The sequence below is a fragment of the Brassica napus genome, chromosome A8 (assembly GCF_020379485.1).
Source record: "Brassica napus cultivar Da-Ae chromosome A8, Da-Ae, whole genome shotgun sequence".
Lineage (NCBI taxonomy): Eukaryota > Viridiplantae > Streptophyta > Magnoliopsida > Brassicales > Brassicaceae > Brassica > Brassica napus.
The window spans coordinates 15,895,787-16,011,314 of NC_063441.1; the positions used below are offsets into that span (position 1 = coordinate 15,895,787).

General features: G+C 35.5%; 18 protein-coding genes, 3 long non-coding RNA genes, 1 other non-coding gene and 1 pseudogene across 27 annotated transcripts; 8 read left to right on the forward strand and 15 right to left on the reverse strand.

The window, feature by feature from the left end:
- The first annotated feature begins 908 nt into the window (after positions 1-908).
- LOC106361313 (zinc-finger homeodomain protein 2) lies at positions 909-1,959 on the forward strand. The gene has a single exon (XM_013801041.3). It carries the CDS (start codon positions 1,108-1,110, stop codon positions 1,738-1,740), a length of 633 nt encoding a protein of 210 aa, XP_013656495.1. The 5' UTR covers positions 909-1,107; the 3' UTR covers positions 1,741-1,959.
- Positions 1,960-3,717: 1,758 nt separating this feature from the next.
- Positions 3,718-4,083, reverse strand: LOC125576952. Its single transcript, XM_048737507.1, has one exon. The coding sequence runs from the start codon at positions 4,081-4,083 to the stop codon at positions 3,718-3,720; it is 366 nt and encodes a 121-aa protein (XP_048593464.1).
- A 6,536-nt stretch (positions 4,084-10,619) lies between these two features.
- Positions 10,620-16,072, reverse strand: LOC106427794 (protein S-acyltransferase 8-like). Of its 3 annotated transcripts, none has more exons than XM_048737777.1 (5): positions 15,640-15,997; positions 15,077-15,262; positions 14,672-14,971; positions 14,263-14,606; positions 10,620-11,239 (listed from the first exon to the last, which is right to left on the reverse strand). In XM_048737777.1, the coding sequence occupies exons 1-5, from the start codon at positions 15,682-15,684 to the stop codon at positions 10,909-10,911; spliced, it is 1,206 nt and encodes a 401-aa protein (XP_048593734.1). In that variant the 5' UTR covers positions 15,685-15,997; the 3' UTR covers positions 10,620-10,908. The 3 variants fall into 3 exon arrangements, with proteins under 3 accessions (XP_048593734.1, XP_013723977.1, XP_013723976.1); XM_013868523.3 differs by lacking the exon at positions 10,620-11,239 and having other exon boundaries at positions 13,668-14,606; positions 15,640-15,830; positions 15,905-16,072; XM_013868522.3 differs by lacking the exon at positions 10,620-11,239 and having other exon boundaries at positions 13,668-14,606; positions 15,640-16,002.
- Positions 11,361-13,133, reverse strand: LOC106427843. The gene is made up of 2 exons (XM_013868566.3): positions 12,682-13,133; positions 11,361-12,079 (listed from the first exon to the last, which is right to left on the reverse strand). The coding sequence occupies exon 2, from the start codon at positions 12,056-12,058 to the stop codon at positions 11,693-11,695; it is 366 nt and encodes a 121-aa protein (XP_013724020.1). The 5' UTR covers positions 12,059-12,079; positions 12,682-13,133; the 3' UTR covers positions 11,361-11,692.
- A 720-nt stretch (positions 16,073-16,792) lies between the features above and the next one.
- LOC106427831 lies at positions 16,793-18,383 on the reverse strand. Its single transcript, XM_013868554.3, has 6 exons — positions 17,958-18,383; positions 17,783-17,879; positions 17,546-17,700; positions 17,436-17,463; positions 17,229-17,337; positions 16,793-17,126 (listed from the first exon to the last, which is right to left on the reverse strand). The coding sequence occupies exons 1-6, from the start codon at positions 18,159-18,161 to the stop codon at positions 17,045-17,047; spliced, it is 675 nt and encodes a 224-aa protein (XP_013724008.2). The 5' UTR covers positions 18,162-18,383; the 3' UTR covers positions 16,793-17,044.
- A 774-nt stretch (positions 18,384-19,157) lies between these two features.
- LOC106427830 (rho GTPase-activating protein REN1-like) lies at positions 19,158-24,908 on the forward strand. The gene is made up of 23 exons (XM_013868553.3): positions 19,158-19,366; positions 19,467-19,611; positions 19,695-19,772; positions 19,992-20,028; positions 20,356-20,432; positions 20,530-20,600; positions 20,687-20,765; positions 20,848-20,998; positions 21,136-21,252; positions 21,340-21,417; positions 21,493-21,548; positions 21,629-21,698; positions 21,764-21,845; positions 21,951-22,194; positions 22,487-22,732; positions 22,850-23,122; positions 23,198-23,256; positions 23,329-23,473; positions 23,553-23,666; positions 23,758-23,915; positions 23,999-24,050; positions 24,114-24,224; positions 24,313-24,908. Exons 2-23 carry the CDS (start codon positions 19,510-19,512, stop codon positions 24,643-24,645), a joined length of 2,733 nt encoding a protein of 910 aa, XP_013724007.2. The 5' UTR covers positions 19,158-19,366; positions 19,467-19,509; the 3' UTR covers positions 24,646-24,908.
- A 301-nt stretch (positions 24,909-25,209) lies between these two features.
- On the reverse strand, positions 25,210-25,291 carry TRNAS-GCU. Its single transcript has one exon. It is a non-coding gene; the product is annotated as a tRNA-Ser (tRNA).
- A 402-nt stretch (positions 25,292-25,693) lies between these two features.
- Positions 25,694-29,038, reverse strand: LOC106427792 (AP-4 complex subunit mu). Of its 2 annotated transcripts, XR_007315395.1 has the most exons (14): positions 28,832-29,038; positions 28,464-28,558; positions 28,146-28,349; positions 27,956-28,072; positions 27,754-27,882; positions 27,479-27,605; positions 27,159-27,259; positions 26,969-27,073; positions 26,759-26,853; positions 26,584-26,671; positions 26,444-26,504; positions 26,279-26,352; positions 25,956-26,182; positions 25,694-25,762 (listed from the first exon to the last, which is right to left on the reverse strand). XR_007315395.1 is itself a non-coding variant. In XM_013868520.3 (13 exons), exons 1-13 carry the CDS (start codon positions 28,890-28,892, stop codon positions 26,084-26,086), a joined length of 1,356 nt encoding a protein of 451 aa, XP_013723974.2. In that variant the 5' UTR covers positions 28,893-29,038; the 3' UTR covers positions 25,948-26,083. The 2 variants fall into 2 exon arrangements, 1 of the variants encoding a protein (XP_013723974.2); XM_013868520.3 differs by lacking the exon at positions 25,694-25,762 and having other exon boundaries at positions 25,948-26,182.
- Positions 29,039-29,578: 540 nt separating this feature from the next.
- On the reverse strand, positions 29,579-31,115 carry LOC106427801 (transcription initiation factor IIA subunit 2-like). Its single transcript, XM_013868528.3, has 4 exons — positions 30,880-31,115; positions 30,609-30,748; positions 30,485-30,535; positions 29,579-29,884 (listed from the first exon to the last, which is right to left on the reverse strand). The coding sequence occupies exons 2-4, from the start codon at positions 30,735-30,737 to the stop codon at positions 29,744-29,746; spliced, it is 321 nt and encodes a 106-aa protein (XP_013723982.1). The 5' UTR covers positions 30,738-30,748; positions 30,880-31,115; the 3' UTR covers positions 29,579-29,743.
- A 12,445-nt stretch (positions 31,116-43,560) lies between these two features.
- Positions 43,561-45,144, reverse strand: LOC106359876 (esterase AGAP003155). Its single transcript, XM_013799497.3, has 5 exons — positions 44,824-45,144; positions 44,635-44,733; positions 44,192-44,233; positions 43,988-44,117; positions 43,561-43,913 (listed from the first exon to the last, which is right to left on the reverse strand). Exons 1-5 carry the CDS (start codon positions 45,046-45,048, stop codon positions 43,702-43,704), a joined length of 708 nt encoding a protein of 235 aa, XP_013654951.1. The 5' UTR covers positions 45,049-45,144; the 3' UTR covers positions 43,561-43,701.
- Positions 45,145-45,913: 769 nt separating this feature from the next.
- Positions 45,914-47,481, reverse strand: LOC106359874 (protein DMP3-like). Its single transcript, XM_013799496.3, has one exon. It carries the CDS (start codon positions 47,297-47,299, stop codon positions 46,640-46,642), a length of 660 nt encoding a protein of 219 aa, XP_013654950.2. The 5' UTR covers positions 47,300-47,481; the 3' UTR covers positions 45,914-46,639.
- A 221-nt stretch (positions 47,482-47,702) lies between these two features.
- On the reverse strand, positions 47,703-51,369 carry LOC106361309 (MACPF domain-containing protein At4g24290). 3 transcript variants are annotated; one of them, XM_013801035.3, is made up of 7 exons: positions 51,153-51,369; positions 50,636-50,900; positions 50,028-50,266; positions 49,516-49,786; positions 49,251-49,437; positions 48,673-48,839; positions 47,703-48,579 (listed from the first exon to the last, which is right to left on the reverse strand). In XM_013801035.3, the coding sequence occupies exons 2-7, from the start codon at positions 50,897-50,899 to the stop codon at positions 47,884-47,886; spliced, it is 1,824 nt and encodes a 607-aa protein (XP_013656489.2). In that variant the 5' UTR covers position 50,900; positions 51,153-51,369; the 3' UTR covers positions 47,703-47,883. The 3 variants fall into 3 exon arrangements, with proteins under 3 accessions (XP_013656489.2, XP_013656490.2, XP_013656487.2); XM_013801036.3 differs by having other exon boundaries at positions 50,636-50,903; positions 51,153-51,346; XM_013801033.3 differs by having other exon boundaries at positions 50,636-51,346.
- Positions 51,370-55,424: 4,055 nt separating this feature from the next.
- LOC125575550 lies at positions 55,425-60,196 on the forward strand (annotated as a pseudogene).
- A 1,949-nt stretch (positions 60,197-62,145) lies between these two features.
- LOC111199754 (heat shock 70 kDa protein 6, chloroplastic-like) lies at positions 62,146-63,078 on the reverse strand. Its single transcript, XM_022690055.2, has 2 exons — positions 62,934-63,078; positions 62,146-62,847 (listed from the first exon to the last, which is right to left on the reverse strand). Exon 2 carries the CDS (start codon positions 62,836-62,838, stop codon positions 62,446-62,448), a length of 393 nt encoding a protein of 130 aa, XP_022545776.2. The 5' UTR covers positions 62,839-62,847; positions 62,934-63,078; the 3' UTR covers positions 62,146-62,445.
- An 83-nt stretch (positions 63,079-63,161) lies between these two features.
- LOC106361305 (disease resistance protein TAO1-like) lies at positions 63,162-67,184 on the forward strand. The gene is made up of 4 exons (XM_048737778.1): positions 63,162-63,838; positions 64,072-65,197; positions 65,300-65,575; positions 65,699-67,184. The coding sequence occupies exons 1-4, from the start codon at positions 63,231-63,233 to the stop codon at positions 67,148-67,150; spliced, it is 3,462 nt and encodes a 1,153-aa protein (XP_048593735.1). The 5' UTR covers positions 63,162-63,230; the 3' UTR covers positions 67,151-67,184.
- Positions 67,185-67,250: 66 nt separating this feature from the next.
- On the reverse strand, positions 67,251-72,991 carry LOC125577076. The gene is made up of 2 exons (XR_007315396.1): positions 72,896-72,991; positions 67,251-67,439 (listed from the first exon to the last, which is right to left on the reverse strand). It is a non-coding gene; the product is annotated as an uncharacterized LOC125577076 (long non-coding RNA).
- A 51-nt stretch (positions 72,992-73,042) lies between these two features.
- On the forward strand, positions 73,043-73,623 carry LOC125577077. Its single transcript, XR_007315397.1, has 2 exons — positions 73,043-73,482; positions 73,566-73,623. It is a non-coding gene; the product is annotated as an uncharacterized LOC125577077 (long non-coding RNA).
- A 119-nt stretch (positions 73,624-73,742) lies between these two features.
- LOC106361308 (heat shock 70 kDa protein 6, chloroplastic-like) lies at positions 73,743-76,809 on the reverse strand. Its single transcript, XM_048737779.1, has 8 exons — positions 76,117-76,809; positions 75,783-76,035; positions 75,611-75,690; positions 75,381-75,523; positions 75,192-75,290; positions 74,896-75,085; positions 74,390-74,788; positions 73,743-74,304 (listed from the first exon to the last, which is right to left on the reverse strand). Exons 1-8 carry the CDS (start codon positions 76,690-76,692, stop codon positions 73,897-73,899), a joined length of 2,148 nt encoding a protein of 715 aa, XP_048593736.1. The 5' UTR covers positions 76,693-76,809; the 3' UTR covers positions 73,743-73,896.
- Positions 76,810-80,105: 3,296 nt separating this feature from the next.
- Positions 80,106-81,680, reverse strand: LOC106361304 (3-oxo-Delta(4,5)-steroid 5-beta-reductase-like). The gene is made up of 2 exons (XM_048737780.1): positions 81,474-81,680; positions 80,106-81,408 (listed from the first exon to the last, which is right to left on the reverse strand). The coding sequence occupies exons 1-2, from the start codon at positions 81,510-81,512 to the stop codon at positions 80,275-80,277; spliced, it is 1,173 nt and encodes a 390-aa protein (XP_048593737.1). The 5' UTR covers positions 81,513-81,680; the 3' UTR covers positions 80,106-80,274.
- Positions 81,681-82,303: 623 nt separating this feature from the next.
- Positions 82,304-86,352, forward strand: LOC106361303 (endoplasmin homolog). Its single transcript, XM_013801032.3, has 15 exons — positions 82,304-82,629; positions 82,773-82,890; positions 82,964-83,117; positions 83,200-83,280; positions 83,342-83,453; positions 83,532-83,658; positions 83,742-83,880; positions 83,971-84,085; positions 84,157-84,353; positions 84,429-84,644; positions 84,731-84,896; positions 84,960-85,101; positions 85,176-85,326; positions 85,405-85,809; positions 85,890-86,352. Exons 1-15 carry the CDS (start codon positions 82,563-82,565, stop codon positions 86,160-86,162), a joined length of 2,463 nt encoding a protein of 820 aa, XP_013656486.2. The 5' UTR covers positions 82,304-82,562; the 3' UTR covers positions 86,163-86,352.
- Positions 86,353-93,679: 7,327 nt separating this feature from the next.
- Positions 93,680-94,809, reverse strand: LOC106359873 (protein SMALL AUXIN UP-REGULATED RNA 10). The gene has a single exon (XM_013799495.3). The coding sequence runs from the start codon at positions 94,439-94,441 to the stop codon at positions 94,127-94,129; it is 315 nt and encodes a 104-aa protein (XP_013654949.1). The 5' UTR covers positions 94,442-94,809; the 3' UTR covers positions 93,680-94,126.
- A 10,454-nt stretch (positions 94,810-105,263) lies between these two features.
- Positions 105,264-108,171, forward strand: LOC125577078. Its single transcript, XR_007315398.1, has 2 exons — positions 105,264-107,497; positions 107,583-108,171. It is a non-coding gene; the product is annotated as an uncharacterized LOC125577078 (long non-coding RNA).
- Positions 108,172-113,035: 4,864 nt separating this feature from the next.
- LOC106359872 (chaperone protein dnaJ 11, chloroplastic-like) lies at positions 113,036-114,118 on the forward strand. The gene has a single exon (XM_013799494.3). The coding sequence runs from the start codon at positions 113,420-113,422 to the stop codon at positions 113,903-113,905; it is 486 nt and encodes a 161-aa protein (XP_013654948.2). The 5' UTR covers positions 113,036-113,419; the 3' UTR covers positions 113,906-114,118.
- The last annotated feature ends 1,410 nt before the right edge of the window (positions 114,119-115,528 follow it).

Sequence of the window (115,528 nt, forward strand, 5' to 3'; positions counted from 1 at the left end):
TTGTATATGTGACATGTATTAACATAAACGTGGTGTAGTTGTTGATACGATTTTATACATTGAATGGTTTCCACCATATTATAGTAAACTTCGCGTAGCTGAGAAACTTTTTTCCTATCGAATAATATCGTGTATTTTTTTCAGTTCGATTGCTGGCAATCCTATAGTTACTTGTTTAAAATGCATTGGAATTGATGGGTGTAATTAAACAACTCGATTTTTAACACGGCCGAACATGTCCAAAACAAGACTAGATCGGTTGGTCCACAGATGTTGGCTCACTGTAATATTCCTACATATAACACTGCAACGTATTAGCAAATTAAGGAAAATTCCAAAAAACTAATCACATTTCAAGACACAAGAATTATTAGAACGGTTAGATATGATGCTGTATATACACTTAAACTAGATCTATGGAAAATCTCATTGAACAAATTTGAAATTGTTTTTCAGTTAATTTGAGAAAAAAGACGGATTATAGATTTTCAATTGTACATCATTGCGTTGATGCGCGACTTGAGAAAAACGAAACTGATAATGAACACAAGTAAAACAAAATTAAAATTAATTAAAGGCACTTTTGCTTTCAACAAAGTTCATTTTTTGAAAAAAAAAAAAGTTCATTTTTGGAGTAAAGTCCCCAGTGTTTTCACCAAAAAAAAAAAAAAAGTCCCCAGTGTCCCACGTACTACATTTAACAAAACCCTAAGCGTCCTTCAAATTACTAATCGATCTCAAATTTACCACTTAATTATATCTTACATCAATGGTACGAGCTTTAATTTTTTTTTTAATTGTATAAGCTATACTTTTAATAAACCCTGGAAACACAGTGATAATTTTTTTGACGAAACTGAATATGAGAAATATGCTAAAAGAATTTAAATTATTGTTGACCACAAATTCTCACACCATCTCTCTTATCTTCACAGTTTCAACTTTTCTTTCAGATTAAATTGAATATATAAATATGTGATTGTTCTTTTCATTATTTGTACTCATAACCTACTTGAATTATTGGTCTCTTGAATAGTTTTTAAGTTACAGTTCAACTGTACGGATGTAATTCTTGTGATGTTCAAGAACTATTAAATAATAAGAGAAATGAATTTTGAGGAGCAAGAAGAAGAAATGGAGATGTCGGGTGTTCATCCCTCTGGCGGTTACGACTCTCTGAGCGGTGAGGGAGCCACGTCCAGCGGCGGTGGCGGAGGAGGAAGGAGAACTAGCGTTGGAGAGAAGACAAGGTATAGAGAGTGCTTGAAGAATCATGCCGTTAACATCGCTGGCCACGCCGTTGACGGCTGCTGCGAGTTCATGCCTTCAGGTGAAGATGGTTCGCTCGACGCTCTCAAGTGTGCAGCTTGTTGCTGCCACCGCAACTTCCACCGTAAGGAAACCGAAATGATCAGCGGCAGGGCCCACATAGTTCCGACGTACTTCAACCGCCCGCCTCAGCTGCCGCCGCCAGGATACAGGCAACCGGCTGCCTCGGCGGACGAGGAGGATACATCTAACCCGAGCAGCAGCGGCGGAACCAAGGCTAAGAGGTTTAGAACGAAGTTCACGGCGGAGCAGAAGGAGAAGATGTTTGCATTCGCGGAGAGGTTAGGGTGGCGGATGCAGAAGCACGATGACGTGGCGGTTGAGCAGTTCTGTGGAGAGACGGGTATTAGGAGACAAGTGATTAAAATCTGGATGCATAACAACAAGAACTCTCTTGGTAAGAAACCCTAATTATTCTCCGACATATGGTTTAAGTACAAGAGGGATCATCATTGCTTCTTTTCTTTTTGGTAATGACTCTTTTGTAACTAGCTACTTGTACTTCTGGACATGCTTTCTTCTTCTAGTTAATAATTTAATCTAGTACTTTGGAAGGGTTTAAGACGATTGTGATTAACTACTCCAACTTTGGTTTGAATGGTTAAGTTGATAAATCTACCTCCTATATTATATGATGCGACTGAATATTTGGACAAATGATCTATAACTGAAGTAAGCTGTTTCTAGTATAAAGTTGCTGTTTGTAGACCAAGAATCTCACTCTTAGCTGTTTTAGGTCGTTAGCCGTTTGAGTCTTTGTGAACACAAACCAGTATTGCTAATCAATATAAAGAAAAGCAATAATAATATATACTTTTCGTTTTGATTCCTACTATAAGTTTCCAACTCATTTGATATCACTTTATTAATTAGTACTACACTACTATATGAATGTCGGCGTAAATACATAAAAATTCCATTTCTATTTTAGCAAGCGTTTCTAGTCCACTCTATATCACTGTATTAGCATTACCATACTCACATGTCAATCAGATGATCAGGAGAGGTTCGAGCTAGCCTTGGCTAGCTACATCTTAACTTATGTAATATTTACATTTTCATTGCGATTAAGAGAATTTCAATTTTTTTGATGTTGTTCACAGAGATTATCGATCGCAAAATCTGGAATGTTTTATTCATACCAAAGAAAATTTACCTAATTATGTGAATATACGTAAGCTTTCCAACCCACTCAAGTGACCCTAAATATGAAACTAACTAAACGAGAATTTTGTATAAGGTTTCACCATAAATATAAATAATAATTAAAACTTTCTTGTATACGGTTTTCACATATTCATGTTATTGATACATACCTTTATTAAAATTTCTTAATACATTTCATTTTGATAAAGTAACTTGTTTTTTCTTAGTCTCAAAAAGGAACACGCACGAAACTAAACCAATGATTTCGGATGGAGATTATTAGAATCCACCTTGATGAAGACAATGACGATAGAGCCATGAATTCACATTTGTCACCTTCTTATAGATATCTTACCAAAACTCACCGCTTATCAGTTATCACATTAACTCGTCTTTCTCTCTTTTTCCTTTTATGTCACTTTTGCATTCAGCTTCAACATCGAAAACCTCTCACTCTTTTGTCTCTTTCACATCACGACACAACCCATTTAATGGACCATCATTTAATCGCTGTAACCGTTTGATGTAAACATATCAAAACTATACAGTTTTTTTTGAGAAAAAAATTATACAATTTTGGTTATTTTTTTCTCTATAATATTTTCAAGATTTAGTTAATTTTGCAAGGATTAAAAACTAATAATATGTTACATGCTTGCATTTTTATTTTTATCGAATACGAAACCATATACACAACCTTTAAATGATCCAAAATAACAAAAAACACTTAAATAAAATGTAAAATCATCTGTAAATAATAGAAAAAAATACATTAGTATTGTTAAAATATTTGTTAGAAATATTACGCTAGGATTGTTGCATATCATACTCAAAAGGCTGAAATATCTTTCCATATCTTAATTACACTACTCTCGTTTGTTGTTATTGTTCTATGATCAGATCGATATTAAAATTTGTAAAAAAATCATACTGCAAATCAACTTTTTATTCAAAAAAACTTGACCACACCAGTTCTGCATATATTTCAGAAACTGAAAAAACTAATTTACCGTAACACAAATATATGTGTACACAAAATATATTCAGTTATGTATTTTCATTTGTATTTCTGAACACAAAAAAAAAGAACCCGACCGGTTTAAATTCAGACGCGACAGTGGATGTTCTCGTCATCGTAGTCCACGGCCAGGGGCCGGCCCCGAAAATTTGGGTACTTAAATTTAAAAAAAAAAAAAATTAAGAGCTTATTTACATATAATTTTTTTCAAAAAATTTGGGGACCTAAGGCCAATGTTTCATTAGGCTTTGCTCAGGACCGGCCCAGTCCACGGCATCGGCAACTCCAGCTGCAAGATCTAGGAGTTTATCCATCAGCACGGGCATTTCCTTGAGCGTGGTTGAAGCATTGTCACTGTTTGTCCCAACCAATCCTGCCACGCGTCTCATTTTGTCGTTAGAAGCCCTAACGTCGTAGTGAGCTGTATCCGGGGATAGCTTGAGCTTCACGTTTGCGCTCTTGAGATCAGCCACCACGGCTAAGTAAGCCTTGTGGCACTCAGTGAACGAAGCCTTCAGCGTTGGATCTTTCTTTGCCGTCTCATCCACAAAAACCGCTGTCTTCTCGGCGTGGGATACGGCGAGGGCCATCACGGCCACGGCCAGTGGATTCTTTTCAGAGATAATAAAGACATTTTGTTAGGAAAAATAATAATGATCAGTCTCATTTGCAATTAATACCATGCAGAACGTTTGAACAAGTAATTTTAAATCCGGACCAAACCAGCTGTTTAAACTGCGTGTAAGAATATTTTATATTCTAAGTGACCTATGTATCTATTGGTTTAATATAAAGTTCAAGTTCATATTAATGTTTTAGATTCTAATATAAAAGGCGATACCGTGATGGATCGGTTTCTATTAAAGAGTTAGAATCTGGGTGTATTGATAACCCTCCTACTTTACCTTATATCTATAAATATCCTTAATCTCATGATCATATATGTAAAAGGTAATAATAATGGAATATATTACCATAAGGTCAAATATATATGATGATATATTATAATGCACTTGTGCGGTTAATATCGAAGTGTTGTGTGGAAGAGGTGTGTTGGTTAAGACACACCCTTTGATTAATATAAAAGTGACTCGTATATCATGTGTTGTACGTACGTATTCTTACGAGTCTCTCTAAAAACACAACACAACAATTATATTTATCAAAAGGAAAAATTAAGGAAGGTTTGAGATTTCTTGTCCATCAACGAAATCACCAAAAGGAGAAGGTTAAAGAGGAGAACATCAATTGGTGGGATTGCATCCAAGCATGGATCAAGGTTAGTGTTCCTACCTTCTTTAGAAATGTGTTAGGGTTGAATTAAATCAAATCTAGATCAGTTCTTGGTGTTGAAATAAATTAACATGTGGTATCAGAGCCATTCTAGATTTAATTAATTCACCAATTAAGCGTTTGGAAAAGTAATGAACATATATGGTTTAATCCATTTTAAAGAGTGTTCATGATCCATGTAAAAGTTAACATAAGTTCTCGTAAACTGGACGGCGTAGATTGTAAACGTACTTACCGTTAAAGTGCATTTGATCAAGTCTGAGAACAAGTGTAAATTACGGTTATGAATCGAACTGCAAGTTATGCGCGGATCTGGTATCGTTGACGTAACCTTATTTGCATGAATTAATAATATGTTCCGTTAAAAGACAAGAAGGATTCACATCTCTGCATAAATTTTAATTATTTAAAAGTGTCAACGTGAAATCTGGGTTTCACGATAAAGGCACATGCATGATTAAGGGGTTTTGTGTAGTGCGCCGTTACAAAAAGATTGGTTAGAAATTAATTATTTTACTCAATTAAGTTACAGCAACATAAATTACTGGTTTCGTTGATTCATGAATGCGTTTGAATTCATAATTATGAGTGAAATAATTAATTCATTATGGTTAAAATTCTGGACGTGTTAACGGTTACTACACACATGTATGAAAAGCCAGCAATGAGAAGTTGTGTCATGGAACAAACGTGTCCATGCATATATTTTTTTACGGTTAAATGCTTCCGCTGCATTTTATTAATAGGTAACTTGTGTTATGAAATATTAAAAAAAAAAAATAAAAATATATATATATATATAACATAATATTAGGATAAATTTACCTATTAATATTTTAATGTTTGTATAGTTTATAACATGTTAGTCACCAAAGTGATCTTGTTATTTACTTACAAATATTAAAATCTATAGAATTTATAATTGATCTTGATCAAGGATGCTAAATGACATAAAAGTTTGATTAATCAATTAAATTATTATTTATATTTTAGGAGATCACCCAAAGGTGGATCATTAAATATAATTAATAATAAGAATATAATTAATCATTTTTTCTACTATAGTGAATAATATGTATATCCAAAGATAACATATTTATTTGACTAATGTTGATTTGATTAATATTAAAGTATATATAATTAGCATCAGTGAAAGTACTTATATTTAAATATTGCCCAAAGGTTATTTAAAATATAAGTGTTAAAGTTTCTATTAGTCTGAATATATATTAAAGTCTCAAAGCACTAACGGGTAAACATGTATGAATGCTTGCAGCTTCATCAAATGTGTTTGCATCTGCTAACTCTGTGGTAAAGTTTAATGGCCTCAACTATGGTGAGTGGTTCGAGCAAATCCGGTTTACACTGGGTGTAATGGCTTTGGACTCCGCCATACTAACTGATGAGGAACCCTCAGCTATTACAGTAGATAGCTCTGAATCTGAAAAGTCTCGTTATGAGAGATGGGAGCGATCTAACAGGCTGAGCTTGAACCTTATGAGGTTGACGATGGCAGAAAGTATTAAGCCATCGATGCCTAAGACAGAGAAAGCAAGGGAATTCATAGAGAAAATCACATGGAGTTAAAGTACCTGTCTGTTAAAGAAGAAGTTCAGAAACAGAAAGTGTCATTCGAGCACATAAGGACGGACATGATGGTAGCGGATCCGCTAACTAAAGGTTTACCACCCAAGGCGTTCAATGGCCATGTAGAACGTATGGGTATTATAGATAAGGCTTTGCTATTTTAGTTATGGGATGCTCATTATGTATTTGACACTGAGAATTCACATAAAGTTATGTTTCTGATTTATTTATTATGTTATCATTAAAGTATGTGTATACACTTATGGTTTGTAGATAACATATGGTTGGTTTGAGAAATAAAAGTTTTTCTCATATAAGGTTTGATATAAAATTAGAATTGATTTGTGATACATGGAAGGGACTATGTCGTTTAATGGCATACAACCGCTATGATTCGATTAATCCAAATTTTAATAAAGATCAAGTGAACTCGATAGAAAAGTGCACATTAAAGTTATTGAACCCTTAAGTCGATACAAAGGTCAAGTGGGAGAATGTAAGAATATTTTATATTCTAAGTGACCTATGTATCTATTGGTTTAATATAAAGTTCAAGTTCATGTTAATTTATTTCAACACCAAGAACTGATCTAGATTTGATTTAATTCAACACTTTAATGAGCAATTTAATTCAAAGAAAGGAGGAAGTATATATGGACCAACCAGAAGGATTCGTGGTCACAGGAAAAGAAAATTTGGTGTGTAAGCTGAGAAAGTCAATATATGGACTAAAACAAGCTTCTCGACAATGGTATATAAAGTTTAATGATACCATCACATCATATGGTTTTGTAGAGATCATTGTTGATCGATGTATCTACATTAAGATCAGTGGGAGTAAGTTTGTGATTTTAGTCCTATATGTTGATGATATCTTGCTTGCTGCAAATGACATGGGTATGTTACATGATGTGAAGAAGTATCTCTCTAAGAACTTTGAAATGAAAGATATGGGTGAGGCATCTTATGTGATCGGGATAGAAATATTTCGAGATAGATCACAAGGACTGTTAAGTTTGTCTCAGGAAGGATATATCAATAAGATCTTAAAGAGATATAAAATGGAGAAATGCTCTGCAGGAATAACTCCAATTCAGAAGGGGGACAAGTTCAGTAAAATGCAATGTCCTAAAAATGAATTGGAGCGTAAAGAAATGGAAAGAATTCCCTATGCATCGGTGGTTGGGAGTTTGAACTACGTTCAAACATGTACTCGACCTGATATCAACTTTGCTGTTGGAATGTTGGGTCGATATCAAAGTAATCCCGGAATGGACCACTGGAAAGCTGCAAAGAAGGTTCTCAGGTACTTGCAAGGCACCAAAGAGAACATGCTTACATATAGGAGATCTGATCAGCTGGAAGTCATTGGATATTCAGATTCAGACTATGCCGGATGCGTTGATAGCAGAAAATCGACGTTTGGCTACTTGTTCCTATTAGCTGGGGGAGCAATATCATGGAAGAGTGGAAAGCAGTCTGTCATTGCTACTTCCACTATGGAGGCTGAATTTGTGGCATGCTTTGAGGCCACAATTCATGCACTATGGCTGCGGAACTTTATCTCAGGGCTTCGGATTGTCGACACTATAGCCAAGCCGCTGAGAATTTACTGCGATAATTCTGCAGCTGTCTTCTTTTCGAAGAACGACAAGTACTCGAAGGGTGCTAAGCACATGGAGTTAAAGTACCTGTCTGTTAAAGAAGAAGTTCAGAAACAGAAAGTGTCATTCGAGCACATAAGGACGGACATGATGGTAGCGGATCCGCTAACTAAAGGTTTACCACCCAAGGCGTTCAATGGCCATGTAGAACGTATGGGTATTATAGATAAGGCTTTGCTATTTTAGTTATGGGATGCTCATTATGTATTTGACACTGAGAATTCACATAAAGTTATGTTTCTGATTTATTTATTATGTTATCATTAAAGTATGTGTATACACTTATGGTTTGTAGATAACATATGGTTGGTTTGAGAAATAAAAGTTTTTCTCATATAAGGTTTGATATAAAATTAGAATTGATTTGTGATACATGGAAGGGACTATGTCGTTTAATGGCATACAACCGCTATGATTCGATTAATCCAAATTTTAATAAAGATCAAGTGAACTCGATAGAAAAGTGCACATTAAAGTTATTGAACCCTTAAGTCGATACAAAGGTCAAGTGGGAGAATGTAAGAATATTTTATATTCTAAGTGACCTATGTATCTATTGGTTTAATATAAAGTTCAAGTTCATATTAATGTTTTAGATTCTAATATAAAAGGCGATACCGTGATGGATCGGTTTCTATTAAAGAGTTAGAATCTGGGTGTATTGATAACCCTCCTACTTTACCTTATATCTATAAATATCCTTAATCTCATGATCATATATGTAAAAGGTAATAATAATGGAATATATTACCATAAGGTCAAATATATATGATGATATATTATAATGCACTTGTGCGGTTAATATCGAAGTGTTGTGTGGAAGAGGTGTGTTGGTTAAGACACACCCTTTGATTAATATAAAAGTGACTCGTATATCATGTGTTGTACGTACGTATTCTTACGAGTCTCTCTAAAAACACAACACAACAATTATATTTATCAAAAGGAAAAATTAAGGAAGGTTTGAGATTTCTTGTCCATCAACGAAATCACCAAAAGGAGAAGGTTAAAGAGGAGAACATCAATTGGTGGGATTGCATCCAAGCATGGATCAAGGTTAGTGTTCCTACCTTCTTTAGAAATGTGTTAGGGTTGAATTAAATCAAATCTAGATCAGTTCTTGGTGTTGAAATAAATTAACACTGCGAACCAGAAATATAAATAACAAAATCAAAAGCATCGAACCGTTAATAATCCAATATCAATCCGCCAAAAACCCGAAAACCATCGAACCAAATAAACTGAATATCACCGGACTTGTTTATAAAAAGAACACTAGTACAAATAAAACTTTGATATTTTATTTGGTTTGTATTTAAATTTATTTCAAAATCATTTATTAAAACCTTTAATTACTAAATTCAACTATATTAAAAAAATGACAAAACATATAGATTTGGTTCTAGTTATTGTTCTATGATTGATGCAATCGAACCAAATTGAATTCGGTCGAACTGTATTAACCATTGATCCAAAAACTTTTTTAGGTTTTGTTACCATATCGGTTTTAGAAACATTGGTTTTAACCGAAAAGAATGATCATTCTCATTCAAAATCATTCACATGCAAAGCAAACAGTAGTAAAGATGTCTTTGGTTGATTTTAAGAAACAAAACATACGCAACAAAGAATATGGTTAGTCAATGGGAGCAGCCGTAGGGGGATTGGTAGTCAATGTCTGGAGGCAGAAAGCTTGGTCATGTGAGCGATCGCAGATCGCGTCAATGTATTTCAAATGAGGCGACGCTGATGCTGAGCTTAAGAGTAGCCATTTATTTGCGTCTGAATGTTTCTTTTCTCGGGTCCGTTATTCAATTTTATGTTGTTTGTCTTTTAGTTTAGGGGGTATATATATTGTACACTTAGTTGGCTAGATTAGGAACGTTGGATAACTTTAGAAAATACTATATTTGTAATCAGATACATTAAATACTAAAATTATATTTATACTTGCTAATTTTGGAGGACCTATGTGAATGCGGTTTGTTGTTTGTGTTTAGTCGACGACAAAGTCCATTATCGTCTTCCCTTGTTTAGGAAACTAGGATACGACGTGACAAGTGTTGACTGTTGAGGATGATAGAACATAACACATTTCACTGAATCTTTATTTGACGTATAGGCATGGCGCTTTGGATACCCATTCATATCCGGATCCATTTTTTGGGTTCAGTCTTTTGAATCCAGTTCAGATTCATATGTTCAAGTAGTTTCGGTTAATGATGCTTTGGATTCAGGAAAATTTTATAACGTTGTCTAAGATGCTTTTAGACCTGAATTCATTTCAGACAAATTTTGAATATTTTTATGGTCAGTTCAAAATAAACATAAAGCTAATATTTGATAAACTTAATTGTTTTTTATATCTATTTTAGATAATAATTCAGATTTTAATCAAAATCATTCAAGTTTTTGGATATCCATTCGAATTCAATTAACATTGAATACATTAAATACTATTCTAAAGAATTTGTTTGGATATTTTTACATATTGGATTAGATACAGATTCAGGTTTTCAGTCTGGAATCAATTCCAATCTCGAGTTCACTTACAAATGTCCAGACTTATATATATCTTTGGCTGAGCTAAACACAAGAAGCTAGATATTATCAACGCAAATACAGAATGGAATTCCACATAATATCAACAACAGAATATCACACAATACACAACTAAGGAAACGAAAAGAAGATCAGAAAAGGGGACTATACTCAAAGATTACATGAACTGACTGGCAAATCCCCCAAAACCAAATCAGATCCTTCCGACTTCTGTCCTAAAAAGAGACCTCCTCCAAATGTTTGGTACCAATTAAAAAAAAAACAAAAGTAATAAACACATCCTCCCCCTTCTCCTCCCTCTTCTGTTACTTAGCTCCGACTCTCCCTGACATTAGAACTACTCACATCTGCTTCTATATCCCAGCTCCCACTTCTTCTACTCCCCCAGCTTCCATGCCTCGTCTCCGTCCTTATCGTTCCCGCTCTCTCAGCAACCCCAAGCATCGATTGGTCAATATCCAAACCATGACGAGGTTGCTCTGCTGGATTACACCGCTGTGATATATTCATAAGATCGTCCCCAATGTCTAGATCATCCTCCACTTTCTGTCTCCGGGTTCCGGCTTCATCCTCTGACTCTCTGGTGGTTGTTGTAACAACTCTTGGAGGCTCTTCTTCCACGAAGGCTCTAAAGTTGTTCCTCGAGGGCTTATCATACTAGGATTGTTGCATATCATACTCAAAAGGCTGAAATATCTTTCCATATCTTAATTACACTACTCTCGTTTGTTGTTATTGTTCTATGATCAGATCGATATTAAAATTTGTAAAAAAATCATACTGCAAATCAACTTTTTATTCAAAAAAACTTGACCACACCAGTTCTGCATATATTTCAGAAACTGAAAAAACTAATTTACCGTAACACAAATATATGTGTACACAAAATATATTCAGTTATGTATTTTCATTTGTATTTCTGAACACAAAAAAAAAGAACCCGACCGGTTTAAATTCAGACGCGACAGTGGATGTTCTCGTCATCGTAGTCCACGGCCAGGGGCCGGCCCCGAAAATTTGGGTACTTAAATTTAAAAAAAAAAAAAAATTAAGAGCTTATTTACATATAATTTTTTTCAAAAAATTTGGGGACCTAAGGCCAATGTTTCATTAGGCTTTGCTCAGGACCGGCCCAGTCCACGGCATCGGCAACTCCAGCTGCAAGATCTAGGAGTTTATCCATCAGCACGGGCATTTCCTTGAGCGTGGTTGAAGCATTGTCACTGTTTGTCCCAACCAATCCTGCCACGCGTCTCATTTTGTCGTTAGAAGCCCTAACGTCGTAGTGAGCTGTATCCGGGGATAGCTTGAGCTTCACGTTTGCGCTCTTGAGATCAGCCACCACGGCTAAGTAAGCCTTGTGGCACTCAGTGAACGAAGCCTTCAGCGTTGGATCTTTCTTTGCCGTCTCATCCACAAAAACCGCTGTCTTCTCGGCGTGGGATACGGCGAGGGCCATCACGGCCACGGCCAGTGGATTCTTTTCAGAGATAATAAAGACATTTTGTTAGGAAAAATAATAATGATCAGTCTCATTTGCAATTAATACCATGCAGAACGTTTGAACAAGTAATTTTAAATCCGGACCAAACCAGCTGTTTAAACTGCGAACCAGAAATATAAATAACAAAATCAAAAGCATCGAACCGTTAATAATCCAATATCAATCCGCCAAAAACCCGAAAACCATCGAACCAAATAAACTGAATATCACCGGACTTGTTTATAAAAAGAACACTAGTACAAATAAAACTTTGATATTTTATTTGGTTTGTATTTAAATTTATTTCAAAATCATTTATTAAAACCTTTAATTACTAAATTCAACTATATTAAAAAAATGACAAAACATATAGATTTGGTTCTAGTTATTGTTCTATGATTGATGCAATCGAACCAAATTGAATTCGGTCGAACTGTATTAACCATTGATCCAAAAACTTTTTTAGGTTTTGTTACCATATCGGTTTTAGAAACATTGGTTTTAACCGAAAAGAATGATCATTCTCATTCAAAATCATTCACATGCAAAGCAAACAGTAGTAAAGATGTCTTTGGTTGATTTTAAGAAACAAAACATACGCAACAAAGAATATGGTTAGTCAATGGGAGCAGCCGTAGGGGGATTGGTAGTCAATGTCTGGAGGCAGAAAGCTTGGTCATGTGAGCGATCGCAGATCGCGTCAATGTATTTCAAATGAGGCGACGCTGATGCTGAGCTTAAGAGTAGCCATTTATTTGCGTCTGAATGTTTCTTTTCTCGGGTCCGTTATTCAATTTTATGTTGTTTGTCTTTTAGTTTAGGGGGTATATATATTGTACACTTAGTTGGCTAGATTAGGAACGTTGGATAACTTTAGAAAATACTATATTTGTAATCAGATACATTAAATACTAAAATTATATTTATACTTGCTAATTTTGGAGGACCTATGTGAATGCGGTTTGTTGTTTGTGTTTAGTCGACGACAAAGTCCATTATCGTCTTCCCTTGTTTAGGAAACTAGGATACGACGTGACAAGTGTTGACTGTTGAGGATGATAGAACATAACACATTTCACTGAATCTTTATTTGACGTATAGGCATGGCGTTTTGGATACCCATTCATATCCGGATCCATTTTTTGGGTTCAGTCTTTTGAATCCAGTTCAGATTCATATGTTCAAGTAGTTTCGGTTAATGATGCTTTGGATTCAGGAAAATTTTATAACGTTGTCTAAGATGCTTTTAGACCTGAATTCATTTCAGACAATTTTGAATATTTTTATGGTCAGTTCAAAATAAACATAAAGCTAATATTTGATAAACTTAATTGTTTTTTATATCTATTTTAGATAATAATTCAGATTTTAATCAAAATCATTCAAGTTTTTGGATATCCATTCGAATTCAATTAACATTGAATACATTAAATACTATTCTAAAGAATTTGTTTGGATATTTTTACATATTGGATTAGATACAGATTCAGGTTTTCAGTCTGGAATCAATTCCAATCTCGAGTTCACTTACAAATGTCCAGACTTATATATATCTTTGGCTGAGCTAAACACAAGAAGCTAGATATTATCAACGCAAATACAGAATGGAATTCCACATAATATCAACAACAGAATATCACACAATACACAATTAAGGAAACGAAAAGAAGATCAGAAAAGGGGACTATACTCAAAGATTACATGAACTGACTGGCAAATCCCCCAAAACCAAATCAGATCCTTCCGACTTCTGTCCTAAAAAGAGACCTCCTCCAAATGTTTGGTACCAATTAAAAAAAAAACAAAAGTAATAAACACATCCTCCCCCTTCTCCTCCCTCTTCTGTTACTTAGCTCCGACTCTCCCTGACATTAGAACTACTCACATCTGCTTCTATATCCCAGCTCCCACTTCTTCTACTCCCCCAGCTTCCATGCCTCGTCTCCGTCCTTATCGTTCCCGCTCTCTCAGCAACCCCAAGCATCGATTGGTCAATATCCAAACCATGACGAGGTTGCTCTGCTGGATTACACCGCTGTGATATATTCATAAGATCGTCCCCAATGTCTAGATCATCCTCCACTTTCTGTCTCCGGGTTCCGGCTTCATCCTCTGACTCTCTGGTGGTTGTTGTAACAACTCTTGGAGGCTCTTCTTCCACGAAGGCTCTAAAGTTGTTCCTCGAGGGCTTAACCTTGGTGCAAAACACCTCCATGAAATTGTTAGCACAGCCGCGGTTATAAGCAACGGTTCTGCTGTTTGCTCTGTACCGGAAGTTCTCATAGGTTGTCTGGTTTGTGCTTATGAGGTACAAGTGAAACCCCGTGAGCCCTCCAACAAACCAGAAGCCAATAAAGCAATATATCATCAGCGCAACCGACCAAGGAGATTCTTTCATCGCCATCCACACGGTTCCGCGTTGATGTTCCATCAGAATCTTGATGTATAACGCCGAGATGGAGAACACGTAGATGCAGAGAAGTGTCGCCGAGGAGACAAACATGAAGAAGTACCTATAGTTTCTCTGCCAATGAACTTTTCCAAGTCAGTAATCTATTTAACATTTTTTTGAAATGAGTTTTTTTTTACCAGTCCAATGCATTGGCCCACCCAGGGGCAATGATGATCAAAGCGCTCGACGCAGTTGTTGCAGATGGAGCAGTGGGAGCAGCGTGGAGGCCTGTAAAGCATGCACGTGTCGCAGTACTTGACTCTAACGGAAACGCCGTTAACGATGACTTCTTTCGTCCGAGGAATCTGAACGCTTGGTGTTTGTCTTCCGTCTGCTGATAGTGTTGTCTCGTAGCGTAGATCTTCCTCTGGTGGATGTAAGTTTCGTGGGACAATGCCAGGGTCTCGTGCAGATGTGAAGGAGAGGAGGATCAATACCTAATCCAAAACCAACAACGTGATTAAGCAAAGCAAACAATAACAAATTTGAATGCCAAAAAGCAAGTGAAAGAACAAGAAGAAATTGATTTTTCTAAGACTAACATAAATAGTGAAGAGAATTGCAACGACCAAGATAGCGTATCCAGCATTGTAGGGAGAGAACTCGTGGCGAAGATGCCTTGCTACAAACACGCAGAATAAAATAACAGGGACTATGATGAGGAGGACGGTGACAGGGACTGATCTAGCATCCGGGCCGAAGATTAATCTCCCACCAAGGATGAACTTCTGAAAAAAAGAGCAAGGACAGAGCATATCAAGATCATATAGAGATAAGATTGCTCTAATTTAAACCACCAAACTAATGTACACAGCTTATGACTCCCCATAACCACTAATTATTCAACGTAGTTTGAGTCAAAATGGTTGTGAACGCATCATCAAGCAATAAAAGTTTCATGCTTTTCACACAGGAAGCACAAGTTTTACAATTTCTCCATACATGAGTTTACAGCATACCAAAGCTGAACCAATCAAGAAACAAGGCAAAATAAACTAAAAAGTAAGCAACTTTCAAACCAGAGAAGAGAAGTGAGAGAAGTATCCATCACCCAGACCAAACCCAAGAAACAAAAACAGTAAAGTAAGATAAGGAAAGGGCTTACATTGCTTCCTTTCCAGGCTTGGAAGACTCGTTGTGTCTGTGTCATGGAGCGAGAGAAGAAGAAGCGACAGCAAGCAGAAAACTTTGAAGGTACCCAGAAGACGAAACTCGAGGACAGCGCGGTGTATATATATATCTTCCCCGTTAGTTCTATTTCATAGAAAAGGGGCTTTCGTTCTTCCGATGAGAAACCTAATAGTACAAAGGAATTGATTATACAATATATAATAAGGGCGGGTCGCGACTCGAGCGACTTATGGGCTGACCTCCCTCAACGACGACGACGACGGGGGGGGTGGTGTTTTGTATTCTGCGTCGTCTTGCGTGCGACGCGACGAACCAACGATCGATTGCTTCTTCCTTCTCTCTACTTCGTTTTCTATTCCCTGTTTTTTTTTATAATATTTCTTGGTTTATATGACGTCATCATGTTTACCCTCCTAAACCACAATTATTTAGTTGTACTTGTAGTTAGTACCCCCTCGCTTTTTGTTTTCTTCTTCTTGTCTGTTAAATCCATTCTATACAACTTTTAGTTGGTGTTTTTTGATTTCAACTTAGGTTTCGTTTAATGAGAATTCATACTAACATCTTATCATAAAAAAAAAAAAAAAACAACAACAAATTGATCACTTCACAAACTGAGCTCTCAGTTTCTTCTACCTTCTCAGGTAACACTTTGATCTCGGCTTGAAATTAATCCAACCCGTCTTAAAATAAAATTGCATACTACTTCCACCATTCTGTTATGTGGAGTTTAATCCTTAACTATTATTACGTGACAGACCCCCCAGTTCATGATTGGGATCTTAATGAAGCCAGTTAAGAATCACACCATGCCTGCTTCTCTTTCAAATCTTGTCTAGAGAGGCAACTTCTGCAGTTGTAAAGATCCTATAGAGCCACTGACACTAGACGAGATAGCTGATCGTTGCCAAGCTCCCGAGGAACTAACTTCCAAATAAATTAAAAAAAGTAGCAAGAAGTTTTTATCTTTTTGAATTTGCAGAAATAGATAATATGCAAGCGACAGAGTTCTGATAGCTGAAGGCTGCTGTGGATCGCCAAATGAGTGTTAAAGTGTACCTAGGCGAGTGCAATGTGGATGACATGTACGCATGGTAAACACAACACTAGCTCAAAACGCAAAAGAGTCACATTCTCTGTTTCCCTCATTTATTTGGTGATTTTGACAAGGAAAAAAGAATAAAACAGTTGTGCACTTGTTTTTGAAATACAGATTATTTCAGAATGTGAACTAATCTTTAACATTGCATGTTTGTGGATAACTATAATAGAGAAGAAGGATACACCAACGGCATTCTGTACAGATATAAAATTAAATGATATAGAAACATTGTTGTAACTTATGAGCCCCACCCTGTGAGTTAGATGTGTTATTCAATTCAGACAAGCTTTGATATAGCCTTGCAAGACACCCAGAAGGCTTTAGATGCAATACTCAGGATCATCGGGTTTTGATATATCCTGTAGTTGCCATTAAAAGGATATTGGTGAGAACTTAGAAGCATTCAAAGTAAGGATGTGATGTTAAAAAGAAAAGAGTGTGTGTTTGGTGAATCAATGTACCCTATAGCAGTGGCGCTCCATGAAGCAACATTGTAAATAACTTTACTACCTTCCCATGCTTTACGAAGTTTCCCCTTTCTCTTCTTCACAGAAAACATGGTGCTAAGTGCTACATTCCCAGTTCATAATAAGCACATACTCTTAGTATCTGATTTTTTTTTTTGATAAGGAGAAGAGACATAATAAAAGTCAAACTCACTAGCATACCTTTCTGAAGCTGATCAGGTGAAATATCCTACAAAGAAAAAAAGATATCACACTCAGATTAACTACACATGATAAGTTCACATAAAGGACACAGAGATGAACGTACGTACCTTAGTCTGCTCAAGGGAAGATAAATAAGTAACCATGAAACAAGCAATACCATCTGCTACATCTTCTTCCCTAACGACCACATAATCATCTTCCATACTTTTGTCACCCCATAATATATCATCTTCACTAACTACATCCCAAGAGCTACCATCTTCTGCCAAAATTCAACAACCTAGAGTTAAAGCTAAACGCAACACGGACATATAACTTATTCAAACTGTAATGAACTTGTTTACCAGCAGGAAGGTCTTGGAGGAGAAGTGAAGCTTGGGCTAACTCTAACCTATCTCGAAAGTCATGGCATTCAACTCTAGACTTGATGAGCTCATACAACTGCATTGCAAGATAAATCATTAAAGAGCTTTTAAATTCACATATATCATGAGGATATCATGAGGATATAAGCATTACTTTATCGGTTTCAGGATCTCTTGATTCGGAAGAAGACAGCTCTTCTTCCCTATCCGGTGAGTCACTATGTTGGCCAACGCGGTCGCTATCGGAGAGATTTAGAAGCTGGAGAGCTCTTTGGCAATCCTGGAGCAAGTTCTGCAACGTCTTGCGTTGGACACGAATACTATCTAAACGAGTCGAGCTAGATACCTCTATTTCCATTGTGGGAGTTTTTGCGTGGAGAAGCTCTAGAAGAGAAAGCCTATTGATTGATTGAATGATTCGTCTTCGTCTTCTCCAACCTTTTCCTCTTCTTTTTTTTTTGGTTTAATTTTTCACAAAATAGGGAAAAAGACAACAAGCAAGCAACTAGGTTTGTTAGGATTGGGATAGAATCTTATTGAATCTTCTTTATATAGCGAATTAAAAATTTGTTATCGCATTTTTTTCATTCAGAGTAAGTTCCCTAAAAGACCTCTTGGTTAAACAGCCGCATACATGTGCATCTCATGCATGGTGCCGTCCAGAGCACAGGCAAAATAATTATAACCGACCGTTTAGAATATCTCAATTTTCTCAATTTTATACATAACTTCAGTTTTATGTTGTGGGGCGCTATAAAAAATTTATATGAAAAATGTGGACACAAATTGGTATTCGAGTAGACATTACAAGTTTTAAAAAAAAGTTAGACCGGCCCTGAGTGTTCCGGATGTTATGTGCCGCAAGGGGGCATAAGTGCTGCTTGGATATGATACAACAAACAAGACTGGTTTTATCATTTATGATCCAAATATTATATTCAAACAAAATCAAATTAATCGAGACGAAGGAATTGAGTCCCCCATGCACGCAACAGTATCTAAAAGATACCTAGTTTAAAATTATTCTAACTGATAGATGCAAGAGAATAATCAAAACAGAGGTGTCAGCATTTAAAAGAGTGGTGGGTGGATGGTCGTGCTTAGCACCATTCAGCATAGTCTGGTCATATGGTCAACCAATGCAAGGTCATTTCTACTTTTTTTTTTCTCTTAAGGATGTAGAGACTACGAAGAGAAGCTATAAAAGAAACGTTATATTAACACTAGAGTATATATCTTGAAGAGTGATTGTAAGACAGACAATTGCATTTTATACATTTCTTATTATTTTTCTTATAAATCTTTTGGAAATTTTCCCTCCAAGAAGAGAGGGTGATATGATGACATGTCAAACTACTACCGAATAAAAACAGAAGGGGCTTTCCTCTGTTTACGCCCAAATTTTCCGCTTCACCTCTTCTCTCCTTCTCAAACTCCGTTGAACACATCAATCAATCAAATCTCACCCTAAAAGAATACTAATTTTTTTTACTTTTTTTCAAAAATAGTTATTGTTAACATCATCTCCTTCCTTCTTCCTCCAGATCAAAAAAAAAAATCAAGGTATTGTTTCTTGAATTCACGCTTCTTTTTTAATGATCTGAGACCAGCTTGCGTTTTCCTCGAGTTTTGATCGGACATTCTTATTTTTCTCTGGATATAGTGCCGCATGTGAATGGCGTGAAGACTGTGTTATATAACAAGTTATGTATCAATCTACGTCTAACAAACAGGGAGAATCTTCTTCCTCTTCTTCACAGCCTCCTCAACAACAGCAGAATGCTAACGAACAAGACCAGGAGCAACATGTACGTCTCTCTCTCTTTTTCTCATTTTCAATATTCATCTCCCTATTAATATCGATCAACATATTGTTTCTTCCCAATCATAGGGTGACACATGTAGTATTCCTCCTGCTCAGTCTGGAAACGCAGACTCTCGTTCCCGTGGCACCGGCAACAACAACACCGTACTTACTTTCTTTCTTACATGATTGTGTCCCTAAGACAGAACCATACACTATCCTTCATTTTCATGTTAATTTGTGAATTCGTTTTAATGTATAAACACAACATATCTAATCAAATGTACAATAATGCAAACGAAAAAGAAACAATCCTTTTAACTCTGAGTATGTTGATTGCGTTTATGTTTAGATATATCTCTGAGTATTTTAGTGAATTTGTAGGTATTCAAGAGTGGACCTCTATCTATTTCATCAAAAGGTAAGTTTTACTTGCTTCTTAATTAGCATGATATTATTACTTTCAGGAAGCCTTTTGTGTGTATTTTTTTTTTGCAATGCTATGATGTCCAGCTTAGGCTAGTAAGGACATATATCATGTGATCATGTCAAGTGGGTTATGCTGGCTGTTCTCACTGTGGCTGCTATATCTTAAAAACTGGCTCTTACCTCCTTATGTTTCACTTTTACACCTTTTCACATTTTTCTTGGGGGATTGTTGATAAGTAGTGTTGGGATATAACTCTAGTGCTAAAGTTCGTATTAATTTGGTTGATATGTTTTCAAAAGGTTTTTTTTTTTAACACAGGGCTTGGGTGGACATCTTGGAAGAAAAGATGGTTTATCTTGACGCGCACTTCACTTGTTTTCTTTCGAAGTGACCCGGTAAGCCTTTCACATATTCTGATGCAAAATGTTACTTCCTTGTGTGTTTCATAGAGCAGTAGAGGAGGAGGGACTAAAAGGTGGTTTTGTTTTACAGAGCGCAGTTCAACAGAGAGGCGGTGAGGTCAATTTAACCCTTGGGGGAATTGATCTCAACAATTCAGGCAGGTTGGCTTATTGTCTCTGTAACCTATATATGTATCTGTTTCGGTGTTACTAACATCATATATAACATGGGACTATTTTGTTTTTAGTGTGGTTGTTAAGGCAGATAAGAAGCTGTTGACTGTTCTCTTCCCTGATGGTCGTGATGGACGTGCCTTTACCCTCAAGGTTTCTTCCCAACTTTTATTTCTTTTTTTTTATATCCTTGGTCTTGTTATTATCAAATATGATTTGATATTTTATCTTGCAGGCTGACACAATGGAGGATCTACAAGAGTGGAAAACTGCACTAGAAAACGCTTTGACACAAGCACCTAGTGCTTCCCATGTTATGGGTCAAAATGGTATCTTCAGGAATGATAATGCACCAGATGCACCCCCTGTCGATGTTGATGAACCGAGTATGTTTTGTCACCTTTTTTTTTTATAATGTAAAACATATGTTCCCTTCCTCTGGAGTGTTCAAGGCTGACCAGTTCGTTTCTCTTTCAGTTGATTTAGACATTGATTCATTTTTGTATTTTAATCCTTTTGACAGAAGATGAGACACCAACAAATTTGACTGTCTTTGGAAGACCAGTACTACTTGCTCTAGAAGAAGTTGATGGATCTCCATCTTTCTTGGAAAAAGCTCTTAGATTTGTTGAAGATCATGGTACTAGTTTCAGCCTCCCACCTTTGAATTTTCTGCTTTCGTTTTAACAGTTTTGAGCTACAAAAAAAGACAACTTTCTCTTTTCAGGAGCCAAGACAGAAGGAATCTTGAGACAAGCTGCTGATGTTGATGATGTTAACCATCGGATTCGTGAATATGAGCAAGGTCTATATATACACTGTTAAACTTCATTTCCTTGCATTGTGAGTTTATATTAAATATGTAGTCACTTTGGTTCAGGGAGAAATGAGTTCACTGCCACGGAAGATGCTCATGTTATTGGTGATTGTCTTAAGGTACCTGCCACTACAATGATGCTGAGTTAGCCTTTTTTGCTCTTTAAATCTCTCTCTTAACTGTTTTCATAAATGCGCAGACTGTTCTTAGAGAGATGCCTTCCTCTCCAGTGCCTGCATCTTGTTGCAACGCCCTTCTTGAAGCTTGCCGTAAGTTTATACTTTACTTACACTCCAAACACGTTCACATATGTTATAACGTGTAACATTATCAGGTGACCGTGGCCATAGAGTCAATGCCATGCGTGAAGCAATTAGTGAATCATTCCCTGAACCAAATCGTCGCCTTCTTCAAAGGTATATAGTCTCTTATTATCTGTTTGGCTTATTACAATAGTTTCAGTGATGAAACCTTAACTTTTTGTTATTAATTGTGTTTGTTTGTTTTTTCCTTCTTGCAAGGATCCTGATGATGATGCTGGTTGTGGCCTCTAACAAAAATGTGAACCGGATGAACACAAATGCAGTTGCAGCTTGTATGGCACCTTTACTTCTTAGACCTCTTCTCCATGGTGACTGTGAAATTGAGAATGATTTTGATGTTGGCGGTGATGGCTCTGTGCAACTTCTGCAAGCTGCTGCTGCAGCTAATCATGCACAGGCTATAGTCATAACATTGTTAGAAGAATATGACAGCATCTTTGGAGTAAGATTTTACTTTATATCTCTGTTAATAAGTGTCTCCTTTGTCACATTATCATAATGATGGAAAGGTTACCATTCTGCATAGGACCGGATCGTGGCAAAGTCCAATGAAACATTGGTTTTGGTCCCAAAAAATATTATATGTTTTTTATATAAGGATAAGCTCCCCAAAAAAATTATTGAAGTTTCTTAAAAAATGTTTATAACCCCCAAAATCTCAAATCCTGCTCTGTGCATAGTGGGCTTATTTCTAGACCCTGACTTCTAGCTACATAAATGGTATATCGATGCAGGAAGGTTCCTTGTCAGCTGGCTTGTACTCTGATTCAGAAGAGAGTGGTAGTGGAAGTGAGGAGGGAACAGATGATGAAGAGTATGATGATGATGAAGGGACACAAGGATCTGATGACTACACAGATGAGGAAGAAGACCTCGAAGATGAATCTGAAGGGTCATACAGTGAGAGTGAAGCCTCTGTAGACCATCATGGTGATGACATTGATAATGATGATGATCATAAGGCACGGTCCCATACTAAGGTTCAGTACTTAATCCATTCTAGACTGATGATACAAGTTCCTTGTTCTCCACTCCATATTACAAGTTCCTTACTCTTCACTCCACCTTACTTGGGCATTGTGTTGTTCATATTGTAGATAAATGATAATTTAAGTTCTGAATCCAAATCTCCAAAAGGAAGTATGAAGCCACAAGTTACTAAAAAGCTTTTATCCGGCTCTAACCGGTCTTCACTACCACAGCATGATGATGCAAGAAAGGATGATAGCATCCTAGCTAAAGGTTCTGATCATACAGATGTAAAGGCTGGTGAGGTCTCAAAAACTGAAGATAGAAACTCATCCATGAAGGAACCGTCTACATTGTCTAGTGCATCAGGAGAAAGTAAAAGGCACTGGGGCCGTGCCCATGTAAGTTTCTTTGATGTGGTTTTTATTAGCTCTTAAAACGTTTAAGTAAAAGTTTGGTCTTATAAATGTGCACAGGGGAAGAGAAACCTTTCCATGGAATCTATTGATTTCTCAGCAGAGGTGGACGAGGCCGAGTAAGTATCATCATCATCATCTATACAAGTGATTTCACATACTTTATCTGACAATGATTATATATTCTACAGTGCTGACGTTGAAAGACTAGAGACAACCAAATCAGAGCTACAAAACAAAATTACTGAGGAGGTTAAGAACAATGCAGTACTACATTCTAGTTTGGAGAGACGGAAGAAAGCTTTGTATGAGCGGCGTGAAGCTCTAGAGAAAGAAGTAAAGCTTTTAAAACAAAAGATATATGAAGTTTTGTCTTATTGAGTGTGTTTACAAAGTTCTTTACCTTTTCAATTAGGTGGAAAGACTACAAGAGCAGTTGCAGCAAGAGAGAGACAAGAAAGCAGCTCTGGAAGTAGGACTGAACATGTCAAAAAGGAACCAACCTATTCCAGAAATAACTGATGTAAAGGTTGCTCTTCTTCTTATTCTTGCCTAGCAACTTGTGTTGGTTACAAAGTACATATCTAACTTGTAAGAGACATGTTTTTTTTTTTTTGCAGTTGAAAAAAGATCTGCAAGATGTAGCTCAAGCGGAGGATGATATTACCAGCTTGGAGCATAAGGTTGATGATCTTGAGAACAGACTTGGTCAACAGGACGTTAAAGCATCTAGTGGTAGCAAAGAGTCTCGGAGAAGTCCAGAGCATAATGCAAAAATGTAAGGATTCATTAACACATTCAAAACTTGACCTCACAACAAAGCTAAGTACTAGTCTTGTTTCAACCTTGTCACACACACAGGAAGGAGAAACAAAAGGATACGGAAGCAGCCGCTAGTAATACAACGCTCAAGGTATATATATCTGTTACTTGTCTGTCAAGTCTTTCTCTGTATTTATGCCCTAACATTTTGTAGGAAGGGCAGGGGGATCCAAGAGGAAATGAGATAGAGAAGCAACAAGATTCACGTGGCAAAAGCTCGCAAAAGGTTGCTGGAACGTCTAAGAGGTCTGGCTCAAAGGGAGAGGTAAGTTTCATATTTACTGAAACAACAAAAAACATATACCATTTTGTTTCATTTGAGAACATACTTGAAGCTGAGTACATACAAATAGGGAAACACAACAACTTCTGCACTTTCCAAGTTGACAATGAGACTCAACTTCCTCAAGGAGAGACGGAGTCAGATCGCTAACGAGCTCTCAAACATGGACAAAGGAAAAAGCAGCTCAGGGCAACCTAGTCCTTCCTCGGGGCAAAAGAAAAGTCCCCAGGAGAGTGAAAGAGGAACAGGTTCGAACCAGAACCAGAACCAGGATTCAGACAGCAGCAAACTCAATAGCCCGCATGTTCTTGACAGAGGAAGATCCGATAACGGAGGAGATAGAAGCAGAGGATCTGGTGGAGGAAACCATCCCAGCACTACACCAAGGACCTTCTCTAGATGATCTCCTCATTAGAGCTGCTTAACCCCCAAGATGTACAGCCACCATTTAACTTCAGGTTCTCTCCCCCAACAACAAATAACAGATTCGTTCTTTTTTTTTTTTTTTTTCTTCTCTGCTCTACCCTCTCTTATCTTGCTTCAAAGATTAAATAAACTACACTCTTTTTTTTTATGTGTTCTTGACTGTTCAGTGGATATGTTATTATGGTAGAGACATTTACTTCAGAGTATAGAAACAAAAACATTGAATTGTATGTAACAACAACAGTGCTGTTTGAACAAATATCATAATGATTCCTATGCTAGTATTGTTTTAAATCGTCATCAATCATCTTCAACAATAAAGAATGTTGAGAAAAATTCACGAAGCAGATTCTTGACTTGCTCCAACGTTAAGAAGAGGACAATACTGAAAGGTCCTTGCCAACAACTAAAAATTGAAGTTAGACTCGCCAGTTTTGAAACTAATCAAAGTTAAAAAGAACGTGTAATGCATGTGAGACGGCCCATTGTTTGCTATATGTTCCTTTTAATCATTCGTAAAAAGGTTTCATAACAAAAATTACGTCGCCTGAGAGATTCGAACTCTCGCGGGCAGAGCCCATGTACTTAGCAGGCACACGCCTTAACCACTCGGCCAAAGCGACTTGTTGCTATATCACTTATAAATAATTCTAAATTCAATTATGATAGAGAGATTATGAACCTGAGCTTACTAATCAGATTTGTTGCTAATATAAACCTTCACTCATCCAAACATGTTTCTGTTTGAATTGCCTGGTAATAAAAACAGGAGCATACGTCTTGGTTTTAGAAGTAAATTTACACATGTAGAGGGAGTGATTTGGTGAAAGTGGTTACTGAGAAGTGGTATGTATATACATATATAGATAGTGTACAGTGGGGAAGAAAGTTGTTCTAATAATTTTGTAAATTGTAATAACCATGAATAAAAGCTAATCTACTCGTGCAGCACAAGCGATGGTGTATCTAACAAGTGTTCATTAATTGATCATCAAGGAAGAAAGGACAAGATGAAGCATATGATGAAAACCTAAACAAGAACATATATAAAGAGAAATAAGACAGAAGAGTTAACATTCGACACGTACTGTGAACAGTGCCGGCTCTTACCCTGTGCACAAGGCACATTTGCACAGGGTCCCCCAAAAAATAAATAAAATTTAGTTAGAATTTAAGGTCTAATTTTATAGAATTAGGGCCCTTTTTTTGCAAATTACTTTTATTGCTTCTGAAAAGTTAGAATTTGCACAAGGTCCACTCAAAAATTAAGCCGGGCCTGACTGTGAAGCATCTTCTCAACAACCTCTTAGAACTTAGAACAAGTGTGATCAGAATCCGAACAAACATTATCGAGAAGGGAAAGAGAAAAGTTACTTGGGGACATACAAAGAGACAAAACATTATATGAAAGTAGGTCATATCCGAGCCACGTACGAATTGGCCTGTGTCACATATCTCACCCAACGATATGGATTTTGACTACTTGAGTTCTTTGCTATCTGCAAGTATTTGACCTGCACCACACAGTTCATTTAAAACATGTGATTTAAGAGTAGAGTACAGTAAATGCTACGGCAATATAAGATGGGCGCCGTCGGCATTGTACTTACCTGAAGTTTAGAAACATTGTACATCGGAATCGTGAACGTCATGCTGACAGGCCCAGCTTCCTTTGTGATGTTACCTAAAACGATATTGAGAATGTATTATCAGTAAATGCTTTATCTTTTCTCTGCGAAAACAAATAAGGAAAGCTTTTTGTCTTGGAGGATCACCATGAAACTCCTGTGAAAATGTCAGCTTCGCACGCAGTGTATGTTCAGCCCCGCCAACAATCTGGAACATCACAATTAGCAAACGGAAGCAACCATACTACATGTTCAATAGCAAACCACGAGAGAGATTCAAGACTTGCCTTTTTAAAACTCCATTCAAGCATTTTGCTGGTTTCCTTGAAATCTGTCTTCTGTCCAGCCGCACCAAGTTCTAACTCAAAACTAGCCCTGTCACAACAAAACACAATCCGTTGAATCCAATATCTTGTGTGATTCAAAATTTACCATGGCTATCATCTATGCAAGCGTACCAACCTGGAAGTATAATTTGGCAATGGCATCTGAATAGTAATCGTGTTTGCAACTACGTCAGAAGGGAATTCAGCTCGTATCTTAATAATCACTTCAGCCTAAATTTCAGGAAGTAGAGAGATATACGAATTAAGCACTGGAAAAAAGATTTATAAAGCAATTAAGAAACTTATTTAGTTCTCCGTCTGACCAGAAGACGTGTTCAAATTGTACCTTAAGGCGTCCGGCCTCTTCAATCAAGGTATTAACATGAAAAGGAGGCTTAAACTCCTGAGTCATACGGTAGTTCATTACTGGAAACTCACCATCTGGTGGAACCTGAAAAGGAAACGCAAGTTAAAGAGCAAAATAACATGTTATGACAATTACAAGGTGTTTTATGTGGTAAATCTTTGAAGCTTACCAGGGACAAAGTTCTATCCGAGTCGAAGCTATCAAGCCGAACAGACTCATGAAAGTTACAATCATCAAGTATCACCCCTGAACCTGAAGAACTCCTATAATCTGCAAGAAAAGAATGAATTTATACCTCAATTATGAATGTTACCTTAATAGTAGATCGAACCAACTTTATGGGTATGAAGTTAACAATGATTCATTGATTTGCCTCAAAGACGCAGAAGAATTTAACATATAGTAGCTATAAACTAAAGAATTTAACATATAGTAACATTGTATCAAGATAATAATTTTGATACAATGGGATGAAATAAGCAATAATACCATATACTGATGCTCCTCCTCTTCCTATGTTTAGGTCTTCATTAAGAGCTAAACGAATTTCTGGATTGCCAGAAAGATAACTCTTCATTTGAATGGTGCCATCAATCTCAGAAGTCAGTATATAACCCTGTTCAGATATCAGAAAAGTTACGGAAACTTTCCAGGAGAAAAAAACTAACATGAAGATGCAACTGCATATATTAAAACATTAAACAGAGCCTGCCAAGACTTCCGTAACTAGTGATATAATAAACTATAAAAAAGCATATACTCACGCTTGAACTAAAAGTAACACTGATTTTCTCGATGATGTCCACAAAAATTTCCTCTCTTCTCCGACCCCCAGGATCATTAGCTACAACCGATTTCGTAACTGCTGTTCCAGGCATTCTTTTGGATCCTTGCTGGATAACATTAATTCAAGGAGTCATTCACATATACCATACAAAAGGAAAAAAAAAAAAAAATTAATCTTACTGTGAAGATGGCAGCAGGATCGATAGGTTGAAGGCGTGCAGGAGCAATCAAAATTGGCTCGTTGAATACATAGGATTTCAAAACCTCGGTTGATGAAGTTTGCACGTAGCCAAAATCCTAATCAAAGGGTCATATTTAGTAATATTCGCTACTATGCATAAATATAGTTGCTAATGATGATGGCACTTACAATGACTTCATCAAGCAACTCATAGACAAGTACAAAGTTTTTCCTGAAAGAGTCTTCATTCAAAACACCGAGGTAGTCCTTAATAACACGAGCGATCCTCTGTAGAAGCTCCAAAACCAGAGAAGGCGAGACGTTAACCCTCGTAGTGGCAACGAAATAGAGACCAACAACCTTGACATGGAAGTAGTTCACACCATCGACATTCTATAAAGCACTCAAACAAAAATTAGAATGCTCACACCAGTCAGTCACCACTAAGAGTTCAAATTCATTTTCATTATCACATTCACATTCACTAAAGAGGACGATGATACCTACAAAGATAGGTGGTGCCTCTGCATTACCATCCTCCTTCCAGAACTTGACCTTACGGAAGAATGTCTCTGTACTGCCTTTTGGTACCTCAGCTCGATCTGTAGCAAATGAAAAACGATACATATCTTCAAAATTCTAGTTTGATCCAATCAAATCGCATGCGCTCTTCTACTACGTATAGAGAATCATCTAATGGATGCAACAACACCTAATCTGTTTATAGTAAAATCTGAATTGGAAAATTCTGCGTGTAGATCAAACAGATCAATGAGCTTAGAGAAGCTTCAAGGGAGATAATCTGACGAAACGGTGACGATAAGTCTCGAAGCGGAGAGGATGAGATCGGGAGAGAGAGAAGAAAGGGAGCTTACAATCACGGAAGACGATGTTATCTCCTCGCTGAGATACGACGAAGAATTGAGAGATCATCATCCCTTCCCTTCCTCCCGACTGTTCACCGCTAATTTGGCTGACTCTGCTGATCGCCGATCAGCTCTCGTGTGCTCTCCTGGTTCACGTTTTTTACTAATTCTGGTAAAAGCTTCTAGATGAGAAAGAAGGTTTCTGAGAATTATGATTCCGTGTTTGTTGATGGGCCCATTTTTAACAAGACGTTGATATGGCCCAAGTCATGAATTATACCCGGTTTACGACGCTTGAAATCATCATTCCGGACCGGAATTTCTCTGGTTTTTAGTGTAACCCAATGACAACCATGAATGAATATAATAAACACAAGTTGCACGTGGAGAGCTAAAAGCATAGGACAGGAGATCCAAAAGGACTTGAGTGATGAAAACGAAGATGATCTATGTCTATTCTCAAATATACTTCCTCTGCATCTTCAAGAACGTTGGAGTAAACCGCACTTTTTGTTATCTTTCCCCAGTGAACTATATTGAACAGCAGCAGCATCTCTCAATCTTGTTGTAAACAGCCATTGCTCTTTATCATACTCAATAAGACCGACAATATTTATTTCTCACTTTAGATAACCATAAACACATCTGATATAGTAATGGCGACCAAACATCGGAAACCGCCAAAAGAAGACAGCTTTCACATTGACTAGAGGACAAGTAAGCAAGAGATGAGTTGAACACTAAGTGTAAAAGAGATGGTGAATCTTACGAACTTTCTCATAGCAACAGAGTCCCATATGTCTTTGGGCCGATAATGTACATATAAAAGGCTAAATTGATGGCTGCAAATGGAGCTCTCAACATATAGCAAGTGCCTGAGTTTACAAAGTAAAAAAGAAAACTCAAAATCTAATACATCTCTCACTGCGTGAGCAGCTTAGAGTCACATGCCACTATCTTGACCCGGCTCACATTCTCTTGACGGTCGTCAATCTTGAACATTGCGTCCTGTAATATAAAGGTCCAGACGTTGTCACAGAACCTGTAAGTGTGCAGGTGCCCCTGTACAAGAAACAACAAAACAATATTTAAGTATCTGGTTGTTTCATCTGCCAACACTCTCTTATCTTGTGCGAATATTTGGCTACCAATAGTCACACTAAAACAGTAGCATAAATAACTTGAGATTAAGCTTTATGGATTGACAATAATCTGGATAATCTTGAGGTAACATATGTCAGCTCCTACTTATAAACCATACAGCCTAATCTCATGTTGAACTTTAAAAAACGGATAGCTTCAGTCTGTTATTCATATATATAAGTTAACGTCCAAACAAACAGTAATCTTGATAGAATTCATGACAATGCTAGTTTCTATCAAGATAAACAATCTAATCATCATGCAGATAACTGTATCCATACAAATTAAATCAAATTGCCATCAAAAGAAACTCAAAACTAGACATAATGCATGAAACATTTAGTGGAAATGTGGAATCTTAAACTTTCAACTCTAAAACATTTTTCCACGAAATATGAATAACTGCATCAGGTTCAAACCAACCAAAACGAAGTAGAGCAAGATTGTTTAGAACTAACAATCACACGATTTAAAACAAATAAATAAATAAAAAAAGGGCAACAAGACTTAAAAGATCACCTTGATAGACACCTTGGTCTTGACTTGGCTCTCCAGAGCTTCAGTCATGGACTACAAAAGGAGGACACAGACATCAGACAAAAAAACACAAATTAAAAACAAAAGACTCTGCAAGATCAGTCACCTTGTCAAACTGAACAAGGACTTGGATAGCTAGCTCAGGGCTCAAGGTACCGCTCTGAACCATCTCGTCCAAAGTCTCCGTCAAACACATCCCTATCGTCGATCTCCTGTATAGCTCAAACGTCGCCATTATCTAACGACCTACATACAAATCCCAAACAAAACTCAAAATCGAATTTCGCAACTAAATAAACGAATCTGAAAAGTCTGCGATAGACGAATCTAAGATCTTAAAATTGGAGAGGGAGATGAGAAAATTAGAGACGATTTACCGATCTCCGGCGACGTGAAAGAAGGATGGGTACCGTTGGGTCGATTGCGAAGGATTTGTTCTCTTGGAGCGGAGAAAATAATTTGGGGCTTTTATACCCTAGTTTTTGCAGGCGACTTTATATATACGCAGCGATGGATCAGGGGCGAGGTGAAACTACCGTTTTACCCTTACGTTTAAAGTCAAAAGGCCGAAGATAGATAAAGGAAGAAACCCATTCGTAGCCCATTAAGATATTTCCTAAAAACTGCATGAGTGTAAAGGTGTAACTAAACACTAGATCTTGACCCGCTCAACCGAGCGGGTGTTATAATCAGCTTTTATATGCATATATATTTATTTTAAATAATTAGTGGTATATATTTTAATTTTAATTATATTTTTAAATGTTGATATAACTATTTCAAATACAATAATTTATATTTTGTATGTATGCAATTGTGATAATGGTCCATTTCAAATTCTCGTATAAACTAAATAAATATAGTTTGGTAAAATGAGGGTTCTTGTATGATTCTTTTTTCTAATCCATACGTGCAATGCATAAAAATAAAATAATATATTTTGGTTTTGGTGGTTGGCATAGGTTTGGTTTAAACTTATTATATCCTTAATAAAATGATATTGTACATATCTACTTATGGATCTAGATATAAATGTTTATATTTAAAAATATAGTTATGATAATGCAATTATAATCTTGTTTTCTTAAGTTATATACAATGTTCGTATATGGAGCATCCGTAGGAAATTAAATATCCGATGTAAAGTAGGAAGTAGAAAATCTTTTAATTATGATATATGGAATATTTTATGATAATTAGTAGGAATTACTTTATTGTTAGGATAACAAAAATATACATCTAACAAATTTTTTTAAAGATGGTCCAACTTTAAAAAATCACACATGAAAAATATTGTGACTTCTGTTTTAATATATAAGATGGGCATTTCGGTACGGTTCGGTTCGGGTATTTTGGGTTTCGGATAGTTTAGATAGGAAACTAGAGGATTCATTTACTACTTGGCCTATTTTCTGTTCGGTTCGGTTCGGATAGTAAATATAGGAACCGGAAAATACCCGAAAAAATCGGTTTTCATTTGGTCCGATTCGGATTCGGATAGTTCGGATAATTTGGATAAAATATCGGTTATTTAGGGTAAAATATCAAATAATTAGGATGATTTAGATAATTTTTTTGGATATTTCAGATTAATTTGGATATTTCGGATAAAACTATCCGGATAGTTTCAGATACTTTGGGTAGTTTGGATACTTTATAATAATTTAGTTATTCTCAACTATTTTCAGAGACTTTTAATAGAATTTTAAATTAAAAATATATATTTAGTTATATTATATGTATATATATAATTAATATATATATATATATATATATATATATATATATCGGATACCCGTTCGGTTTTCGGTTCGGTTTGGTTATTTTGGATATAAAAATATAGAAGCTGTTCGGATATTTGAGAGTATTTGTCCGGTTCCGGTTTTGGGTATTTCGGTTTGGTTCTGATTCAGTTCTTCGGTTTCAGTTATTTTGGCCATGCCTAGGTGTAACCACTAACCATACGTTAGGCAGTTAGGCCTACACCGTTTATTTCGTTTGTCTCCACATTGAATGTGTTTGACCGGTTCAAACACAAAGATTGTGATATTTTTGGTCATGGATTGATTGCCTAAATACATCAATATATATTGTTGATGGATTTAGAATTTGGGTATGAAGTAAATAACTCAGCTGCAGGCCTGTCACGGACTCCTATTTACCACACTAGCAGAGCTGGTCATCGGCATAAACATTAGTTTTGGATTCCAATTTTTTTCGGAATTATATAAACATGAATGGTCCGCAAATTATTAAACCAAAATTTTTATTTAATTTTACTAAATTGTTCATACATACAATGTTGCAGTCGGGTTTGGGTATACAATAGAGTACGTGAGTGTGACTAATGTTAAATCAACATGCACAAAAAAAAAAAATCAACATGCACTTCTTCACAAAAAGTGGAAACAATATATATATATTTTTTTGGTAAACATGTTAAATTAAGGAAACAATAGTTTCAATGAATGTCATACAATTATACAAAAATAAAATTTATTATTTAGGCTATCTAGCATCACTTATATTTGTTTTGGGCTAATATCATTCATGGATAAGAAGTAATTATATTCATCTTCTCATTGGCTAAGTATACAGATGTACATAGTCTTTCATTTGTGGTTATAATCTACCGAGTAATGGTACGTATCAATTTACAAGAAATGTATTAATACATTGGGTTTTCTTGCAGCATGAAATGGATGAATATAATGAGAGAATCAACGACGACAACAAGTCAAATGGTAAAACCTTTCGGTCACGTTATTGATCTGTCACCGATAAACACACTTTGTTTCTTCTTCTTTTGCCTGACTTCTTTAGTTCTTGCAATAAAATCATTGCTACTTGCTTCTGCATCTATCATTTACGTTAAGTTTGAAAAGTGGCATGATGTACTACTCAACCTGAAAAACAACTCCCAAAACTGGTCGAGAAATCTAGCAATATAATAATTTCACAAGGTGAAAATTTTCTAACCTTTTCAGGAAATACTATTGTTGTTGAGGCTTGTTGTGACCACACTCACTTTTACCGGTTCTCTTTAACACTATGAGAGTCACCTCGCACATCTAGACCATCGATGAGAAGGGAATAACCCAGCACCTCCCCCACTTCCCAACTTTTAACAAGTGAACTAATGTAGCTAAGTAGTGCAAGCTACAAATTCTAAGATATCATGAAAACCTTCTAACAATCCATATAGAAGTTTGACATCTCTTAGGAAAAATATATGTCCAAAACTGTATATGATTTGGAGAACCAGCATGAACTGATTCTATAAAAAAAAATTATGTGTACAGCATCTGCAAAAGTCATTCATGCACTTTATGTACCTATTTTATAGATGCTAATTTTCTTAAATGAGCATAATACTAATGGCAGATTTAGAGATTGGTGAGGTGGATGGTGCAAACAGTAAATCCCTTCTCACAAATGGTCTAGACATGAGAGACAACTCGAGCGACCCTGCTTCTCTTCAGTTTATTTAACCATTGCAGCTCCATGTTAAAAGGTAGCACTGAATTAATAAAGGCATATGACTTTCAGATTCAAAATTCATGATATGTGGATATAAACATATATATGAATCAAAATTCATGTGGTGCAAGTTTATGCAACAGCAAAGTACCTTTTATATTTTTAGTCATCTAAGAAAATATAGAATTGCTTGTATCCAATCAATAGAATTCTTAACTTTTCTTCAGTAAAACAAGTTTTCTTTTTGAACAAACAGTAAAACAAGTTTAATTTCATATATTTTGGGCATATAATTTTTAGTAAACTTATGTGTACCTTAAAGTGTGACTTTAATGATTCTTTCAAAACTCTCTTAGGTATGACTAAAGAAGATACAGTAAAACGAAATGAAAAAGCACAAGAGAGTAAAAAAAATGTGTTTCTTTCTTTTTATCAGTTTCGTTAGCCAAGAACAAAAATAAATTTGCTTTTATCTTATGCTCATAACTACTGTTAAGCTGTTCATAAGTAAAAAGGAACATGGACACTAAGTACAATTACAACGGAAAATGACAATCACACTACTTGAAACACGGATCGATCATGCATGCATTAGATTTGTTTAGTCAGATATTTTATACCAAAAAGCATAAAAAAAAATACGATCAAGGATAAAACATATGCATCTTAATAAAAGTAAATGGGGATGAGAAACCAAGCCTGAAAAAAAGAGACAGATCCATCTATCACCCCTCATGAACTTCATTCGTACACATGCAAACCAAATTTAATACTCTTCTTTTATTTCACTAATGTTAATACATTTTAGTACTAAAATGAAAGGAAAACAATAAAACTTGGATCTGCAATTCAGAAAGTTTGATAATTAAAGCTCATGCAGCTGATCTACTAAACGATAAACTCACATCCTCCCCCTTCTCAAACTACTGGTGAGAGAGAGTCTCAAACAATACAACAGAAAATAAAACTGAAAGTTTAAAAAGCACCTTAATAAACGAGATATCATAGAGTGAGAGCGAATTAAGAAGGGAGAAGAGTGCACGGTGATTACTAAGGAGGCGAGAGAGGGTTTTATATAGTAATGCAAAGGAAGCATGACCCCCATTATAATACTGAATTATCGATTACTGCGTTAATTAGATTTCAATTAGAATTATATAATTGAATTGAGTGAGACATGTAGGGCTTCTAATGCTGGCATAAAGCCGTAACTCAGGCTGCTCTAGTCACTGTACACTTGGACTTGGTCAATGACGACACTAGGCTCCGATCTCCATTGAAATGCTATTCCAAAATATTTTAGTGACGTTATAAAACTAAAAATAAATCTTTTCCCTAATCATTTATTCATCAAAACCAATAACCTTTAAATTCACGTAGTTTTTATCGAGTAAATATTAAATTAGAAAAAGGAAAAGAAGTGCATGGAAGCAAGAAGAAAAAGTGAAATCGACACATGTCCAGCTCGGACTTGACCATATAGACCAGAAATACAGTTAAAGCATTGACTAGTTGTCTCCTTTAATGAATAAACAATTGTCACGTTTCTCTTCTAGCTCTTTCCGGATCTGTCAGCGTCCTATTTTTTACTCTTACTTTTCTTTGAGTGTGTGCACCCATATTGTTATTATATATTGATATTGATGTATATGTCCTATAATTGCGGGCTTATCTTTCATAGACAACATATATCCTATAAGAATATTTATTTCTCTTGGCAGAATTTCAAACTTAAAATTCATAATTTCAGAAATCTAAAAAACTAAATGGTAATAGTATGGTGGTACGAGAAGGTTAATACGTCGATTCTGCATTCGAATTTTGGAAAAAAACTAAGTTACAACATAAAGCTGTGTGTTAAATTAAATCTCATTTTCAGAGCTAACTTATTCGTCAGTACTATCTCCCTTTGAGATTCGTTGAACATTGATTGGTCTAAGACACTCACGCTTAACTTTTTTTTTTTAAATAAAAATGTTACAAATCGCAGCTCAACAAGTTATCTTCACAAAGTCATTCCATGTGAATGATGATACATAGTAGCCACACACGTACACACCTATAAAGTATGCGAGTGCGATCGATCAATTTACCCATTTTGGAGTCACTGTTTGGTCCATGTTATGCACTTACATCGAGCACTTCGAAACTATTATCCCGTTCTATTGTCGATGTGATTGTGCACGATACGAAATTTGTAAAGAGACCATACTTGAGAGTTGTGAGTGTTTCGTCTGCACGTTCATTAAACCAGTTTTAGATACTTTGACAAACATATGCAATTTTTGGTTTAGTAGCGGCGAATTTTAGCTTGCTAAAAAACTTGGTCTCGAAGGCATCTTAGTACATTTAATCGTATGGCGATGCATATATAGACCTATTACTCATGAATACTCAGAAAAAGATCTACACCTTTCATTAAAGATTTGTTTGAACAAATTTCATAAACCTGAGATACCCCTAAATTAATAAAAAACATATACAATTTTCGGTCTTACTAGCTAGTCGTTTTACATAAACTTTTGTTGGTCTCAGATCTCACACTTGAAATTAGTCAGAAAAATACATTAACGTCAAAGTGACAAATGGTGCGAAAACCAGTCACAATCCTATGGTCGAGCTAGCCACCTCGCAATCCCAAATGATTTGACCTTGATTGTTTCTAGGTCTTGTAAAATAAGTTAACCGGATCTCATATCCACAGCTTCCACAAGAGCTTTAAAGCAACATTGTTATTTTCTTTTGTGCACCATGATAGTTAATATGACTTTATTTATGAACTACTGTATAATGACTATTCAACAATCGTTTAATTACAATGACTATTCCACAATCGTTGCAATGGTTGCCTTGTAAACTTTTTCATGACGATCGCTTTTAATTAAGGTGGTGATCCAAGTATCCAACACACATGCAAGATATATACGATGGAGAATCAATCTGATAAAGAAATCATAATTCAGTATAGTCACTTCATTTTTAGATAATTGATCATGAATACGTGTTATCAAATATATTATAAATATTTTAATGTTAGATTTATTTATTTAAAATTCGTTAGGTATTTAGTGGGTTTTTAGATGTTGATTCAGGCATCGCAAATAACCAAAAAAAAATGCTTTTGTTAAAGTTTCTAATGTTACCCTAATAATATTTTTGCTGGATATCGAAGAGATCCAAGTTAAGTGTTTTTTTTTCTCTCTGTATTGATCGTTGGCTCTGATCGGTTGATCAAACTAAATTTCCGATCTATACGATTTTTCAGGTTCACATGTCCTTATTAGAACTGACGTGTCTCCTAATCTGTCGACATATGTTTAGATATTATCAACTATATTGCAGTTTTATGCCAACTTTTTTGCGGCAAACGGTTTACGCATTCATTACATTCATGCCTTGTTTCTTAAGCTAAATATAACTGAATTTAGTCTTGTTTCTTAAGCTATATATAACTGTATTTAGTCTTGTTTCTTCTATATATACGGCTTCTGTTTCTTTTCATGTATGCATTTGCCTAGTATTAAAGTCAGTAACAAGAAATTTATGTGCTATTTAACATTTGCACCCAAAACAAAAAGAAAAAAATTTATGTGCGCCAGTGGTTTATATGGTTGGCGTCTTCGGCCACTGTGTAGGCTCGATTTTTTTAATCCAATATTAAACCAAATGTGCACAACCGCACAAGTAGGACACACAAGAAGCAAGTTGCCGTATCAGTGCGTAAATAAACGCATGCTCCCTCCGTTGCTAAATTATTTTTTTTTTTTAAACACTAAAATTATATTATTAAGATGAGATACATGGTGGAATGCGGTTGTAAGATACAAAGCCAGCAAGCAACGAGTACTTCTGGAAACTAGGCCAGCAAGCAACTGAGTGCTTCTGGAAAGTAAGCCCTATCAAAGGGAAACAAGATAGAAACATAAGACAAGTAAAACTAAACACAGGGGAATGAAACGACGTAACAAATATAAACGAGACAGATGCAGTCCAAATGATGAAGTTCAAACCCAATCGCATAAATCAACCTTACTCCTCCAGGCCTCTAACAAGAGTTACCAAAACTGTGTTGATAACTTAACCCACCTATAGTGAATAAGCGTAGAATAATCAAGCACGGCTTCCAAACCGGAAGGAAAGAACCGATAACGGTTCGAGATCCAACTTCCGAACGGCGAAGTCGACAGAGAGCGACGGTGGAGCGCCTAATGAGAAGCGAGTCAAAGAAGCGAGATCACGACCAGATCTCATGGGAAATGACAAGGAGCGGTTACGATCTTGACCGAACAAACCAATCTCATGCGAACAAGAGTAGGAAGGATCGAATCCGGCAAGATCCAAAGAAGCCACGGAGAACAAGGCCATGCAGATCAAGATTAGAAACAATCACCATAAAGACATCACTGTTAAATCTGAGATCAAACGGTGAGCATGCAAGGGAAAACTGAGTTGAACCACAGATCTAGAACTAGATTGAGACGACAAGAGAGGCAAAAGGACAAGCCACTCCAATGATCCATAAGATCCAGAACCTCTAGCCGCTTAACCAGACTAAATCACAGCCAAAAGAATTTTGACAGCATCAATAAAGCATCACCGAATGATTTTGCGTCGAAACAAAATCCCCTTACATCACAAACAAACTAAACGAAAAGGACATAAGAAAAAGATACCGGCTCCGGTGCTAAGAGAGCCACCGGAGCCGATGAACAAAGTCTACGATCTGAGATCAGAAGATTCTAGAGAGAAGGGAGAGAAAATAATAAGTTGCTAAATTATTTATATTCTAGAAAAAAAAATTGTTTTAAAAAAATACATATTTTATATTTTCAATGTAAATTTTGTCAATTAATAATGAAAAATTGTAAAGTTCAAAAACATTAATTACATTTCTTAAAATTTAGTAGTTTAAAAATATAGGAAATATAAAATTACAAAAATATACATTTATAGCTAAATTTTAATATGTTTTATTAAAAAAATGTGAAAATTCTAAAACATGGATCTTGTAGGAACAGAGAGAAGAGAGAGTATATAAGAGTGTTCCAAAACAAAATGTATATAGTTAGTTGACGGAAATATATCATTGTTAATAGTTGCTTAAATAGTACATGATTTAAATTTGTAAAAGGAAATTACATGTATCATAGAAAGATGTGTTGTAAGAGCATCTTCAACCCCACTCTATTTTCCACTCTAAAATAGAGTTTGGAGTAAAAATACTCCAATGGTACTCTATTTTTCACTCTATAATAGAGTAAAAAAAAGGTTTACTCCAAATATAGAATAACTTATTTAATTTTTGTTCATCGTTCTATTTTTCACTCTAAAATAAAGTACCATTAAAGTAGAATTGAACTCTATTATAGAGTTACTCTATTTTAAAATAAAAAATAGAACAAACCATTAAAGATGGTCTAACTTACACTAGTTGGTTTGTACCGAAAAGAAATTCCAAATTGTTACTCGTGTCGAATTTCTTCGTCGTTACTATCAAGAGAAACAAAAAATAAATAATCTGTAAGAATATATAATAGATATATAATATTAAAAAATATAATAGACATATAATACGAAATCATGAAGTACCAAGTTGCAAAAGCTACTTATATGTTTATGGTGTTGGACCAACTTGAACTCGTCTTTTTTCCCAACCCTAAGTCATAACAACTTATATTTGTGACGCCGGAAGAGCCACGTACGACCACTTTTGGTTGCCGTAAAATAATATAAGAAATGTAACGCCGACTATCTAGAATCAATGATGATTTATTTGGCAAAAAAAAAAAAAGAATCGATGATGATGCATTATGATGGTTGTATTAGTTTAGTGTTAAGCTTATCGTATCAACACTATTAACATTTATGTGACATATTTTTGTATTACATGTTATCAACCTTTAATATAACCTATTTTAGTTATAAATAAAGTCTCACCAAATATTGAATTAATTGTAAGCGAAATAAAAAAATTAAGAAACTTATACTAATAAGTGCGTGTAAGTGCTCGTGTGTTTTTTCTCTGAAAATTAAAAGAAAAAAGCGTCTGTGTACGTTTTAAGATTTTTGTAAAGATGTGTTCTTACGAATATTTCAGCAACATCTGATAATTATGTTAGTCGTGTGCCCTAATAACCAAATTTATATATTTTCGTAAAATTATCATTCGTTTATCAGGTTAATGGAGTTTGGTTCATGCTTTTATGTTGGCATTTGTTAATTGAGGTTTTTTTTTTAAGTTATCCATTGTTTTAAATTTTAAGATTGCTATTTACTTGGTTGAAATGTAGGAGTTATAAAATAGGGAACACGCAAACAAAAAGTCGTGAACGTGGCCGCAATGGTGTCGTGGCAGAGGCAACTATCAACACTCCTGGAACCAACGCTCTTACCAATCTCAATGGTGTTGACAGCAACAATTTTCTTGAACATGTAAGTTCGTATGGAAATAGACATAATGTGCTAACCTTTTCTAGTATTTGTCTTCTAGTTTAGTGATTTTCAGACCACTTTTTCATTCTTAGGAGTTAATTAGAAACTAGGCATACTAAGTCGGGGGACATGTTGAGGATTGGCCACTAAGCTAATAAACAAAAGTCAATATGATATGAAGATGCAAGTAGAACTCGTATGTCTATAGTCTTTCGTGACTAATTAGGCGACGAAGTTACTGATGTTAGATGCATTAGTCGTTACTATTTGGTGGGTTACCATGTGGATGCAAGATATGCTAAGATGGAGAAGGATAAACTGAGGGTTTATGTCTTGACGTAGTCGTTGAAGTAGTTACTGAGGTAGTGTGTGTCAGAGAGTGAACCATGAGGCATGCGGAGTGTTAGAGACCATGTGGACGCAATATGCTGAGGTGGCGTGGAATAAACTTGAGGAGCAAGTTTATACCGTGGAGAAAAGACAAGAAATAAACTTGGGAGCAAGTTTATGTCTTGAGGAATAAGTGCATTTTAAGAAAAGGAAAATGTATTTATTGATATGGAAATTGTCCATATCCATGTTTCTTGGAGATTAGGGTTTCAGGAATGTGGAGATCACTATAAAAAAGCTATTGAGTCGTGTGTATTCCAATAAGACACTGGCTATTATTATAGAGGAATAGTGAAAATTCTTTAGGGATGTTCTTGGGTCGTGCTGAAGCAGATGCTGAAGTACTGACGACAGATAGACAAGTTTGGATAGATTAGGAATCTTTCAATAGCAGATGTTAGGGTGCTAACATGTTGTGTAAAGCTAATAAGCAAGTCTTGTAATAGATTATTTAGGTGATTTCTAATAAAACAATAGTTAGTTGCTTGTATCTATTTTGTCTCTTGATTTATCTTCTGCATTACTCAGTTGTGGTGTCATCTTTGCACTAATATAATAATGCTAGTCTCAAATCTAATAAAATTTAGATCCATGATTTTTAAATGTCCTATCAAAACAATAATAATAGTACAGTACTCCCATTACAAATATATTGTAATTTGGTCCCCCTCGGATTGGCACCTGCAAGACTCAGTGCATTATTTAGGTGTTACTGATTTATGTATTTAGTGAAAGATTTGATTCGAAATTTCGAATGTCAAAAAAATTATGCTAAAGTTAGTGAATATTATAATTCTCACATTAAGGAATAACAAAAATGTCAAAATCACTAATCATTTAAAAAAAAAATTAATTCTAGCATGGCCGACGAATATTATTATTCACACACCCCAAACTATTGGTCTTTTATGTGATTGATCCTTTTCATTGCTAGCTGCAAAGATTATTTTGAAGGATCAATATTCTACAATTGCCTTTTGGAAATTTTAAAGCATATTAAAAAGTATCTATTTTATTAAGATTGCCTTCTGGAGAATTTTTTTTAGAAAGCATGTTGAAAGGACAGTTGAATATATGCACATATCTTCAATCTCAACCCCCATTAAATCAAAGATCAACGGCCGTAAACAATAGAATTTGCTTTCATCTTTGGTTCTTTCACTTCTTGTTATTATTGGATCATATAGTGCCTTCAAACAGGCCCAGTTACGAAGCCAAAACCCATTTCCTTCCGCACTTTTGTCCACAAAAACCTTGAAGCCTTCTTCAATCTGATGTATATGAAGAAAACTCTTGACCAAGTCAGACCAACACCTTGCTTAGATCAACTAATTTCAAGTAGGCTTGCGAGTTCAGTTAGTACAGCTTTTGTTGGGACAGTGACATGGCTCTGACTCTGAGATATGTTCTTAAGGGTTGAGATCGATAACGATCACAACTCCTCTTTCTTTTAGGAATACTTCTTTTCCGTTTTATGAGATTTTTTCTTTTCTTTCAGTGTTTCCTATTTCATAAAAGGATGTTACAATCCTCTTAGGTTTATGTTTTATTAGGCTATTATAAATAGAGGTGCTTTCGCTTAATGTAAGGAGACGATTTGATAATAAAAATTATAAGTTTTTAGGTTTTAAAGAGCTTTGCAAAAGGCAGTGCAAAGAGTATTTGTGCCCTATCAATCTTGTTTTCTGAGTTACCTTCGATCACAAGATACCGGTTTCGAGATCAAACCCTTGATCTTTGAATCATATAGCTTCCGCTCTCTTTTTTGTAACACCATATTTCATTCAAATAGAAACTTAAACTCCAATGTTTATGGGAGCCATTACACATGCTTCATTCCAGAGGGCTTGCTTTGCCAAAGCATCAGCCTCTCCATTTCTATTTCGTTGAATCCAAGAAAAAGAGATAGAATCGAAAGCTAAAGAAAGACAACCTATGTCAGCCACGATGCCATAGATTTCTGTTACTTGTTGCCCTGTAGTGAGTGCGTTGACCAGTAGGAGTGAGTCTGTTTCACATCGTAATTGTCGGATGTCTTTCTCAATACAGAATTGCAGTGCTTCCCGTAGCGCCAAACCTTCTGCTACTAGAGGAGAGTTGACGTAGTGGCAGTGTGCTAGGATCGAGACCTTCTCTGTTCCTTCTCCCACAATCCAGCCGAGTCCCGCTAGTTGAAGATCTTCTCTCCAAGCTGCGTCTGTTTGAAGCAGCGTTGAGTTTGGTAGTCTGTTTGGGGCTGAGCTGCTCTGTGTTGGTGGTTTAGTGGGTGATTCGGGTATTTGGGCACAGAGCCATAAACTACAAAAGTTTGAAATCATATCATAAACTACAAAAGTTTGAAATCAAGGACAGTCCATCCGGAGATATTGGATTGCATTCTGGCATGCATCGATACACAATATGAAGTTTGTTTGGATGTCATCATGTTTCTGATCTCCAGGATGCTTCATGGATAATGCTCATGCTCTCCAATTTCCATGCAGCCTCGTCAGGGTAAATGTTTCTTATCAAATTTGAAGCAGTTTTATGTATAAAATTTTTGGTGTAGTATTTTGAGGGCTAAATGCAGCAAAGGATGATGCCTTGCTTAGGGAAAGCTACAAAATTATAAGAGAATTTGCTTGTAACTGTGAAAGATTGTTTTCACCATTTGATTGGATTGTCTTTGGATTTGTCTTATACCACCAAGAATGAATGAAATGTAAAGGAAAAAAAAAACAGGTTATGAAAGTTACAAAAAAAAGAAAAACAGGTTATAAAAGGAATAAAACGTCTATTATTATTGTTTTTGGTAATAACGATTTTTCACAATAATTTACAGTCATTTCACGATAAATTTCTAAAGAATTATTTCGTAAGAATTATTCATTAAATATTGTTTCATTATAAGCTGAGTTCTATATTGGAGAACAAATGTTTTCTTCACCATCCTTGTCTTCTTCCTCCATCATCACCAGGTTCTCTATGGTCTCGAGGAACGCCGTGACTTTCTCCAAGCTCTTCTCGTCGATCCTGGGGACAATATGACCTTTGGGATGATGGACGACCACCGGATTCTTGAACGACTCTATCAGCTTTATTCCGTAAGGTTTCAAAAAATCAGTCTCTCCTACAAAAAAAACACTCTCCAGATTCAAGCATCAATTGCACACCCCACTTATATAGTAGATCATATCAACTTACCTAGAAAGTGGAGGGAGGGAGTATCGATGGAAAAGGAATAAGCATCCTCCACAACCTTGGTAGATCTGAACATAGCTCCTCCAATAATGATGATAAACTTAATCTTTGGCACTTTTTGGAGTGCAATTCCCTGTAAAAACTCCAAAAAAAAAAACTGATCAAATAAATGTATTACGAAACAGAAAAGCAACATTGTAGACATACCTTGGCTTGCAGTCCTGGTAAGCCCCCAGACAAGATTCCCCCCTGCAATATAAAAGAATAAATCAAATACGGAGTTTTTTCAGAGAAATGATATGCAACTTATCAAAATGTAGAATTTTTTAAATGGTTACGAGTTTATGGGTCTACAAAGAGACCGCATAACAATAGATATACTGACTAAAAGGTCAGTATTGATTAGGACTCGAGAAACTTTGCAGTCTGTTATGATTTATGAGTAGTTGATGACCAGAGAATCGTTATGCTGTCTGTTGAAGCACCGTAGGTCCGTACATCCCGTAGGACCCGAACCTTGTAATTTAACTTTTTGGGATAATAAATGTCTTCTTAACATGACTTAGAACATGCGACTCGTTAAATCTCTACTAGATAGTCTAAAATTTTAGTCACTAAATTAATTCGTCTTATCAAAATGTAGATATTACCTGAGAGAAGCCAATGAGACCATCAAAGGGACCAAGCTTGATCATACGATCTTCTAAATACTCCAAACAGTTCTCGAAATTCTCATACTCAATGAACTCCTGATAATTTTTTAAAACGTTCCAACGTCAATTTTTACACCACGAAAAGCTTCATCGTGAATAAACCAAAGAGAAAAGCAAAGACTGAACCTCGTTGAATTGAAACCACTCGTAGTAAGGAGGATCGAAGATTCCGTCGACATCAGATTTGCCTTGACAAGGAAAAGGCGCGTCGAGGAACACGAGATCGAGTCTGTCGATAACAGCTTTAGGCCATTTGTGAAGCTGTATCTTCATTATCTCTGCGCTCGTACGGAACCCATGGAGACACAGAAACCTTGGTTTCCTCACTATGGATCCTCCTTGGCTTCCCATTTTGTTTTTTCAGACAAAAGTTCACAGTTTCGTTTGGTCTCTCTTGTGATAATTAAAGCTGTCTGTCTTCTTCTTGCTTGCTTGCTTTTCTTCTTCGAGTCATGTTTTGATCATATATAGTGCCTTTTCTTAGTACATCGCACATGGAAAAATAGGTCGCTCTGGGATTGGAAAATTCAGGTTTTGTTTTTGGTACTGGTTGGCAAATGTTGGTGATGATCGACGGCTGAGAGACAATCTTTTCTACCAGAGTTTTTAAACGACGGTCAAGATGGAATTCCTCTCACTGAAATTTGGAATCTAAACCAAACTACATCTTGTGGCTGCAAGATGGGAGTCGGTCAATCAAACTGAACCGATTGTTGAACCGGAATTTCAAATCAACAACCTATACGACCATACGTAAGTCTTTGGCGTTTCCTTATTAGTTTGGTTCCAGTTTGGTTATGTAAACATATGAACCATATAGTTGTTTATCAATATGATTTATTTTGGTTTGCTTACTTCAATTTTTGGTTCAATTAACGTATTAGACCCATCTAGTATCTGATAAACTTTCAGGTCTAATTCGGTTTCAATTTTGATAATTTCAGATAATTTTGAAAATATTTGATAATTTAAAAATTAAATATAATTAATATTTTATGTAAATAACTATTTTGGATTTTAGGTTATCTATTTGGGTGTTGTTAAAAAAAAAGGTTATCAATTTGGGTTTCGGTTCGGTTTTGTTTCGATATATGTGAGTTTTGGTTCGGTTTCGAATATGTTTATTGGTTTGGTTCAAATTCGGTTTTTTATTTTGGGTTTACATATGTCATGGCAAACCGTATTCTTGCATCTTCCCATTTCTTTTTTTTTTCCATGCTGAAGACTCCACTGAGCTTCACCACTCTCTCCCTCCACCTCTCGTGACTCAGTCTGACTCCAGGCTTCCGGATACGGAACCATAGTCCGAATCCGATCCTACTCTCATATCTGAACCGGACCCTACAGGTTACCGGAAGCAATCGTCAACCTCGTTTGATTACTTGGATGAGGATGAGTTCGAGGGATTGCCGGAGAATGGAGAGGAGTCTTTAGGGTTTAGGGATGAGGTTCAACACGGCTTTGGTACACCATTACGTGTCACACAAGATTCGAACCAGACTCTTGTCTTAAGGGAAGGTTATCACAAAGCTTTCTTGATTGAAAAGCATCCCATTATTGAGGATGACACATAGGCACATATATCTTATGAGTAGATCGGAGAAAGAAACGAAACTAGATCATGTTCGTTGACTAAGAGAAGCTTGTGAAGTTAACAGCATATGATCACAGAGTATAGCCATAGCTGTAATACCAATAATAAAGAATCGATAAGCTGCTATGATTGGTCAAGTAACGACGATATTTTTGTAAAAAGTAACGCACCTTGAGTGTATTATAATATAAGGTTTGCTTGCGTTACTATCAAACCACCAAATTAAATATTTATCAATAATATTTAAGAGATAGGAAGCTCATGAGAAGAAACGTACAACACACGAAATGATCAGACAACCGAATAAAGTCAACCCACCTTTACACAAAAAAAAAAACTAAAGAATCATTAACGGCGACCTCCGTCTCCGGTGACCGGATATCCGACACCATGTCTTCTCGTCGGAAAAACCAAAAACAACAAACCACAAATAACACCAACACCAATCGGAACAATATCCAAAACCTTCTTGGTTTCTTGCTCCGGCGCGGGGTAGAAACAGCTCACGGCGTTATTGTCCCTCATAGCCACCGCACCGAACACAAGCATAGACAAAACAGCGTGGATCCAGTCAACGAACCGGATCTTGTATTTACTTAGATCGGGCAAACCCAAACCGGACGGGTCAGGGTAGTCGAAAACCCACATACCCTTGCGAGTAGCAAACCCGTAGTACACGTTACCGTCTTCAGCCTTGACGCTATCCGTGAAAGAGCTGAGGAAACAGGAGATGGAGAGAAGCGTTAGGAGCACTAAGGTTAAAACGCGAGTCGCGTACTCGCATGAGCCGTTTGTTGTGAAGACAGGTATGAGTAGCTGGAAGGCTAAGAGGGTTCCTGTCGGAAGGAGGTTGGCTAAGTTTGCAGCTGACGTCAGGGTCTGTGACATGGCTTGGTGAGATGTCGACCGTTGTCTCCTGAGCTGTGGAGGTGGAGACTCGGGTGGCTCTTGGTCGGTGTCATTGGGTTGGGAACTAGTTGAGTTTCTCTGCTTCAGGGAAGATGACATGTTGTTTGATCTCTCTTTTGTTTCTCTTCTTCTTCCTGCGTGGAGATTAATGGATGAACATGATCGTATTTATATATACAAGTTAAGTTTAAATAATAGTTGTTGACGTGCTCAATGTTTTGGAGAAGTCAAGAGTGACGAGAGCTGATCTCTCTTTCTTATTGCTAGCCTCCCTGAATTACACTTTCTAACGTGTTTCAAAGTTGACTATTACTACTTTTTTTTCTTCCTAGTTGTCCCACTAACCTTTTAGAATTATACTATATGACGAACACTTTCCTGATTCTTGGGGTTAGATTTGAACTTGAGCATCACTAGCCTAATCTAATAACACTTTCGTTACCTAGTGTTAAATCAATTATTCAGTAGAAATGAATTATCCATGAACACAACTCTGTGTATATTAGATTTGAACTTGAGCATTCATTAGCCATGCTGACAGTTGTGTATCTTAACTTACACCATGCGAACAAAATCTCCTCATCCAAGACATGAAATGTACAAGACATGTAGTCCTATCACACACACACACACACCGTTACATTAGAAATAATAAATGTACACATACAACAACCACCATGCTCTTAACCTCCATAGCTTTCCTCTATCACTTCATCTTCCATTATAGCAGTCAACAACGAATACTTCACCTTCAACGAGATCTTCCCTTTCTCCACCAACAACCTCGCACCGGACACAACCCAATACCCCGGCGACTCCTGCGGCCCTCTCGTCATCTCACTCGTATCCACAAACTTCAAAAGCTTGGGAGCTTGCACAGGCACCGGCGGTCCACCAGGGTAGATAGCAGAGTTTATATTCACATCCGCAGGCCGCGGCGGCGGCTTCTGCGCCGCTGCGGTGAAGTGATGGCTTATCAGCGTCGAGATGAGTCCTGACTTAGGAGCAAACCCCACCGCTTCATCCCACTCAGAGTTCTTCACGCTCGTCGCTCCCATGACTTTGGAGAAACAAAGGCGCAAGAAGAGCACGTTCTTGAATCCGTGGCTCTCCACGTGAAGCTGCGCGCCTGTTACTACCGAAAGATCATCGTCTGCTTCGACTGGCGCTGTGCAGACGTGGGAGTAGTTCTTCCAGTTTACTTTCTCGTAGTAGCGACGATCGTGAGAGGCTTGTCGCATGCTTTTGTTTGGATCGTCTTCGAGGTGGAATATCTTGGGGAGAGAGGAGAGGTGTTGGAGATGGATCGCTAAACGGTTGCTTCTTCTGCCTTCTAGGTAGAGTCGCATGCCAGTGATTGGTCTCTTACCAACATCAACCTGAAAGTAGATAAATAAGAAACCAAACATCTTTAAGACTCGAGTACTTCTAACAAAGCCATAAACATATTTTGGGATGAAAGAAGCTCATACTGGAGTGGTATTCACATATAGCTTAGGTCCAAAGAAACTGAACTGCAGAGACGCACAGCTTTGTTGCTTCCTTTGTGGACCAAGAGGGAGTTCACTAAACACTGGAGCCCACTGCCTTGGTAGCTGAAACTCTAAAAACTGATGTAGCTCTGTAATCGGTGGCTTATCTACAAAAAAAAAACAAAACTCAAATAGTACTGGACTGAAGTCGACAATGTGGATGATGGGTTGGGTTGTAGCTGTAGAACTTTTATTGTAAAATTTAGTATGATTTTTCGTAATAATAATATTTTTTGCTTTAGAAAATAGAGCTCTTACCATCATTTCTTTATTTTTTTCAGCTTTAGCTTTAAACAATAAATAACCATGATTGGTAATTTTTATGGTTGTATACAGAAACTAAAGCTAAAGACATTTGTAAAATCCCAACCAATCGCTCCCAATGCTTTTATAATATGCTTAAAATGATAATTATACCAAACTTCTAGTCCAAAGGTGATATAAACTACTACTATGAAGAAATACGTGAATAAAAAAAACTAAAAATGCACATAATGGAGAATAATATGTAGGCTTACATCTTAGATAGAGATTGATGGCGTGGCTCAAGAATCCACTTCCTGGGACACCATTGAGAAAAGAAGTGATTGGAATAAAGGACATTGAGATAGCATCAGGCTCCGTCTGAACTGTTTGCAGCCAATCATTATGCATTAGGTTTCTATTATCGTTTCCACCTCGCCTTTTGCACATGAATACAATGTCCTGCAAATATAAATGTAATACATGAGAAAATAAGTAAATTCATATTAAGATCTGACTAAAGGTACGAATAGAAATCACCTCTTTATTTGCATAAGAGCCCAGCGAATTGGTATCAGCAAATCTCAGGCGTTGCTCCTTTGCTTCCACCTTACTACTTGGATGCATTCTATCTGAAGCCATGTTCTGCACTCCGCTAGCTTCCACAAACCTCTTGTCTGCCACCTCTTTTAATCTTTTCTGGAGCTCATCAGGCTGAAGTTTCGACGAGTGTTGCTGTTTGGCATAAATCACATCTTTCCCTCCCATCTTAACACCAACAATTATATGGGTCCCATAAGTATCTATAAACCTGTTAAAGAAACAATCTGAAGTGTAAGCTACAAATCCCAGCACTCTCGAACAATAAAATAGTGTTACTAACAAAAAATGCCAGCAACAAGTAGGAAGTATTTCTCATCAATTATAACGCAAAAAATACAATCCAACCTATATAAAATATAGAATTCTTTGGCAAGAGAGTAACTTTCCATTCACTTTACATATATATACAACCGTGAAAGAAAATTTGAATGAACAAAGCTGTACATCACCTTGCCAATGCAGCAGGATCCCATGTTGATGGGACAGCTTGCTTGACATGATCACGGAGTAACATATGAGATTTGTCCAAAGCAACGGTGTAAAAAGAGATGAAAATCCCATCAAAAGCAAGGTTTTTGGTATAGGCTGCATCTTTCTGCCAACAGCCCGAGAATTCAAACATGGCATTGAAGAGACCTGATGGGATTTTACCAGCTAAAGAGAGTTCCTGGTTGAACTGCTCTGCCATCTAGAAAAAAAACCACAACAAAAAGGAAATTAAAGGTAAACAACTACGCATCCAGAACACTACGAAGTAAATATTGTCTCCATGCACAAGAAACTAGCTAAAGGTTTCAACATATAGTCCTCTTTATCTACTCAACCTACAACAACACGAACCAATACTTGATGAACGAAGTCAAAATCAGGGTACAAGTAAAAGAAATTTACAAGAAACTAGCTAATGAATTCAACTTATGGCCGTTTTAAGCTACTCAAAACCTGCAATAACACGAACCAATACTCGATGCACTGACAACAACAACAGCTACATACTTTGTTTTGGTAAGAACTCAAAATCAAGGGTATAATACAAAGGATGAAGCTTTTTTAGAACCTGTTGGAAAGAAAGAACATCAGAGCTAAAGCGCATGCGCTCTCCTTTATCGCATTTGATAGACTTTGAAACATTAGGAATCGAGATACCACCAGGTAACACAATGTCACAGCTGTCGTCTCCGTCTTTGATGTCGAGCAAGCGCGACTCTTTAGAGCCTCCTTTGCAATACTTCAAGCGCACATCGATAGCTAAATCATAACCGCATCCGATTGATCCTATCGCGACTTCAGCTGCTTTCGAAGCAGGTAGCCGAAGTGCCATTCTACTTTTCCGACCAAACAAAAATAAAATAAAAATAAAATCAAAGAAAGAGAGGGTTAAGGTAAGAACGAACAGACAGAAACCAGTCCAAGCCAGTTTGGTTTTGTTATGTGTTGAGACAAGTTGTATTTATTGTCGAATCAGAGACACATCAAATCTGACCAAACTTTAAAAAGTTTAGGACAAAAACGACGACCAGGTCCAAATTGTACGGAACTTGAATTGAAAGAAGAAGAAGAAGAGAGGTATATACTGGTGAAAAGAAGAGGTTGCAGCAGATCAAGTAGGTTTTTGAATCATATGACTTCAGAAGAGTCGCAAACAGAGCTCGATCTAAAAGAGAGCTGAGAAGAATCCTCGATTGAAACAAGAGAGCTATGGAGGGAGGAAGAAAAGCCCTCGAGTTGAGGAGCGGTTAATTAGGTTTCCTTTAAGTTAAGGAAGAAGGTGGGATGGTAACAGGTGAGATGACAGTAAAAATCTGACCCGGAATCCAAAGATCTTAACCGAACTTAAACCGGAACTCGAATTCGTGTTCGATCGGAATCCTACAAAATATTCGAGTACTGTACTCCAAATTGAGCTCGATCCAAATAAATAAAATCCGAGTGGAATGTAAAAAGTTAAATCCAAAATGGTAAAACACGATTACAACTTCATTCAATCATAGGCTCATTAGTAAAAAACTTTTGAAGTTTTGGTAAAAGGAAAGAAAATTCAAAGCGGTGGTCAAAGAATTGGGGAGTTGTGTGTACTCCTCTTCCCTCTTTACTCTTCTTCCATTGCCTATTTTAATATTTTTTCAATTTTTAACAGGCTGTTGTAAACAACCATGTCATGCTTCGCTGGGATCTTTGTTTTTTTTTTTTTTTTTGAATCCCATATGTATTAATCTAGGAACATTAAAAAAATTATAATTTTAAATTTGTATTAATTAAAAAAAAGTTTTATTTAAGTATCACTTAATTAGAATGCCAATTAACCTTATTTGGCAGCATAACAAGCGATTTAATAATGTGTAAGTCTAAAATCAATTCGCTAAAAAAACTTATATTAACCCAAACGTAAAAATATATAATAAAAAGTATAAATAAACCAAGCTCGAGACCATATTCTGTGACATATTGACAGTTACATATAAATGAGAGTTTCCTTATTAAAATACTTAATCATTGTTTAGGAAAAAAAAATCTATCAAGAGCGTGAATTTTCTACCTCAAATATCGACAATTACGTATAAATGATAGTTTCCTTATTACATATAGATTTTAATACTATTAACTTAATACTCGTATGCATAAATATCCAATATAATTGTCTCGAGGTAGAAGAGAAATGAAAATATGAAAAATTTATATTTAAGATGTAAAAATTTTGTCAAGGCAAGAATTGAAAATATTTTTTGGAGAGTTAAAATTTATAGTAAATGCAAATCGTATTAGTTAATGGTAATTATAGATGACGTTAACCTATAAGCTAATCATATTTAAATGATAAGTATCACTAGCGATACCATCATCTTTACAACTAGCAAATCAGCCAAAAAAACCCCGTTTGGTTTAGTACTTTGAAAAATGAGATCTATTTTTGCAAATTATTTTTAGATTTAATTATAAAATACAAAAACCTTTTGATTATATTACGTATGATTTAGTGCAAGAAACATGTTTGCAAACTATCTACGATTTAGTAATTTGAATTAAGAATGTTCAATTCGGTAAAAACCGGACCAACTAAAACAGAACAAAATCGAAATAAAAAATTAGTTTATTTGGTAACACCGTATAAACTGAATATATTTTATTTCTAGAAACTGTGGTATAAAGATATGGTTCAGTATATAAACCGATCAAACCATATAAACCGAATAAACTGATTAATTAAAATATAGTAGTATAGTTTTATGTAAACTACATAATATAATTATATACATTTAGTTTATTTTATTTATATGATCTTGATATTTGAAACGTTAGTATGAATAATTGGTTATTCTTAAGTAAAGGCTTTCTTGGATATATATTTTTCTTAAATTTAATATATTGTTAATCTTTTTTCTTTTCATCTTATGAATCTATAATAACTAATTTATTTAACAATTATTTTTAATAGTTAAATATAATAGAAAAAACATTCTATTTAAAAATTAGAGTAGTATTTAATAAATTTGATTCTTAATCATACAAAATTAAAATTGACAAAATGTTATAAAACATAAATATAGTTTAAATTTTTTTTGGTATAAAATTGAATAAACCCAAAACCGACAGTATATAAACCGAACCGAACCAAGATAAATATGATTTTAATATGAAATCTAAATTTTGTAAACTAAAATATCGAAAAACCAAACCAAGACTAGACCAAAATTTAATAAACCAAAAATCGGTAGTATATAAACTGAGCCAAACTAAAACATATATGATTTTAATATGGTATCTAAATTTTATAAACCAAAATATCGAAAACCTGAGCCGAGATCAGACCAAAATCTGGATTGAACAATACTACTTTGAATATAAGATTTTTATGCATGTGTTACCCCACGCAAAGGTAGGTATCATCCTAGTTTTAGTAAATAGCAGCACCCATAACAATGTAAATGTTTTATCATGTTCTAAACTTTTCATATCTCTAAGAGAGTGGCCTGCACTGTGGTGACTGCCATTTGATTTGCCATAGTACTGGGATGTGTTTGATGAGCAAGGGATTGTTGGGTTGGGATATATATATATATATATATATATATATATATATAGTCTCAAGACGGAAAGGAGAGAGCTGAGATATTTCATTTGAGTGGTTAATCAATATCACTGAGTAAGAGGAGAGATGTGAAGAGTTACACGCTGATTTGTCTAGAGGATAGCTTTAATTCATCATTGTTTCCGTCGCATGTGTTATATGGAGGAAATGGAAAGACGGTGAGTTTTGGAGGGTCTGTAGACGCTGTAAGGAAGAGGAAAGTAATACAAACGGGTCAATAAAAGAAATGGTCTTATTACGCATCACAGATTCGTGACCCAACAGCTGACCATCTTTGATTACATGGACAAATGATTGGTTAGGAATATTTTGTCCTATGTGGCACCCCTAGAATTACTTCAATTTAGTTCCTTTTATATAGTATAGATGGTGTTCCGCCTGCATGATAGGTAGAGAGACCCACTGATTTTTCTGTCCCGCAAATATCGCGTGGAAAAGGGATACCTCTGTTTCTACGAAGCTACCTTTCATATATCTAAGTCAACAAGGTCAACATAACTTGTATATACAAGTCAAAGAGTCTCTCTCTGTTTATTCTTCCTCCTTTTCTAAAAACCTCTGCGATTTTTATCCTCCATTTTTCATCATACTAGTATGGATTCTTATTTATCCTTTACCAATGTTGTTGCTGCTGCAATCAGCTTCTACGCCCTTTTTGGTACAATGGTTTCCAACAGAAAATCCAGATCCCATCAAGAAAACAAAACAATGGCTTCTTCTATGTTGGCTCCTCGGTCTTCTTTGCCTCCCAATTGGAAACACCATGTCTTCCCAAGCTTCCACAGTGCTGATGTCTGCAAAAACGTTCTCAGCCACATTGTCTCGGAGTTCAAGAGCAAAGCAGTCGCCCTATTCATTGACAATGATATAGAGAGAAGCAAGTCAATCGCACCTGAGCTCACATAAGCTATAAGAGGATCTAGGATTATGATTTTCATGCTCTCGAAGAACTCTTCGTCTACATGGTGCTTGAACGAGCTGGTCGAGATCATGAAGTGCATAAAAGAGGTGGGGGCAAACAGTGATGTCACTTTTATAAGTGTATATACCTGTTTAGTATAAAATTTTGTACCAATGGTTAAGTCTCCTTTAGCTTAAACCATTGTATATATTACCACATATACATTTTGTAAGGTTAAGAAATCATATTCATTTGTTTCAATATGGTATCAGAACCCATATTGAAAGTCCAACATATGATTTTCCACAACAGTTTTCTACATATATAGCATGCACAAGTGGCCCATATGCGTTGGTATGTCTGAGATGTTGGGCTTGGATTGTTTCTATTGGATCGTTTCCCACCACATCTCGAGAGGGGCTATTAGATGTCCTACATTGTTTATGTTGATGATTCTTGGGCAATATATGTGTATGACAATCATCTATTCATGAGTTAATTTTTGGGTGTGAGTTAAATCCATCACTAATATAAATCATTACTAATGATTATAAATACATCATGGGACTATAAGACAGACCAATTTATACAACATACATGTCTTAAGCGGAAGACGGACAACAAGATTATGAAATTCAGAAAATAAAAAAGATTTCAAAATCGTCATCCTATTATTACACTATGAATCTTTATATACCTTTATGTAACAGGGGTATAGTGATAGATAAATAGTGATACAATAATCAATATTATAAGAATTTGACCCCCCAAAAAAATCAATGTGATACCTAGGATACCTATAAATAAAATAGATAAATGGTGATACAATAATCAATATTACAGGGGTATAATGACAGATAAATGCCTGCTTGTTAGGTAGATCCACTGACTTTGATGGCCCACAAATTTCGTGTGGAAAAGTGATACCCATGTTTCCACGATGCTAACTTTCTTTCTTTTTCAGTCAATGGGATCAACAGTTCCGTCTTGGTATGTACAAAAGAGTCGCTCTGTTTGTTAATTCTTCCTTCGCACTAGAAAGCTCTGAGATCTTGATCCTCTCTTCATCATGATAATGGATTCTTATTTTTCTCTTGCTAATCTTGTTGCTGCTGCAATATGCTTCTTGGCGCTTTTGGGTACAATTATTATCTACAGTAAATAGGCCTGGGCATTCGGGGTCCCAATCGGGTTTCGGTTTTATCCAATCGGGTTTCGGTTTTTCGGGTTCATCAAAATCAGCCCCATTCGGATTATATGAAAGTTCGGTTCGGGACCGGTTCGGGTTCTATCGGGTTCGGGTCGGGGTTAGTGAATCTTCAAAGAACCGGTACAACCCAATATACTTTCGGGTTCGGGTCCCAATCGGTTTTTCGGTTTAAAAGTACCTGATTTTTACCTATTTTATAACCAAAACATGAGTAAAATCGGTTCTCCAGTTTTAAAATACCTGATTTGTACCTATTTTGTAACCAAAACTTAAGTAAAATCGATTCAAAAATAAGGAACATCAACCGTGATCATTCAAAATCAAACGAAAAGTAAACATATTTACTGATAAAAAGAAAACCAAATAAATAAAAGCATAAAACGAAAACCAAATTCTCATGAAATGAGAAATATTGTTTAACGAAAACAAAATTTAAATCTAAATACTTCAAGATTCAACGGCCATCTTTAACCATCAACCTTCATGTAATAGAACCACCAACTTTCATGTAATAGATAAGTATTTTAGATGTTCAATATTTCTTAATGTATTTTGGATACATATTAGGAATTGAGATCATGTTTGGTACAAGATCTTTTCGAGGTTTTGAATGTTTCGGGTTCTATCGGATATCCATTTAGATTCGGGTTCGGTTCGGATAATACCCATAACCCAAAATACCACAAAACAAGACCCATTCGGTATTTACGTCGGGTTCGGATCGGTTCGGATTCATTTTTATCGGATCGGATTCGGTTCGGATTTTCGGGTTCGGTTTATTTGCCCAACCCTAACAGTAAATCAAGACCTCTTCAAGAAAACAAAACAATGGCTTCTTCTTTAACTCTTTCGGCTCCTCCCTCTCCTTTGCCTCACAATTGGAAACACCATGTCTTCCCAAGCTTCCACGGGGCTGATGTCCGCAGAAACTTTCTCAGCCACATTGTCAAGGAGTTCAAGAGCAAAGGAATCAACCTATTCATTGACAACGATATAGAGAGGAGTAAGTCGATTGGTCCTGAGCTTATTGAAGCTATTGTAGGATCGAGGATTGGGATTGTCTTGCTCTCGAAGAACTACGCTTCGTCCACATGGTGCTTGAACGAGCTGGTGGAGATCATCAAGTGCAGAAAAGCGTTTGGTCAAACAGTGATGGTACTTTTCTATGAAGTGGATCCAACTCATGTAAAGAAGCAGACTGGTGATTTTGGGAAAGTCTTCAGAAAAACTTGTAGAGGAAAAGAAAAGGAGGAGATCCGAAGATGGAAACATGCTTTGACGGAAGTGGCCCAAATCGCAGGTTACCATTCATCAAACTGGTTAGTCCTCTCCACTCCTACTTGCTCTTAATCTTTCTAAAGAACAGCCATATTTTTGAAAATGTGTTAAAGTATGTAGATTGAAAGTGTTGCTTTCTTTCCTTGATCTACAATTAGTATTCATACAAGTGTGAGGGTATCCAAATAGTAGTATGTGCAATTTTAAATGACTATATAACGGAACTGGTGATCATCTCTTTGTTCAGGAAGAATGAAAAATAGGGATCTTGGGTCCACCTGGGATTGGTAAGACCACCATTGCTAGATATATATTCAACCAATACTCTCGAGATTTCCAACTGAGTGTCTTTATGGATAATCTAAAAAGAAAGTATGCAATACCAGCTTGTTCTGATGACTACAGTGTGAAATTGGATTTACAAAAACAGTTTATGTCTCAGTTAACCAATGTGACAGATATCAAGAATTTTTCACATTTGGGAATTGCCAAAGACAGACTGAAAGACAAGAAAGTTCTTGTCGTCCTTGATGATGTGGATCGGTTAGTACAACTAGAAGCCATGGCGAAAGAAATTAGTTGGTTTGGTCCTGGGAGTAGGATTATCATCACAACACAAGATCAAAATGTTTTAAAAGCAAGTGGGATCGACCATATACACAGGGTGAGCTTACCATCATACGATGAAGCTCTTCAAATGTTCTGCATGTATGCTTTTGATCAGAAATACCCAAAGGATGGTTTCAAGGAGCTTGCTTGGAGAGTTAGGGATCTTGTAGGTAGACTTCCATTGGGGTTAAAGGTTATGGGATCCTATTTTCGAGGAATGTCCGAGCAAGATTGGACAGAGGCACTACCAAGGTTAAAGGCACACCTTGACCGAAATGGAGAAATTGCGAGCATTTTAAAGTTTAGTTACGATGCCTTAAATGATGAAGAGAAAAGTTTATTTCTTCACATAGCCTGTTTTTTCAATTTTCATCAAGTTGATATAATGGAAGGCTGTCTAGCAAAAACAATTTTGGATGTGAGACATGGGCTTCGCGTCTTAGCTGAAAAATCTCTCATATCTATAGATATGGGAGAAATAGAGATGGCTACGTTGCTAGTCCAACTGGGAAGAAAAATTGTTCGAGAACAATCAGTTAATGAGCCTGGAAAACGCCAATTTTTGATTGATGCAATTGATATTGGTGAAGTATTGAGTAATGATAAAGCCGTAAGTTGTGACTTTGGTATCTTCATTGAATGCGCTCTACAAATTAGAGATTTATTTATGTTTCATTGGGTTGTTTTACAGGATAGTAGCAGTGTCATAGGAATAAAACTTGAGCGGGATGAGGAAATAACATGGACAAGTGAAAGAGCCTTTGAAAGATTGTATAATCTTGAATTCTTAAGAATCCTTGGCAAAGGCGTTAATCCGAAAATTATGAATCACATATCCCAAAAACTTAGAGTACTAGATTGGTTGATGTTCCAGATGACATGTTTCCTTCAAGTTTTAATCCAAAGTTCCTAGTCAAACTAGGGATGGTGGATAGCAAGCTTAAGAAACTGTGGGAAGATACGAAAGTAAGTAATATTTTATTTTTGAAAATAACTGATTAAGTTAGGCTATCTAACCAGTTTTCTTATGTGTTTAATATTTGAGTATTTGTCATTACAGCCGCTCACAAATCTTAAGTGGATGGATTTGAGTAATTCAAAAAGTTTGAAAGAGCTTCCAGATCTCTCAACTGCCACTAATCTATATTACCTGGATCTCCCACATTGCTCAAGTCTCGTGAAACTCCCTTCTTCTATTGGGAATGCAATTAATCTCCAAAGTCTGCATCTTAGTTTTTGCTCAAATTTGGTGGAGATTCCTTCCTCTATTGGGAACTTAACTAATCTTCAAGAACTGAATCTCAGTTATTGCTCAAGTTTGATGGAGCTACCTTCCTCTATTGGGAGTGCAATAAATCTTCAAAAACTGAATCTCAGTGGTTGCTCATGTTTGGTGGAGCTACCTTCCTCTATTGGGAATGCAACTAATCTTCAAGAACTTAATCTCGGTGATTGCTCAAGTTTGGTGGAGCTACCTTCCTCTATTGGCAGTTTAATTAATCTTCAAGAATTGAATCTTGGTGGTTGCTCAAGTCTGGTGAAGCTCCCTTCCTCTATTGGAAATGCAGTTAATCTTCAAAAATTGAATCTCGGTGGTTGCTCAAGTTTGACGGAGCTACCTCCCTCAGTTTGGACAGCAATTAATCTTAAAATATTGAGTCTCAGTAATTGCTCAAGTATGGTGGAGCTTCCTTCCTCTATGAGAATCCTTGGTAGATTGTTGCAATGCTCAAAGTTAGAGGTTAATATGGTCAACGTCAACTTTGAATCTCTCGGAGTTGTCAATCTCTCAGATTGCTCTTTGTTGAAAAGTTATCCTAAGAGTTGCACAGACACTCAAGACTCAAGAGCTTGATCCATGGATCGGGAGGATATGTGGTCTTTATTACATTAACCTAAGCGGAATGAAGAAGCTAGTATCACTCCCACAGCTGCCGGATTCGCTATTGGAACTAGATGCATCCAATTGTGAGTCCTTAGAGAGACTAGATTGCTCCTTTCCCAGTCCAGATATTCGTCTCAACTTCGCAAAAAGCTTCAAACTAAATCAAGAAGCTAGAGATCTCATCATCCAGACACCAACTAATAAATATGCGGTCTTTCCCGCTGAAGAAGTGCCTATGTGCTTCCCTTACCGATCTTCTGGGAGTTCCTTAACTCTGAATTTGAATCAAATGCCCCTTTGCAAATCAAACAAATATAAGTATTGCATCATATGTGCTGATATGGACACAATTGACTTTAGATTTTGGGGAGAAGCATTTGTCTGGTGCAGAATCACGTCTGCAGGGAATGCTCTCAGTGCTTGTTATAGAAGTATACAACAACTTTTACCGGGGCATCTGTACACATTTAAGGTTGAGTTTGAAACAGGGGAGATGACTTCCAACGAGCTTGTTTTTGAGTTCGAGATCGAGTTCAGAATTCCACGTTTAGAAAACTACAAAACATGGAAGATAAAAGAATGCGGGATGCTTCAACTCATGGAGGTCCCTTCATGCTGATAAACATTATTGAGAGCTTCAAAGATTATGAATCTTCAGACACTGAAATCTGGAACAAGCCTTGAAACCTAAGTAAGACAGAAGCATTTTAATCGAGGATAACAGTGCAAAATTCCCGGAGTTTTGTTATTCTGTCTCATATTTTGAGTCCCTATCAAAAGTATCTTCTTGTGCTTTTAATCGAGGAGGTGGAGCTGCTGTTGGTGAAGCAAACGTCGGTCGTCTCACATCTGGTCGTGACAGCTAAGCCTCTATCACAAGGTATCGCCTAGGGGTGTCAAAATGGGTCATGACCCATGGGTTGACCTAACCCAAGTTGACCCATTAACCCAAATGAACTGTTTATTTTTGATCCAATGGGTTAATGGGTTAAAAGGTTAATGGATTAACAAGTTAATGGGTTAACAAGTTAATGGGTTAACAAGTTAATGGGTTTATTGGGTTGGGTCAATTCTGACCCATTTTGTTTTCAATTAAAAAAAAACATGAGTAAACCCAATTCTAAGGTTTGATAAAATTGGAAAATCATGAGTTTCTCTAAAGTCATGATTTTCTCTAAAGTCTAATCATTTATTCGGTGGTAAAATGCATTTCCCGCCAAAACTGCAAAATACGTTTTTCCGCCAAAACGTGTTTTTTCGCCAAAACTACAAAACAAGTTTTTCCGCAAAAACTGCAAAACTCGTTTTCCCACAAAAACGCAATTTCCCGCCAAAACTGAAAACCAATTTTCCCGCAAAAACGCGTTTTTTCACCAAAACCGCAAAAACGTGTTTTCCCGCCAAAACCGCAAAAACATATTTTTCCGCCAAAACTGCAAAAACACATTTTCCCGCCAAAACCACAGAAACGCATTTTCCCACCAAAACCGCAAAAACACATTTTCCCGCCAAAACCGCAAAAACGTGTTTTCCCGCCAAAACCGCAAAAACATATTTTTCCGCCAAAACTGCAAAAACACATTTTCCCGCCAAAACCACAGAAACGCATTTTCCCGCCAAAACCGCAAAAACACATTTTCCCGCCAAAACCGCAAAAACGTATTTTCTCGCCAAAACCGCAAAAACATATTTTCCCGCCAAAACCGCAAAAACGCATTTTCCCGCCAAAACCGCAAAAACACATTTTCCCGCCAAAACCGCAAAAACGTATTTTCCCGCCAAAACCGCAAAAACGTAATTTCCCGCCAAAACCGCAAAAACGCATTTTCCCGCCAAAAGCGAAAAACCAATTTTCCCGCAAACACGCGTTTTCCCACCAAAACCGCAAAAAAACGTATTTTCCCGCCAAAACCGCAAAAACGCATTTTCCCGCCAAAACCGCAAAAACGCATTTTCCCGCCAAAACCGCAAAAAACGTGTTTTCCCGCCAAAACCGCAAAAAACACATTTTCCCGCCAAAACCGCAAAAAACGCATTTTCCCGCCAAAACCGCAAAAACGCATTTTCCCGCTAAAACCGCAAAAACGTAATTTCCCGCCAAAACTGTAAAAATCAGTTTTCCCGCAAAACCGTGTTTCCCACCAAAACCGCAAAAACTCGTTTTTCCGCAAAAACGCGTTTTTCGCCAAAACCGCAAAAGCACGTTTTTCCGTCAGAACAATTTAACACGTTTTCACACCAAAACTGGGAGAACTCACTTTCCCGCAAAAATGCTATTATCCGCCTAAACCACAAAAAACATTTTATCATTTTGATCAATTTGGTCTTAACTTAAAAATAATTCATTATAAAGATATTGGGTTGATGGGTCAACCATTAACCCATCTAACCTATTTAATTTAATGAGTCATGGGTCAACCCAACCTATTTAATAAATGGGTTGGGTTGACCCATGACCCATTAACAGTAAACCCATTTGGGTTTTGGGTTGGGTTGAACCATTTGACCCATTTTGACACCCCTAGTATCGCCCATCTCGTTGGGTCCTATTAGAAGAAGAAAAAAATGATGAATCTCTGTAACCTAGAACTCATCTTTGGAATATTTATGCATATCTTGTATACGACGGCCTAATCTCCCAATTCAGGCTAATTTATTTTCCAAAGCAAACCTTTTTTTTTCTTCCCGAGTGAATGACTTCCTTTTTTTTTTTTGAATTTATCGAGTGCATAATTGCAAATTCTAGTGGGTGCACATAAATCAAATAAATTATAAAATACACTAAAATTTTCAAAATATTGTAGATGCAATGGCACAGGATTGTTTTATAAAATAGCTTCGCCCCTGCATCCAAGTTTGTATCGATCACATCATCTCAATCATCAAAGTTGGATTTCTCATTTGCTGTCAGTGAAGTCAGCATCTATCACATCATCACCACCTTTGCTTAACGATGAATCTTCTGATGAATCACCTTCACCTCCAGGTGCAGCTCCTGCCCCTGCTCCAGCACCAGGCTGGTTGTACATAGACTGACCAATCTGCATCACTTCTTGGTTAAGAGCAGCCATGGCATCCTTGATTTCTTGTGTTGATCCGCTTCTAATCTTGTCTTTAAGCTCTTGTAGCTTGGCCTCCACCTTCTCTTTCACTTCACCTGGAATCTTCTCTCCAAGTTCTTTAAGTTGCTTCTCTGTCTGGTAAACAACAGAATCCGCCTGGTTCTTTGTGTCGATTGCATCCCTCTTCTCTTTGTCATCCTTCGCAAACCTTTCTGCTTCTTGCACCATTTGCTCTACCTGTGTAACGTTCATTCACACAAACATTTGTTAGCACAAATATCAATATTACCGAGAAAGTGGTCTGGTTTGTAAACTGTACACACCTCATCCTTGGAAAAATATGATTAGTGGTGATCCAATAATCACCATGCATATTTAAAAATCTATCACTTTGATAAAAAAAGGTTTTGACATCTTTTATTAAGAATGGTGGTGCGCCTGCGTGACAGGTACGCCCACTCAACCTCTGTTTCGGCGGAGCTAACTTTTATATTTCTAAGTCAACGGGATCAACAGTTCCTTGTTGGTACTATATACTAATATACAAAGAGTCTCTTTGTTTTTTTAATTCTTCGTCCTTATCTTAAAAGCTCCTGCGATCCTCTGTTCATCATACTAGTATGGATTCTTATTTTTGGCTTACCAATCTTCTTGCTGCTGCAATATGCTTCTACGCCCTATTGGGTACAATATTTTTCAGCATGAAATCAAGATCCCATCAAGAAGACAAAACACTGGCTTCTTCTACTCTAACTGTTTTGCCTCCTCCCTCGTCTTTACCTCCCAATTGGAAACACCAAGTCTTCCCAAGCTTCCACGGGGTAGATGTCCTCGAAAACTTTCTCAGCCACATTGTCAAGGAGTTCAGGAGCAAAGGAATCAACCTATTCATTGAAAACGATATAGAGAGGAGTAAGTCTATCGGTCCTGAGCTCACTGAAGCTATTAGAGGATCGAGGATTGCGATTGTCTTGCTCTCCAAGAACTACGCGTCGTCGACATGGTGCTTGAACGAGCTGATGGAGATCATCAAGTGCAGAGAAGAGTTTGGTCAAACAGTGATGTCCATTTTCTACCAAGTGGATCCAACAGATGTAAAGAAGCAGACTGGTGATTTTGGGAAGGTCTTCGGGAAAACTTGTAAAGGAAAAACAAAGGAGGAGATCCGAAGATGGCAACATGCTTTGACGGAAGTGGCCCAAATCGCAGGTTACCATTCATCAAACTGGTTCGTCCTCTAGCTTTTAATCTATCTAACACATCGATGACTTCTATATATTTGTAGCTTTAGAACATATTCTTTTAAGAATATGTATGTGTTAAAGTACGTAGATCGAACACGTGTTACTTTCTTTCTTTGATCTACATTTAATATTCATACAGGTATGAGAATACCCGAATAGTAGTACTTGCAATTTTTCATGAATATATAACTGAACTGTTGATCATATCCTTGTTCAGGAAGAATGAAGCAGAGATGATTGAACATATTGCCACTGATGTTTCCAACAAGTTGAACCTTTCCGCACCATGCAGTGATCTTGAAGGCTTAGTAGGGATGCAATCCCATATGGTAAATATGGGACCATTTTTACAGCTAGATTCAGAAGAGGTGAGAAAAATAGGGATCTTGGGTCAGCCTGGGATCGGTAAGACCACCATTGCTAGATATATATTCAACACATACTCTCGAGAATTCCAACTGAGTGTATTTATGGATAATATCAAAAGAAAGTATGCAACAACAGCTTGTTCTGATGACTATAGTGTGAAGTTGGATTTACAAAAACATTTTATGTCTCAACTAACCAATGTGACAGATATCAATAATTTTTCACATTTGGGAATTGCCAAACACAGACTGAAAGACAAGAAAGTTCTTGTCGTTCTTGATGATGTGGATCGGTTAGTCCAAGTGGAAGCCTTTGCGAAAGAAACTAATTGGTTTGGTCCAGGGACTCGGATTATAATCACAACACAAGATCAAAGGGTTTTAAAAGCAAGTGGGACCAACCATATTCACAAGGTGAATTTTCCATCAGATGATGAAGCTCTTCAAATGTTCTGCATGTATGCTTTTGATCAGAAATACCCAAAGGATGGTTTCAAGGAGCTTGCTTGTGAAGTTGTGAGTCTTGTAGGTAGACTTCCGTTGGGGCTAAAGGTTATGGGATCCTATTTTCGGGGATCGTTTGAGCAAGAGTGGACAGAGGCACTACCAAAGTTAAGGACTCACCTTGACCGAGATGGAGAAATTGCGAGCATTTTAAAGTTTAGTTATGATTCCTTATGTGATGAAGATAAACGTTTATTTCTTCATATTGCCTGCTTTTTCAATTGTGAAAAAGTTGGTATAGTGGAAGACTGTCTTGCAAAATGTTTTTCGGATGTCAGACATGGGCGTGGTGTCTTAGCTGAAAAATCTCTTATATCTATAAATATGGATTGGGGAACAATAGAGATGACCAAGTTGCTAGTCCAACTGGGAAGAAAAATTGTGCGAGAACAATCGGTTAATGAGCCTGGAAAACGACAATTTTTGAATGATGCAATTGAGATTTGTGAAGTATTGAGTGATGATAGAGCCGTAAGTTGTGACTTTGGTATCTTCATTGAATGCGCTTTACAAATTAGAGATTTCTCTAATAACTAACCATCTTTATTTATGTTTCATTGGGTCGTTTTACAGGACAGTAGCAGCGTCATAGGAATAAATGTTGAGACTTATGAAGACGTAGAATGTACAAGTGAAAGAGCCTTTGAAAGATTGTATAATCTTCAATTCTTAAGAATCCTTGGCAAAGGCGTTAATCCTCAAAGTATTAACCACATATCCCAAAAACTTAAAGTACTTATTTGGCTGAATTCCGAGATGACATGTTTTCCTTCAAATTTTAATCCAAAGTTCCTAGTCAAACTAGAGATGATGAATAGCAAGCTTAAGAAATTGTGGGAAGAAACTAAAGTAAGTACTATTTTATTTTTTGAAAATATCTGCCTATAACTTTGGCTGTCTAATCAATTTTTCTTATGTGTTTAACAATAATAGTATCAGGAGTGTTAATATTTGAGTATTTTGTCATTACAGCCTCTCAATAATCTCAAGTGGATGAATTTAAGTCGTTCAAGAAGATTGGAAGAGCTTCCAGATCTCTCAACTGCCACTAATCTATATGACCTGGATCTCTCATATTGCTCAAGTCTCGTGAAACTCCCTTCTTCTATTGGGAATGCAATTAATCTCCAAAGTCTGCATCTTAGTTTTTGCTCAAATTTGGTGGAGATCCCTCCGTCTATTGGAAATGCAGTTAATATAAAAAAAATTTCTCTCATTCACTGCTCAAGTCTTGTGGAGATTCCTACATCTATTACTACAATCACTAGTCTCACATCTCTTGATATCAGTGGATGCTCAAGTTTGATGAAGCTTCCTGACAACATTGAAACATTCACTGAACCCAATCACATTAATCTCAGTGGTTGTTCAAGCTTAGTGGAGATTCCTTCCTCTATTGTGAATGCAAAAAATCTCCAGAAATTGGATCTTAGTAATTGTTTAAGCTTGGTGGAACTCCCTTCCTCTATTGGGAATGCAATTAATCTTCAGAAATTGAATCTCAGTCATTGCTCAAGTTTGGTGGAGCTCCCTTTCTCTATTGGGAATGCAACTAATCTTCAAGAACTGAATCTCAGTCATTGTTCAAGTCTGGTGGAACTCCCTTCCTCTATTGGGAATGCAACTAATCTTGAAGAACTGAATCTCAGTCATTGTTCAAGTGTGGTGGAGCTACCTTTCTCTATTGGGAGTGCCATTAATCTTCAAAAATTGGATCTCAGCCGTTGCTCAAGCTTGGTAAAGCTCCCTTCCTCTATTGGGAATGCAATTAATTTTCATAAATTGAATCTCAGTGATGATTGGTCAAGTATGGTGGAGCTTCCTTTTTTTATGAGAAACCTTGATAGATTGTTGAAATGCTCAAAGTCAGAGGTTCTTCCGGCTGACAATAACTTTCAATCTATCAATCTCTCGGACGAGTCTTCGTTTAAAATTTGTCCTGATCAGAGTTCCACAATCATACGAGAGCTTGATCCATGGATCTGGAGAATATCTCATCTACGTACACTTGTACTAAACGGAATGAAGAAGCTGGTATCACTCCCTCCGCTTCCAGATTCGCTATTGTTCTTAGATGCAGAAGATTGTGAGTCCCTGGAGAGACTAGATTGCTCCTTTGACAATCCAGATATTTGTCTCAACTTTGTTAACTGCTTCAAACTAAATCAAGAAGCAAGAGATCTCATCAGCCTGACGCCGACCAATGGATATGCAGTCTTTCCCGGTACAGAAGTGCCTCAGTGCTTCACTTACCGATCATCTGGGAGTTCCTTAACTGTGAAGTTGATTCAAAAGTCTCTTGGCATATCAACCAAATTTAAGGCTTGCATCTTAAGTGCGGATTTGGAGGGAAATAACTTTCCACATTGGTCACAAGCATCGGTTTGTTGTGGCATCATTAAGATTTCTAGACATCTTGAATAATAAATGAGATTAGAAAGAGATTTGAGAGGATTATTAAAGAGATTAGAGATTAGAGATTGGAGATTAATGAGATTTGGAAATGAGATTAAAGGCTAGAGAGAGAATTCAAAGATGACCAGAGACTTTTTATTATCTTGCTTGAATCTTAATGAAGAGATTATAAAGTTTATATAGAGAGGATACAAGGGTTTTAAGAGCTTGAGAAAGGCTGTCATGGGCTTCTTCCTTTCTGGGCCGAGTACTGTAGCAACAGTCTCAAGTCTGGTGCCTAACTTCTCAAGTCTGGTGCCTTTGATATCCTTCTTTCATATAGCTTGATCTCTTCATCTCAACACTCCCCCTCAAGCTTGACCATGTGGAACAAGTCAAGCTTGGAAGCCATGAGATCTCCCTCATTAAAAACCTCACCAAAGAAAAACCCATTGGGACAAAACTTTGATGAGGGAAAAAGAGTAAAGACCTCATGGTAAGGGGTACTAGTTTCTCTTGCCAAGATCTATGAGTCCCAACCTGATATGGATGGACTCCATAGTGTTTTGCCGCGCAGCCTTAGTGAACACATCAGCCAACTGATCTTCACTCTTGGTGTAGCAAGGTAGAATCACTCCAAGACCAATCATTTGCCTCACCTTGTGGCAATCTACTTCAATGTGCTTGGTTCTCTCATGGAAGACTGAGTTGGAGGCTATGTGGATTGCTGCTTGGTTGTCACAATGCATGGTCATTGGTGTAGCTTGATCAATCTCCAAGTGCTTCAGGATCCCTTTGATCCACACCAACTCGTTGGTAAGCTTCAGCATGGCTCTATACTCAGCTTCTGCACTAGAACATGAAACCACCTTCTGCTTCTTACTCTTCCAAGTAACCAAGTTACCACCAATGAATGTGCAGTAGCCAGTAGTTGATCTCCTATCAGTCCTATCTCCTGCCCAATCTGCATCACAGTAGCCCACCACTTCAGTGCTTCTGTTGCAGCCCATCCACACTCCAAGATCTTGTGTTCCATTCAGGTACAAGAGCACTCTCTCCACCATGTGCCAGTGATGCTCCCTTGGAGCTTGCATATGCTGGCTCACCTGATTCACAGCAAAGCAAATATCAGGTCTAGTGATGGTCAAGTAGATGAGCTTTCCCACTAGCTTTCTATAAAGCTTTGGATCATGAAAAGGCTTGCTATCTTCAAGCTCTCCCTCACGTGGCGCCTTGTACCCATCTTCCATGGGCATCTTGGCTGTCTTTCCTCCATAAGCACCTGCATCTTTCAAGAGATCAAGTGTATACTTCATTTGAGAGATGAACAAACCTTCCTTGGCTCTACACAACTCAATGCCAAGAAAGTATTTCATCTCTCTCAAGTCTTTAATCTCAAAAACAGATTTGAGAAACTCCTTGGTAGCCTTGATACCATCATTATCACTACCAGTGATGATGATATCATCAACATACACAAGGAGAACAACAATACCCAAGGGAGAAGTGAGAGTGAAGAGAGTATGATCAAGCTCACTTTTGCGGAATCCTTTTCCATTCAAAGTAGTGCTCAGCTTGTGGTACCAAGCTCTAGGAGATTGCTTGAGACCATAGATAGCTTTCTTTAGTCTCAATACATTCCCTTTCTTCACCAGATGCTCAAGACCAGGTGGTGGATGCATGTAAACCTCATCTTCTAGCTCTCCTTGAAGAAAGGCATTCTTCACATCCATTTGCCAAAGATCCCACTCGAGATTCACAGCCAAAGAGAGCACAATCCTGATAGTATGGAGCTTAGCAACTGGAGCAAATGTATCAATGTAGTCCTCTCCATATGTTTGAGTGAAACCTCTTGCAACAAGCCTTGTCTTGCGCCTATCTATCTCTCCATTTGGAAGATACTTGATGGTGAAGATCCATCTACTAGAAACAGCTCTCTTCCCTTTTGGCAATGCACTCTCATACCATGTCTCATTCTTGATCATAGCATCACTTTCAGCCTTAACTGAATCTCTCCACTCTTGTATCAGCATTGCCTCTTCATAGCTTCTTGGAACATGACTCTGATCCAAGCTCACTTGAAATGCACAATGCTCTTCTGGATATTGAGCAAAAGAACACACAGCTTGAGAAGAATGTTCCACAGCCTGGGCATTGTAGTACACTCTCGTGTTTACCCATTTGGAAGGCTTCCTATTCCGTGTGCTCCTCCTCAACATGGGACCTTGTACAGGTTCTGGCTCTTCCACATTGTCCTCTTCTTGCGCATCATCTCCACTAGCCTCAGCTCCTCCTTGATGATTCACAGGCTCCACACCTTGATCACCACTAGCCTCAGCTTCTCCTTGATGATTCATAGGCTCCACACCTTGATCACCACTCTGATCATGAGAACTAGAACTCTCTTGACCACTTGAACTACTCTCTCCCATCCCTTGGTTAAGAGTCTCTGATTCATTCCCCCCCTCATGATCAAGAGTAGGAACATGAACTCCATCAGTAACTGGTGCACTCACTGGTGCACTTTCGTGACCTCCATTTGTTGTTGTAGTAGGCGCATCCCTTGATGCACTACCACCTCCTTGGTTCACATTGATACCAAGATTCTCCAGTATAGTTCTCAAGACTGTTGCTCTATCTGAAGCCAAATCTTTCAGATCTTCTTGGTTCTTCTCTTCAAAATACCCTCTTTCCTCCACAAACTTCACTTCTCTAGAGATCATCACTCTCCTAGTGTCTTCATCATAGCACTTGTACCCTTTCTGGCTGGTAGAGTATCCAATAAACATAGCCTTGGAGCTCCTTGCTTCTAGCTTATTTCTCAACTCACCAGGAACCATTACATAGCATAAGCACCCAAAGACCTTGAGATGTGAGAGAACTGGCTTGTACTTGTTGAGCACCTCAAATGGCGACTTCCCTTGTAGCACAAGAGTAGGTGTCCTGTTGATCAAGTAGCAAGCAGTAACGACAGCATCACTCCAGAATCTCTTTGGGACATTGGCTTGAAACATCAAGGACCTAGCGACCTCCATCAAATGTCTGTTCTTCCTCTCAGCCACACCGTTTTGTTGAGGAGTGTATGGACAGCTAGTTTGGTGAAGAATCCCACTGCCAGATAGGTGTTGCTTGAATGCATTGCTTATGTACTCTCCTCCATTATCAGACCTGAAAACTTTAATCTTGGCATGATATTGGTTAATCACATAAGTTTGAAAGTTTCTAAATGCATCAAGCACCCTATCTTTGGTTGGAATTAAAGTTAACCAGGTGTATTTGGATTTTTCATCAATGAAAGTGACATAATACTTCTGATTTTCCCTAGATAAGCAGGGAGCTGTCCAAACATCCGAGTGAACAAGATCAAAGCAATTTTCATAAATAGTAGAAGAGTTTGGAAAAACAGTTTTACAATGCTTGCCTAAAATACAAGCTTCACAATCATTATTCTCAAAAGAAACACCTGGCAACATCAGTTTTAAAGTTTTATTATGAGGGTGTCCTAGTCTAGCATGCCACAATGCATTCTTGCTTAGACTAGTAGAAGCAGAAGAAAAGGAACAACTAAATTTTGAACTAGGAGCAGAGAAGCTCAAATTCTCTAGCACATAAAGATCTCCCTTGGTAACTCCACTTCCAAGCACCTTATGGCTTTCAATATCCTGAAATTTTACACTGTTAGGGCTGAAAATGACATTACAATTCAGATCAGTAGCACACTTCTTAACTGAAAGAAGATTAGAAGTAAAATCAGGCATATAAAGCGCTTTGGAATCTTTATCAAATAGCTTGAGCTCTCCTATTCCTTTAATAGGAATTTTAGCACCATTGGCTATCATCACATTACCATGAGCAGGTTCAATGTTGTTAATCAATCTAGTGTCACTTATCATGTGATGAGATGCACCAGAATCAACAATGAGAGGCTTATATGAACTAGATGTGGAGTTAGCTAGATGCGCTAGTATACTAGAGGGCTTATATGCATGGGCAGAATCATATGCATGATCAATCCTATCAAAGATACCCTTTCTAAGATGATTATACATGTCAAATGAGTCCTCTAGTAACCTATCAGTTCTAGCAATCATAGAAGCTCCATGAGAGTATGCAAGGGTGTTACCATGTTCCTTGAAGAGCTTGATGAGAACATCCAAGTCTGATCTCTTCAAGTATTCATCACCACTAGTGCTGCCTCTAGAACTAGGACCACCAGTATAAGCCACCAAAGACTTCCCATTATCCATCTCTCCAGCCTGTTCCTTGCTTGCACCACCACCACTACTCTCCACCATGTGAGCTTTGGCCTCTTTGAACTTGGCTGGCTTCAAATGAGGATGTAGGATCCAGCATTGGCTCTTCTTGTGGCCTTGCTTCTTGCAGTGATCACAACTCCCACCAAACTTCACATACTTGCCATGGATGGCCTTGTTAGCTTGTGCAAGTTCTCCCTGATCTCCTTGAGCTTGCGCTGCTTGATTTGCCAAAGCTAGCTCCTTTCCCTTCTTGTTAAATAGCTCCATGTTCCCATATTCCTTTTGGATCCTAGCACACACCTCTTCTAGGTTAGGTAGAGTCTCATCTCTCAACATGTGCTGAATGAACCCTCCATATGCTGGATTCAAAGTGAGAAGCAGTCCAAAGACTTTATCCTGCTCCCTTCTCTTGTTAAGCTCCATTGGATCAATGGTATTTGGCCTCAACATCTCTAGTTCAGACCACAGTGCTCTGTACTTGCCCAAATGCTTCTCAAAGTCCATATCTTCTTGTACTAGACTATTGAGAGCTTGCTTCACCTCAAAGACCCTGTTGAGATTTGAGGTGTTTCCATAGATTTGCTTCAATGTATCCCAAAGTTCTTTAGCTGTATCACAGTAGCTATAAGCATCCATCAAGTTCTGATCCAAGGAGGCAAGAAGAGCATTAATCACCATACAATCAGCTTGTTGCCATTTATCATAGGCAGTCTCACTTTCGTTCTCTTCTTCCTCCTTTTCTTTGATCTCTTGCTTTGGAATCACACTGGATGTGAGATGTTTGAGCAATCCCTTGCCTCCAATAGCATTCCTGGCCATCCTAGACCACACAAGGTAGTTGTTTCCCTTGAACTTGGTAGCAATCTTCATGTAGACTCCACCACTATCTTCCATCTTTCAAAAAGCTTCAATCTTGACTCTAGTAACCCACTAGCTTGAAAAGACTTGAACTTTTTCACGTAGATCCTTAAGAACACCTCAAAGACCTCTCAGTTTGTACACAAAAGCACCAATACACTTCAAAGACTTGACCTTTAAGCTTGAACACGGATCTGAGCTCTCCAAACCACCAAAGAAACCAGCTTTAGGCTAGTTCTTCAGTAAAAACACCAACAGAAACTTTCTTGAGATTTTCAAAGATCTAGCCTTGGATATTCTCAAGAACACTCAAGAACTCAAGAACATTCACCCAGGCTCTGATACCATAAGATTTCTAGACATCTTGAATAATAAATGAGATTAGAAAGAGATTTGAGAGGATTATTAAAGAGATTAGAGATTAGAGATTGGAGATTAATGAGATTTGGAAATGAGATTAAAGGCTAGAGAGAGAATTCAAAGATGACCAGAGACTTTTTATTATCTTGCTTGAATCTTAATGAAGAGATTATAAAGTTTATATAGAGAGGATACAAGGGTTTTAAGAGCTTGAGAAAGGCTGTCATGGGCTTCTTCCTTTCTGGGCCGAGTACTGTAGCAACAGTTTCAAGTCTGGTGTCTAACTTCTCAAGTCTGGTACCTTAGCAACAGTCTCAAGTTTGGTGCCTAACTTCTCAAGTCTGGTGCCTTTGATATCCTTCTTTCATATAGCTTGATCTCTTCATCTCAACAATCATGTCCAGAGGGAATGCTCTCACGGCTTGTTATAGAAGTATAGGACGAGTTATTCCGGGGCATCTGTACACATTCGAGGTTGAAGTTGAAACAGATGAGTTGACTTCCACCGAGTTTGTTTTTGAGTTCGAGATCCAGTTCGACTATTCACTTGTAGAAAGGCCCGAAGAATGGGAAGTAAAAGAATGTGGGATGCTTCAACTCTTGGAGGTCCCTTCCCTTCATGCTGATAAACATTATTGACAGCTTCAAAGAGATTGTGAACCTTCAGGCATTGAAATCTGGAACAACCTTGAGACAGAAGCATTTGGAGAATAACAGTGAAAAATTCCCGGAGCTTGTTCGTGAAGATGATGGTGACAACAGACAACTTCTCTTTATTATTCTTCCCTAACAAAAGTATTTTCTTGTGCTATTAATCGAGAAGGAGCTGCTGTTGGTGTAGCAAACGGTCGTCACATCTGCCCATCACAGCTTAGCCTCTATCGCAAGGTATCGCCCGTCTCTTCCGGTCCTATTAAAAGAAATGCTGAGTGTTTAATATTGTGGTCACAAAGCGTTTTTTTTGTGTGAAGTTCACTCTGTTTCTTGGAACTCAACATTTGGAACATATGCATATTGTATACGGCCTAATCTCCCAATTCAGGTTAATTTATTTTCCAAAGCAAACTGTTCTTTTTTTCCTCAGTGAGTGATTTAATGTTTTTTTTCTTTTTTAAATTTATCAAGTGCAGACTTGCACATAAAACAAATAAATGATAAAATACACTAAATCTCAAAATATTGTAGATGCAAGTGCACACATAGTTTATAAAATAGCTTCGCCCCTGCATCCAAGTTCGTTTTCTATTTGCGGTGTGTCAATATCGATCACATCATCATCTCAATCATCCAAATTGGATTTTCTCAGTTGCTGTCGGTGAAGTCAGCATCGATCACATCATCACCACCTTTGCTTGACGATGAATCACCTTCTCCTCCAGGGGAAGAACCTGCCCCAGCTCCAGCTCCAGCTCCAGCTCCAGCACCAGGCTGGTTGTACATAGACTGACCAATCTGCATCACTTCTTGGTTAAGAGCAGCCATTGTGTCCTTGATTTCTTGTGTTGATCCGTTTCCAATCTTGTCTTTCAACTCTTGTAGCTTGGCCTCCACCTTCTCTTTCACTTCACCTGGAATTTTCTCACCAAGTTCTTTGAGTTGCTTCTCTGTCTGGTAAACAACAGAATCCGCCTGGTTCTTTGTGTCGATTGCATCCCTCTTCTCTTTGTCATCCTTCGCAAACCTTTCTGCTTCTTGGACCATTTGCTCTACCTGTAACGTTCATTCACACCAACCTTTTGTTACCATAACCATCAAAATTACTGAGAATGTGGTTGGGTTTGTAAAATGTACGCACCTCATCCTTGGGCAACGTACTGGCACCAGTAATGGTAATGTCTTGTTTCTTTCCGGTGCCTTTGTCACTAGCACTGACGGAGAGGATACCGTTTGCATCAATGTCAAATTTGACTTCAATTTGTGGAACTCCACGTGGTGCCGGTGGGATCCCATCCAGACGGAAGCTGCCAAGAGATTTGTTATCCCGGACAAACTCTCTCTCACCCTGCAGCACATTGATCTCAACACTTGTCTGTCCATCAGCAGCAGTCGAAAAGACTTCTGATTTAGAAGTAGGCAGAGTAGAGTTCCTTGGAATAATCTTAGTCATGACACCTCCAAGAGTTTCCAAACCAATCGAAAGCGGTGTCACGTCAAGAAGAACAATGTCACTCACATCTCCAGCCAAAACGCCAGCCTGAAATCAAAAAAGAAAGGCGCTAGATAAGAACTTACTGCAGCGAAACATAACTTATTTGCCAGAAAAATGATCAAACCATGTTTTTTTTGTTAACGGGAACAAACCTGGACCGCAGCACCTAGAGCTACAACCTCATCAGGGTTTACTGTGACATTAGGTTCTTTCCCAGTCAACTTCCTCACGACTTCTTGAACAGCAGGAATACGTGTTGATCCACCAACAAGGATCACTTCGTCAATATCTTTGAAGCTTAGCTTTGCATCCCTCAGGGAATTCTCAACAGGAGTCTTACACCTACGAGATAGACACATGGATTAGGAATTATCAACAGGAGCCTCCATGACTACTTGCCATAAGAACTGTTACAAAGATGGAGAAGACAAACGATGGTGGTCGTTACCTGTCAAGTAAATCTGAACACAATTCTTCAAACTTGGCACGTGTTAGGGTTGTTTCTATGTGTTTAGGCCCATCAGCTGTGGCTGTGATAAATGGCAGACTGGGCATAGAATTCATACCAATCAGAAACCACATGCTTGTGAAAGTGTACATAAGCAAAAAAATATTGGGCGAGAAAAAATAACCCTACCTCATATTTGTCTGAGTCAGCGAGGAAAGCTCGATTTTAGCCTTTTCTGCTGCTTCTGTCAGCCTCTGAAGTGCTTGCTTATCTTTCAGAAGATCAATGCCTTCATCTTTCTTGAAATTTGAAGCAAGCCAATCAACAACTCTCTGCATGTCAAAACTTAAATCTATCAAGCAAATCACAAAAGAAAGAGTAGACAGATTCAAAGCGCTTTGAATAAACATTCAATTCACCTTGTCAAAGTCATCACCACCCAAATGAGTGTCACCAGAAGTGGAAAGCACTTCAAACACTCCATCACCAACCTCAAGCACTGCATAGTACGAAACATAACAAAAAATACATATTATAAGGTGCCAATATATAGAAAAAGTAGAAACCAAAAGATAATATTATGCCAAGTACCTGAAACATCAAAGGTACCACCACCAAGATCAAAGACTAGAATCGTCTCATTACTTTTCCTCTCAAACCCATAAGCCAACGAAGCAGCAGTAGGCTCATTAATAATACGAAGAACCTCCAACCCAGCAATACGACCAGCATCCTTCGTAGCCGTCCTCTGCGAATCATTAAAGTAAGCAGGCACAGTAACAACAGCCTTGGTAACCTTCTCGTTCAAGAACCTCGACGCATCATCCACAAGCTTCCTCAAAACCTAAACACACCAAAACCCCACTTTAAAAAAAAAAAAAAGAGAGAAACCCTCCAGTACAACCAGAGACACTCGAAAATAAACCTGAGCTGAAATCTCCTCAGCAGCAAACTGTTTACCAATAGCAGGACACTCAAGCTTAACATTCCCATTCTCATCCTTCACAACTCTATACGAAACCTGCTTCGCCTCCTCATCAACCTCGTTCATCCTCCTCCCGATAAACCTCTTCACAGAGAAGAACGTGTTCTCGGGGTTAACCACCGCCTGCCTCTTCGCGATCTGCCCGACGAGGCGGTCACCGCTCTTGGTGTAGGCCACGACTGAGGGAGTCGTCCTCTGGCCTTCGGCGTTGGTGACAATCGTCGGCTTGCCTCCTTCCATGGCGGCTACGGCGGAGTTAGTTGTTCCCAAATCGATTCCGACGACTTTCTCGTTAACTACACGCACCGGACCTGCCGCGTATCTGGAGGCGCCGGGGGAGTTTCTAGTGTTTATTCTGAGGAAGGCGGAGTTAGGGGTGGAGAAGGGACCGGTTCTTGTGCCGAAGAAGGCGCTTCTGGGGATTGAAGTGGTTTTACTGTTGAGGTTTCTCTTGGAGGATGTGGTGGCGAATCCGATTCCGCCGAGGACGTGAATCTGGGCGGCGGATGAAGCCATTTTCCGAGACTAGTAGAAATGAAGGAAGTAAGAGAGGAAAGGAAATGGAGAAAACCCTAAGGAAGGAAGGAGGAGATATAGGAGAAGCAGAAGAAGAAAGAAGAAGATAAGAGGAAGGTGGAGACTAGTGAGGAAAAAAAGTGGGACCCAGATGAACTTTCTAGAAGGAGAATGAAGATGGATGGGCCGCTGGATTCGTAAAGCCCACCCCCTTCTCTTTTTTTGTACCATTTGGCACCAGTGACAGCTGCAAGGGAAAGGTGATTCAAGTGTTTAAGCAGGAACAACCCCCCTTCGGAAATTCGCTAGGCGTTCCTTGTATATTCGGGCCGGGCCTAACTCTGAATGAAAAAAATCGGAGATTTTGCAGGGATTAATCGTTGATTTATTTTCGGTTATATATGGTGAATTGGTGAAAAGTTCAAAGAAGTTCACTTGGTGTAGCGGTTATGGGACGTTTTAACTACCTAGCAACCCGACTTCGAGCAAGAGTAATGGCATTTTTTCTGTTTTCTTATCAATAACTTAAATGAGGGATAAATTGTCATTTACTTAGCATCTTCCTCATTAGGTTTTCTGGATTTTCTGCAACAAAAACTCGACGGCTCTTCCAATTTTTAAGAGTTTTAGAACGCTTTCTTTGTTTTTCTTGTTGTTTTCAAGTAAATTTAATGAATCTTATGTAGATTAGTTGTTTTGTAGGTTAAAACGAGTGAAATTGTAAGACTTTTAACATACCTCCGAGAGTCTTTGCATTAACGGCCGTGACCAGTAACACGGTGAGTGTTTTCACCAGAAAACTTTCATCAAACGCCAAAAAAAAAAAACATTTTAATAATTACAAAGAGAAGCAACTCTTTCAGTAAGCTCCACCACTGATTCACCATCTCCTTCCTCAGCTATGGTGTCTTGCAACACACAGAACATAAACAAAAGTAAGTAAACTCCATCTTCATGTTCCTTTCAAGATCCTCTGTTTTTTTTTACCAACTAACCTCTTTGTCGGTTTTAGATTGGACACCAATGCATTTAGAACCACTGATGCTCGAACTCTTTATGAGGCTACGAGCAATGTAACCTCCTCCATTGTCTGGTTCCTCAGATTCCAAAGTTGAAGCCACAGCTGCTGCTGCTCTTCTCTCAACATCACTGCTTTCTTCTGCAGTCTCACCACTCTGAGCAGGAACTATCTCTCTGCAACACACAATCACAGAGAAGCTCAATGCTTTCAGAGCATGAATTAGATGTGTGGGCTCTCTCTTTCTTTGAAAGCATTGGGCTTTTCTGTAATTGTGATTGGTTGATTATTTTTGGTGACGTGACAGCCTAGAAATTCAATGTATGTGCCTTTTAGTATACGATAGATTGCACTAAAATTAAAAATTATCTTCAAAATTGTTTAATTATTAAAATTTGTGAGAAAGTAAAAGATTTCATTTAATATTGTACTATTTAGGTATATATATTTGCTTTTTCTTTTTGATCAACAGTTAATATTTGCTTTTAGGTTCAAAATCCTATTTGGTTCTTATATAATATTAGGATGAACTCGTTCTAGTAAATCATTAATAAAATTCAAACGTATAGACTCAATATAATACTACTACATGGTTTATTGCAATTTAGAAAACTCATAATAAACCGGTTTTTAGTTTTGTTAGCGTTAGCTATTTGAAAATATATCTGGATAAGGAAAAGAAAATGGACAAAGGTTTAGCTTCTTCAGCTTTTGTTTGATCTAGTTATCAAAATATGACACATGTAATTGACTCTGCAATTTACGTAATTATGTAGCATGAAAATAGACTTTGTATCAGCTGAATTTTCTTACCGGTTTTGTATGTTTAGCTATAATGATTTTACAATTTATATGTACCAAAAAAGGATGGACAATGGCTTAGCTAAACCAAGTCATTATAGCACCTGTTATCAATTAATTGCCATCACATACAATAAAAAATCATGATCTCAAAAGTCCGTATTAGTCTTTTTTGTAACACTATCATCGACCTACAAGAGTCAATGAGAAGTTAGTGTTACAGTCAATCTGCCCATTTACTTAAAGACATGTTCTTTATTCCTGTGTGATGAAATTTCTATGTGTTTGATTAAGCTTCATGAATGTTGTTAACTACTTTGTGATCTTCAATAATGCACAGCTATTCGAGCTGTCCTCTCCGGTGATGGTAAAACTTCTCATTCAAAGGATGCCGGTCAGGCTTCATGGAAAACTGAAAAAAGTCGTTCTAGCTTACAGTGGAGGCTTAGACACTTCTGTCATCGTGACATGGCTTAAGTATGTTTAGTTCATTTCTGATAGCAAGAATAGTCATCCTCTGGTTTTGAAACAATAGGTTTATATAGCTTTAATGCTATTTGTATCATGGAAGTTTAATCCGTTTGCTAGTCTTATACATGGAAGTGTTTATTTGGCAGGGAGAACAGTGGTTGTGAAGTTGTATGTTTCACCGCAGATGTTGGTCAGGTACTACACTGCATAAGTGCTAAATGATGACTATTATAGTTGAGAGATGAAGTTTTGCGTAGCATTCGACTTATGTTTTCTCAACCCACTAACTGCTTTGATATGAAGGGCATAGAAGAGTTGGACGGTTTGGAACAAAAGGCTAAGGCTAGTGGTGCTTCTCAGTTGGTTGTTAAGGATCTCACAGAAGAGTTCGCCAAAGATTACATATTCCCTTGTCTTAGAGCTGGTGCTATCTATAAACGAAAATACTTGGTGGGTACAGTACCGGTCCTGAAAATTTGAAGGCTGGAAGCAAATTATAAATTAAGGCCTGTTTATTAAAGGCCATCTCAGGAAAAAGAATTCTTTTAATGCAAATGGAGAAGGGATTTAAGCTTTTCATTTGGTCTTAGCCTTTTGGTATTGTTTGGTGCAACTTGGGTTGTCTAGTGTCCTACATGATAACATTATCCTCAACCAATGGCTTAAGCTTTTCATTTGGTCTTTTTGGTCTAGAGGAGTTGCAGCAGTGTGTGTGTGTGTGGAAATATTGGTTGATTTATGTGTGTAGATAATGCTAAGACATGTGAACCAAGCAAAGGAATTTATATCCTCATAGTAACAGCAAGCTAATGGCTAAACCGGGTTGCAGTTAAACCAAAAATAAGCAAGTTCTCTTACTTTCAAGTTGAAAGAGAGATTTGAGATCATTCCAAGTGAACGCTTATCACACAGCCAGTGTTGTGTACTCTCTCTGACCAGCTTCCCTCGTTATGATTTGGAAGCAGCTAACAATTTCACAATGCGGCTAATAGACACCACTAGTGGAACCATAGCGAGCAATACACTATTTTGAAGACATAATCTGGTGTTCCTAACCTTAACGCTCTTGCAGGATTGTCCAATATATTTTTATTACAACTTGTAATGGTTATGACGCGAAAACTGTTCCAAAATAGTAGAATTTCAAAAGAGTGACAAAGGGTTTACAAGACTAGAAAAGGAATATTCAAAAACAGACAACACAGAACTGAGATTTTGGGAGAAACATAGACATGAAACAAAGAAGAAACAAGAGAAATAAACATCCAAGTGTATGCTATGTAGAAGATGAATCAAGGCACAATCTTGAAAGCCTTGTACTTATCAATCCAAGAGATGAAAGAGTTGTTAGAGTTCCTGAAACCAAGAAAGCCATACTCTTTGCTCTTGTTCATACTATCAATCATCCCGTCAACACCAAGCACAACATCAGCAAACCACCACACACCAACCTCATCAAGCTTCTTCTCCTGCAACTGATTCTCCTTCACCATCTCCTCCCACACACTCTCTTTCCCTTTCATCATCTCCACCAACCCCACGTTCTTCCCTTCCTCGAACCCATACTCCTCAATCCCAAACTGCTCAGCAAGAATCTTCCACAGATGCTTCCACTTGAAAACATCAGCGTTGCTGCAGTTAAACGCCTCGTTCTTGGCGTAAGGATCAACCGCAGCCCAAATCTGCTGCTCAGCGACCAGATCAGCGTCTGACGCCGTCGTGAAACCTTCCCACGCCTCCTTGCTCCCCGGGAAAACTAACTTAGACCCTTCGTGCTTGCAGATGGCTGCGTAGACGCAGAGAGTCCCCACAATGTTCATCAAGCTATACGGAGAGAAACCAAAGATAGTGTTTGGTCTATGCACAGACCAAGTCACACTCTCTTTCGTCTTAATCTCTTCAGACAGAACGTCCTCAAGAGTGTAGTAAAAGTTCTCGATCTTCAACCTCGGCATCTCCTCCGTGAAAGGCGCCTCGTGACGATCAACATCTTTGCCAACACTATCGAAAGGGCCGAGGTAGTGCTTCGTCCCGGTCTGGAGACAAACGTGCCGGAGATTCGGCGCGTTTGGGACAACCGCGCGGAGGACGTTACGGAGCATAGAGCCGTTGACCTTACAGTTGTCCACCTCCGAGGAGCGGTTGGTCCACGTGACGTAGAACACGTGCGTGACGTCTTTTAAAGGCGAAAGCTTGGATCTCGCGTCTTCTTCGTCGGAGACATCGCACTGGATGTAATCGATGGGATGATCGGCGTTCCAGGTGGGACGAGGACGGCGAGCGACGCCGTAGACTTTCCACGGACCGCCGGGTGTGTCGGAGAGAGGAAGAATCTCCGCTAGGCTGTTTCCGACGATGCCCGTGACGCCGATGATGAGCGCGACGCTCTCGTAGGTTTGCGTTGGCTCATCTTCGTCGAACTTTTTCTGTAAAAAGATGAGATCTTTTGTTAGATTAGTGACTATGTAAGGAGGAGAAGATGAATTTTTACCTTGGCAGCTCCGATGGCGCCTGCCCACCACCAACTCATTTCTCGATCAGATCGGTGATAAGAGAAGTAAGAAAGACAAGAAGGTGAGGGATGGTGTTGTAGACTCGACAGAACCGTGTGGGGTTTGTCTTTTAGCCTTTTATTTTGTAAATAAAAAGTATTTATATTATAAAAGTTTAAACGTGTACTTGCCGACTAAAGTTGGTCAGCTAATATTGTAATAAAATCGGATCATATTTATTATTGTTGTAATTTAATTAGAATAAAGATTCTCTAACCACCTTCTATTATTGAAGAACTACAGTCTGGCTTTGGATTGTGCTACTGTAAAATCATTGGCAATCATTTTTTTTTTTTTGGTAAAATCATTGGCAATCATGGCGAAGCTTCAACTTACAAACTACAAAGGATTCGGACAATAAGAAACTATGAGTAACCAAACATTCATGCAAAATACACAAATCTCGATCAACTCAGGATGTTGCTTTGTGTTCCTTTTAGTTTTGTTTCTCTCGTTTCTGAATAAAAGAAAAGCAGCGAATATCTGTTCAAAAGTGGGTATAGGCATTATGACTTTCGAACCGCATGCAACTTGGATCTCAGTTTCACCTTTAAGCTATACTTTAATTAGGAATGGTGATTCCTGGAAACAGAGCTGAGCTGTCGGAAGGACCAACTTTTCTTATATTCAGAAATGATAAGAATATCCCAGAATATGAAAGCAGCCAAACATAACCGTGGAGAAGTAGAAGAAGAATCATCCAGAAATTTATTTTTGCCTTGGAAGCCCGACGTCATTAAACCCCAACATCCAATAGTAGCTTGTCACGTGTAACACGAACAAAGGTAGCCGTCCGGTCGTCCATCCACGTCAAGTTCAAAATCTTTTCCAATGCAAAACGCCCATAAACCGTTGGATCTGCCACGTTAACAAATAACAGGAACCGAAGTGTACGCAATTACAGTGTTCACACGTCACTGAATCATTACGTATTTTACGGATCTTCTTCCTTCTTCGAGCTGCACCATCATCAGTGCGTGAGTGAGTGACCGAGTCTGAGAGGTATCGAACGCTATACGATCTTAACAATGAGGAAGAAGAAGATTGTCTCCGTCATGTTCTTTTTCTCTCTTCTCTTTCTTCTTCCCGAGCAAGGTACGATCCAACGCATACTTGTTCTCAACATCTCTTCGTTGTGTATATTACTTTTTTTTTGTCAGCTTTTTTTTCTTGTCAGCCGTTGTGTATATTATTTGATTTGGTTACGTAAGTGTATAATGGCGATGTTTCTATCATAGGAAGAAAGCTACACGCGAATGCAGAAGAGAGTTTCGACGAGGTTACAGATCCACCGAAGGTGGAGGAGAAGCTCGGCGGTCACGGCGGTTTATCGACTGATTCAGATGTCGTTCATAGGTCAGTCTCATACGTTCGATTTTGATTTCATAAATCTCTCAAGCCTGATATTCGTGTTTGTTTATTTGAACAGAGAGTCTGAATCGATCTCGAAGAAGTCACTTCGCAGTAGCGCGGAGAAGTTTGAGTTCCAAGCCGAGGTTTCAAGGCTTATGGACATTATCATCAACTCTCTCTACAGTAACAAGGACATTTTCTTGAGAGAGTTGATCTCCAATGCCTCTGATGTAAGCTTGTTATTGTTTTTTTTTAGAGCTAGTTTGAATTGGGAGGTTATAAGTGTCTGTGTGTGTGTTTGTAAATCTTCAGGCTTTGGATAAGATTAGGTTCCTTGCACTCACAGACAAAGACGTTTTGGGTGAAGGTGACACTGCTAAGCTTGAGATTCAGGTTAGTAGTACTTTGGGGTTTGAGAGGTCTTTAAGTTCTATAATAATGTAATGATCTGCAGATTAAGCTAGACAAAGCCAAGAAAATACTTTCTATTCGGGACCGGGGAATTGGAATGAGTAAGGAAGATCTGATCAAGAACCTTGGTACCATAGCCAAATCTGGAACGTCAGGTACGTGCTGATACCTTGTATTTTACAACAGCCTGGATCGAGAAAAGTACATGTATTCAAGGGTCTTGCCTTTCACAGCTTTCGTTGAGAAAATGCAATCGAGCGGGGATTTGAACCTTATTGGACAATTTGGAGTTGGATTCTACTCTGCGTATCTTGTGGCTGACTACATTGAAGTCATAAGCAAGCACAATGATGACATCCAGTAAGTTGATTACGGAAAGAGTTTGAAATATACTTGTTTGCGTGTTTGGAAATCTTTTCTGATAACTTCTTTTCCATAATCAGGCATGTATGGGAGTCAAAGGCCGACGGTAAATTTGCTGTTTCCGAGGATACATGGAACGAGCCTCTTGGACGTGGAACTGAGATTAGATTACATCTTAGAGATGAAGCTGGGGAGTACCTAGAGGAGAGTAAACTCAAGGTGACTAATAAAAATTGATAAGTGTGGAAGTAAAAATCTCTGTTTATTGTATCAATGATGGTTGCTTATGATTATGGCTGTCTACTATAGGATTTGGTGAAGAGATATTCTGAATTCATTAACTTCCCTATCCACCTATGGGCTAGCAAAGAGGTTGAAACTGAGGTCCCAGTTGAGGAAGATGAATCAGCTGAAGAGGAAAGTGGTGAGTTATAATGAACCATTGCGATTATAATTTTCTGCTTTAGTGTCTTTAGTAACGGTACGTCGTTTCAGAAACCACCTCTACCGAGGAAGAGAAGGAAGAAGATGCCGAAGAGGAAGAAGGCAGTGAGAAAAAGCAGAAAACAAAGAAGGTGAAAGAAACAGTTCATGAATGGGAGCTTTTGAATGATGTTAAGGCTATATGGCTGAGAAGTCCAAAGGAAGTGACGGAGGAAGAGTACACTAAATTCTACCACTCTCTCGCAAAGGTGACGTGAACAAATTGCACACTATAGGTGGTATGGTCCTCGTGTGGATTTTTCCTGACCCTAGTCGCTATACAGGATTTTTCTGAGGAGAAGCCAACGGCTTGGAGTCACTTCAATGCTGAAGGTGATGTTGAGTTCAAGGCTGTGTTGTATGTTCCTCCAAAAGCTGCTCATGATCAGTACGAGAGGTACTACAACAGCAACAAGGCGAACTTGAAGCTCTTTGTCAGGAGGGTTTTCATCTCGGATGAGTTTGATGAGCTTCTACCTAAATATTTGAGTTTCTTGAAGGTACCTAACTTGCAAAACAGACTAAGGTTTACCTTCAATACAAATTCAAATTCTGAATCCATAATGTGAGTTTACTACTAATGCAGGGTCTTGTTGACTCTGACACATTGCCTCTAAACGTATCAAGAGAAATGCTTCAACAACACAGCAGCTTAAAGACAATAAAGAAGAAGCTTATCCGAAAGGCGCTTGATATGATCCGCAAGCTTGCTGAAGAAGACCCTGATGAGGTCCATGATGATGACAAAAAAGGTATTCCATATACCAAGCTTCATAATATCGAACAAATTTTGTTCTAAACTTGTTGGCATACAGACATGGAGAAGTCTGGTGAGAATGATGAGAAGAAGGGTCAATACACCAAGTTCTGGAAGGATTTTGGCAAGTCGATTAAGCTCGGCATCATTGAGGATGCTTCTAACAGGAACCGCCTCGCAAAACTTCTTCGCTTTGAGACGTAAGTTGTGTCTTTACCTTTTTAATACTCATCTGTCTGCTTATTAGCTAAAGATTAACACTTTGTTATTCCAGAACAAAGTCGGATGGAAAATTGACTTCTCTGGATCAGTACATCAAGAGAATGAAAAAGGGGCAAAAGGACGTGTTCTACATTATAGGAAGCAGCAAGCAACAGCTGGAGAAATCTCCATTCCTGGAGAGGCTCATCAAAAAGGGCTATGAGGTTTGCATGGAACACAAACAATTCTTCTTTTATTAGATAGGAAACTTGCATCACACGTTCCAATACATTTGTTCGCAGGTCATATTCTTCACAGACCCCGTTGATGAATACTTGATGCAATACCTGATGGATTACGAGGACAAGAAGTTTCAGAACGTGTCAAAAGAAGGACTCAAGGTTGGGAAAGACTCAAAAGTCAAGGAGCTGAAAGAAGCATTCAAGGAGCTAACCAAGTGGTGGAAAGAGAGTCTCGCTGGTGAGAACGTCGACGATGTGAAAATCAGCAACCGGTTGGCTGACACTCCATGCATAGTCGTAACGTCCAAGTTTGGATGGAGTGCAAACATGGAGAGGATCATGCAGTCACAAACTCTCTCAGATGCTAAGAAGCAAGCTTACATGCGTGGAAAGAGAGTCCTCGAGATCAACCCGCGTCACCCTATCATCAAAGAACTCAAGGATAGAGTTGCAAGCCACCCAGAGGTATACAAACATTAGACTCATCAAAACTCTTTTCTGTCTATTGGTTTAAATCAGTTTGACTGAGACAAAAATTCTATCAGGATAAGAGTGTGAAAGAAACAGCACAGCTCATGTACCAGACTGCTTTGATCGAGAGTGGATTCATACTCAACGACCCAAAAGACTTTGCGGGGCGTATTTACAACTCCGTCAAGAGCAGCCTGAAGATCAGCCCTGATGCAGTGGCCGAAGAGGAAGTCGAGGCAGATGAAACAGAGACCAGTGAGGAGGCTACTGAGACGAAATCAGATGGTGGTCTGAACATTGAAGCCGAACCCGTTGAGAAAGAGACACCAACCAAGGACGAACTGTAGAAGATTTCACTTTTGATGTTTTTTTTTTCTTCCCTCAAGTTAAAAGCAGAACATCATTATTCTACTCGTTATTTCAAAGATTGGTTTTTACTAATTTGGTTTTTGATGGATTATGTAAAAGCAGCACAACTTGGATTCTAGAGATAAAAGCGAATCCTTTGGTTATTCGGTTTAATAGATAATGCATTGATCAAGACATGTTTATTCATAAGAACAATTCACTCTGCTCACTTTCATCAATGCCTTTTTCTCTTGCTCATGAACCAACTGTACTTTCCGAACAAGTTTCCGCAGTTCCTATCAACAGACAATGATCAGCCAAACAGAGAAGAAGAGGAACAATAACCAATAGTTAGTTTTGTCTTTTCTACATAAAATCTCAATGCATAGAAAGCATCATGATGAAGAAAACTGTCTCTGATAAAGATGTATATTTGTCAACAAGGATAAATGCATGTAGGTGGAAAATTCGTTAAACCGCAAAACTCTATTGGGACTTTGAAAGTTTTGATATACTTTGAGCGTGTTTTATTCTTTAATTAATACTCTTATGTTTCAAAAAGAAGTATATTTATAAAATTTATACATATTAATAAACATACAAAATTTTGATTATCAATACATTATTTTTATAACTAACTATTCAACATAACTTTAAACTAATAGAATTTTAGTAATCATAATTATGTTTTAGCAAAAAACAAATTCTAAAACATGTATCTTTTTAGAATGGAATGAGTACGATATACTAGTGGAAGCTCCCTTACTCCAGTAGTTTAACTAAAGATTTATTAATGCTTCTACATCAGAAGGTCTCGGGTTCAAATCCCAGAAAACGCAAATTATGCAGATCATGGAGAAAAAAGGTTACAAGAGGTCTTCAGCATGGTGCAGGAACATATCATCGAACATGGATCTCATAGGACGGCTCAGAACGATGCAGTCAGACGTGCATTCTCATATGATAGTGGAATTGTCGGACAATTCTGTCGGTTAAATCAAAACTGCAAAACATAAAAATGTAATTATAAATGTCAACAGTCTCATAAATTGTGTAAATGACATCAAATGGTTTATAATTCTAGATGCTTTTCGTTGGATCCATTTCTAAACTCATTTTCTTTCTTAATTTGAATGCGAAAATCAATGAAATTACTCTACCAGAGAAGTAAAGCAAATTTCTTTCAGAAGAGCATTGGTATGTATTGCATATGTATTTTTCAACAACTTTTTATATGTATTAAGGGTATGACTGGTTTCTCCACTACCACCCGCAAACGCAACTTTTGCGGTTGATAGCGGTTGTTGGCGTTTTACAACAATCACTCAAACCGTTTTGAACCGCTTCAAAGCGCTCTAAACTTCATAAATTCAAAAGCTGGTTCCAGTTAACGTTTGTGGTTGCGGAAGGATAATTTTTTTTTTCTTTTTTTTAAACAATATATATACAAAAATAAAAATTTTAAATTAAAATTTTAAATTAGAATTATAAAAATACTAAAATATATCTATTATATTTTAATTAATATTATAAAATTTTAAAATAAAATTATTTTCTATAATTTTAAAAAATTTAAAACTATAACTTTCTAAATATAATTTTAAATTTATTATAATATTATGATTTTTGACATTTTTATAATTATATAAAATGTAAATATTGTTAATTTATTATGTAAACACTGTTGCGTTTGTTAGTTAACCAGTCATAAGTATCCCGTAAATGCACCAATTTCTAACCGCAAAACTAGTCGTATAAATCTCTTAATACCGTTAGAAACTGCAACCACCCGCATCCGCAAATTCCCGCAACTGTAACCGCAACCGTTGCGTTTAAACCAGCCAGGCCCTAAGTATATATTTCAGAGAAAAGAAACAAAAATGGTAACGTGATCCATGCAACATAAAAACAATCATATAACTATCCAAGTTTATTTAAAAATATATATAAGAAACAACAAGTTTGAAAAAGGACAGAAAACAGATCAAATAGATAATGCTCATCAATGTCAAGCAGACTGAGAGTATGGGCAAGACAGAGTTTGTACCGACAAATGTTTCTTCTTCTTCTTTATGGTTTTAAATTCCTTTTAATCAAAAAAATATTCATTTATTTGGTTCTGTGTTCTTCTGAATAATATATTTTTTTTTTGGTGTAAATGTTAAGATTTATACCAACTTTTCTGTTTTTTGAATTACAAGATGTGGCAAGCCACTTATTAAGCAACAAGAAGAGAAAGAAGGAAGGAGAAGAAGCAAGAAACTAAGGTTCATTACAAAGAATTCTGAATAATATATTGGAATCTATTTGTGTAGTTTGGTAGTTTAATTCAAAACCAGAATACGTATATGCTAACTGTGTGCGCTCATTGGATTATATAGAAGAGGAAGAGAAGAGTCAAGATATGAAAGACATTGTGGCTTACATGTTCGGCCTTTCGAACACACATACATTGTCCACTTGTTTCAACAAAATATCTAGAATAAAATAATTAACATAAGAACAATATCGAATCAAACATACATCATGAGCAAAAATAAATCTTGTCCGAGTATTAGATATATGTATAGTAATGATAAGTGCTAGATATATACATAGAAGTATGTGAAAAATCTTATTAAATAAACTATGGAAATAAAAGATAGTACATTTATACAAAATATTGGCTCTTCCTTAACATTTTACGGTAATTTTTTTCAAATAGCATTTAAAATTTTTGTCACAAAAATATCATTTGAGGAAAAAATATCAAAATAGCATTTTTATTTTAAAATTTATAATGTTTATTTTTTATCTTTTAAAATTTGAAAATTCTATCCCCAAAATTTATCCCTTAAATCTAAATCCTAAATCTAGATTAATTAATCCAAAGGTAAAAATTTTTAATAAAACTTATTTTGATCATTTTCTTCATTGAGAACTTTCTTTGTGAAAATAAATTTAAAAATACTATCATAGAGAATTTTTCTATATTTTATTTATTGAAATTTTGTATGTAAACATATATATAATAATAACCAACTTAATCATCATATTTTACTTTACATTATACAATAGTATTCTATTGGATATCTTGTAATATAGTTTACATATCGTTTCAAGAAATAAGTAATTTTTTACTTGAGAGATACCTTACGTATTTGTTTTAAAATTTACTTTGTTATTTTTTAAGTAAATTTTTTTTTTTTTTTTTTTTTTTTTTTTTTTTAAGTAAATTTTAAAACAAATACGTAAGGTGTCTTTCAAGTAGAAATTTTATGGCACATGTCGATTAGACGATCTTGACAAAATTTCTCTGGCATGCTCAGTTTAACTGCCTAATAATGCGTATACGTGTTAAGAAATGCTTATACCGTATAACGTATTGACAAATATTAAAGGCGGGCTTACGATTTAAGAATATATTTATGAGTTCTATGGTTGCAAAAAGGAGACTAATGGAACGTATGATAAATCATGAAAGTGATTCAAAATCAATTATCGAACCCCACTCAAACAGTATGATAGTATTATTCCATGTTATTTTATCTTTTGAAACAAGGCTTGATAGTATTAAACTTTTGTTCTCCGAAAAAATTCACGAGGGGATTTGTCAAAAATAACTCAAAACTTAATTTTAAAAGCAAAAATGTAATTCAAATTCAATCAAATGTAAAAACACAAAAAACTAGTGAAATTACAAAAATCATCTTATGATCAAACAAAAAATTTGTGATGAATTTTATTATTATAACCATTCGTACGAGAAGACTTCTAAAAAAAATAAGTCTTTTCTGAAAAAATTTCTTTGTAAATTTTTCCGTATAGTAGATCTTTAAAATAATTTAAATTTTTTATAAAAACTATTTTGATGGAGAAAATATTGAAATCATGTAATTATAAACATTTCTAAATGATGTTTATATTTATAAAATTGAACTGTTTTCAACATAGATAATTGAATGTATATTGAGTTATGATAGTCTTTAGGGTTTGGTAATATATGTTATAACATTGTTTGTATTCTTATGTTTAGATTTCGGAATCTTAACTTTAAAAACAATTTACCTACACGTGTCTAGTTTTGCGTATACTACACACTCTTTAAGTTGATTTTAAGTTTCATGAATTATTTTTGCTATTTAGTTAGTTATTTGATTGGGTTTGGGTTTGGAAAACTTAATTTTCAAGAAGTCTTCTAACATATTTTCACCTAAATTTTAAGTTTTCCGCCTAAAACAAAATCTTTTAGAAGTCTTCTATGGAAAATCTTCTCATGTATTAAATTTTAAAAATAATTAATAAATTTAATAAAAAGTATTTTGAATGGTAAAAATTAAACTCATGTAATAATAAATATTTCTAAATGGTGTAATTTAGTTTTAATAAAATTGAAATATTTTTAAAATAAATGAGTAAATATAGATTGAGTCATGATAGTTCTTGGTTTAGGATTTCGTAACATATAGTATATAGTATTGTTGGTATTTTTACAGTTAGGTTTTGAAATATTAATATTTTAAATTTTACCTATATGTATTTAGTGACTATCTAATAACTTGATTTTAAACAAATTTTAAGTTTTTTTAAATTTAAAAAAGTGTTTTTTGATTAGTTATTTGATTATAGGATTTAGAAGAATTCCGGAAAATTTCCCAAGAAATCTTCTAAAAGGTTTTGTAATTATATGCGTTAAAATACTTCTTGAGAAAATTTCATACATGTGAAATCTTCTAGAAAGCTTTCAAAGACTTCTAGTAATTTAGAGTTTAGAAAACTTCTTAGAAGACTTCACGACAAAGTTTTCCAATTCTTACTTAATTTTAGTAGAATTTAAATTTTTTACCTAATTATTATTCTTTGAAGACTTCCCAAAAAGTCTTCTAATATATAATGCAATAGAATTTTTTCTTGAAGACTTCTTGAAAACTTTACAGGAAAGTCTTCTATTTTCCGCTCCAATTTCAGTAAAATTTTAGATTTTCTGGTTAAATATTAAAAATCTAAAATATAAAAATAATTTTATTAAATTAAAAATAAAAATTGCTGAAAAAAAATTGAATCAAAAATTCTAAAAAATATATTGATGAAAAAATTAAAATTATGTAATCATAAACATTTCTAATAATGTAAATTTAGATTTATTAATATTGAATTGTTTTCATCATAGATGAGTGAATGTAAGTCGTAAGTCATGAATGTCTTTGGTTTAGGGATTGGAATCTTAATTTTTTCTCAAAGAAAATTAAATTAGACATATATGTGTTTAATTTTGTATATATTAAATACTTTATAATTTGATCATTTTTTCAATGAAGTGTTTGTTGTTATTTAGTTATTTATTTGGTTTTAGACTTTAGATGAATTCTACGGAAGTTTACTAACATGTAATGCACTAGAAAATTTATTGTAAAGTCTTTTTGGATTAATAGTAAATTTTGAGTTTAGAAGACATGTAAGTCTTATGAACCAAAAAGATTTAGCCTAATTGGAATTTTTCTACTTATATAAAGAAAAAATGCACATTTTCTTTCTTCTTCTTAAATGGTTGCAGCAAAAATGTATGTTTCTCACTCTAGTACTCTCTAACCTCTTTATAATCTCTTTTAACTTGAAAACACCAAATTTTTATCAATTTCTCATTTTTGTTATGTTATCTCACTAATTTATCTTATTTTTGCAGGATTCTCATTATATAGTTCTCATCTTTCACTCTTTTACAGATACATCTATAAATTTTGGATATGTATTTTGTGTGTTTTATATGTTAGATTCTATAGATTCAATCTAATACGACTGTTTTATTTATTATTTAAGTATAAAAAATTATTTTTAAAGTTTTTCTCTATTTTGACGTCATTTGAAATTTTTTGGATATACTGATTTTTTCAGATTTGAATCATACTTTGTAAGAATTCTCATAAGATTTTTTGGAAAGTTTTCTAATGCTTTTTATGCTAGAATACTTCTAGGAAAGTCTTCCCTGGAAGTGATTTCTTTGGAAGTCTTCTGAACCGAAAATATATCACATAATTGAACTTTGTCTCCTTATACAAAAAAAAACTACACATTCTTTTTCTTCTTCTCAAATGACTGGAACAAAAATATAATGTTTCTCATTCTAGTACTCTCTAACCTCTTTCTAATCTCTTTGAACTTGAAAACATCAAACTTTTTATCACTTTCTCATTTTTGTTATGTTTTTCTCACTAATTTATCTTATTTTTGTAGAATTTTCATTACATGGTTCTCATCTTTCATTCATTTAAAGGTAGATTTATAAATTTTGGATATTTATTTTTGTGTGTTTCATATGTTAAATTCTAAAAAGTTATAGAATCAACATAATGTGACTGTTTTATTTATTATTTAAGCATTAAAAATTATTTTTAAAATTTTCTTTATTTTGAAGTCATTTGAATATTTTTGAATTTACTGGATTTTTTAGATATGAGCAAGATTTTGAATGATTTTTTGAAATTCCAAATAAGTTTCAACAAAAATATAGGTTATTTTTAGGATTAACTCTAAATTTAAAGTCATATTTGAAAAATTCCAAATTTCATATCGACGTTTAAACTAATGTTACATGTATATAAATTCTGCAAAGAAAAACCGATAAATGAAAACGCACAAACATAACTGAAAAGTAAAAATTTAAGCAATTAAACTTTCAAATATTTGTCGACACCACAACTGAAAAGAATACTAATGTCTTCTAGTAAACCCAAACTAAAAAAAAAACAAAACCAAAAGATGAATTTAAACTGGTCTGCACGAATATTCAATTTATATAGTTGATACATTAAAATTCAAAAAAAAACATAGATATGAAATTCATGTTTCCCATCTTGAGTGAAATCATGATGGGTTAGAGCAAAGAATGTGTGTCCAATTAAAAATGTTATCTTCTAAACCGGACGTTTGTGGTCTGGTGATAAAGGGCTCACGCTGTAAGATCCACTACCTAATTTTGAGTTTCAGCTACTGTCGATTAAATAGGGTGAAAAAGACTGTTTCTCTTACGGTGGGCTTCCAGGCTTAACTCCGGTGAACGGTTAATTATTAGGCAATAGTTGGATCTTTTTCTTCGCATTCGGATACTAGGATCATCAAAAAAAAAAGTGTTCTGATAAACCCCCAAAAAAGGAGAGCAAATTAAGAGTATCTCGATGATCGTTCGAATAATGATCATGGATTAAATCTTATTTCTACTCTGGCTTCGTAGATATTGAGTTGTAGAACCAATCATTACGCTTTGGCTAGTAGAAGACGATTGGAACGACAAATGGTAACTCGTTCATGTTTGGCCAATTATGGTTGAGAGAGAGTGGAAACTATCGTCTGAGAGAATATCATCAGTATGAAAATTTTCTAAAGTGCTATTTTTCTTTTTGTGCTTGTTTTATTTTGATAGTTTCACATAGAATATACAGAAAACAAATACTATCAGTTGTTAATTTGTTATAAACAGGATTTTAGTGCTGTATTTCTGGTCAATCATTAAGACGAATGGAAAACTAATAGTATATGTCTATATGATAAACAAAAAATAAAAATTATTGATTCAGAATTAATACAAATAAACTAGCTATTCCTCTCAAGAACCAACGGTCAACATTACACGTTGACTTAAGGGAAAAGTCGCCCACGAAAACTAATATACAAAATTCAAAATAAATAGACATGACCCCAAAAAACATTCATAAGAAAAAATAAATCCCAAGAGAGTGGTTATATAAAAACTGTTAGATGTATTAATATAGCCACAAATCTTGAGTCGATGCTTGACGCAATGCCCGCCATTTGATTCTGTCTTCTTAGCAAAGAAGAAAAACTAAAGATATAGTTATATATTCCTTATTTCTTGCTTCTTGTTTCTATAGTTTCTTAGTAATAAGTTTAATGTTTTTATCTTCGAGTCTTGAGTGTGGCAATGTGATCAAACCCTTAAGAATCTTAATAAGGATCATAATCTCGAGTTCTATCTGAACATGGAGATGAGTGATTGAAAGACAACTTCGTCACAAGGGATAGTGAGACCCATGTCGTGCTCGAATCCAAACTCTTCCTCAGCCAGTTGGAGGAGTGTCTGAAACTCAGGATGATCTAGCCATGAGATTGGGACCACGTAGCGACTACGTTGCTGACCAACGTAGACCGGGAAGTGACCCTTTGGCACGTCGTTGAAGTAGCAGTTACTTTGATTCTTCTTTCCAAGACTTGAGCATCTCTTCAAGATTTTCTTTAGAGATGCTGCTTGAGACGCTGCCACTTTGTTAGACTTCTTTAACGCCATGATTTGAGCTTATTGAAACCTAACTTGTCTAGAGAGAGAAGAGAGAGTTTGGTCTGTTTTAAGAAAGGTGTGGATGTGAAGGTGGTGGGTGGGTATGGAGGGGTATATAAGGGCACAAGGAGAGAGAGAAACGGGAAGAGATTATTAAATTTATAAGAAAAATCATATACTCGTAGATATTTTTTCTTTTTACATAGATTTTTTAGGTTTACGCATGACTTTTAGAGGATTTGTGACTAGGTTATATGTATTATATACATAACAACGACTAATTCATGCAGAAACACATGAAATGTTTTCCTTGGTGATCAATCTTATATTCATGTCAATGCAAACCATGAACCCCGCGTAATCCTGTACAATCCGCGTAAAATATAAATCTAAAGTATCATCAGAATATTTGTTTTATTGGTAAAATATAATATTTATAGTTTAATCTCATTAAAATCTAACCACCTTTTAGCCAAGAAAAAAAATAATCCAAACACTTGTTTTTTACTCACTCTAGTTTCTGATTATTAATTTATTATTGTTTTGCAAGGTTAATGTATATGCCCCAGAATAACCAATAGTATTATTTTCTTTCTGCATCAATTGATAACTGAACTGAGGAATAATCAATTTTCCTTTAACACTACATAAATTTAACAAAGAAAACACAGAAAATGAAATTCTTATTTATGTAACTTTATAAAGAAACTATCATGTGGGATGTAGGAAAAAAGGGAAAATTTGAAGACAAAACCATAAGATAAATAGAGGGGAATATGTGAATGTATATGCATGCATACAAGTTTTTTTGAAAGTCTTATAAATAAGGTAGGGACTATAACAGTGCCCTACATTGTCTCCGTCTTGTATATTTTTTTCTAGACACAACGCTACAAATTAATTCAAGTGGTACCGGTTTCCTCTTCACTTAATAGACACTCTTCTTCAGATTTTGTCTCTACTGAAACTTCCAAGTTTATTACAACTAATATGTAAATATAAAATATAGTGTGGCCGTTAATATATAATATACCCGTTTTGCCATAAATTGATTACATTGGAAAAGGATTACGGACGAAGTATACGTGAGGCGTGAACCGAAGTACGTACTTGCAAAATCACATGTCTTTTCCTACAATTAGAGTGGCCAGCCAACACTTTAATGCCCATTATTTTTCATTTCTTTTTATTTATCTACAAATTAATATGGAATAAATCAACACAAAAAATTGTAGTTCCGTGGTTTTATATTTTTTTGGTTTAAGTGGATCGATCACCAATGTCGATTAAGAACATATTCCATCAGATCCATAATATTTTTAACTTAGTGCACAAAGATTAAAAAAGTTACATTTAAAAATAAAAGCATTTTTTAAAATATAATTTTAAATCATTTAACCAATTATAAAAAAAGACAGTAAAATTTAATTGCTTGAACTGTTTCCAATAAAGTTAAAAATAATTTTAAAATTTTAAAATTTTATGTAAATTGAAACAAAACACTTCTTCTAAAACATCATCTCTATTATTAAAAGAGAAGTACCAATATAAATTGCCTCTTGGTTTTCAAAATTATTTACATTTGAATGCCACTGAAGTAATAAATTTTCCTACCTTTTAGTATTCTTGTCTTTTATAGTTTAATTAATGCATTTTATAGTTTAACAAATTATGTTTATTTATTTAAAAAATGTTTCCTATAATCTGGATAAACAATAAATTATACTTAATCAATGTCAAAAATGTAACAAAATTTTATTATTACGGGATGGTTATTTTTTATTTTGGTATATTAACTACGTCTAAAAAACATAAAAATATTATAAAAATACATAATATAAACCATAAAATTTTAAATAATATATTGAATTATTTAATTGTATAAATCAAATATAAAAATAGATAACCATTTTATTTTACATTAAAATTTTGATCTATAAAAAATACATTTGCACGAACACACGAGTTATATTTTAAAAATAGAGTTGTAACAGTTGACGGATAAAAAAATAAAATAAAATTATTCATTCTAAATTCTAAAATAATTGTGTTTAGAAATATATTAAATAAGTATTTAATATATATATATGTATATATAAATTTTAAAAACATATATTACTATTTATATAAGATAAATATATTTTTTTTTGCAAACCAAAAATAAATACCTGCGCGGATGCATGGGTCAAGGTCTAGTTTATATTGAAATAGAGAGAATATTCGTTATTGAAGGTTCATATGACATGTTGAAACGTAGGTCATCCATTTTTTGACCCAATGGGAAAATCACCTTATAAATTTTGTTATAGTTTATTTTACCATCGATTTTGGTAGGTTTGGTTATAAATCCAACTTGGTTCAGCTTTTTTGACAGTTGTAAAAACGTTGTTTTTTAATTACCAAAAACCAAAAAAAATGTTGTTCGCATTATCTATGCAGTTAATTAATACATGAGAAAAGATCAAATATATAGCTAAACTATATAACAAATTGTCCACATGTGAAATTTTGAAAGTCAAAACAAATGCTTAGGTTTGAACCTAATCTTTTGTTTAATTGATATTATCAAATCCATGCAAGTTTCCATCTCGTTTCTCCGATGCATTTTGTTCCACGTACTTCTGTCCTTTTCTGATCATTTTTTTTAATTCCGTTTATTTCAGTGTGATGGCTGATGATTCAATCAGCATCCTCAAACAATTTCACCTTTGGATTTATCACAAATCCAATGTATAATTGCAAATTTATTTAGACGGAAATTTGAGTACATTAATCAAATCCAATGTAACTGCCAAAGAGGAAATTTAAAAAGTGGTCGAAAAGGACTCATCTTTTTGGCAATCTCTATATTAATTTATCATCTAATTGATTTTTAATTATATGAATACAACTTATTTGTTTGTAACGGTAGTCGGTATAACATATATTTTAGACAGTAAAAGTGTTTCAAAGAAAAAAAGACAGTAATAGCTACAGTTGTAGTCGAAAACATCAACTAGAACATGAAGATCTATATGTATGCTGAGTAACAAAAACAACTATTCTGTAACATCATAGGGTACGTATGACCATATGAGTAATCAATAAGGACCCAATATTTTTTCATCTGCTTATTAACAAACACGATATGGTACTTTAAATAAGTAGAACAATTGGTTAGTGCTGTATATAAACTTTTGATTAACATTTTGGTTCAAAACTTTAAATAAAGTACTATCATATACTCTTTATGTTCCTAAATATAAGATATTCTAGGTAAAACACACTTATTAAAAAAATTATTTTTTATTTAAAAAAGTATTATTAAAACTATAAATTAAAACTATTTAACCAATTACAAAATAAAATTATAAAATTTGATTATTTACACATATTTTGATAAAGTTAAAACTACTTAAAAATACGAAAACATCTTAAGGCAACATTATCAGTGGTCCATTTTTTGGTCCTTAAAATCTTTTTTTTTCTGTTTTCTGGTTTTTAAAAAAAATAAAAAAATAAACTTATAGCGGGTCGCCACGTATTGTGGGGTCCGCAAACAGTGCTAAGGACTCAATGCAAAAGTTTCTTAAATTGGAACATTATGGCACAGTCATTGAAAAAAGGTGGTGGGACCCACGCTTAAGGACTCTCCCACCACCACCAATAATGTTGGCCTTATATATTGGAACGGAGAGAGTATATGTTATAACATGTGGTATACATCTCACTTACAACTAGTAAAGTTAGTTTAAGATATTAGTCTGAATTAATATCTAGTCTCCTAAGATTTGTTTTCAATTTTCAAATAAACCTTTCAAAATTGTATTATGTTTTAGAGATTTTACGATATATCAAGAAATAAGGACACATGTAAAGAATTAAGATCAGATCTCTCGGTCGACAAATAAGAAAATAGGTTAAGTGTTTGGCTTTACCTGCAACATAAAGGGGAGAGATATAATTAAATTTGTATCTTCTTAAAATTATATGAAAAACGTTAAGATGGAACTGTTGTCGAAAAGGGAAGAGAGGAGAAAAGTAAAAACTACACCTGATTTTTCCGTATTTATAGCATTTTAACAAAAATGAATGAAAACAAAATTAAGAGATGGTGTGTGTAGGGACAAAGGAGAAGGAGCCTGTGAGAGTATTAATCAGGTGGAAATGAAATATAACGAAAGAAACAATACATGGCTGTCCGGAATTGGCGCTTCTGTTGTGGTTATAACTTGTAGACATCCTTCACAGTCTTCGTTACCCCACTCTCAATTCATCATCATCTTCAAGATCTGATTTGTTATTTAACATGATTCAAAATCTTCATAAGATTTGAAGGTCTTTCAATTTACTAGAGTTGAATTTTGCGAGTCTACAATAAAATCAATACATTCAGAACCTTTTAAGAATGGTACAAAAGATGTTGATTTGATAACGCAGGTATGATGTGATGTAGTTACAATATTCAAAACTACCGAAGGGACAAGACAGCTCCTAGCGACAGAAGGTACAAAACAAATATTAAAATTAATATATATTTTGAAAGAGTTCTTCCCTTATTTTATTTCCTTGCAAATTCAGTTTTCCAATTCAAAAGTATAAAAGGGACAGCTCCTAACGACAAAATGCAAAAAAGGAATATTTGAACTATGATTTCTCTTAATAAAAATCTTAAAATATATATTTCGAAAATAAAGATATATTTTCTTAAAGAATCTTCTTATTCCTCCTTTTTAACATCCATTTTCTAAAAAACTTTAAAACTGCGTACATAAGAGTTTTTGAATAGGAAAACCCTTTAACAAAAAAAAAAGAAGTGTTTTTGAAGAGATTAAAAGGTACTTAGCTAAAGAATTCACCTCAATATGGGAATAATACCTTAACAACCAATAGAAAAAATTAACATAATATATATATATATACACATAAATATTTGCTAACAAATATCTAAAATTGTTCATATAAACATATTTATATAGAAATAATTTTTAAAAATATATAAGCAAAGATATAAAGTGTGAACATGATATTATCTACTCTCACGTAAATCCGACAAAGATATAAAGTGTGAATATGATATTATCTATTCTCGCGTAAATCCGACAAATGTAAAAAAAGTTGTGTTATCCGTGACAATACTTATATCAAGTAAATTAATTTAAGGGCAATTCTATTAAATATCCATTTTTTAATTTTTTGTCACAAAAATAACACTTGAAAAAAAAAAGATCAATAGTCCCTTTTTACCTTAAAATTTTTAATATTTGTTTTTTATTTTTTTAAATTTGAAATCTTATCTCCAAAAATCTATCATTTAACTCTAAACCCTAAGTCTAGAATAGTTAACCCTAGGGAGAAATATATTTTTATCCTTTAATAAATTTTTTTGGTCATTTTTCTCATTGTTTTTGTAACAAAAATTTAAAAAGAGTTATCTTAGAAAATTTCTCTTAATTTAATGTATATTTAATGTATAGAATTAGTTGACAAATATATAAAATGTTAGTTCCACAAAGTAAAACTAAAGAAAGTTGACCGAGAGCCTGTGGTCAAGTGGTAAGGAAAATGGTTTGGGATATCATCTTAGATTCGATCAATCTACCATACGAAACTAAATTATATTCTCTTGGTCATCCTACACGGATATAACCTACTGCTTTTCCGTCCATTAATTGAATATCCGAAAAAAGTCTATATGTGAACTGCATTTTTTATCCGAAAGTTATGTTTGTGTTTTTAACAGACCCGGGTTTAATCCTTTTATTCTAAAAAAAACAACTAAAGAAAGTCGCATTAGAGTTGCTCATATCCCTTAAACACTGTACGATCCATGTCTGCAAAAATATATGACTCCCCCATGTGGCACGGCACCTACCTCCCAACAATAACAACTCAGCAAATCTTTAGCACCACAAGCTTATGATATATTATTTCCTCTAATAACATTTGAGCCACAAAATTGATTTTGGGTGATTTATGATGAGAGATGTTTTTTTTCTCCCACCACCACGTTCTAAGGCCACAAGAGTAAACCATGTCTTCAGTCTTTCTACTGATTACAACTCTTTGCAGTTTTTAAATTACATTTGATGTGAGTCTAATCTGATAACTATCAGTGTCACAATATGTACTCCAGTTTCTCCTTTCTTATGAGAAAAATATTTGAATGTGTTTATTCTTCCAGTTCTAGAGAGACTAAAGAAGTTATTTCAAATTGTTTCCTGTTTGTAAGTGCCTAAAATTGGTGGATACTCTCATGTTCTGTGAATGAAAATGACCATACGAAAAATGATTTATTACATTATTTGTAGAGGAGACAATGCATGTCGATGTCACAATAATGGAAGACTTTGATCGTTTCTACTTGTGTTTTCTGAATTTTCATCTTTACAACGAAAACATGATAGATTCGACGACCAATAGAAAGTTTGGTTTTGATAATTTGGCCCCACGTGGCCACGTGAAAACATATATGTCACGTATACAAGTTTAACGATCTTTCAGCTTGTTCTATTCTTTGCAAGTGTAACGGACAATGGCCATTGTGGCAGGTCCCAGTTCAAATGACTATTGAAACGAAATTAATATTACATGTTATGGTTTTAGGTCTGGGAGATTACGGGCTCACTATAAGAATTCATCAAAATAGTTACAGATTGGCGAAAGAAATTCCGTAGCCAAATTCATTAGCTATAGATATAGCGATAGAACGCAAAATTTTAATTTTGTAGTTAATTGTAGCAATCCGTAGCGCTATATAGCTAGAGATTGATTTTGTTGTTGATCTATAGCTAAATAGCTACGCTTTGGCTATGGATAAGTGGTTGCTATAATTGTTCTATATAACCGTCATTAGCTACGATTGTTTCTATTGCTATATAGCAACGATGTCTCTGTCCTCACCATTCCGTCCGCTTTGATAACAATACTATATATTATAAATAATCAAAATAATCAAAATTATAATATTTCATATATATACATATGAATATATAAAAATGTTATATCATCAATTAATATTTTCAATACAAATACAAATTATGATTTAATATATTTTTTAATCCACATGTATTAAACCATATTAGTGTAATGGAAGTAAAGAGTAGATGCATTTGTTGGTTTAAGTTTAGTCACTCATAGTAATTATCAAGCATTTTTTGTTAGGTTTGCATTGAACATTATTGCTCGATGTACATAACTAGTTCTAAGTGTATATTAATTGTGGCATTGATCAGTTTATAGAATGAGTTCAATAGTGGTTCTTCTTTCATCACTCTTGTCAAATACAAGAAAAAGTTTAAGCCTTGTAACAAGAAAAAGTAGTTCATAAGACAAATTATTGAATTGTCAAGGATTCAAAACGTACGTATGGATGTATGCACGCATGTCTTTGGTAAAATCTCTCAAAAGCATTTTGATATTGTTTTGGTATGGTTATACTAAGTAACAAAATTTCATATTTATTTTCTTTAGGTAAGTAAAGTTCTTAAAACGTTATGGAAGTTCTTTATAGAAGTTTTATTTTTGGATGATACATATATGCCTAAGTCCTTCTCCAATCTAACATGAGTAACTTTCTAAACCCTAAATCTAAACACCAAATCTAAACCCTAAACCCTATCTATCCTCTCATATAGTAAAGAACTAAAACAAACTAATTGTGTACTACAAGAAATTAAAAAATATATATATATGATTTAATAAAGTAGAGTCATAATGTAAATACTAAACCTCCTAGTATTCAAAGAAAAATGTGTAAGTTATGTAAGTGTTATACATATACCAAATGCAAACTCAAACGTTTGCATTTGAAAATGAAAAAGTTTAGAGTTATGTGATCTTGAAACTAGATCCGTGTGCGTTTCTATAACCTAGTTCAAATATATGCTTTCGAAAGTACTAACATCATATGTGTGGTTATGTTGATAGTGCTTTCATAAGAAACTCATTGACTCATTGTAGAACACTTGTTAGAGCATGAAATCCAGACTCCAGCGTCTGACGTTATATGAACAAACATGTGATGTTTGTGAGAAAATCTTCCAATTGATAAGTTCAGAAACGATGCCAACAAAGAAGCAACAACTTAGCAGGTGAGCTTCCAACAGATCAACTATGATTGCTTTATTAGATTTTACTCAATGGGCTTTGAAGCCCATTGGACTAAATACTATGGTTGTGTTTTTTTTTTCTTGCTAAAAATTATGGTTGGTGTTTTTGACATTAGTAAATAGTAAATACTAAAACTACCCCTCTCGGTGGGTTATAACTTATAACCTATCTCTTATATATTAAAAGAAAAAATTATGATTTCACACTACATTAGAAATACGGAAACCTCGCATCGATTTCAATTTGAATATACTGATGTGTCAGCCTTACAATCATTTAACAATTAATGTGTTTACATATTAATTTTTTTTAATTCTACAGCAGACAATTAAATGTGGTCACACTAATTTTTTTTAATTAGCTTAATTTTAGTTCTTACATTTTTTACTTTTGTATTAGTAAACTGAAATTATTTCCGTACAACTACTGAATAATATCATTTTGAAAAAATAAATTAAAAAATGATTAAGATTCACATCAACTAAAATGATGGTATGAGGATATTTTTAGAAATTAAAAGTTCTGTATTTGTCGAACTTAGCCATGGTTGAGGCTTCTGTACACGAATGCAATAAATAATTGTGATTGGTTATGAATTAAAGAAAATTGAGATAAAAAAATATCACACACAAAGTCGGATCTTTAATTAAGTCAAATGTTATTTTTTACAGAGTTTTCATATCAGACCAAAAATTATAAATACAATCAGATTGCAAGAAAAAATCAGAAATCAGAAAAGTTTTATAAGAAAATTCGTGAAATCGATTGAAAAAACAGAATTCGGGTGTTGAGTGAGGAGATCACATTATTTTCCACGCAACTTTAACACTTTTCACTCGATTGTATCGTGTTTTTGTTATATTTACCAAGAATATTTTATAAGAAAACACATGTTATTGGTTTTAAAGTATAGTCCAATATTATGTACTAGGATAAGACATGCGCTTTACGCAGGGTGAGTTTATTTGTATATAATATCGACAATTTTTTTATATATTTTATCTTTTTTTTATACATATACAATATTTTTTGTTGTTATTATATAATTTCTTTTCGATAGACCGAATCAGTTTTTATTAAAAATTGTGAAACTAAACTATAACAATTCTATCATGGATTGATCGGATTAGACATTAAAAAAATTACACAAAAACCATTTTTTCTACCAAACACATTCTTGAAAAAGGTGAAAAGTATTTTTACCACAATTGAATTATTTTGAAATTTATCTTCCATATAGTTTTGAAAAGTTTCAGATCAACCCTCGAATTCATACATGTCATTTTAATATTTTTCGTCGTATGTTTAAGGAAAACTTACACTTTTATAATTTAAAGTCGCTTTAAAATTTTCAAAATATAACATATAAAAAAATAACATATAAGGTTTCCTCGTTTTTGTAATTTAAAGTCGTTTTAAAAAATTTTAAATATAACATATAAGGTTTCCTTATTTTTTTTAATTTATAGTCATTTTAAAAAATTCAAAATATAATATATAAGAAAAAATCTAATTTTTTTATTATATGGTTAATATGATTGTTTAATTTTTTTGATAATATAAAATTAAACAAAAATGAAGAATGATTCAAAAAATGTTATCAAATCTTAATTATTCATAGTCATTAATTGTCATATATATGTTAATCATATTAGGTAATTTTGTACTTTTATTTAAGGAAAGAATACACGCTTCTTATATTTTAGGTTAATATAATGTTTCCTAGTAATTGAATTTGGACCAACATTTTTTCAATTGATTCTTAAGCTGTCACGTAAGCTAAATTGGCATCATAATTAAGTGACACTTAAGCATGATCTCTTTTTAATTTGAAAAAACTTAAGGTTACAAGTTTTTACATGATCCTCAATTAATATATATGAGGTGTTAAATAAACCGTGAATATTTTTTTACATTTATTTTATTTTGCTTTATATTAGTAGAATAAAGTAAGTTTGGGTAAAACATCAAGATCCAAAGAACCAAATTGAACTAGATTTGAAAGTAATACTAAACATAAACTAAAATTGATTAAGTATTCAGATGGATCTAAAAGTTTAATATCCAGATAATCAGATCCAAATCTAATCCAAACTAAAATATTTTGGATACCAAAAGTATCTAAATCACAATTATATATTTAAATATGTTAATTATTTTAAATTTTAAATTAATATAGTCACAAGTAAATATCTAAAAATAACAGAAAATATTCAAAATACTGAAAATATTTATTTGTTCTCCATATAACAAATCTTTTGGAATAACATACAATAAATAATCTAATAAACTATTTAACTCCTTTGGGTTATTACTAGTAAATCATTATTAGTCCGCCGTAGAAGTTTTTGGAGTCCAAGACTCAAAAAGAGGATCAAAAGTAAACGAACATCTCTTCCGGCCGTACAAACCGAAACTACGATAGTGTGTGATACGCGATAGAGAATGGAGCCAATCGACAACAAAAAACAACATTTTCCCCGCAGGTATCAGCCATCAGATCTTAAGATTGATTCGGAGTTTCTAACTACTTGGCTACCTTTTTTATCTAGAGATCTCTGCTGAGACTGCGTCCATGTGCTCTTAATCAATTATGGTGGAAAGTGGAAAGTACATGTGTCAACTTCTCAAATGGTTTAGGTAGCAAACAATATTGATGACAAACTTACAATTATGAGCCCTTTTTCAAAAAAAAAAAAAAAAACTTACAATTACGGTATTCTTTTCGTTTTATGATGTTTTTCTAGAAAGAACACCAAAACAAAAGAACGTTTAACCAAGTCAGAGACTCAGTCAGAGGTAAGCTGTTTTGCCTTAATAGTGTCAGGTGTGGCAAAGAATACAGAACCTAATGCAAAACAAGCTTACCTCTCTGCAAAAAGACATAAAAAAGCTCATGTCACAAAGCTGTGGTTATACTTATTCAAATATGGGCGTCACCAAAATTCCGAGACACTAAACCGGTGATGATAATGTACTAGTCAGAAACGCGGGATTGAATCTACTGAACTAAGGTACACCGTACGTAGTCCGTACGCAGAACCTTATCGGTGTCGGTATATAGCTATTGCTTCTATCTCTCGAGCCTTGTTGACCAATGTGTAACGTTGCTGGATTTAGCTTCTTTCACGTTCCTGTCTCTATCATTTTATAATGTAATCGCTTCATTCATGTGATTAATTAATTAACTTTTAGCTTTGTAACGCTGTAAATTGCTAAATGTCGATATGGTAATATACTAATGGTACAAGTCGCAGAAATATAATAATCAGGTATATTACTTATTCACATGGAATACGTATACGCTCTGTTGTAAAACTCGGACGCCTAGCTGAGTAGGCGTCCGGCTCGGCGCTCGGCGGCAAGCAACCGCGGCGAATAAGGCCAATACGGCTCAACTACTCGGTTGACCAACAAGTCGGTCAAATAACCGCTTAATCGGTTTGAAACCGATTTTTAACCGCCTAAAAGGTCGAACAAATTTAAACTATTGGGCTTCTTATAGATTGAAACCCGAATGCAATTTTCGAAACCAACCCTCAATGACTACTTATAGGCGTCTACATCAGCTTTCCTCTTTAAAGTTTACTGATGTGGGACTCTGTTTCGTATGTTTCTAAAAATTTTTTACCTAAAATTGGATAAGCCATGCCCGAGGTTCGAACTCGATACCTTATACAACATCAACATCATCAAACACCAGCAGACCAAGGCGTGTTTTGATGTTTATGCATATATTTCCTTGTATATAAACTTTGTTTCAATAAAAAATAAAAATATGACACTCATCTTTGCTAATAATTAGTCTTTGTTAAACAAAATAAATATAAATTTCGATAATAACATACCAAAAACTATTACATTCTACTATATTTATATTATATATCTAATTTAAATATTATAATAAATAAAATAATAATAAAATTAGTCCCCCTATATACCCCTATTAATCCCCGAGTTTTCGATAAATCGTTAGGCCCGGAATTACCGTCCGACTAACGCCTAGCGTATTTTCAAACAGGGCGTATACGTATGTATGTGTAATGTAGTTATGTATTATTTTAATTTATATATAAATGGAATATGACGAGAAAGCACAAAATTGCTTATAGTAATAGAAGGGAATGGTGTCAATCTTCTGACGTCACTTACGAAGTTACGATTGTTTTATACAAAGTAGAAAAGTTACGTTATTTGGCTTTTAAAGGACTTTAATCTATATTGCCCTACTATCTCCCTTGTTTATTCTATATTGTCCCACTAATAACAAACATTATCTTCTTTATTATATTTAAATCGAAAACATTGGAAAAGACATAAAACCCCTTAATGAATCTAAGAAATTACAAACTCAAATCGGATCATCCACCCAAACCCATACCCAATACGGATCCCATCAATTTAATAATAATAAGTAAATAAGAAAAAGAAATCAAAATCCCTAATCTTTCCAGCTTCTTCTTCACGAGCCTCCTTCTTCATTCTTTTTCTGTCTTTTTCAATTTCTCGCACAACACATTCTCTGTCTCTGATGAACCCTCATTCTAAAAACAGGGACACAGATTTTAAATCAGAATGACGCATGTACGTTGCTGAGTCTGGCACTCGTTGAAAATTAAAACTCAATCGGAGCCTGCGACTCGATTCCGTCGCTTACAAGTTACAAACGCTTAACGCTTAATAAAAATAAGAAGAGAGAGGTCACCACCGAAGCAGTGAAGCCATTGGTGGATCTCGCAGCGGAGAAGGCGATGGTGGTTCTGAGCAGTCATACAACAATCGAGGAGAACAAAAGCTCAGCCGGAAGCTATGACGCGATTCCGCCGCTTACAACGCTCTAGAAGTTGTGCACGCTTCAGCAAAACAAGAAGAGTTGATTCACCACCAGAGGGGTGAATCCGTTGGTAGACTTTTGGGGCAAAGTAGGGGACTGTAGTGGTGAAATGGTAGAGAAGGCGATTTGGAGGCTATGTGGTATGTTTGATATTTGGTTGTTTTCACTTCAGCTGCATTTGCTCAGAATGTGATCTCAATTTAAAATATTTTTCTTCTTTTGTAGGACATTGTTTCAAAAAAGTAATTTCCTTTTCACACAAAGGACATTTTTACCATACTTGGATCGAGTTTGTTTAAGATAGTGTTTGTGAGATATGGTTTAAATCTTTTTGCTAAGCTGTTGGATTATCTTTGCCACTGTTTTTTTTTGGTCAAATCTTTGCCACTGGTTTAGATATCGTTTATGTTCATAAATGTGGCGTCATTCTTGTAAAATGACAGTAACTGAATCCGAGATGCGATCATATGGGTCACTTGCAACGAAGATTTCATATTGGCTGGGTAACTAAATGTCTTCGCTTTATGGTTTGAGCTTGTGTTTCTCATGTTTGTTAGATTTGATTTACTAATTTGGAAAGGATCAACAAAATATCTTCGCATTATTCGCAATGGAATAGGAACAAAGCTGATAAAGAAGTTGACAAAGTATCTGAGGATGAAGAGGAAGAGAAATAAGGATAGAACATAAGGTTCAAAGGCTTGGAATATACTGATTATGTGTTAATTAAGAATTTAAAAGTGTAGTTTACGAATATTGCGTAGGAAAATTTGTTATGTTTGTTGCAAAACTAATTTGGATATTTTGAATGTGACTGAATGTCATATAGAGTGTGATTGGTTATCAACAAGAGTAAAATGATGAAAAAATATGATGGAAATAAGAGGGATAAATAAAAAAAATTGGAGGAAACTTTATCTTCTCATTCATAGTTGAGGTAAGATTTATGGTTAAATGAGATGAAACTATAGAGAAAAAGACTAGGATAGTACCAAACCAAGTTTTTGTTTCTAAACTAACACTCAAAGTCACAAAAATAGGTTTGATTAAAGAGATAAATATACACTTATATCTTTTGGATAGAGTTTAGAGTTAAGCGGGATGGAGTTTTGTAATTAGGGTTTAAAATTTTATAAAATAAAAAATAAATATTAAAAAATTAAAAAAAAAAACAGTTTTAAAAAGTGTTTTTTAATTATAAAAAGAAAATTTGAAAAAAAAATAAAAAAAATTTAAAAAAAAATTCAAAAAGAAAATTATAAAAAAATTCGAATCTGAAAACATATAATCTGAAACTATAAATTTTTTTTTTTTCATTTTTTAATTTTTAAATTTTAATTTTATTTGCTTTTATTTATTTTTGTTTGTTTATTTAATTTAAACCAAGGATATTAGGGATATTTTGCCTTTTAATAAATGTCATTTTTGTGACTTTCTCCTTTTAGTGCTATTTTTGAGACAAAAACACAAAATGTGTTATTATTGACAATTGCCCCAAACTATATTCCACGTAAATTGGCTGAAATAAAATTTTCTTTTAATTTATTCTAAATCTATCATATAGTCATACCCATAAAGTGAATATTTATAGAAAAAAATATTAACTCTTCGTGGTAAAACCAAAAATTTGAACTACTAAGTTCGATAGATATTTATTAGGAGGACAAAAAAATTTATCTAAAACGTGTTAAAAATTTTAACAAGAAAAAATTTTTGTAAAACAAGTTTAAAATTTTCAACCAGAAAAAACATATTTGAATATTTACACTTAGTAATACTCAAGGCGGTAGTAATATTTCTTTCTTCATAGTAATACTTTTACAAATTACAATAATTTTTAGTAATACCGCATCAAAAAATCAAATTTATTAGTAATACCAATCAATTTAGACAGTTATAGATTGTATATAACATATTGGCAGGAAATGTTTTTCAAAAATATGTATTTTATGTTATTCATCTTAGTATGGCCTTCCCTTCAAGACGTTAGTATGGAAGTATAAGGATGTTTTCTATGGAAATGTGAAGTTTTCTATCAACTTGAGAAATTAAGAGTATTTTATGTCAATTTGACAAATAAACACATATATGGACATATAATTACGCAATATATGAGATATATCTTCTAAAATAAATAATAAGACAAAAATTAAGGTTCTTAGAAACATGCATAATACATAGTAATTCAAGGTATTTTAAGGTAGTTCACAGTAGTACCTAGTAGTTCATTACCATCCATCTTTTTTCCTCTCGATGCTTGTTCGAATACAATACTATTGGAAAGTAACTAATATTCATCATCCCATCTACCTTAATATCTCTGCATATACTCTCAACCCATCCATAATATGTAACCTCTTCCACATATGTCTTCATCGCTAAAGTGTGAATTTTATCTTTTCTCAAAATTCATCTTATCTCAGCCTCATCTTTGATGTAAGTTTCCTCGTAGTCAAAACATATGATTGTAATATGAGAAACTACATATTTCCATTAAGAACAAAAAAATATTATTAGTTAACTATTTAAAGAATCTAAGTTGTTCAAGAACTTTTAATACATAGTCGATCCAGTAATACTAGTAATACACGTTTCACTTTAGTAGTACTAGTAATTCTAGTAATTCCTCGAAATTTTCATTTTCATCGATTTAACCTTTTTAACCGAACACAAGGGTGTTATACAATCCACAATATTATCTACCAACATTGTAATGTATTATTTTGCTTCAAAATAGTGCAAAATAAACAGAAATATACAAAATAGTCTGTAAACATCCTTTCATATTTGTTTTATACCAATATACCTAAAACTTTATTTTTTCATTAATTTACGTGTTTTTAAACGACCAAGAACGTGTTACAAAATCCAAATTATCGTCTAACACCATTTTAATGTCTTTTTTTCTTCTTCAGAACGATGTTAAATACAAAGAAATATACATAATCTTCTTTAAATTTTATTTACATCTAATCTATTAAAGCTGAAGTACAAATAAATCTTAACCCTAAGTTTTCCTCAACAATTACCATCCAATGCCACTAACTTTATAGATAACAATTTTCATAAACATGGCTACGAAATTGCCTAATATTTAGGTACCTAATAAATTTAAAAGATATGCAATCTTTCATTTACTTAAAAATCAAAAAGTCAATGTTTCAATCCATAAAAGAAAAACTATGAAATATATTAAATTATCAGATTAATTTATTGGTTTATTGAAAATTAAATTAATCAAAATCGTTTTAATGTTCAGAATAATAAAACTAACTCAGTTATATTTAACTAATTAGCTTCTTCTAATTTAATTAGTACAATAGTATATGTATTTAATTTTCGAACGTTTACAAAAATTAAAAGTAAATACTCGTGCGGACGCAGGGGTCAAGATCTAATATTTCTTTAAAACTCCACGATTTGTTACCCTTAATACATACAACGTAGATATTACATTCCTACAAAAAAAATTTATGAAAAAAGCGTACCAAATTACTTTAATAATCACTTTTGAAATCACCAAATGGAGCTCAAAAAAAAATGTCGAATATTGTTGGAGAATAAAAAAAGGATAGACACGTGTTAAGAGGAGAGAAAGCATCTGAGAGTGGAAATCCTATGATTTTGGTTAATGTATCAGCTTTATGAGAAAAGGGTCCCCACCTGAGATTAAAATAATGAAACAAACTGAGATGGACAAGAGAGACGTGGAGTCCGTATAACATTAAAATAATGAAACAAAATGGGTGAGGAAGAGAGAGGGAAGTGGGGTCCGCGAGTAAGAGAGAGGGATTTGGGGTCCGCTGAATAAATAAAAACTAATATAAAAAGAAAGGGTAATAAGAGAAAGAGAAAAATAGTGGGGTAATGAGAAAAATAGTGGGGTAGTGAGAATAATTTTTTTCCAATTGGGGCATATAAGAATACTTTCCGCTTTTAAAGATGTCAAAAGTCTTGAAGATAATCCTTCTTTGATTAATTTTAAAACCGGAACAATGTGTCTTTATTTTTTGTTGAACGTGTTGATCATCCTTCACAGTTAAGCTTAAAGGTAAAGGAAAAAAAAAAAAGACTGATCGAATGAGTATGATCCACAAGATTTAGATAAATTAAAGTTTTATGAAAAAGAATTGATTCGACCGGCACTAACCACACCAATTGGAATTTGATAGCAAGCTATAGGCACGTGTTTTGGGTATCAAAGATGATCAAACACGTGGTTGGAGAAGTAGAGATTACAGTAGTTTGCTTAAAACAATCACTCAATCACCATCTTCTATAGCCAAAATATGCTCTATTAGAGCATCTCTAACCCATAGCTATTTCCACCTCTATAATAGCATTTAGAGGTGAAATTGCTCCAACTCACCTCTATTTCTTCTTCTATAATAGAAATTTCTATTTTTTTCTTTATTTATAGAGGAAGAAATAGCATTCCTTTATTTTTTACTCTACATTTAGAAATTACTATTTTATAGGAATACATTGAAGCATATTCCATCTCTATTATAGAGTTTCTCTATTTTAGAAGTGAAAATAACAAAAAATACATTGGAGATGGTCTTAGCCTCTCTACGAGATCAACTTGAAAAATGCCTAAGGGAAATTTTTCATAAGTTCCCGTTTAACTGTTTAAGACATATCAAAGTAATGGTTTTGACAACAACTTAAACTTGTGATTATCTTTGAAACTATCAGTTTAAATAACACTTATTTGGATCATTTGGTTACTAGATAATCTATCACTGTTGGATTTACTGAAACTTCCACGTGAATTGACTTTGTTCTTTCAAAAGTTACCATGCACATTAAAATTCAAAAGCTTAGGTTAAGTATTTCTTTTTTGTCACGAAGCTTAGGTTAAGTCAAAGTTCAATGATTTGACACTTATAAAAATGAGGTTAATAATCTCCATCCGTGATTCCGGTTCTTTTGAACTACCTCCTCCTCCTAAATAATTATTACACCATATAAATAAAATAATTCAGTGGACTTTTCTTCAACGAATAGTAATTAGTAAGAAAATAAAATAAATAACCGACTTTTCCTTGAATGAGAGAACCATAATCTCTCGGTTAGAAGATAAATCTGAGAATGTATGCATATTACTTGATTTTTATTTTATTGTGTAATCTAGCGAAGAGAAATTTCTCCCCGGATAATAAGAAAATCGCATAAATATTTAACAGTATATGGTTGTATGGTGGGAGGCAAACCTTAGATGTATAGAAAGACTTTTCATCAACCTTCTAAAAATCTATTTCTGTCTTCTCAGTATCCAACAAACAATGTATGGTCGAAATAACGTTTCCATACAAGTAGACAATCATGAATAGAACCCTTGTGAGAAGAATCCGGTTTCGAATTTCCATTATAATTTAGAAGTTGCATGTATTTAAATTAAAATATATCACTAAAGTCATACTCCCTCCGTTTCATATTGTAAGTAGTTTTAGGGAAATTTTTTTGTTTCAAAATGTAAGTAGTTTTCATATTTCTAGGTAACTTTTACATTTATTGAGTATAGTGTGACCAATCAAATTAAATAAACTTATTTTTGATTGGTTAAGTTATATCTAACCTATTTAATATACAATACTTTTTAAAACATAATAATTTTCTTAATCTTTGTGCTTTTAGCCAAAACTACTTACATTATAAAACGGAGGGAGTAGTTTATTAAAAATCAAATTACTTGATGTCTTGATGAGGTTCAATAAAAATCAAATTACTTTTCATCTAATTTTTAATATGACAATTACAGCCACAGCGATCTTACGTACATTCTGCAATAATTCCAACTAGATAAGCTCTTCAGGATCCGACCGGATCAACTCTACTTCACCCGATCGGCCTTATAATCCTCTTGTCCGTTAGTATTTTAATAAGCCACTTAACCTTTTATGTAGCATGTAATTAAAAACACTAATTGAGTATTAATCAAGCAATTGATGACTAATCGCTTCTTCCCCTATAAATAGATCCGATCCTTCCACTACTTCTTCAGTCTGACTTTCCCTCTCTCCAACAAAAACAACAAACGCAGCCGTTTCATAGCAAAGATGTTTTCTTCTTCTCCAACTTCTTTCGCTCATACACTCCTCTCTTCTCCGCCTCTCTCCCCCGTATCTCCGCCATCTCGCACAACTAAGATCTCGCCTCTTCTCGCCTCCGCCTCGTGCTCCTACACCTGCGCGGAGGACTCTCCCAGACTGCATCAGCTCCAGCGGCGTTTGACGACGGCCACCGCTTCGCTCTACGAGATTCTTGAGGTTCCTCACGGCGCGAGCCCCCAGGACATCAAATCGGCTTACCGGCGACTGGCCAGGATCTGCCATCCCGACGTGGCGGGAACCGATCGGACGAGCTCTTCTTCTTCGGGGGATGAGTTCATGAAGATCCACGCGGCGTACTGTACGCTTTCTGATCCTGAGAAACGCTCTCTTTACGATCGGAGGATGCTTCGGAGGAGCCGACCTTTGACCGTCAGTACCTCCGGGATGGGAAGTTACGTTGGTCGGAACTGGGAAACTGATCAGTGCTGGTAGCGAGTTGACTCGGTGACCGTGCTATAAACATTAAATAGGCAGCGATAATAATGGGCTTAACGTTGTAACTTGTAATTAATATTAGTATTTAGTAATTAGCTCACGGACGTGGTTTAGTGTGCTATAATGTTGGTTCCGTGTTACGTAGGATCTGCGTGTTTTTTTACCTACTGAATCCTATATTAGTCAATGAAATATATATACTCAGTTTAATTTCGTTCTTATGATTTGATTATCTATAAATTAATTTAGAACATGTCTGTTTAAGAACTTATAATACACCCATTTCCATGCAAATTCCAAAGTAATCAAGAAACAAATCTAATATGAATTATGCCCAGGTTAAGATTAAGGCATTGTTTGTATTTATGACTGGCGTTATAAATTGCTTATAATATACCAAAAATCAAGAAACAAATATAATATGATTTGCTTATAATATACCGATGTCGGTTTGTAACAATACGTTTCGAGTCCAATTTGATGGAATGCATCCAATTTAACAAAAAAGAAAAAGAAATAGAATGCATCCATAAGTTATTTTATCATCTGGCCCACAAAATGACTGGTATTATACAACACGTTAACATGGCCAATGAAAGAAGATTTCTTCAATGTGAACCAAACATAGCCATCATTTTTAGAGTTATTTCAAGCGCTAGTTGACAGATTCAGAGTTAGTAAATGTGGAGGCCAACCTGATTATAGCAATACATCCCGTCCCGAGTCCTCTTTTTATCGATCATTCTAATATTATAGCAATACATTACGATCAGTGGCGGAGGTAGAATTGTGTTTCACTAGGGTCAATATTCATATAATCAAATGACCAAACATAAAATTTTATTGAACAGGTTCAAAGAGAATGTGTAGACTTAGATCATGATTCATGAGGGTCAATTTTACTTACATAATACTAAATTGTCTATCAAATGCAAATCGTATAAGCATAAAAGCAAAATTTGTCAAAAATCACACGGGTCAATTGATCCTCCTCGTAACAAGGTGGCTCCGCCACTACGATAGTGTACCTATTCAGCTGGGTGGTCACAGAAACAAAAACAATCTGATATCAAAAATTGTAGCACCGCCTTGTTTGGTGCGATTCTCATTCTACTTATATGCTCAAATTGTTAAGCTATTGTTACAACTCATGAGTATACATTTGTATATGATATGTCCACACAATCTTTCTTTTATTTATATCGTTTGACATTTGGGATATAAACCCATTCAACTCATGCATGTTACATGAAGAAAAATAGGATTGAATGTTAGACATGGTGAGATGGAACTTGGAAGCATTATTGGGACAAAAACATGAATAATTTTATTAAGTTGAATATTATATGCATGACTTTTGTTGATAAATGATTATAATAATAACTCGCACGTCATCTTTAGGTTTATTGGGGCCTAGAGGCGACAAAAGTATACCCCGCTAGATTGCGGAAACAAGAAAAGTAACTCATATAGTCATGTAATACCATTTTCAATGGTTTACATTATTTTTCATTCTAAAAGATAATAAATTTATAATAGAATTGAGTATACTCTAATAATATTCTATTTAAAACGAAAAATAGAATTATGAACAAAAAAATAAACAATTTACTTTATATA

What these genes read in the sequence shown, in the direction of transcription:
- LOC106427794 (XM_048737777.1), bottom strand. Translation starts at nt 15,684, where the DNA reads ATGACACAGACACAACGAGTCTTCCAAGCCTGGAAAGGAAGCAAT. An exon ending in AAGCCTGGAAAGGAAGCAAT is followed by an intron (nt 15,263 to 15,639) that starts GTAAGCCCTTTC and finishes TCTTTTTTTCAG; the next exon opens with AAGTTCATCCTTGGTGGGAG. An exon ending in ACCAAGGTTAAGCCCTCGAG is followed by an intron (nt 11,240 to 14,262) that starts GAACAACTTTAG and finishes TAAGCCCTCGAG; the next exon opens with GAACAACTTTAGAGCCTTCG.
- LOC106427801 (XM_013868528.3), bottom strand. Translation starts at nt 30,737, where the DNA reads ATGGCGACGTTTGAGCTATACAGGAGATCGACGATAGGGATGTGTTTG. An exon ending in TCCTTGTTCAGTTTGACAAG is followed by an intron (nt 30,536 to 30,608) that starts GTGACTGATCTT and finishes CTCCTTTTGTAG; the next exon opens with TCCATGACTGAAGCTCTGGA. An exon ending in AGACCAAGGTGTCTATCAAG is followed by an intron (nt 29,885 to 30,484) that starts GTGATCTTTTAA and finishes TTTCTTGTACAG; the next exon opens with GGGCACCTGCACACTTACAG.
- LOC106361308 (XM_048737779.1), bottom strand. Translation starts at nt 76,692, where the DNA reads ATGGCTTCATCCGCCGCCCAGATTCACGTCCTCGGCGGAATCGGATTC. An exon ending in TGGTACCTTTGATGTTTCAG is followed by an intron (nt 75,691 to 75,782) that starts GTACTTGGCATA and finishes CGTACTATGCAG; the next exon opens with TGCTTGAGGTTGGTGATGGA. An exon ending in GTGGTGATGACTTTGACAAG is followed by an intron (nt 75,524 to 75,610) that starts GTGAATTGAATG and finishes TTTGACATGCAG; the next exon opens with AGAGTTGTTGATTGGCTTGC.
- LOC106427830 (XM_013868553.3), top strand. Translation starts at nt 19,510, where the DNA reads ATGTATCAATCTACGTCTAACAAACAGGGAGAATCTTCTTCCTCTTCT. An exon ending in GACGTGCCTTTACCCTCAAG is followed by an intron (nt 20,766 to 20,847) that starts GTTTCTTCCCAA and finishes TTTATCTTGCAG; the next exon opens with GCTGACACAATGGAGGATCT. An exon ending in GGTCTGGCTCAAAGGGAGAG is followed by an intron (nt 24,225 to 24,312) that starts GTAAGTTTCATA and finishes ACATACAAATAG; the next exon opens with GGAAACACAACAACTTCTGC.
- LOC106359874 (XM_013799496.3), bottom strand. Translation starts at nt 47,299, where the DNA reads ATGTCATCTTCCCTGAAGCAGAGAAACTCAACTAGTTCCCAACCCAAT.
- LOC106427792 (XM_013868520.3), bottom strand. Translation starts at nt 28,892, where the DNA reads ATGATGATCTCTCAATTCTTCGTCGTATCTCAGCGAGGAGATAACATC. An exon ending in GTGTTACTTTTAGTTCAAGC is followed by an intron (nt 27,606 to 27,753) that starts GTGAGTATATGC and finishes ATATCTGAACAG; the next exon opens with GGTTATATACTGACTTCTGA. An exon ending in ATTTTCACAGGAGTTTCATG is followed by an intron (nt 26,353 to 26,443) that starts GTGATCCTCCAA and finishes ATATCGTTTTAG; the next exon opens with GTAACATCACAAAGGAAGCT.
- LOC106361303 (XM_013801032.3), top strand. Translation starts at nt 82,563, where the DNA reads ATGAGGAAGAAGAAGATTGTCTCCGTCATGTTCTTTTTCTCTCTTCTC. An exon ending in TGATCTCCAATGCCTCTGAT is followed by an intron (nt 83,118 to 83,199) that starts GTAAGCTTGTTA and finishes GTAAATCTTCAG; the next exon opens with GCTTTGGATAAGATTAGGTT. An exon ending in TCTACCACTCTCTCGCAAAG is followed by an intron (nt 84,354 to 84,428) that starts GTGACGTGAACA and finishes GTCGCTATACAG; the next exon opens with GATTTTTCTGAGGAGAAGCC.
- LOC106427831 (XM_013868554.3), bottom strand. Translation starts at nt 18,161, where the DNA reads ATGGAAATAGAGGTATCTAGCTCGACTCGTTTAGATAGTATTCGTGTC. An exon ending in GAGATCCTGAAACCGATAAA is followed by an intron (nt 17,880 to 17,957) that starts GTAATGCTTATA and finishes CTTGCAATGCAG; the next exon opens with TTGTATGAGCTCATCAAGTC. An exon ending in CTTCCCTTGAGCAGACTAAG is followed by an intron (nt 17,464 to 17,545) that starts GTACGTACGTTC and finishes TTTTCTTTGTAG; the next exon opens with GATATTTCACCTGATCAGCT.
- LOC106361309 (XM_013801035.3), bottom strand. Translation starts at nt 50,899, where the DNA reads ATGGCACTTCGGCTACCTGCTTCGAAAGCAGCTGAAGTCGCGATAGGA. An exon ending in ATGTTCTTTCTTTCCAACAG is followed by an intron (nt 50,267 to 50,635) that starts GTTCTAAAAAAG and finishes TTTTTTTTCTAG; the next exon opens with ATGGCAGAGCAGTTCAACCA. An exon ending in TATATGTGAATACCACTCCA is followed by an intron (nt 48,580 to 48,672) that starts GTATGAGCTTCT and finishes ATCTACTTTCAG; the next exon opens with GTTGATGTTGGTAAGAGACC.
- LOC125576952 (XM_048737507.1), bottom strand. Translation starts at nt 4,083, where the DNA reads ATGGCCCTCGCCGTATCCCACGCCGAGAAGACAGCGGTTTTTGTGGAT.
- LOC106361305 (XM_048737778.1), top strand. Translation starts at nt 63,231, where the DNA reads ATGGATTCTTATTTTTGGCTTACCAATCTTCTTGCTGCTGCAATATGC. An exon ending in GGTTACCATTCATCAAACTG is followed by an intron (nt 63,839 to 64,071) that starts GTTCGTCCTCTA and finishes ATCCTTGTTCAG; the next exon opens with GAAGAATGAAGCAGAGATGA. An exon ending in TATTGAGTGATGATAGAGCC is followed by an intron (nt 65,198 to 65,299) that starts GTAAGTTGTGAC and finishes GTCGTTTTACAG; the next exon opens with GACAGTAGCAGCGTCATAGG.
- LOC111199754 (XM_022690055.2), bottom strand. Translation starts at nt 62,838, where the DNA reads ATGGTGCAAGAAGCAGAAAGGTTTGCGAAGGATGACAAAGAGAAGAGG.
- LOC106359872 (XM_013799494.3), top strand. Translation starts at nt 113,420, where the DNA reads ATGTTTTCTTCTTCTCCAACTTCTTTCGCTCATACACTCCTCTCTTCT.
- LOC106359876 (XM_013799497.3), bottom strand. Translation starts at nt 45,048, where the DNA reads ATGGGAAGCCAAGGAGGATCCATAGTGAGGAAACCAAGGTTTCTGTGT. An exon ending in TACCAGGACTGCAAGCCAAG is followed by an intron (nt 44,118 to 44,191) that starts GTATGTCTACAA and finishes GAGTTTTTACAG; the next exon opens with GGAATTGCACTCCAAAAAGT. An exon ending in TCCCTCCCTCCACTTTCTAG is followed by an intron (nt 43,914 to 43,987) that starts GTAAGTTGATAT and finishes TTTTTTTTGTAG; the next exon opens with GAGAGACTGATTTTTTGAAA.
- LOC106361304 (XM_048737780.1), bottom strand. Translation starts at nt 81,512, where the DNA reads ATGAGTTGGTGGTGGGCAGGCGCCATCGGAGCTGCCAAG. An exon ending in GCGCCATCGGAGCTGCCAAG is followed by an intron (nt 81,409 to 81,473) that starts GTAAAAATTCAT and finishes ATCTTTTTACAG; the next exon opens with AAAAAGTTCGACGAAGATGA.
- LOC106359873 (XM_013799495.3), bottom strand. Translation starts at nt 94,441, where the DNA reads ATGGCGTTAAAGAAGTCTAACAAAGTGGCAGCGTCTCAAGCAGCATCT.
- LOC106361313 (XM_013801041.3), top strand. Translation starts at nt 1,108, where the DNA reads ATGAATTTTGAGGAGCAAGAAGAAGAAATGGAGATGTCGGGTGTTCAT.
- LOC106427843 (XM_013868566.3), bottom strand. Translation starts at nt 12,058, where the DNA reads ATGGCCCTCGCCGTATCCCACGCCGAGAAGACAGCGGTTTTTGTGGAT.